This window comes from Lichenostomus cassidix, chromosome 4, assembly GCF_008360975.1.
Source record: "Lichenostomus cassidix isolate B80296 chromosome 4, HeHo_3.0, whole genome shotgun sequence".
Lineage (NCBI taxonomy): Eukaryota > Metazoa > Chordata > Aves > Passeriformes > Meliphagidae > Lichenostomus > Lichenostomus cassidix.
The window spans coordinates 65,859,100-66,003,278 of record NC_139484.1 but is presented as its reverse complement, the minus strand read 5'-3'; the positions used below and the strand labels follow the sequence as shown (position 1 = coordinate 66,003,278).

At 41.2% G+C, this 144,179-nt stretch overlaps 5 protein-coding genes and 1 long non-coding RNA gene across 11 annotated transcripts; 3 read left to right on the top strand and 3 right to left on the bottom strand.

The window, feature by feature from the left end:
• The first annotated feature begins 12,911 nt into the window (after positions 1-12,911).
• On the top strand, positions 12,912-13,902 carry LOC146438753 (C-C motif chemokine 4 homolog). Its single transcript, XM_085059707.1, has 3 exons — positions 12,912-13,104; positions 13,342-13,450; positions 13,634-13,902. Exons 1-3 carry the CDS (start codon positions 12,996-12,998, stop codon positions 13,725-13,727), a joined length of 312 nt encoding a protein of 103 aa, XP_084915833.1. The 5' UTR covers positions 12,912-12,995; the 3' UTR covers positions 13,728-13,902.
• A 3,159-nt stretch (positions 13,903-17,061) lies between these two features.
• On the top strand, positions 17,062-18,691 carry LOC146438752 (uncharacterized). Its single transcript, XM_085059708.1, has 2 exons — positions 17,062-17,258; positions 17,409-18,691. Exons 1-2 carry the CDS (start codon positions 17,187-17,189, stop codon positions 18,642-18,644), a joined length of 1,308 nt encoding a protein of 435 aa, XP_084915834.1. The 5' UTR covers positions 17,062-17,186; the 3' UTR covers positions 18,645-18,691.
• Positions 18,692-19,250: 559 nt separating this feature from the next.
• Positions 19,251-20,949, bottom strand: LOC146438751 (uncharacterized). Of its 2 annotated transcripts, none has more exons than XR_014851915.1 (3): positions 20,898-20,949; positions 20,199-20,829; positions 19,251-19,949 (listed from the first exon to the last, which is right to left on the bottom strand). It is a non-coding gene; the product is annotated as an uncharacterized LOC146438751 (long non-coding RNA). The 2 variants fall into 2 exon arrangements; XR_014851914.1 differs by having other exon boundaries at positions 19,253-19,949; positions 20,199-20,722.
• A 1,313-nt stretch (positions 20,950-22,262) lies between these two features.
• On the top strand, positions 22,263-31,619 carry LRPAP1 (LDL receptor related protein associated protein 1). Its single transcript, XM_085059705.1, has 8 exons — positions 22,263-22,472; positions 25,846-25,990; positions 26,310-26,434; positions 27,763-27,883; positions 28,782-28,940; positions 29,429-29,511; positions 30,410-30,586; positions 30,896-31,619. The coding sequence occupies exons 1-8, from the start codon at positions 22,293-22,295 to the stop codon at positions 30,959-30,961; spliced, it is 1,056 nt and encodes a 351-aa protein (XP_084915831.1). The 5' UTR covers positions 22,263-22,292; the 3' UTR covers positions 30,962-31,619.
• Positions 31,620-40,487: 8,868 nt separating this feature from the next.
• DOK7 (docking protein 7) lies at positions 40,488-98,202 on the bottom strand. 4 transcript variants are annotated; one of them, XM_085059699.1, is made up of 12 exons: positions 95,980-98,202; positions 95,809-95,854; positions 93,476-93,721; positions 89,462-89,662; positions 82,880-82,999; positions 75,464-75,571; positions 73,015-73,889; positions 54,062-54,104; positions 46,071-46,136; positions 44,937-45,008; positions 44,269-44,421; positions 40,488-42,280 (listed from the first exon to the last, which is right to left on the bottom strand). In XM_085059699.1, exons 1-12 carry the CDS (start codon positions 96,031-96,033, stop codon positions 42,144-42,146), a joined length of 2,121 nt encoding a protein of 706 aa, XP_084915825.1. In that variant the 5' UTR covers positions 96,034-98,202; the 3' UTR covers positions 40,488-42,143. The 4 variants fall into 4 exon arrangements, with proteins under 4 accessions (XP_084915825.1, XP_084915826.1, XP_084915827.1 ...); XM_085059700.1 differs by having other exon boundaries at positions 93,476-93,706; XM_085059701.1 differs by lacking the exon at positions 82,880-82,999.
• A 130-nt stretch (positions 98,203-98,332) lies between these two features.
• On the bottom strand, positions 98,333-139,216 carry HGFAC (HGF activator). 2 transcript variants are annotated; one of them, XM_085059703.1, is made up of 14 exons: positions 139,031-139,216; positions 137,444-137,498; positions 135,517-135,613; positions 130,390-130,463; positions 125,766-125,879; positions 124,492-124,623; positions 123,025-123,135; positions 111,629-111,803; positions 109,192-109,277; positions 108,499-108,739; positions 105,828-105,967; positions 103,571-103,711; positions 102,364-102,512; positions 98,333-99,998 (listed from the first exon to the last, which is right to left on the bottom strand). In XM_085059703.1, exons 1-14 carry the CDS (start codon positions 139,094-139,096, stop codon positions 99,816-99,818), a joined length of 1,764 nt encoding a protein of 587 aa, XP_084915829.1. In that variant the 5' UTR covers positions 139,097-139,216; the 3' UTR covers positions 98,333-99,815. The 2 variants fall into 2 exon arrangements, with proteins under 2 accessions (XP_084915829.1, XP_084915830.1); XM_085059704.1 differs by lacking the exon at positions 98,333-99,998 and adding an exon at positions 100,028-100,410.
• Between the last annotated feature and the right edge of the window lie 4,963 nt (positions 139,217-144,179).

Below are 144,179 nucleotides of genomic sequence, written 5' to 3'. Positions count from 1 at the left end.
TTCACCACATCATGATTTGTATCATCATTGTCCACCTTTTGCCAAAGAAACATTAGCTGTCACTCACCTGAAGGAATTCCTCACCTTTTCAGAGTACTTGAGGATACCAGCTCCCAAAATGATGCAGTAGTTTGGAAGATGATAACTGCCAGTTTGGGCCACAAGCCCTGCAAAGGACTTGCTATTTGCCTTGGGTTCCTGACCTCTTAACCAAGTTAATCACCTTGAAACTGACAGATTTTTTCAGTTCACCTTAGACAAATACAAAAATAAAAGCCATAAAATTTATTCCTTAAAACAAAATATTATGTTCCCGATTATGATATTTAAAACACCCTTTAAAATGTAAACTGTAAAATAAATAAAATGACATTTGTGACAAACCTGACATAAATGTTCTTTCTTCCCCTAGATACATTCAGTGGAAGTTTAGCACCTTCTAAAGAAAACCTAAAGACAAGAGTTTCAGCATTCACAGATCCAACAGAAGCAGTGTGCAAACGACAAACTGAAAAATATCACTTGGAAGAATTGTTTTTCAGGAGACCTCTTGGAGCCTTTATTCAAAAAGAGAAGCTAAAAGAGCAGCAGCTCAGTAGCATTCATTCTCTGAAACATTTTCATTTCCAGATGACCTAAAAGGTTAGCTTGGAAGCCAGCAATCTATCCTTCATAAATATGCCTTTTTATCTTTTAATATTACTTCAATTTTTCTTAAAGAATATTCCTGTCATACCAATAACACTGATGACAGAGCCATCCCTTAGAAAGCTTCCTGTTCTTCTCTATTATTTTGGGGAGTACAGCTGTCTGCAAACTCAGGGGACTGCACAAATTACTTTCATATTAATGTTTAAGTGCTTGAAGTATGTTAAATGATGTCCTAAACACTCAAATGTGCTCACATATCTAACTGCACCAAACACCATTCTCAAATTAAACTCTCAGTCTTTGCAAAGCAAGTATTCCACTCACTTTAAAACTTAAATCCACTGGCCTCAAAGCACTCCCAGCAGATTAATCTTGATAAAGAACACAGTGAAGTTTTCATTTTCTCTCATAAGACCAAAGAGAGGTATCTCCTATTCTAAGAGCCACAAAGGCATGCTCAGCTCTCTCAGCTGCTCTGGGGAAATAAAATACACAACACTTGCTTCTCTGAAGAATCTTCTAACTAATGTGATTTATCTGACCAGCTAAGAGCAAGGGCATGAATCAAAAAAGAGCAAGGGCATAAATCAATAACCTAATAAGTTAGGACTCCTGCTCCTGTGCCTGGATTCTAGTAAAGAAGAACATGCCCTCAGCCTCTGGGGAAAACACAAAAAAATTCTGAAGGAAAAAAGGAAAATAAAATCCATCTTTCCCAGCTGAATACTTCTACCAGTATTAGTGAGAGTCACACACCCTGAGATTCTCACCATTATCAGTTGAAATTCTCCTTTTTTTTTTGTTTGAAACAGTTTGAAACAGCTGAAGTAAGGGAAAAAGTAAGGGAAACAGCTGAAGTAAGGGAAAAAGAACCTGCCACCAGCACTATGGGGGCTGCCACAGTCGTTGTATTGCTTGTGCCACCTCCTGGTTCTGGCCTCCAATGGAGAGGGTGGAAGGGAGGACAGCATTAACCAGTAACTAAAGCAGGGATGCAGAAGCAATAGGTCCTTAGATGTCATCACAGCTCTCAGTTTCTGTGCTGCAACTTGCTCTTCTGGAAAGGAGGACTGGGAAAACCAACCACTCAGACCCTGCAAACATAGCTAAAGGCATAAATCCACTTCCTGATCAATGCAACCTTGATGATTGTTAACTAGGATCAATCCCATTTCCCCCTCAGGTACCTGTTGACAAACCATACTTTGAGGGAATAAAGCTTGTCAAATTTATTACAGAACAGTATTGCCCTCCTGTGGCCAAAGACTATTCCAAAGAAGTGAATGTTAAGAGGGTACCCCTGTATTTATTTATTTGTTTGTTTCTCACGCACAGTCTCCTTTCCACCTTTCTGAAAGGAACTGACAGCTGGGAGACTCACCTCCAAACCCCTCTGAACCCCAGATCCAGAGCTGGTTTGGGCATGTTAAGGCATAGCAGCTGAACGATGCCAGTCCCTCTGGCTCCTTACATTTCTCCTAGTGATGCTCTTCCCATCAGAAATTATTATTACCTGCATTCATCTTCAGTGGTGACGTTTGATAGAGACAGCATTTCTTTCTGTGCACCATCATTAATCAGCCCTCTTCTCCCTTAGATTTACTGCCTTTTTAATAATCCTAAAGTAGAATGTGTCCATTTGCAGAGTAAGAGACAATGCTCTATTCCTCCACTGGGAGCAGACATGGACCTTCCAGACCTTACCCAAACCCCTGTCAGTAAGCCGATTTTCTCTGATTTCAAGGTATTTCAGATCAGGTGCTGGGTGACTTAGCAAATGTAATGTAAGAGTTTGCAGATGCACACAATAGCAATAACAGAGGCTACAATGGCACTGACACACAGCTCCCCGTGGCAAAATCCAAATCCCCAGGCTACAGAATTGGTGTACAAGGCAGGTGACATCATCCCACCCTTGAATATATAAAGTTGTCTCTGAAATCCCCACAACTTGGCCAAACAGTATAGCTTAACCAACAAAATTACAGCTTTTTCTTGGGTGAAATACTTGGAGATACTAAAAACCTCTTCAATATTGATCAGTCTCACACCTGAGAGAAAACCGTTGCAATAAAGGATTTACATAAATGACAGGACAAATGTAGCTTAAAGCAGTCTAAATTCTCACCATTATGTCAAAGTGTTGAAAACCAAGTTACAGTTTCTGTGGAGATTAATTGCACTTTACATATTTCATGGAATGTGCTTGGCCCAATCTATTTTACCTGCCAACAGTCTGCCAATATGACTCAGCTTTTCTGCTGATCTGTCAAAGGCTGAAGAAAAAAGGATAAGCAGCTCCATCTTCCTTTTCTGATTGCCAGCTAGGCAGTACAAGAATTATTTACCTTTCCTTCTCACAATATGTGTGTCTTTAATCAAGTCTGATTTCAATTTATACGTACATTCCAGTATTTTCTACACTGGATTTTTGTGTTGCTCCATTCAAGTTAAAGAAACCAGTCACAAATAACCCATACAGCCAGAGAAAGACATGAACTACATCTGTGCTCCAAATAAGCAAAAATACTGTCAGTCATTTCCGAAAAACATACAGGGACAAAACAGGGGACAAATAGGAATCCTGGGCCACAATAAACTTCCTTGGACACAGCCATACTTTTTCAATGCACTGGAATGCAGCTAACAATACACACTCCAAAACACAATTTTGTTCTGGTTAAAATAAAAAAAAAACTTTTGTTTCAGGTAAGTATTGACAGCAAATTTTACTTGCTGCTTAACTTCTGAACAATTAATTTTAATTATCATCTCCAGAGAAACAGCATCTGCTTAGCATTAGGTTCCAGAAGGGCCTGTAGAATGTAATGAAAAACAAGGACTTCATACCCAGCTGAGTACATAGAGACAGAGAAGGCAGGATAAGGAATAACTCTCAATCTCGGAAATATCTGAAAAGGATTTTTACCTATGCCTCCCTTCCAAGAACATATTGTACAGACCAAGCACTGAGAACTGCAGTCTGGAAGGAAGGAGAATATTTGAAATGGTTTTATCCACAAGATGACATGTACACAGTTCACTTGCTCCTGAATTCTGTGTAATCCATGTTAAGAGTTACAAGCTTGCTAGCATTTGGTTTAATTGGTCAGAGCACCTGTGTCTTCTGGATGGAGGTACAAAAAACAGCAGCATTTCTCCAGCTCAAGTTCCACTGCAGTGTTACAGCAAGGATGTGCACTGGCCACATCTTTCAGCAAAGTGTCCTGCAGCACAGGTGAAGAAGGACATCAGATTTTTTCTGGGAATCCTGGAGACATCATCCATTTCCTTTTGTGTACATTCTTCCTAACCCACTGGCAATGAACAGCTGCATTCAGATGTTGCTACTCGCTTCCAAGTGCAACAAATTTCTGATGGTTCATTTTAATTTTCCATCTTTTCTGATAAGTTTTTATGTTGGATGCTATCTAGGAAAAACAAATAAAAATTATTAAGTGGCTCATATTTAGACTTCCATTTACTAATATTTTTGGCTGGTAAATTTGTCATGTGTAGTGCTCAATATTAGTTATGCCACATTTAACACTCCAGAATCATTCTTTTCATTTAACCACTTTTCCCCAGAAAACAATTTTCTTGACAATTACATGGATTTCTCTTCTCATGGTAGCCCATCTTGTAGAAGCAACATAATCCAGCTGAAAAACTGGGGTAACATGATGCCACCAGCTAGTCCAGGCTTTTCTGCTTCTCCTCTTGCTTTTTGACCCAGTCTACAGCAAAGAAAGTCAGTTCATCATCCCTTCCATAGCTCACACTCACCATTTCTGTTATATTTGTAAGCTCAGTACTTCTTGCTGTGTTGTAAAACCCTACCCACTCTCCTTTGCAGCACATCTCTACCTGGATAGTGCACACTTCAGGCAAGGAACAAGTCCTTTCTTCTGGCTCCTAAGTCCTTTTTCAGGCTGTTGTATACTGGAACTTACAAAACTTTGAGAATTGCTCTCATTCCTGAGAATGGTGTGACCTCACCTCCCTCTACAATTATTGTCATTTTGGGTTCATTACTCTTGAGCAGATGTTCAGCCACTACTATTCAGGCTTTTTATATCTGAATGCCTCAGAGGCAATAAGGATAACAAAATACCCTGAAATCAGTGTTTGGCTGGTGAAGTCCTTCTAACTCAACTGCAGTCTCTCCCTCCTTGAGGAATTCTCTGTGATGCCCACTAGGAAGCACTAAGATCTCAGACATAGCAAGTGATGTGGATTTTTTCTAGCTCTGAAATCCTTCCTTTGAACTTTCTATGGGAAAAGTACTTATTTCAGCTGGACTGGAAGAACCCATCTGCTTGTTTGGCTCCATTTTCTACAGCTCCCATGACCCTTCTTCTGCCTAAATAGCTGAAAATTCAGGAACAGTAATGATAATGAAATGTAACGAGAATGAAAACTACTCCTTTTACATTCTCAAGTGCTCATGCCAGAGCTTGTAATACTCTAAAATTGCAAGCCACTGCTGAAGGATGCTCACCAAACATTCAATTCTCCATATAAAAGTAACTTGAAAAATATTGCTGCTTCTCTCAAGAGTTCTGAAAACAACCATGCCAGAAAAAAGAAAGATTTCTGCACGTCTCAAGAGATATAAAATGCTGAGCAACATCTGAATAATGCAAACTGTGACATACAACTCGTCCTTGCACATCTAGGAAAAGAGAACCAGGAGTTTTGAAAGGTACCAGTGTTTGGTAAAGTTTGAAATCTATATAGTGGTGAAGGAATGGAAGGAAAATAATGTCCCTATTATGAATGTAAACTCAGAAAGTTGTGATGTCAACACTAAGGGAAAAGGGGAGCTCATGACGGTATGCAAACAAAGAATATAATGACACAAGTTAGATGGGAAGAGGAAGAAGAAGAAAGCAAGCAAGGCAGAGAAGCAAGAGGCAGAAACAACTCAAGGCAGCAGGACACAAACACTTGCTGAAGACCTCCTACTGTCACAGCTCACCATGACAATCAGCACTGTAGAAGCCTTTGGCATTGCTGTACTACACTTTTGAAGAGAATCGGGCATCAAGCCAAACTGCAACCATACTTTGAAGGAGTCCTTAACTAAATTCCTGGCAAAAAGGACACAGTTGCTCTGACAGAAAACTGATGTAAAGGAGCACATCTGTCAGGTTTGTTCTTATATTATGCTGTCAAATTCCAGAAAGGATGATTCAGGAGGTACAGAGTTACAATCAATTATCTATAATAGGATGATGAGAGAAAAATACAGCACTTAAGCATATGGTTTTCAAGGAGATGGCACTTGGCATTCTTCAGAACACGTTTTGTTATTTCATATTCTGTTCCACTGAACTGCTCTTGCATTTTTTATTGAACTAGACCCAACCATGAGTTCCAGTGATTGGCTTCATCTCAGAGAGAAGCAGCATTTCACAGGCATGTGAGATGCCTGTTAACAATTTGTTTGTTTATTTTGCCTTCATTTCATTGTTTATTTTATACAAATAATCTGCAGACCAAATTCTATTCAAAAATTACCTATACACTTAATACTAAAAATGCAAGTAGTCTCACAACAGTAGAGTTCATGGGTTATAAAGCATTACTGCCAGAATTATAAATTAAAGATGGTTTCTGGGATTCTGAGTTCTTGAGTAACTGCCTCTCATTTCAAATCTTGGCCTTATTCAGTACTTAAACTCCATCTCATGGAAACAATCAAGACTCCACCTAAAAAATCCTTATCTCCTCCACACTTATGAAAAAAGAAATAACCTTTAAAAATATGTGTTGAGAATTGGATAGAAAGGGAAGATGGATTCACCCCTGCAACCAGAAGTCATCCAGAGCTGCAGTCAGAAGCACTAAAACAAAGAGCCAAGATTGCGAGTGAGTTCTTTGTTTCTTCTCAAAACAAGCCATGGTTCACTTTAATCAGCTGCAAAGATCATTTCTGAAAGGGCAGATAAGGTGGTTTTCATACACTTATCTTCAGCATCAGTCCTAAACAATTTACCTGAGGAAGTAGTTTCAGGAGGATAACAGTAATGGAAAGCTGTTATAACTTCCAAGAACTAACTTCTCTAGAGGGATGTTTTGCAATAATATTATAACAACACTTGCTTTTTTCTTTCACTAAAATTAAGTGCATAGAGGAAATGATCCACTTTATGAGAGCACATATTTTAAAATAAATTCCAAACTGGTTAGTTCTCTTTGACATTCCAGTTATTCATAATAAAGACATAGGTAAGAAGGGAATGTAATAAGCTTTCCCCAGTTCATCTTTTTGGCATGTTATGCAATTCATTTTCTTCAGTCTGACATTGTTTAACTTTCTGCTTGAATGCACAGAATTAAATCTGAGGAAAATAAAGAAGCTATTTCAGAAAACGAAAACAGTTACATAGCTTAATTTAATTTAAATACAGGGAAAAAAAAAAGGTCCCATTCACACTCCAACAGAGTAACTTTCCTACGATTCAGACTTGGAACAAAGCAGACCTAAAACTTTTGATGCTGGAAAAGGACACATTCTCTGGGTTTGCTTGGACAGGGAAGTGAGAATGACCCACACAGAGAATCATGGAGGCACGAGCTGTGCTGCAGCCTGCTTCTGTGAGCTGCAAATGGAGTTTTCCCAGAGAAAGCAGGTTTACAGCAATGTCTCAGGTACAGCTGTAAGGCTCTGTGCCAGTGAGTGATGAGCCTGTAAAGTGCTTTTAAGACTACTGTGACTTTCCATCCCAGTGAGCTATTGCAGATGCCTTGAGGGAACATCAAAGGAAACCACGTCCTGTTAGCTCTGCTGAAGTAGTCAAAATTGATGTCTAAAAGCTGATTCTGACCTTGGTCTGAGATTTTCAGAACAGCACACAGTGAAAGAACAGGCTTAATCCCTTGACAAACAGGATTGTCTCTTTGATGAGAGAGCTCAGCTCAATTAGTCCGGATACATATCCCTTACTGTCTTGTCCTGGAAAACTTTAGGCACATCTGAAAAAATTTTCTCTAATTTAAGGTGAATTAGAGTACAAGGAACTACATATCTCTCTAAGAAATCAAAGTGTAAGTTCCAGAAAAATGCTTCCTCTTCTGTTACTAAAAGAAATTAAAAGAATAGGTTCCCTCCCTGTTCACCATACTGAGAGATGGATGCCAGGCACAGAGGACGTTTCATGTCACCAACAAAGCAAAGGCAACCAGGCATCTCCAAAGCCATCTTGATTTCGAAGATTCCTGTGCTATCAATCCTTAACATTAACCCAAGAATGTTTGCCAGGCATGGACCTGGATTTGTATAGGGCCAAAAACACCTCAAACTATTTATATCTAATCCAAATTATAAAAAAGCCTTGCAGATGCAAGTAGAGCCAGTAGGATTACACATAGTATTAAGGTACCTTTGTGGCTCTTCACAAGACCAGGCTGCAGCTTGCTGCTGAGAGAATTCAGTTTGTTCACCCTGGAGAAGAAAAGGCTCTCAGGGGACCATAAAGCAGCTTCCAGTGCCTAGGGAGGGCCTGCAAGAGAGCTGGAGAGGGACTCTTAGTCAGGAAGTGTAGCAATGGATAAAACTCCTACTTCCTCAGTTTTTTCCTTTTGCCAGCCTTGCCTTCATTTTCCCTGGGGCTCTTGTTATGGAGCTGCCTGGCTCTTGGCAGGTTTAGGCTCTGGCCAGTCTGTGCCAAGAACCAAACAGAATCTGAAAGTCACAACACTGTGGCTGGTACTTCCCCTTCTGCGGGCAGCTCAGCAAATCTGGGTGCTCCTGACAGTGCCCTTGTTATGATGCATTCATTTTGTTTCCATTTCCCCGTTATGATGCTCTTATTTTCTTACAAGTTCCCCATCTGAGGCCCATCTACATGATCCCAGCACTGCTGAATCCTCCCAGAAGCCAGATGTGCTCTCCCTTCCCAGAAGACAGCCCCATCCCCACTGATGAGACCCCCAAGTCCATGTGGAAGGCTGGGAGTGGCTACTGCCAGAGGAGCAGGTGAGAACCTCCTGTGCACCTCTCCCCCATCCAAATGAAACATCAGGTCCCCAGGGAGGAAGGTAAGAGGAGAACATCTCCCTGAGCACCTGCCTGAGCAGATTTTAGCCAGTGCCCAGCCGTGCAAGCAGAGGCCCCTGAACTGTGGGAAGTGCTCTGGCCTCTCCCTCATCCTGCTCCTGGTATTACCCCACTGGTACCCCAGCACAGATCTGGGGGTGATGCTGCTGCTGTCTCCTGGCACTGTGCAGGCTGTGCCAGTGGCTGACAGCAAGGTCATTGGGCAGCTGTGCAGGCAGGACAGGCTGCCACAGAAATGGCTCAGCAGCCACAGAAATGGATTGGTGAGTCCCCAGAGCTGACACTCCATGGCCTCCCGCCCCACACCTCCAACAGCCCCTGGCACATACCCTTTTCTCCCCTCTCACAGCACCAGGCCAGCGAGCTGAGCCAGACAGGGACTGATGAAGAAGGATTCTACAACTTTTCCCCAATAACCAGCAGGAGCTGACACTGTTGGCACAGAAGGTGAGGTTGGGGGTCTCCATGCCCCGTGTCTGGCAGTGCACAGGCCAACAACCCACCAGGGATGCTCTGGCAGCCAGCTGCAAACCACCCACCAGACCCTTGTTTACCTAAAAAGGCTCATTTCTGCAGAAATAAGGTATTTTGAGAGGGACCATGATTTTATCAATGGTCTGGTCTCATTAGCCAGGCAGCCCACCAGCAGTGCTGGGCAAGGGCTAACTGGGCTCCCTGGGGCAGTGTGGCACTGACAGCAGCTGCCTCTGTGCCACCCCCTCAGGGGCTGCATCTGCCAGCTGGACACATCACTACAGCCAAATTCTTGCTTTACAAAGGTATGATATAATCGATTCCTAAAGACCCCCAACAGTGCACACTCAGAAAGCAAGCTACAAAACTTGCTACTTCTTCCTTTTTTTTCTTTGTCTGGCCTTGTTCTGATTTTCCTCAGAACTCTGCCTGGCAAACTTCATGCCCCAACGTGGCTCTCAGCCAACAGGTCATTGCAACAGCAGCAGGACTTGTGCCACAGGGGTTTGGGCTCTGGCCATCCCCACCAGACACTCAAATGGAATCTGAAAGCTGCAGATCTGTGGCCAGTGCTTCCCCTTCTGTGGTTTCCCTGATCTCTCCAGCTCAGCAAAACTGGGAAATCCTGGCATAATTTCCCTGTCATGATGCACTCACTTTCTCTCCTTGAATCTCTGGCAGAATAGAAGGAGGGAAGCATCAGTGGGGGCTGAGCATTGAGCAGAGGAGATCCCTATATTCTTCCCAGCTCCAGGCTGGCTCTTGTCCCCACCATGGTCCCCATGCCCCTTGTCTGATTCTAGAGCAATCAGAACAATTTGTTTGGAATAGTCCTTAAAGACCATCTCAGTACAACCCCCCTGCCCTGGGCAGGGACATCTTTCTAGGACACCTTCTAGGACACACTAGAGCAGGTTTCTCAGAGCCCCATCCAACCTGACCTTGAACACTTCCAGGGATGCAGCATCCTCAGCTTCTCTGGGCAACCTGTGCCAGTGTCTCACCACCCTCACAACAAAAAATTTGCTCCTAACATCTAATCTAAACCTACCCTCTTTCAGTTGAAAGTCATTCCCCCTTGTCTTATCACTACACACCCTTGTCAAAAGCTCCTCTCCAGCTCTCTTGTGGTACCCTTTAGGTACTGTAAGGTGATTGAAAGTCTCTCTGGAGCCTTTTTTTCCAGAGGCTGAACAACCAAGTTCTCTTAGCCTGTCTCCACAGCAGAGGTGTTCCAGACCTTGGATCATCTTTGTGGCCCACTCTGGACTCACTTCAACAGGTCTACACCTTTCCTGTGTTGGAGACCCCATAGACACAGTACTCCACATGGGAGCTTTCCAATCCTCTTTGGTCTGCAAAACAGCAAAGCAGTTCTACAAGGGCTCCTCAGGATTTGGGGGAAGTCTCTCCCTCCTGCAGGTCTTTGCCCTTGCAAGTTTCCATTCTTCCACACTGATCCCCCTCACTTCTGTGTGTGTCATCAGGGAGCTTCTAGCTGTTTGGATGCAGAGAGTATGTCCACTGCAGATGCAGACTGCACTTGGATCCAGGTTTCTAATTCCTTCTCAGCCTCCGTGATGATACTCAGCCTTCTCACCACCTCCTGCAGTTTAGTCACCTGGACACACCTTCACACCTTCTGCAGGCAGGTCTACTGCCTGTCCCTGCAGAAGTGTCCTGGCACTTCCTGCAGTCTGAGGTCTGTCATCAGTTCTGTCTGGGTGGAGGCATCAACCACCCCCAGGGTAGATGGTGCAGGCTCCCAGTCAGAGCTGTAGCCTTTGCTCTCAGATGAATGCCCACCATTCTGCTTTAGGGTTCAAATAGGATGAGTGCCCTGAACCTGTGCACACAGTCACAGAACATGTCTGGTTTCTGGGTCATGTGGATTTCAAGTTTCTCTGCTCAGACAGGAATGCCCCATCTTCAAAGAGGTGCCATTCCACTCCCCATGGCTATCTTTTGTGGGAGTGGGGGTGGCTGGCATGGCTCCCAGCCCACCTAAACCTCAGCCACTCTTTGAGTCACCAGCTCCTGGTAGATCACTGCACTTCCCTGCAGCTTCCCTGGCTCAGGACCACCCAACTCCCCACTATGCTGTGGGATGGGCCTTCTCCAAAGCTGCTTGCCTAGCAAAAATCATGACATTTTTGTTTATTTTCTTGTGAATACATGAACCAAAAGGGGTCCTAGTGTGTAAATCTTTTTTCAGCTAGAGACTGACCAGCCAGGTGCTCTTCTAGTGCTACTTTGATACCAATCCTACAGCAGCAGGTAGGAAGTATGTCCCAGACTAAAATTTTAGTTAATCTGCTGTATGCTGTATCCCAAATACCTTTCTCTCAGTATAAAAGGTGTCCATTATGAGACTAGAAAAGCACTGGGTAAAACCGCTGTGCCAGCTGCACATAGGTGGTAGTTGGGTTAATTTCAAAAGATCGTTCTTTTATAACCAGAAGACTCGCTTTGTAGCTTGTGTTTTATTTTTCATTCTGCCCTGATTGTAAGATTCCTTTATCCCTCAATGGTCAGTTTTTATGTCTAAAGGATAATAGATGTAGGCTCCATAAGGTCAGTAGTGAAAATTCAGGTTACCTAAAACAACTTATTTACCCTCACAGATAAAGCAGGAAAAGGTCAAATAAAGAGAGGGCAATTCTCAGTTCCAGAAGGCAATTCCCAAATGTCCCCACCAGCACACCCAGAAAGCAAGCTACAAAATTTGCTACTCCCTCCTTTTTTCTGGTCTTGCCCTGATTTTCCTCCAGGCTCTGGTTAGGGAGCTTTATGGCCCAGCCTGGCTCTTGACTGGTGGGGTCACTGCAACAGCAACAGGGTTGGTGTCACAGGGATTTGGACAATCCCTGTCAAGCTCCCAAACAGAACCTGTAAGTCACAGCCCCATGGCCTGTGTTTACCCTTCTGTGGTTTCCTTGACTTTTCTAGCTCAGCAAAACTGGGAAATCCTGGCATAATTTCCCTGGTATGATACACTAATTTTCTTTCCTTGAAACTCTGGGGGAACAGAAGAAGGGAAGCAGCAGTAGGGACTGAGCATTGTGCAGAGGAAAACCCTGCAGTCACCCCAACTCCAGACTGGCTTGTGTTCCCTCAGCCCCTGCATCACCATGAAGTTCATAGAGTCAAATTGTAGGATCATTTTGTTGGAAAAGACCTTTAAGATCATCAAGTCCAACCTTTAACCCAGCATTACAAAGTCCGCAACTAAACCGTGTCCCTAAGCACCATATCTACACATCTTTTAAATGTCTCCAGGGATGGTGACTCCACCACTTCCCTGGGCAGACTGTTCCAATGCTTGACAACCCCTTCAGGAAAGAAAGTTTTCATAACATGCCTTGGCTCAATGTGAAGCCATTTCATCTCGTCCTCTCACTTGCTACCTGGGAGAAGAGAGCAACTTCCACCTCACTACAGATTCCTTTTGAGTAGCTGTAGAGAGCAATAGGGTCTCTCCTGAGCCTCCTCTTCTACAAACAAACCCAGCTCCCTCAGCTGCTCCTCATAAGACTTGCTCTCTCTTGAATCTGAAAATTGCAGCCCTGTGGCCAGCACTTCCCCTTCTGCAGCTTCTTTGCCTTCCCCAGCTCAGCAAAACTGGGTGATCCTTACATAATTTTCCTGGTATGATACACTCATTTTCTTTCTTGAAACCCTGTGCCCACCCAGTGGCAGGGGTATAAAAGGAGGTCAGCAGCAGCAGGGGCTACTGTGCAGAGGAGAGCCCTACAGACATCCCAGCTCCAGCCTCACTCGTGGCTCTCTCAGCCCTCCCAGCACCATGAGGGTCCTTGCAGCCGCCCTGGCTGTTCTGCTCCTTGTGGCCATCTGCTCCGTGGCTGGGGCCAGTCTTGGAGACTCCAGGATTGCTGCACCTGCCCAGAAGCGAGGTAGGCTCTCCTTCCCCAGGAGAGAGCCCCATCCCCATTTATGAGACCCTCATGTCCATGGAGAAGGCTGGGAGCAGATGGTCATCTCCAGTGCAAGGACTCAGCCTGAGAGATAGAGATTTTCAGGGGGTGTCCCTAGAGGACACAGCACGGGTGATGGCACATCCCCTGGGAGCCACAGGCAGAGCCTCTGCCACAGTGTAGGGTCTCACTGGGCCCATCTCTCAGCTCACGCAGAAACCATCCCCGTCTTCTGCTGCGCCAACTACGCTTCACGCCGCATTCCACTCAGCCGGATCCAGTCTGCCTACTGGACCAGCAAGAGCTGCCCAAATCCAGCTGTGGTGTGAGTACCCAACACTGCTGGGGTCCAGGGTGCCACAGCCAAGGCAGAGCCCCAAGGGTGTCCAAGGTTGTCCAGGATGGGGAAGGGCGTGGACAGGGACACCCAGGGTGCTACCAGCAGGACCTAGCACAGGCACCCTGCTGCCCTGGCTGAGTGTCTCAACACTGTTTTTTTCCCTGACAGCCTGGTCACCATCAAGGGGAAGAATATATGCGTAGACCCCAGGGCTTCCTGGGTGCAGGACTACCTGAAGCACTCAAAGCTGATGAAGCACTGACTCTTCCCTGCTGCTGCTCCAGGGCAATGGGCTCAGCCCCCAGCGCCAGACACGCAATAAGAGTGCTTGAGCTGTCTCCTTCTTCAGCGGGAAAATTTATTACAATTGACATACATTTGTTAAACTAAATTTTGCTTGCTTAAATGTCTGAATAAAGTATTTGGCTTGTCAAACACTTTGGGTGTCTCTGAAGTCCTTGCTGGAGCCCCAACATGACAGAAGGGACCCATGGGAAGCCCCTTGCCCTCCCCACTCCCTGATTTCACTGCTACCTACTGTGCAGGTTGGCCCCATGAGAGATCCCACAGTACTTGCCCCTCCCTACCTTCAATTCACCTCCTGCTTCCCAGCATGACCTAGACATACCTGTGGGGTAACACTGGCATCTAGTCCATTTCTTGGGGCCCTCCCCACACAGCACATGTGGAGCCCAGTAACAAACTCCCTTTGCCAGGCAGACCTGCTGAACATCTGCCACCAGCTCATTGACATAGTTTCACACAGAAACAATACCAACACTGGTCACTTGAGGTCACAGAGGTAAGGGCACTGGAGAATGACATTCAACAAGCCAACATAAGTAAACTAATGCTGCTGCAGCCCCTCTCTATTTCTAAAATTTCCACAGTGTAGCTCAAAAATTCAGGTGAACAAATGCATAAAGCTGTGCACAAGTACACCCAATACTAGAAGAGTGGGAACCTGCTGGAGTTTATGTCGCACAGAAGTAGAATTTATTTTCAGAGAGCCTGGAAACTCAACCAGTACTTCAAATTACAAACAAGACAAAACCACCTAGTCCAAATTACTCAAGAAAGCCTATATATGCTGTAATAATAAAAATAGAAAAAGCTCTGAACCTTAAAACTGATGTGTAGAGCTGCACAAAATTTTGGCAAGGCTGCTGGGCTTCTTTCTGCATCCTAAGTTTGCTGTACTTCAATGTGTACTTCAATGCTCACTTCAACTGCTCTTCAATGCAATGTATACTGCAATGCTTTTGCCTGCTTCTGCAACTTAGTCTACTAGCAACAGCTTCTAGGTAAATAACGCTGAAAATCTCTGACTTAGGAAAATGTGAAAGACAAAACACAAGACTTTTAATATTGCTTACAAGGCAAAAGTGAGAGTCCAGTGAAAATCCTCCCTGGGGCATTGTTTTCAGAAATCTCATTATAGTTTAGGCAATCTACTTGTTCTTATAGGGCTGCCTTATAATGTATGAAGGCTTGGTGTTGACAGTAGCACAGAGCTACACTTTAATTTCCTCAAGGTCTGTCCTAGGTTGCAATATAGATGTATTTAAGTATTCTATTACCACCAGCTGTGGGCCGTTAGCTGCTATCAGCTGCTAATGACCCACCCCGGTTGACAGGCAATGGGCCATCAGGGACCCACCACATGACTCATGGACTTATCCCATTGTGGGATGCTCCACCCAGGAGGGAGGAGCCAGGTGTTCCCACCTGGATATAACCTGGCCTTGGACCTGCCTGAGCTAGCCCTGTCTACTGGGTTCCCAGAGGACAAGAGCTACCACTGGACCTTCAGCTGGAGACTAGACCTTCACAGGATCACTGCTTGAACTGAACTACTTCAGTTGGACTGCTACTACCACCCTAACAGGGTGTCAGGTTGTATCTGACTTTGTCAGTGCTTTTTCCTTGTATTATTTCACTTATTTTTAATTTCAATCTTGACTTGTGATCTCCCACTGGTTTGTTTTCAAACCAATACAAGGTCATACAGGAGATCTGAGGTGAATTTATTAATTTTTGCCTCCACCACCAGTTAATCCCAGGAAAGTAACCCCAGCACCACCTTGCTTAACAAAGTCAACACCAAATTGCCCAACCATGCTGAAAAAAACTGTATTACACAAGATTTGAAGCGCGCAGAAGAGGATACATCAAGACAAGAGAAGGAACCACTTTCTTCACTGCCTTCCCCTCAAAACACCTACATGCAGTGTGCCATGTATCTAGTGCACTTCATAGCACCATTTTAGCAAATTAAACTGGGGACAGTATCAACCCTGGATTAAATACTGTGCATTTTCATAGCATCGTGGAGTTCCTTTCCCAATACAGCTTGACTGAATCCCCTCCCAAGAATGCCTGCTGGCCACTGAACTTCTCAGATGGTCCTTGCAGAGGATGCGCTGAGGAGGAAGGTTGGCACTATCAGGAGCAGCTCTCCTGCCCAGCAGCTGCACTCTGAGCACACTCCACTGAGGCCAGACCCATTCCAACACTTCATCCCTCGAGAAAAATACAACCCACATGACCCTGCATTTCTCACAATCCTCCTTCAGGCCACACCACCCTCCAATCCTCTCTGCTGTCCCGGGTAGAGGTGTCCTCCTTGTCCTCCTCTGCCAGCACCAAGGAACACTGCGGAACCGGACCCCATCCTTGTCTTCCACCCTCCGCGAGCTGCTTTTGCTTTTACTGTGTGAGATAAATGAGTGGATAGCGAACGCTGGCTTTCGCATAGATGAATTTAGCATTTAGAAGTGATAAAGCACTGTGTAAAGCTGCACTTCGATAAAATCTAGTTAAGTAGAAACAAAGTTAGAGTGAATTATAAACTATGTAATAGTTGTAGTTTGCTAGAAATGTGGTAAGAAATACATGGTAATAGATGTCTTTTAAACTGCTAAGCCACAAAGCCAGAGATCAAGACGCCCTGAAGGAAGAAAAAGAAACAGATCTCATGCATCCCAAAACATCTGTGATCTACAGTCACACCTGCCTGAGAAAAGTGCCAACCATCAATTGAATTGGGGCTACAGGAGACTTCAGCCGTCAAGCCTGAAACAAAGCAGAAGACCAAGATGTCGCCGGCCTGGCGGACAGGGGCAAAGAGCGAAGAAGGAGGCATGGTTGGAGTGTAAATAGGTTTTTTTTGGACTTAATGAATATGTAAGAGTTCCAGAAAGTACTTAAGCACACATTAAAAGGAATAAGGTGCGGGACTGAGAATAAGGCAAACCAGCAAGTCCTGCCCAGTCGTAAGTCTTTGTTCTCCTAATAAATGTTCAATATTATGCTCCTAAAATTGCCGGCCTGTGAATTTGTTTCTATCAGTAGGCACGCTTACCCTTCTTCATCAAGAAACAGTTCTCAGATTGAATATCACCACCTTTGGGCTTCATTTTTCGTCCGAGAAATCCACCGAAAAGCATCCTTCCCGACTCGCCCTTTTTCCAGCGGGACAGGCCCATGGTGACAGCAGCGCGCTCGTTCCAGGCTCCTTTGTGACGTGCGGCCTCACGGTGCGCAGAGGCCATTGTGACACGCTGGGGCCGCAGCAGCCTCGAGCAGGAGGCGATAAAAGGGCGCAGAGCCCCGGCGCAGAGCCCACTCCCGGGAGCGCACCTCTGTCAGGAGGCAGCACAGCCCAGGAGCAGCTCAGCGCTTGGCACAGGCGGTCCGTCAGTGTCACGGCAAGGCCGAGATGGCTCCGGAGCCGAAGAGCACCGACGGCCAGCCCCAGCAGAGGCTGCTGAGATGGCCCAAGAGGCAGAAGGTACGGCACGGGGTAGAGCCCAGAGGTGTCTCGGGGCCGGGGCTGGGCTGGGGCTTGCCGTCACCGTCCGGGAGGGAGCTGCTGTTGCCATGGCAGCCATTTCCCTCGCCCACCGCCTCATCATCCTTCTCCTCCTTGTCCTGCGTGCAGGCGTGTGACGGGGAGTCACGGGCCTCACGGCAAGAGGAGCGCCCTGACTCTGGCCGTGCCTCGGGCGAGCAGGCGGCAGCGGCAGGAGCAGAGAGCCGGGCAGCGGCCCCGCACAGCCCCAGAGGCCGCGGCCAGGCCCTGCTGCGCTCCCTGCAGCGCAGGGCCTGTGCTGCCCTGAGCAGGATGGCAGCTGTGATCCGGCCACGCGGCCAGCGGCCGGGGACACAGCGGCACCCGTCTGCAGGCGAGGATGCAGTGGTGGTAGCGGCAGCAGCAGCCCCCGCAGCGGGGCCAGAGAGCCAGGCGGCTTCCCTGCACAGCCCCAGCCGCTCCCGCAGCCCCTCTCCAGGGCCGCTGGAAGGTTGGCATTGGGTAGTGACAGAAGCGGAAGCAGAAGCGAGAAGAAGGGATGCTGCTCTTGCTTGGTGGCCCCCAGCACTCGAGGAAGGCTCCTGCTCGCAGGAAGCCAGTGCCTCAGTGGTCCCCTGGTGTGACTTAGGCTCAGACAGCTCAACCCTGAGCTGGAGTACTGAGGGACGGAGTGACTCCATTTCACTCACCAGTGTCTCTCCGATCCCAAGTGAAGCATGGTCAGAGAGCAGCGACCAAACTGAGAATAGGGAGGAAGGGAGTGACTCACTGTCACTCACAAGTGTCACTCCAAGTGAATTGTCAAGTGAATTAGCATCAGGGGCCAGCCACCAAAGCGGGGATGTGGAGGAACAGAGTGACTCACTGTCACTCACGAGTGTCACTCCAATCCCAAGTGAATTAGCATCAGAGGGCAGCCACCAAATTGGGAATATGGAGGAACGGAGTGACTCGCTTTCATTCACGAGTGTCACTCCGATCTCAAGCCAACTACGGGCAGAGAGCAGCGACCAAAGCGGGGATGTGGAGGAATGGAGTGACTCAGTGTCATTTACAAGTGTCACTCCAATCCCAAGCGAGTTACGGTCAGAGAGCAGCGGCAACCTAGGCGGGAATAGGGAGGAAGGGAGCGACTCGGTGTCCTGCTCACGCCACTCGTGGGCCTCTTGGTGCGAGGAAGACTCGCTGCAGTGGGACACGCCGTGCTCTGAGCAGACGCCAGTCGAGGGCTCGGCTGCAGCTGTCGCCACGCGGCGGCCTTCCCCCTTCAGGAAGGCGCTCAGGGCTCTGCGCGGAGGCTTCGGGAGACTCAAATCCCTGTTCCCGAGCTGCAGTTGCACAAGGCTTCGCACTGAGTCTCCGTGATGCCAAGGGAGGCGTGTGCACGCTTCTGCTTCCTCTCCTTTGCTGCCCATACTGTGTTCGTGCAGAGTCATCTGAGGCAGGCCGTGAAGAAAGCAGATGCCTCGGCTGGAGTGCCTGGAATGCCTTTTGTGCTGTTTCAGGCATCCAGGACAGCTGTTGGCATCCCACTGGCAGCCTTGGGATGGAGAGGATTTCCCCAACAAACCTAGTTTAAAGCCCCTTTCAGCAGCCAGGCTATCACTGTAGCTCCCGCCCCAAGAATTTTAGGATTAAAAGTAGTAGAATTAGTGGAGGAGTTCTGTAGGTAAATCCTGATGTTAAAACTAGAGGTAGATGTTAGTAGTCCTTCCTGCTTGAGATTAAGCTAATGAGAGGAAGGCTATCTTAGGCTTTCTATTTCTGTTTGATTAATAGAACAGGATTATTAAAATAATTTATAAAATTAGGATTAAAACCAGGATGAATAAAATAATTCATAAAATAATTTGCAAAATAATTCACAAAATAGTTAATATTAACTTAATATTATTAATTTAATTAATTATTAAATTATTAATATTATTAATTTAATTAATATTATTAAATAATATTAAAGTAGTTCCTTAAATAATTGATCAAATCTTATACTTTTGTTCTAAAATTGAATCATAATGTAAAATAAGTGGGCTTTAGCATGGCTGGTGACATGCTAATGAAAGCCAAGTGTTTTAAGGTAGAGAGTTTTGATAGTTTAAACTAGAGATTAGTTTGTAAAGAAAAGTGTCAGGAAGCCCTTTTGTTTCTCAGAAATGATATTATTCAGCACATATCAGGGAAAGGGATATGTTCCTTAGGCAGCCGAGTGGTGTCTTTCCCAATTAGATGGAAAGAGCTCCATGCTCTTGTTGAAATAAAACAATTGAAATGATCAAACGGAAGTGTTTGTTCCTTTCATGGCGCCGGAGTCATCGATTTGGGGGGCAAAATTCCTGAAGAGCAAAGCCTTTCAGAGCCCGGGGCCAGCAAAGTGTGTTGTGTGCAGCAAAGGAGAAAGGCGCTGCCCGGGGCGGGAGGGATGCGGGGACGAGAGGGGCAACGGGGCGACGCCGAGGCGGGCTGGTGAGCGGGGGGAGCCCGGCAGGCAGCGCCAGAGAGAGAGAGAGAGCAGTGAAGGGGGTGGGAGGGTGTTGGGCCATGGCAGCACCTGGGGTCCCATTGCCCGCGGCGTGTGAAGCAGCCGCTGGGGAGAGGGAGACCAGGAACGCTGAGGAGAGCGCTGGGCCCCTGGCAGCTCCTAAGGCACAGTAAAGGTCGTTTGAATTCTTTCTGCAAAGAAACTAAAGACATGCTGTTTCCTGAAGGTCTTGGCTTATCCCTCCCAGGCAACCAGTGACAGCACAAGAGGACACAGTCCTAAACCATGCCAGTGGAGGTTTAGGCTGGACATTGGGCAAAAGCCCTTCACGGTGAGACTGGGCACTGGCTAAGGAAAGGCTTTCTTGCGTGCTCCGGTTGACCATGTGGTGTCAGGGTCAAGAGGCTGGACAGCAGCCCCACAGACAGACAGACAGGCACCTTGGGCTCCTGGGGGACGGCAGATTGGATGCAGAGGGGCAGCTGTATGAGGAGCGGCTCTCGGCAGGGAGGGGCTGCAGCTTTTGGTCACTTTTGGTCCCTTCGTTTCCCTTTGAAGACAGGCCTTTTGAGGACTCGTGCGGGAAGGAGGAGCTCCCTGCTGCAGGGCTCCGGCACTGTCACCAGGTGCCTCCCGCTGTCCCAAAGCAGCTTCTTTCGCCTGCCGTGCAAGAGGCCGATCCCCGCACAGCGTGCAGCGACTAGATCTATTGACAGCTCTGCACGGAAAGGCGCGCTGGGTGGCGAGCCCCAAACCTTAGCGAGGCAATTCTACCGACGAGGAGCTGATCTCTCTCGCACCTGCACGTCAGCCGGCCGTCGCTGGCTGCCCCGGGCGGTGGCAGCCCGAGCTGCTGCATGCAGACAGGGCTAAGCTCTGCGGAGCCTGCGGGCACCGGGGCTGGGCGGGAGGTGATGCCTTGGGCCGGCTGGAGCCTCCGTGATTTTGGGAAAGCAGAGGCTGCCTCGGGGAAAGCAGAGCGGGGCACAGCCGCTTCCAAGTGGCTCCAGCCGCTTTCCGGCTGCTCCCGAGCCCCCCACCCTGCCGTCCTAGGGGTGCTGGCAAATGGCCCTGAGAGAGACCGTTCCGATTTTTATTTATGCCTCAGCAAATGTTCTACGGGAGGTGAAAAAAATTACCTTCGGGTCTGTAGACGTGCTGGGAGCTCCTCTGTCCCCGGAGAGGCTTTGCGGGGAGGATTTTCCTTGGGTTTCTCGAAGGGAGTGGGGTCTCGCCTGGAGGGTCAGCTCTGCCCCCTCCCCCGCATCGCATTTTCCTCCCTGTCACGCCGCTCCTTCCCCGGCTGGCTCTCCGCTCTGCCCCTGTCCTGCCCTGCTCCGCCGCTTCGCCCAGGCAGCTCCGCCGCCGCGACAGCCTCGCCCTCGCTCTTTGCCCGACGGAGCCGCCGCCGCCTGCAGCACCATCTGTCCGCTACTCTCCTTCTCTCCCCGTCTCTCATTTCCCCTCTTCGTTCTTTTCTCTGTCCCCCTTCGGTAGTGCGATAAATGAGTGGATAGCGAATGTTGGCTTTCGCATAGATGAATTTAGCATTTAGAAGTGATAAAGCACTGCGTAAAGTAGCACTTCGATAATATATAGTTAAGTAGAAACCAAGTTAGAGTGAATTATAAACTATGTAATAGTAGTAGTATGCTAGAAATGTGGTAAGAAATACATGGTAATAGATGTCTTTTACACTGATAAGCCACAAAGCCAGAGATCAAGACGCCCTGAAGGAAGAAAAAGAAACAGATCTCATGCATCCCAAAATATCTGTGATCTACAGTCACACCTCCCTGAGACAGGTGTCAACCATCAATTGAATTGGGGCTACAGGAGACTTCAGCCGTCAAGCCTGAAACAAACCAGAAGACCAAGATGTCGCCGGCCTGGCGGACAGGGGCAAAGAGCGAAGAAGGAGGCATGATTGGAGTGTAAATAGGTTTTTTTTGGACTTAATGAATATGTAACAGTTCCAGAAAGTACTTAAGCACACATTAAAATGAATAAGGTGCGGGACTGAGAATAAGGCAAACGAGCAAGTCCCGCCCGGTCGTAAGTCTTTGTTCTCCTAATAAATGTTCAATATGATATTCCTAAAATTGCCGGCTTGTAAATTTCTTGTTATCATGTGTACTCTTGGACATTGTGCTAATATCTGAAAACTTTGTTTGATGAAAGCAGTGTTGTTCGAACCCACCGTGTCCGTTTTTCCTCGCACAGCGACATCAACCCCTGGCTGAGGGACAGACCGAGTGGTGGCTGCAGTTACTACAGACTGGGGGGAAACACTACTCACAAAACCTGCTTCATTCAGCATACTTTGTGAAGCAAGCACTCATTACAATGGCACGAAGAGAAACAGCTCAAGCCTAACTCTTCTCGGGGGTCTCAGACCGCAAAGCGGACTCCGGATTTTCGACTTCGGTCGGACTTGCCTCCGCTCTGCAGCACCGCCCTGCCCTCCCCTCCCGGCCGGGAGACGCGGGGCTCGCACGGCATCTCGGGAGTTGTAGTTCCCCGCGCGGTGCGACATGGCGGCTCTGCGGGCGCTGCCGGCCCTTGCCGCCGCGCTGCTCCTCGCCGCCGCCGGCCAGGCCAGCAAGTACTCCCGGGAGGCCAATGAGGGGCTGGCGCCCAACGGCGGCAAGCGGCGGGAGGCCGGGGAATTCCGGGTGGTGAGGCTGAACCAGGTCTGGGAGAAGGCGCAGCGGGTGAGTGTGGCGGCGCGGGGCCATGGCAGTGCTCGGAGGGCCTCAGGGGCGGGCGCGGCCGCTTCGGACACTCATTCCCTGTCAGGGAGATGGGGAGGAGCGGGGTCTGTGTGTGAGGAGAGATCGAGGCTGCCCGGCCTCGGCTCGGGTGTTCCATTCTCGGGCATGGCTGTCCCCGGCCGTCTCCCAGTCTGAGCCGCTCAGCCCCGCACCGTGCGGACCCGCCGCGCTGTGTGAAACCTGCTCTCGGCTGAGGCGATGTGTGTCTGTGTCCTGGGAAGTGTTGATCTCCCCGTGTTTACATGCAGCAGGTAAACCACATGCCCAGGAAGTGGGAGGGAGAGGGAAGCCCGTCTGGTGCCATGGAGGCTCCAGTGCTCGCAGGCTGTGTGCTTTTGCCCTGTTGTTCAGGATGGTGATGCTCTCATCTGGCTCAAAGCAGTAGCCTCGGCTCCTGCTCTGCACGGAACAGGAATTCACTGCACTGGAGAGGAGGAAACCCTCTGCCGTGATGGTTGTATCACTTTCATTCACACCAAGTGACGGTGGGGAGGACCAGCAAATGGGAATCACCATTCCCAGATGAGAGCCCTAATTTTGGAAGTGATACTTGAGTTTCTCTCACACTGGACTACAAAAAATATTTAATTATAGTGAAAATACTGTCAATGTATTTGCTTAGAACTAAACAGAACAGCTCCAACAGGAAGAGAAGAGTGCACTGCACATATCCCCTGAATATTGTGGACCATGGGAATTAGGGTCATGACTGGCAAATGTTCAGTTCTTTCAGGCAAAGAAAAATAGTTGATTTTGGATCTTCTGTATCCTGAATAGCTTGAGCTATTAAATTGGAGGTAGGGCATCCCTAGGTTTAGCCAAAAACCAGAACCTTGCCATAAAGCTGCTCCCCAATGTGCAAAAAGAAGGTATCAAAAATACTCCTTTCCTCGATGGGAGAAGGATGGAATGGGGCAGAGGACAGTGTGTGTTAATGAAACTCCAGCTGTGAACTGACAGCTGAAAAACAAACAACACAGAGAGTAGAAATAATCTAAAATGATAGTATTGCCAGTTACCTCTCACCTTTCCAATTACAGGCTTTTCTCATTTTGATACCTGGATCTTCTGGAATTAAAATTTGAGATGTTTTACATCATCTATGTTAAGATATTAAAATATAAAACGAAATTAACTCTGTCAGTAAATAACTAAGGTTTAGTAAATTCTGTATGTGTGAGCCCGATTTTAGAGATGCAAAACCTACTTGAACTGAATTTGCCATAATCTTAATTTCACTTTTGAGTACAACTGACACCCAGCATGTGTTTTATAAAGTGATTTTTCAGCATGTCTGGACAATTAATGACAACTATGCCTGTGTGTTACATCTGCTTTGATATACTTGCATGTACCAGTGCTGAAGTCTTCATTCCTTTATTTTGGTAATGGTAGAGATAGTACTGAAAATAGGGAACTTCTTTGTTTTGACGTAATACACAGATATTGCAATTTAGTATTGCAACACATGACTGGATGAGCAGTCCTTAAAAAGCCCCAAAATGGTACTTAGTAGGACCTGGAGCTGGCAAGCCAGACGTCCTTCTTGTTTCCCTGAGGGTGGGAGGGAGGGTTTGATATTTCTCCAGCATCTCTTTTCATAAATTTGTAGTACAGAGCTCTTTCCTCTTGGAGGGAAGAGTGTAGGTAGGGGTGTTGCAGGTTGTGATTGTAGCCAGCCAAACAGCAAATGACTTAATTGTTGGAATGTTTGACAGATTTCCAGCACTGCTTCCCAGAATTGCCAGGTACCTATCTTGGATGTTAATGTCCAGACAGCATAAGGAATGAGGAGTAAGGAATGAGTGTAAGGAACTTGTTGCTTTGTTATTTAATCATTAAACTTACCTTTTCACCTCTGCTTCTAGTTAGTTATTCCAGCATGTGAGTGATGTTAGTAAAGTGGCAAGTCTTCCCTGCTGACACTTTTTACTTGATGTAATCAGGGTCCTACATGAGATGGCCCTAAAGGAAGCAGTTCTTGAACTGAATACTTTAAATAAGCTTAAAATAGCTTCTGGCTATTTTTTTCATGTATTTGCTCAGCATAACTACATATGAAGTCCATGCTTCTTGGATGCTGACTAATATTAGAGTACAGAACTTCAGAGATGCTTGGCCATTCCCTCCAGTTTGTAGCAAATCTTTCTCTCAGTCTTCCTCCTGAAGCTTCAGGACACAATTCTTGCTGAGGAAAATGTTGATAGTTGGTGCTACTGCAGCAGTGACACTCAAGCTGTCCAGGTCATCCTGCACCAGAAGAGCAAATAAGTACATGATTAAGGTTGTTCTTTTACTTTAGCACATATTAAAAACCATAAATAAAGTGGTTCCTTCTAAGGGCCTTGCTTCTATCGAGCAGTTCCCCACAAGTAGGTGGTAGAGAAGACAACAGGGATGTTCCTTTGCTTTGGTATTAAGGGGATGAGAAGTTTTAATGTGTTCTGTAAGTATTATATTTACCTGTAATTCTATCTGCTCTAGATTATAGTAAATTATTTCAGTAAGCCAAGTGCAAAATACAGGGGCAAAAAAGTAGTTTAAAACTCAAAATAGTTATATTTAGTGGCTCAAGATTAATTAAAAGGACAGGCTAAGATGTAAGCAGAAACAATGTGGATAGTTTCCTGAATTCCTGTCGATAGGAATTCAGTGCATTAGCTCAAAGTGATGACATTTTCCTAGTTACTTTAAAGTAACCTACTGACACACAAAGGAATGGCTGAATCTTTTCAGTAGCATTCTGATGTTTAAAAACAATACTGAATTCTGAGTCTGTGTTTATTAAACATGCTGCTTCCTCACTGAAAGTAATAATTATTGTAATCTGTAATCAGATTACAGAATTTCAAGCTGACCTAGCATTCATTTAAACTCTAATATTTTTTATTTTCCTATATTCAGGCTCAATGTTTTACCTTCTTGTTCTGTCAAAAAAAGGAATGTCAGACCAGAATATGTCTAGGTTTTGTCTGTTTTAAGAAACATAAACCATGTTAAGAAATTATCTGAGAATTTTTTTTCATTTTGGTCATTCTAAAAATTGTTGATGAAGTTGCTCTTTGACCTGCAAGGCCATCCTCAGTGACCTGATAGTCTGCAAAACTGTACTAACCAATAAAGTCTACCAGCTCACTGTAACTATAAGGTTGGAAGGTGGTCCACAAGAAAGCACAGTTGGTGGCAATTGCATGTTTGAGAAAAATTGCTGTGCCATACTGGTTCTTATGTATCTGTACTGGTTTCTGAGGTAACTCTGAAGCAAGAGGGGACTCCACATAACTAAATGCAAACCTTTCTCTGTTCATGTCAGCTCCATCTCTCTGCTGTGAAACTGGCAGAGTTGCATAGTGATCTGAAAATACAAGAAAAGGATGAGCTAAGCTGGAAAAAACTGAAGGCTGAAGGGCTAGATGAAGATGGAGAGAAAGAAGCCAAACTGAGACGCAACTTAAATGGTAATGTCTATCTTGGAAAGAAGGGGTTTAAACTTTCTCTGTGTGTTTGAACCATTAAATAACAGGTTGTCTTTCTGGACACTGAGCACACACAAATTCTTTGGAGGTTAGTAGGGAGCTGCTGGAGCCTAACAGATTCCTTTGCTCCAGATAATTTCAGAAGAGATTATTAAACCTGGGACCTTTGTATCTTAAACTGTTGGGTTTTCCTCCGTGAGCTGCAAAGTCCAGCTCTGCAAGTCACGGATGTAGCCCATCTCTCACCTTCCAAACATCCATAGCTGGTTCTAATGTTTCTGTATCTTCCATTTCCCTGCAGTCATTATGACTAAATATGGAATGAATGGAAAGAAGGACTCTCAACTAGTTGATACCAACTATATTAAAGATGGCACAGAAAGTGACACGCTAGATGATCCAAGACTGGAAAAATTATGGAGCAAGGTAAGGTTTCCAGGAACTGGAGAGCAGGAAATCAGTATTTCTTCATTGAACTCTCAGCTGTGTCTTCTGAGAGCACACAGGCTTGGAAATTAATAGCTTTACTACTCTTTTGTTAAGTACTGACCAAGCTGCTGTGCTCTGTAGCTCACATCTTTGTGTCCTGAGGGTATCCCACCTGCATCCAGATCATCCAACTATGGCAGGATGTCTCTGCCAAATAAAACACCCACATCAGTGTGAAGGATAGAGCCTGGATCTACTGATATCAAACAAAGTATTTCATCACATTTCATTGAACTCATGGCTTCCCTTAGTGTGACTGTCACACTGTGTGGTAGCATATCTATGGTGTTTTCCTCAGTTTTCTTACTGTTGTTTATGGACTTTTTTAAAAAAAGAACTTTAAAATAGAACTGTTTTGTAGACTGTCTGAAAATGAAATGTATTGCAGGGAAGGATTTTAAATAAGGGTTTTCCCAGCCTAGTACTGAGGTGAAAATTTCCAGGATTTGCTTTCATGCATAAAAAGTAGAAGATGTACTGTCAGTTTGGGCAGTTAAAACTGGCAAAGTCACAATCTTCAGAAATTAAATAATTCAAGTTTTAAGAAACAACTAGTCAGGTAAATCTAAAGAATTCTCCCACTAGGCTAGTGCAGTGTTAGTAAAGCAGAAAAAAAGATTTGCTAGATTTTAAAATGTTACTGTAAGTAGATACAGCTCGGGCAAGGGTTATCATGTCCTTTTCTTTAGGGAACAGTAAAGTGCAATAGTAGAAATATTCCCTAAGCAAAAAAAAAAAAAAAGGGTTGGGTCTGAATAAGTATCAAAAACATTCACTTTTCATCAGGCATTGCAGCAAGTAAGCCACCAGATTTGGGGGTAGTGTGCCAGCTGTGAGCAGTGCATCCTTAATTGTTATCTTCACTTGCCAGTAGGGTAAGATGAAGTAAAGACTGTGTTTAATATCAGGCTGCATCCCTCATGCACATGGTTCCTTACAGTTGCATATGGAGCTCTATGGCCCTTATTTCTGTATTAAATTGTTTCCCATGGAATAGAAATGGCAGACACTTTTCACTGGGTAGTCCATAGCAAGTCCAGCTTTATAAGTCTGAAGCAAACTTCCTTTTGACATGGTTAAAGACACGTTATCCATCAACATCTAAATCCTGACAGCATACAAATATTAAGAGAATTAAAAGATCTAAGGAAAAACTGCACGTAGTAATTTTCTAAGTGTTGTGAGAAGTGGGAAGATGTTTTGGCAGTTGAGGGTACCTAAAAGCACTTGGCCTGGAAAGCATAATGAGCTCATATTTCTTTCAGGCCAAGACCTCTGGGAAGTTCTCTGATGAGGAGCTGGATAAGCTTTGGCGAGAATTTAAGCATCACAAAGAAAAGATTCGTGAATACAATATTCTGCTGGAGACTGTGAGCAGAACAGAAGGTGCCTGAACATTTCTCAGATGTTTCAAGATAGTACAACTCTTTTCTCTGCCCATTGCTTCCATCACTTCCACATTTCTTTGAAACTCCTGGCATTTCTGTCAGAACTGCTTGCAGGTGCTGGCATTTTCAGATACTTCCTGGGTTTAGTTCTGCATTAGCTGCCAAAATTCTTGCCAGCTAATGAAAATATTCCCATTTTAGTTTTCTGATTCTGCCTGCATTTCAAGCAGGGAAGATGCCATCAGATTAACAATGATGGCCATTGTAGTTTACATGAAATTATGCAGCAAGCATATATCCACTGCTGAAAAATGTCCCGAAGTCTGCAGAACATTCATGTTTTATCTCACCAGCTGGGAGCCCAAGAGGATATACTGAATATCTTAGGTACCAAGCCTGAAGTTTATTAGAGCATCAAGGGTCTGAGCCCAGCTTGCTGTACTAATCTGAACTAAAATTGTTGGAGCTGAATAATTCTAAAGCTGATAGTTTGATGTTTGCATTATATAGTCCAAGCTGGAAGCTGCTGAAAATCATTTCACCATCAGATGTCTTGGTTCATGAAATGTCCAGGGAAGAAGGCATGGGACTCATTAAACATACTTATCCCATTTTCTTGGTATATTGCTAACCTGGAAAAATAAGATTTCCTTACTAAAATCTGGTGGCCAGTAGAAGTTTTAAGGCATCACCCTCCAGAGCACTGAGGGACATTGATCTGAATATTGACCTGCAAAAGGAATTACTTCTTAAAGTCTGATTTTGATGCTTTATTTACACTCATCTTAAATCCCAAGAAATTAGCATCTTTATTCACCTCAGATTTAAGGGATTTCTGGAGTTTTTGACCTATTGAGATTTGGTTTGTAATCAATAACACTATTGTTCTTCAACAGATATCCACAAAAATGTTATCAATCCATCTGAGGAGAACCTGGTGAAAGAGGAAATCTTGCACAACAAACACAGAGAACTCAAGGAGAAGTTAAGAAGCATCAATCAGGGGTTTGAGCGTTTGCGTAAAGTCAGTCACCAGGGATATGACACAACCAGTGGTATGATACAGTGGGGTTTGTGCTTATTTGGGCTTATTTGGGATTCTTTTCGTTAAAAAAAAATAAAAAACAGTGGGCTGAAGAGACACAGCCAGCCAGTTCTGTTCAGAACCAAACCCTGGAAGCCTAATGAAGGGATACAATCAGTGTGTTTAGGGGATCATTCTGTCTTCCATGCCCTCATGAGAAGGGATATTAAACCTTCAGCCCCAGGAGGGCAAGTAAATGAGACAGCATGCAGTGCAAGCAATGCTATTATCCAGATGCTAAGGGATTTTTTGCTTTTAAAATCCTACTTGTTTTATCTGGTACTAGTATCTAGTTTTATCCAGTATTTGGATACTTCTCGCTTTTCATCGAAGTAGATCTATTAGTGATGCAGTGCTTAATATCTATATGTATGTGAGAAACCATCTTCATCTTTCATAGAAGTTGGGCATTAAAAACATTGTGTTAAGATTTTCATTTTGTGATGTGTGTTTGTTTAGAATTTGAAGAACCAAGAGTGATTGATTTGTGGGACATGGCCAAATCAGCCAATTTCACTGAGAAAGAACTTGAGTCTTTTCGGGTAAGTAGAATTCCAGTGACTTCTCTTGCAGAAAGATATCTTGCCACATAAAGAAACATTCAATGTTACTCTGATTGCAGCCACTTCTGTATTACCCTTGAGACACCATAAAAAAGTCATGCTGCTTTTTTAATACTTCAGATAGATAAACATGTGTGTGATTAGTCATATGCATGGTTCTGTTACAATCAGCAGAATGAAAACTCTGAATCCTCTCAAAACAAGTGTTGCATATTTTAAATCTTTGAAAGATCAGGCCCTACTTCTTTGTTTTCAGTGCACCAGATTTACCCCTCTTACCCAATGTCTTAATTATTTCTTTGGGAAGCAGAGTATACCTGTGTTCCCAACGGTTTCCCTGTTGTGCCCATCTCTTGTACTGTTAATTTCCCACGTTGGAGCTGTGTTGAGCTGACCCAAAACTACTGTGAAAGAGGAAGACTGCTTTTCAAGGAAATAATATAGAAGTTCCTGTGCAGTTCATACCACTTTTATTCAATTCAAGTTACATAGAGAAAACATTTGATTTTTTTTATCTGACTCTGCCTGTTTATCAGATTTTAAAAGGAGGCTTCTTTCAAAAATTGTCTCACTCCCCTCAGCCCACTGTTCTTATGCCTAAATTTTCACTTGGCATTCACTGCTCTCATCTTGTAGCACCTGACAGCCACCCAAAGTTTCCTTTTGAGGACCCTGCAGTGGGTCATTTTCAGCACCTGCTTTCAAAATCAGGAGTCTGGTGGTGATGGTAATGGACTGTCCAGACATTCTTAAGAATCAGGGAACTGAAAAAGCTTTCTGTGCCTGACTTAGTAAAATATCATTAGGAGTGTCTTGGCGAGAGAAAGGAAGCCTTGGAAAGGAACTCCTGTGAAGCTGTGTATATTTGTTGTCTTAGGAGGAGCTGAAACATTTTGAAGCAAAAATTGAAAAGCACCATCATTACCAGAAACAATTAGAGATTTCACACCAGAAGCTGAAGCATGTAGAGGGAACTGGAGACAAGGATCATCTGAACAGAAATAAAGAGAAATACGCCATGCTGCAAGAAAAGACAAAAGAACTAGGATATAAGGTCTGTATAAATCCAGTGTTACATACATGTTGAAAGTTTAACTCAGTAGCAGAGGGAAAGTAGATTATCCGGTGCTGATTTTTCATGCAAGCTGAATGATTTCCAGAAGGGGAGTTCAAGGCACATCTGTTCTCCATGTTTAGTACAGCATACACACAATTTTTTTTTTATAGACCTAATTCTAAAAGGCCTGAAATCTTCCTGCTCTCTACTCTTTGTGTTGTCACAAACACTCGTAGCAAAATCTGAATACATCACTATATTGATAATTTACTGAACTTTGTTTCATGTGTTTTGTTTTCCTGATAGGTGAAGAAGCACTTGCAAGACTTATCCAGCAGAATCTCTCAAGGTCTTCAACACAATGAACTATAAAAATTTGTTCTTTTTCATGGGAGCAATCTATTAACACAAAGCAGTTAATGTATATTTTTGAACAGGGCTTATCCAGGAGTCCTTCTGAAATAGTAAGGATTGAACAGATGTGTCCTGTAAGAAATTTTTTTGTCTACTTAATTACCAATTTTGTATTTGCACTATCAAATTAAATGATTAGATTGTATATTTAGGTTGCACATCTTGGATCATATAAATCTTAGATCTGAATCAAGCAGCAGCCTTTTAAATAATCAGTCATGTTAAAAGGAAAAAAATATGTGAACTCTCAAAGGATTCCTGCTAGTAAAAAAATACTAATCTTATAGTCAGGTAAGGCATTCTGATCAAGGAGAGCAAACACTGAGGTACAGGAAGTTTACACAGAGGCCAGAAAAGTCTTTATTTAAATGGTTGGCCTATTACATTTCCTACTTGAGGTAACAAAAATATTTTTACTGACTTTGAGCAGTGGCTCAGAGCTGCACTGCTGCACTGTATATGAATCTTTCATGTGAGCAGGGGAGGAAGGGTAAGGAGGGAACAAGTACTGAGGTCAATTTACACAGTTTGGTTATTGACTAACACATCTGTGTACAATTATCTTGTTCGTGGTTGCTTGGTTTTGTTACACTTACTCATTAAAAAATCAAAACAAGATAGTGGTAAGGCTTTTTTTTTTTTTTCTCCTTCCCTTTCATATAGTGAGAAGTAATCAGACCTGGTTTTTGGGCATGTTGCTAATTCCTGTAATGTTCATTTACACATTAATTTTTAACAGAGGAGGGGTAGTTTTGCACCACAAGAATGTGTTTCTATGTTCTGACTAGGCAGAAGGCTTTCTAAAGCAGCTTCTCTCTGAGCATATATTCCAGTGCAATCTTCAGGAAAGACTGTTGTCACTTTCAAGACCAGACTTTTCCAGTCAGAAATTTGGCAAACGTCAGATGCCTGGCTTGAAATTGTCTATAGTAACAATGCTGGCCGTTTATTTCAAATAAAAGTTTCAAATTAAACTGTTCCAGGAACAAGGCTGAGGCTAAGGTCCGGTGTGGGTAAATCATTACAGCTGCTTGCTTGAGGAGCTCTGTCCCTCACACATGGCAGTGCTGAGGTGTGCTGGATGAGGAATCTGTCCTTGAGCCTTGCTCACCCTACCTGTTCCAGGAGAAACACTGAAGAGACCCATTCAGTCAGAATAACCCACTTGTCCTGGGTTTTCATGGGTTAAAAGCAGCATGATGCTGTCCTTTAAAACTTTATCTTCATGTGTTAGTGATCTGAACCAAAACTGTGCTAGCAGTCTTACTTTGAGGTTCTCTTTAAAGCAGGAAGCTTTTCTTTCTTTTTTCACTTTTTTAATTTAATGTAAGGTGAGAGTTATTTATATTCCAGATAATCATTGTCCATCATGATAACAGGCCACCATTAATATTAGCAGTCTATTTAGAGACAGTTCTGTTTATGTAGTTTGTGGTATAGCTTGGTTGGTGAGCTAAAAAAAGTAAACCCAAAAATAGCTACAAGCCATTTTTGTGAAAATTGAGGCGATTTTTTTCCTAGATGCTGCACACTATTTCTTCCCCAGACTGACTTTAAGGGCTGTTCAGCTTCTGTATCAGAGCAGTAGCTGTTTTACCTTAGGAGTTTGTCTTCATCAGTTCCCTGTGAATGCAGAGCAGAAGTGTATTCTGTACTGAGTTAGAAAATGCAGACTTCCCTGTGTCCTTCAGCTTTCCCTTTGGCAGGGTGAGAACTAAATCTGTGTGCCACAGGTGAGTTTGGAGGCTGTAAGCCTGGATGGGGAGAGTCCCACAGCACTGGCTGCTGGGTGAAGAATTGGACACATGCACTAAAGCATCAGCAGAGAGGAGCTGTGCAAAGCACTGAGGCACTCCTGCTGGGTTGTAGGGAATGGAGCAGCTTTTACAGAGCATGTTCAGATCCTGCTGCTGAGGGAGATGTGCTGTACACGGGAAACCAACGTGACATTCTCAGCCTGCACTGCAGGCAGGCACAGCAGCCCTGTGCTCCACACAACAGGGCACAGCACAAAGCTGGGTTTCATCTTCATGTGTACCTGAAGTAGAATGTGCTGCTCCAAAAATTTCTGAAGAAGTTTGGAACAGCAGAAGGTGCTGGATCATGCAATGAATAACCAGGGTCTGATCAGCTACTGAACAAGTGCAGAGGTGCTCCAGCACAGGCTTTAAAGAGGCAATGGCTGATCCAGGCAGTGGCTGTCCTGTGTCTTTACCTACCACACCATGACAGTAATTGGGCTCAAAGGCCAGGTAGGCTCAAGCAAAGGGAATGCCTGGCAAGTGCTGCAAAGTACAAGAGGCTGACAAAATACTTAGATGTCGCAGTAATTTAAAATTGGGAACGAGTCACAGCTCGTCAGAGGCAAAGGTTGGTGACTGGGGTCAGCACAGTCACCTCACTTTAGTTACTGAACAGAGCTGTTAATGAGTCATTGGAACCAAAGATTGGTCACACAAACCTAGAGCAGAACAAAAATAAAAAGGCTGTTGCTGCCCTGCATCCAACTTACCCCTGAAATAATCTGTGGCTGAGTTAGAGTCTACAGCAGCATAAGGGAAAACATGAGCAATAGTCTCCATTTCTGTCAGGGCTCCTTGGGACTTTTCCTGCTTTTTAAGGTTTGGAGACAGGATAGGGAGGTATAAAGTCTCATTCCACTCTAGTTTCCATGATCTGCACCTCAAACACAACAATGCATGTACAATGCAGTTCATTATTGCAGTTTTAAGCCTTCAAAGACAGTTCATACGGCCGAAATAACAAGAGTAGGTAGTTTTTGAGACATTAAAGATTAAAAAATAACTTGAGTCACCACTCCTGTGTTTCTGTAAATAGCAACAAAAATTCAAAGCCAAGAAAAGAGGTATAAATAAATATACCTACTGTCCTGTACCCTGTGAGAGGTGAATAATGGAGTTCATAGGTGAGACTACATGAAAGAGGCATCTGAAAAGGAAAGAACTAATGCTTTTATACAGTGGCTGAACCTTCTCTTCCTTAATATTTTATCTGATCCTATTGTAATTCAAATTACCAAGTTTTTAAAACCACTCTAAGAAACAATCTGAACTACAAAAGCAGGAGCAGAAAAAGGAAGAAAGACGTGGATATCTTGGGGGGAAAAAGTCAGAACATTTCATATTTTATAGTCAGTCAAATTCTGCCCTGAAAAGAACCTTCAGTTTAAGTAAACATGTCAGTGACTTCACATAGGACAGATTTTGTTTGTTAAAAAGGGCAGTGGGAGGGAGAGGAAAATAAATACATAAGGCATTAAATGCAACAAATATAACCAAGTCTTTCTTAAAAAATCACGTCCTACATATTGGTACAGCAGCTGAGATGGCATCATTCTACCAAAACAGATAAGGAACAGCACTGTAGCAGATTTATTGCTGCAATAATTTTCCCTCTCCCCTCCCAAGGGATCCTGATGACTGATAGATCTGGCAATAGCAGGAGTGTTTAAATTCACCAAGTAGAGATCATTTATGTTTTGTCAGGTGAGGGGCATCTGCCATTCCTGCAGGTAGGGCTCTGGGTGCTCAGGAGCTGCTGGGAGCAGGATCCTGGCTGGGCTCTCCTGCATGCTGAGTGTCCAGCTCTCCCTTGGGGTTCCCTCAAGCCAGGGCTAATGAAGTTAAGGTGGAAAGTAAGAGACAGAGAAACCACCTTAGCTTCCAGAACATGCAGCCTCAACAGCTGATCATGGCTGAGCATTTACCAGAAAGTAGAACACAGGAAATTTTAAAAGATATTTCAAATATATTTTTTCATTCCATAGCAATAAATGAGACTAGGGGAAATAAATTAATTAAAGTCAATAAATAGAATAGACTGTTGCTTTCAATACAAACTGACCTACCTTTGTAACTGCTGCATTTTCTGTATGCATTATGTCATCTTACAAAGTGCTTCTAAATACCAAAATCAACATTTCCAAATACAACATACAGTTAACATATATTTCAGTCTACTCACATAACACCTATTGGGAAGCAGGTTGTTTGTTAATCTACAGAAAAAAAGACTGCATGGATTCCTTTTAGAAGTATCTACAGGCATAAAATGCAAGCATTCATAAAATCTGTTCAGTAGAGCCAAAATAAATCCATAAGCTTTCCTCCACAGTAAATATTTCTGGTTGAGCTGTATTTGGTACAGCAATGATTGCAACCCAAATGCTTTTATCAATAGCCCTTGAGGCACTTTCATATCCAAATTTTCAAGTATATTATCCCACCACTCAGCAAAAGAGCACTCTTGTAAATCAAAGAGAAAACAGTACACAGATCTTAATGCTTAACATATGAACTTTGTTCCTTCACTGATGCATTAGTTTATCACAAAAGCTGCTCACATCCATTTTAATAAAACTAACCATTTCAGTCTCAAAGGTTGCCTCTCAATAACTGGTCTACTGTAACTTAAACCTTCCAATTTCTATAGGCAAAGTGAGCATTGAATCACTTTGAAATAAGCCTCCTACTAAAATAAAATGCTATTTAATGTTCTACAGTTGTAATTTTCCAGGCAGTTTAAAGAGAGAAGGGAGCTACACTATTTTAAGAATAAACACACTGAGAACTTGAAACTTGCATATGAAAACCAATAATTTACAGTGCCTGGCATTGGATCCATTAGTCCAACCTCAAAATTCAAATCTCAGTTTCTAATTCAAGAAGACATTTGAACCAAAACTATTAACTAAATGGTCCTTCAGTGGGGAAAGAGTCCATTTTCCAACCATTTCAGATCCAAGTTCTGGGTGACACATTTGCATTTGGGATGGATATGTCTTAGACAATGTTTGCATTAGCCTCAGTTTGTTGGTGTCACTAAATCTTGCCACCAATCTGTTGTTTCAGGTCTCACACAAACTGACCCTCATTCTTTGCAGAATTGCAAAACTAAGTATTAATGATTATTAATTCAGGATGTGAACACAATTTTCCAGAGATGTTCTTAGGAATTGTCTTCCTTCTCACTTTAATGCCATATGTACAAACAGCTGTCCTAGAATATTTCAAAGAACAAAACAGCGAACGTAACCAAACAGGACAGTCAGAATTCCAAATCAAAGTACTGCCACAGTATGTGTCTGGGATTACAGAAGGAGCAGGAGTGACCAGGTTTAGCCACATGCATACAATGAGACAAACATGAATTCTCATCAGCTCCTTCAAACCAAGGAACAGAGCAACTCACCCTGTTCAGCTTTGACAACTTACAGTGGAGACAGAGCAGGGTGCAGTTATTTGGCATCTTCACGTTGGCAACATTTCTGCTTGGCCACCAGTTTTTCTGTTCTCCAGTTAGTTGTGTCTCTCCCTGCACTGCTCAGGACAAGCTCTGTGCTGATGGACAGAGGGACAGGGTTCCCATCAGAGTCCACACTGCAGATGTAGCCAGCTGCAGGCTGTAACTTGCATCTTGGCAATTCCCCAACCAGAGCAATGGCAATTAGAGTGTTTAAGGGTTTAAGCCTGTTAAATGTTGCTACTGTGAAGGAGGGCTTGGCCAGAGGTAGACATGCTGAAGGGTATTTACTGTCTGCAGAGCTCCAAAGCAGCACACCTGGGGCAGTCACTGCAAAAATGCCTTCTCACAGCCATCACTTATGGTCACTGCTATAGACACAGCAATCCAAGATCAGGTCCTGGGCATTCAGCAGACCTGATGCATCTCTACCAAATCTCCCAGCCCCTGTAAGTGACATCAGTGCAGCTGAGCACAGAATTAGGTGCAGCTTCCCATCGGGTTCCAGTGCTCTCTGTGTCACTGCACTTCATGCACTTTACAGACACACAAGGTTCTGGGGCTGCCCTTGTGCCAGGGCAGGCAAAGCACAGCTGCTGCTCGCTGGCTCTCTGCTGACACCTACCTGCTTTATCAAATTCCCAGGAAGATTTTTTCCTGGGCTTCCCAATCCGTACCCAGTGCTGCTGACTGTGGGAAGTAAAAGGCCAAAGTGCTACAGCAGCCAAAGGCAGTCCAAGGGGTACATCCTCCAAATGTGGCAGAGACATGGGGGATGATGAATCTGAGCAATTAATTACATAATAAAACTCCAAAGACCAGGTTCTTTTCTGAACATGCAATCAGCTCTATTTTCTGTATATGGACTATCCATAAATTGCCAGCTCAGCCCACAGATGGGTAAAATTAACTTATACAATAGCAGATGCTAGGGCTTTTTATTTATTTATTTTTCTTTTTAAGGATTTCACAACCATATAATGTAGTGTAGAGAAAAATTACTGTCATGCTAAATCTGCTTTTGATCCAACCCCCCCCCACTTGCACGTTCCTCAAATAAGTTGACACGTATTATTTCAGTAAAATGGTGATATTACATACGCCTCTGTGTACACAGTGGGATCATAAATTTGAATTATTTCTAGATGCTCTGATGCAGGGAGACGTTTGAAAGTATATAAGTTTTAAAGTTCACTCACCCTCAAGTTTGTACTAAATTCAAAGTTCACATGGCAGCTGCACTTTGCTAAACCTGATCACTGTCTTACAAGGATATTTCTTGTATCAGAATCCAGGTCAAGATTACATGTATTTTCCTGTCACTTATATTCCAGCCTTCCAGAGAAAACTGATAACTTATTTATCAATGACCAACTGATATCACTGTCCTAAGCCTCAGAGTGAGGCTACCCTGAAGCTGCCATCTTTAGGATGGGATGGGATTGGACAGAACAGAATAGGATAGGATATAGAATAGAATAGAATAGAATAGAATAGAATAGAATAGAATAGAATAGAATAGAATAGAATAGAATAGAATAGAATATTTCAATTGGGAGGGAGCAACATCCACGAAGTAGTTCCACTGCCTGACCAATTCAGGGCTGACCAGAAGTTAAAGCATGTTATTAAGGGCAAATGTCTCTTCAACACTGACAGGCCTGGGGCATCAAGCACCTCTCTGGGAAGCCTGTTCCAGTGTTTGACCAGCCTGTTGGTAAAGAAATACTCCCTAATGTCCAACCTAAACCTCCCCTGGTGCAGTTTTGAGCCATTCTTGCACATCCTATCTGTGGATACAAGGGAGAAGAGCTCAGCACCTTGCTCTCTGCTTCCCCTCCTCAGGAACCTGCAGAGAGCAATGAGGTCACTGCTCAGCCTCTTTTGCTCCAAACAACACAAACCCAGAGCTTTCAGCCTCCCCTCACAGCACTTCCAGAACTTTCTCCAGCTCTGCTGTTCTCTGGACACATTCAGGGACTTCCCCTTACTTCTCCAGGTATGGGATCAGCACTGCCCACAGCACTTGCCCAGCACTGCCCGCTGCACTCAAACCTGAACACACATTCACCTCTTTTGCCCAGCTCTTCATGCTGTGTTTGGTGCAGACCTGCTCCTCACAAAACTTCCTTTTAATTCCTTCTAACTCTCCCAGCCTTACTGGGCTTTGCTTGTTCTTATTGCTGTATGATGTTAAACTAACATTTCTTTTCAACCTAGATTGTCGGATGTTGTTTGTATGGCTGGTCAAAGGAGAGCTGAGGATCATCTCAAAGAAAGGTGACATAAAAATATAACAGTATTGTCATCTGAAAAAAATATATAGTTTTAACAGTTACTCATTAAGTACTTTGTCTTCCTCCTGTGTTCATTTTAGCAAGTATGTGTCTCATTCTGGAAGAGGAACTTACCAAAGGCTGCATGTTTCAATATCTCACAAAAAAATGTAAACCACTCATAATTCAAATTCAAATATAGTTTTCCAAGCTACACTAATTAAAACTCTTTTGTTTACAGCAGAGAGGAAAAATGAGGAATTTTTCCAAGCCATTTGCTAAAAACAACTCTCAGGGCAGATTTTCACAAACATTTACATGCCTAAAGACACCTACTGGCATTTTCCACAATGAGGTGCTGGAGTGCTATTAAAACCCAGACAACTATTTGCATTGTTGGGCAATTAAATCCCTCCAAACTGCAGCCCCTCCATCCTGCACCACATTACCTTGGAGAAAATTCCATCAGCCAAATATTTGCATATAAAACTGTTCCACAGCAGCTTAGGAACAATGCCATAAACCCCACTGAAGCAGCAGTTCCATTTGGCAGCAGGTCTGTCAAGAAAAAAGAAAAATGTTCATCCACAGCACACTAATGCTGCTCATGCCCAAACACTGCACTTGCTGGCAGCATGGTTTTTATCACCAAGAGCACTTCTGCTGTGTTAAAGTACTTCAAGAACACCTTTCAGAAGTATCAGCCACATCACATTGTTTTGTTCTTCTGGTAATTAATACTTTGTGTTCCTGGTAAGAACAGGGGGAGATCTGACTCTGATAGAATGCTAAACTAAAAATGAGCAAATGGGGTTTTTATCATCGGAAGTTACAAGTTGTATTTCTCTCCAAAAGTGTGAGAGATAATTTATGCAAGGTGTGTGAAGAATCCCCTAACTGTACACCAACAGCAGTACTGGAGTTAACCCAAGAAAGCTACACAGTGAGCACAAGCCTGCTCACAGGATTATGGTTTGATTTCCATTGCCCCCAGCTCACTAGTGGAAGCTGAAGGCACATGATTCTATTTATTTAGGAAAACCTTTAAAGGTTTTCCATTTCTGTGAGCTCCTGTTGTTCAAATGAGAAAGCTCTACTTTCTTCAACAGAAATGTCAAGCCTGTAACTTGACAGGGAGGTACCAAGGTAAGATATTACCAAAACAACAACCAAGCAGTTTTTAACAGATGCAGCAGTATGGTTTGGCCTCCTGCTTCAGCCTCCTAATATAACCTAGTGCATGAGAATCCAAAGTGAATTTAAAACTAAGTGAAAGTCATCTGCTCTATTTGTCCTATTCAGTAAGAAAAAAATTTAAAAGAAACAGGAATTACTATGACATACACAAACACACGTGCACAGAGAACCATGAGCATGCACAGATTCACAACCTGCTCAACTTCCATTTTTTTTAATCATTATTCTTCTTGTGAGGCCAGCAGCAATCTGATGACATTTACTATTGTGTCAAATCATTACCTGTGCTACAAGTCCCAAATACAATGCAAGCAGCATACAGAAAGCAACCTTTATAGAGACCCTGGGGAATACATTTTTCTGGTAAACAGATTTTTACAGTAGAAATATTGTTATTTCATTATATACTGTCATGGAAAACACTGTATTTCTATGCATCAGGCAAGCTATGCTCATCTTAACTGTTAAATAGTCACATAATAAGAGATTTAAGCTTGCAAGTCCTCCAGTGGAGGAACCTTGACTGAAGAACTGTTCAGCCAGATAAACCTGGCCCCAGGAAGCCCAGGCCATTCCAGTTGTACTCAGTATGTGTTTACAAAGCAGATCACCACTGTTCACTTGTCAAGAAAAATCTTTTAAACTTAGAATCTCCTAAGAAGTATCTCTTTTCCCTTCAGAAATTTGTTAGGTGGATTAACAGAAAAATACATCTGAACACAGGACAGATGAGAATGGCAACTGTCAACTCTCAAACCCTTTTTTATTTGAGAGATTTCTGATATTTTACATTACTATTAAGGCTACATTCAAATAAATTTTTAGGTTCAATTCTGCCTCAAAACCAGAACCCCACCTCTCATTCTAAGCCACTTAGTGAAACTCTCACTGGCAAAAAACTTCCACTCACCAATAGAAATTATATTGCATATCTAGAAAACAGAATTTGGCTGTGATATTGGATCTTAAGAGGACACAATCAAAAAATCATAATACCCAAGATATCACTCCCAGTAACTTGTGGAACCCAAAGCTGACATGTTATCAGAAAAAAAAATGATTTCTTCATAAGTACATTTCCCTGTTAGTCTAGTGTCACTGGCAAACATTTTATATAGCATTTTATATAACATTTTATTTAAATAACATTTTATATCAGGACAAGAAAAAGAAGAGAAGAATTACATAGATAACACAGCATGGGAAACTAGGTTTTGAATCATACAATCTCACTGTACAAAAGCAAGATGTGGCAGACTCATGGTTAAACCTATTTTACAAGATAACATCCTGTTGTGCCTCAATTCTGTAGCATCTCTGGAGACACTGTCCTCTTACACAGAACTGGTTCTATGCTGTTAGGGACAGCACAGAATTATTCAATAAAAGTTTTAGATTTAAGGTGGATGCTGGAATATAAGGTGGAAATTAGAAATAGCTTTTGTAATATAAAAGACTCAATTTTCAAGTGAATGTTTCTTTTAAATACCTTCATTTTAATATACTCTTCGTGAGAAACCTGAGACCTGATTTTGAAAGCAACACACATCTTCAACTCCAGGGAAATTGCTAAGAATTACAGATACTCAGCAACTACAAAATCAAACTTATGGTTTGACCTAGGCTTTTTAAGAACAGAAGCACCCAAATGCCCCTTCACATTACTGTGGTTTATAGACATAATTAAGTAGTTTTTTGTGTATTCTTGTTTATTTGCATACACATATGCATCCCTGACACTACAGCTTTTAAATCTGAGCAACTTAAGCCAAAGCTGCAGGACTTGGTGAGGTATAAAACTGAATTATCCATAGGCAAAGTTGAGCATGTCCATAAATAAGCATATGAACTGAACAAAACTGTACCTGCAAAAAAAGCAGGTACTGATTTTTCTTGCTTTTGTAAGAGTCCATTAATATATTAATAGAGGTTTTACATATTTTATACACTCAGATATATACATATATTTTATCAGTAATGTGTGCTTACATACATACATATGCAAACATATGTGTACACTTACCACACACACACACACACATTCCCTTATCTACACACATTCAAGTTCTTTATTTTCAAAGAAAATGCCACCATTTAATAAACACTGATATTGGTTCCAGGTTCTCCATGATTTTAGAATTACAGGAAAAGGTAACACATCTGTCATCGCATATGACAAAAAAATCTGGACTTCACAACCAAATTAAAACAAAAGGAAAGACCAAACACACCCCTCGTGCTACCAGCTTTCCAATCAGGAATCAAGACATCGGAATGAATCTGGTAAAACCGCAAGAAGCAACGGCAGCATTTTGCGCGAGTGCTTTTTACAACAGACGTGAACCTTTTTTTGGAGGTGAATTAGCATCACTTTGTGGTGAGCACAAAGCTCTTTCCTAGCCGAGTCACTGCTGAGCTCCTTTCTTCTTGTGCTCGAGCTCCTGCAGGCGCTCCTCGCGGCACTGGGCATGCTGTGTCCCCACCTTGTGCGCCGTCTCGGTGGCCGCGATGTCGATCTGGGCGTAGCGCGACGATCCGCTCCCTGAAACACCAAACCAGCCCTGTGAAACACTTCCTTCCTCAAGGATTCCTGGGTGGAAAAGTTATTGAAGCACTCCTTCCACGGATTTTGTGGAGGATTTTGGTCTGGTCTTAGAGCAAGGGAGTAAAATGATAACCACAACTAAAACAGAACGCTTTGAAAGCTTTGTTATCTATATATTTTAGTTGTCTGGTGTTCTTCTAGTAAGCAAATGGACCACTTGCATTTCTGCCCAGGTTTGAATCTCCACCCCTATCACTCCCAGTCAAAACTGAATTTGGCTCTCCCACTTCTGGAGGCTTCCTTACCAAGCTATGAATCAGGAAATTAACATCTGATACTTGAGCAGAAACCCTTGTGGCAGCTGGTAGTGTTCTTCTTTGTCTGGATTAGGCACCCTGTGAATGTTTACCAGAGCAACCACCTTCAGCCTCACACAGAATGACACTTCTCACTTCATTTTTTTTGGCAATAGGGGAGACAAAAGCTGCTCAGTCTTTTCAGAAGTAAAATACTTCTGTATAGGTGCAGACATAGAGTCTAGAGGCTGGGAGAACTTTAACATGAAAATAATAAAATATTTATGGCCATTAAAGGCACCTTTAAAGTTACACAATTTGAGACTGGGAGGGTAGTTGACATTTAAGAAAATGTATAGCATTTAACTCTTCATTTATAATGCCTTGGTTCATTGTCTTTAAAATGAAGAGAAAATACTGCTTTTAAATTTCAACAGGATGTTGTAGAAAGAACTACATTAAGGTCTGGGAGAAGCTTAGAATTACCTAACTAAAACCATATAAACATTAAGAAATACCAACAGGAAAAGTGCTAGCATTTCAAAGTCAATAAAATTTCTGAAATTCAAAGTATAAAAATTAAAATCTTAACAGCTGAGAACTATAGATGGAAAACCCATCAATACCAAATGTGAGCAATTAAATGCCACATTCTGATGAGGGGCTGTCTGTAGTGAGGACTGCATCTCTAAATGAGAGCACATGGCACATCAGTTGCATGCTTATGTGCTAATTGTCCAAGTTAAACATTAGAAGCAAAATACATGACCCAAAAAAGAAGAATAAATTAAAAAAAAAACCAAAGAAAAATAAGGAAAAATTAAATAATTGGGCTGGCATTCTCTCTGTAGCACTTTCACACACCCTCATGGAGAGGAGATAGGAGAACACTGTGTTCTGTTCTGAATCATTTGCTGCATGGCTCCAGAGCCAGTGTCTTCAGGAGCAAGCCCTGTACACCCACAGCCCTGCTTCTGAAGCCAAGAAACAAAGATGAGCTAAGTGTAATCCTAATATGAGATGAAAATCTTGAGAACACAAGAAAATTACTGTTTTTCAAACTCCAGAGTTTGAAATGTTCACTTTGGAAGGAGAGCACATACAATCACCTGTCAAAGGGATGCAACATCTTACAGAACTTCATTACCCAAAAATCTTTTCCAGGAGGAGATACCAATTAAAAGAAGTGCCTCACAAACATGCCAGGGTTCAACACCTCTGTTAGCAAAAGCCATTAAGGTTGGAACAGACCTCCAAATCATGGAGTCCAACCTTTGACCAAGCACCACCATCAACCAAACCACAGCACTAAGTGCCACATCCAGTCATTTCTTGAACACCTCCAGGGGTGGTGACTCCACCACATCCCTGGGCAGCCTGTTCCAATGCTTAACCACTCTTTCAGTGAAGAAATTCTTCCTGATGTCCAACCTGAACCTCCCCTTGGGCAGTCTGAGGGGCAGCCATGTCCTCTCCTGTTGCTGTTACCTGGGAGAAGAGGCTGACCCCCACTTGACTACACCCTCCTTCAGATAATTGTAGGAGCAATAAGATCCCCCTGAGCCTCCTTTTCTCCAGGCTGAACACCCCCAGCTCCCTCAGCTGCTCCTGATATGAAAGCAGGATTCCCCAAACCCCATATATTCTGCATATCCTTTGCTGTTTAAAAAGTATCATAGACTTCCTTACCTCTTATGCTTGTGCTAGATTCTTGAAGTTCCAGTTCCATGTAGTGAAGCTGTTTTTTGGAAGTAGGGCTGACAGGAATATTAACATAGGTGGCTGTCTCACTGTGGGGACGATCTGGTGTAGGGACATCAGCTGAATAACCTACTGCCCCTTCTGAAAAAAGTGACACAAGAGGAGGATTTGAGAGAAAAACAGACAACAATGCACGGTTACAACATTCTGAAAGAATTGGTAGAATATCATGATTGCTTGAAGAGAAAGGGGGAAAATGTAGGAATCAAAAAAGACAGTTAAGCAGGTTACAGCAGAAGAGTAAAAGTGAAAATTCAATGGCCCTCAACTGAGGGGAAAAATTGGGGAGGGAAGAAGAAAGTTATATTTGAAACTGGTGTTGCAGCCTTTCTTTCAGCAAGTGTTAGTTATTCCTATTTTCTACCCAATATAGGCATCACTCTCAGAAATGGACAAGTAATAACACAGAAAGAAAACCAGCACTATAAATACAGCCCAAAGAGAAGTGTGTGTGTGTGAGCATGTAAAACTGACATGTTCAAAGGGCAGCACTTCAAAAATAACACTTAGAAGAGATCTAAACAATTAAAAACAAAAGGAAGATGAAAAAGAAACAAGAGGTGTTAGTGACCTCTGATGTAAAAATCTGTACTCACCAGGTTCCTCAGAGCTAGTTGGAGTTCCAGGTTCTGAAGGAAGTGTTAGCATCTCATGTCCACCTTTAGGACCTAGAATATAGGAACTCAGTTAATGGCTTTGGAATTTGTACAACATCATCAAAGCATGTGCTTTTCTGGTTTTGATTTGTAACCTTCTAAACTAAACAATCATACAGAATAATCTCAGAAAGCATAAACAGTGGCAAGTGCTGACTATTCTGTAATGGTGATGTCAGCATTTCCTGACACCAAGGAAATAAACTTCAGGTCACTTTAACAACTATTCACACTGAAGGCCACTGAAGTCAAGAGTGCATTGTGCTGTACATCACTGTGGGAGCAGAGCTATCTGGAATGCATGAATCAGGGAGCAATGCGTGGGTGATCTTGGGAGCATCTGGAAGACTCTTGTTAAAAATTCCACCTCCAGCATGATGGAAAACCTCTTGATTTCTGAAAAACCATAGAAAATGCTTAAGCTAGCCCTTACAAAGACAAGTTTGCTTTCCAAGTGCAAATCACCATCTTTACAAGACGCCAGGCTGCACAACATCATTGGTCTTTCCCAAGCATGAAGCTGAAAAAAGATGCCCATGTTCATTTCTTCATGATCTCAGACTCCACCCCACTTCAAACCAGGCAAGTAAAAATGCTGTGTCCATAGAATGAACACATGGCAATTAATTTTGAATGACAAACACACATAATTCTATTTTCTGGCAGTGTTTTTTTCCTCCATTATCATGAAGAAGTATATTTAAATATGGTGGGTGTTTTATCCCAGCATATCATTGTTAGGGTATAGGCTTTCTCATGGCCTGAGGTGAATTGTTTTTGGTGGGTGCCCTTTGTTAAAGTGATGGCAGCATTTTACTGCTGTGAATAAGATTACTGCTTATACTCTGTCACTTATCTCATCTGTCACTGCCTCTTCTAAACTTATCCCATCTGTCAATGCCTTTCTGACAAAAACTCCTCAAAGCAAAAAAACCCAAAGAAATACGTAAGCCTTACAATAGGGAATCAAATCATGCATTACCTTTAATGTTTTCTGAAGTTTAAAATAATTTAAGTTTAAATTAGTTTCAATTTACATGCACACACACATACCTCTTAATCCCTTTTACTTACCAGCTTGGAGACTGTGCCCTCTATGTACTTTCAAAGACCCAGAAGCTGCCATGACAGAAGCACCACCTGTTTTCAAACACAGAGATTCACATTAAATCTAAACACCTGTTGCATCTTTAGTAGATATTTCTGAAACATCTAGAAAAAACCAAAACACTGAAAATTACAAGTCATTGTTCTTCATTTAGGCAATTTAAAAAAAAATTTTTGCTAAATTCTCTCTCCTGAGTTTGCGGCATAAAAATCTAATTTTGTTGTTTTCTTTCCTTAGAAAGAAAGGATGTTTTCTGTAAAACCTAAGGATGCTGTCCCTCCCTGTTTGTGGTGGGTGTTACCTTCCTCACAGGGAAAGCTGTCTTGAACTAAGAAGTAAATTGGCAATGAGAACTGAGTGGGGAGTTGCCTTTGCAATCCATAACGTAGCTTTAGCAACATCAAAGTTTAAAATGTTCCTACAATCTGATCAGGCTGTATCCAGTACCTATTTGAGTGGATGAGAAAGCTGTGCCACCCTTCAGCAGTCCACCACCCATGTTTAGAAGTGGAAACACCAGGCCAGGAGGAAGGGAACACGAGGGATTTGGCTTCCATGGGGATGGAATCAGCACGTTCAGCTCACAGCAGGCTCTTGTGAAACACCCTCCCACTGCTCCAGCCAGGAAAGCATCACCATGGGCACACCAGATGGCACAGCCAGTCTCCTTTCCCCAGCCTGATCCAGGCCAGCAGGAAGCTGTGCTGGGGAAACTGGAGGAAACAAGAGCTATCACCTCAGGAACCTGCAGGGTGGTTCCCATGCCGTGTGGTCTGTCTGCACACACACATTCCTCCTCTAACTCTCCAGCCCTATTCCCACCTGCTGGGTGCTGGGTTACATCACCCCACCCAGCCCTGCATCTCTCCTCTCTGCTGGCATCACTGGGGCACCTGCATCGAGCTGAGTGGCATTTACTTCCTGGCATGAATAACTGTGAGGGAACTTCTTGTGCAAGAGGATGGCGCCGAGGAGGGATGAGGTGGGAGGCTGAGAGGATGAGTAACCCTGCCACGGGTGACAGGGGGCTCTGCCATGTGCTGCTGCCTTCTGATACAAAATTAACACCATTCTGAGCTGATGAATAGTCTCCGAGCAGGTGAGACACTGCGCTGCAAATTGTTTTTAAAATAGCGTCCAAAAATTACCACAGCTCTTATGTAATGTGGAGATTCTGTGAGACAAATATGCTGAAATAGCTAAGAAAACTGCATGGCCTGGGAATTGAAAGAAAATGGCAATTCCTTTTTTTTCTCCTGTATAAAATTTACATACAATTTTATTTTTAAATCTAAGAATTCCCAAGCTTTTAAAATTAATCCTACAGTTTTATAAAATAAATTTTAAAAACCCACTCATTATTTCACTTAATGAGGACAATGGATGAAAACACTAATGAAAAACTATTTCAGAAGGGCACAGCCAAACTAAAACCTTTAGTTGGTTGTCTTTGTGTCCATGGAAGTATGCACAGGGTAATCAAGGCTACAAAAATAAATTTTAAAGTATGTTATACTGAGAATCTGATTTTGTATTTTAACAAATGAGATCAGATTGTAGAACCTTTACATACTCTGGTGAGGACTTAACAACTAAAAATGTTATTTGAAATTTTGTTTTTGGCAAGACTGCTGATAAAAATAAATGCAAAAATAGGACAGCCCTGGGCTAGCTGATTTACTTATATTTTCACTGTAACTGATCTTCATTTTTCTCACATCAGTACATCATGTCTCTGCATTAAGAATGTCAGAATATGTTTCATGAAGCTGAAAGCTTCACCTTACTTTGAAAAAAGATTACAGCCTTATGCTAATTTCAGCTTTATCACAAAATTAGTTTGGGGTGTTTTTTCTTATTCCCTCAAAAACTTATTGCAATTCAGCAGAAATTATGCCAGAGGAAATGTGGATTTTTAAGCAACATTTTTAGGATTTGTGAAATGGACAGGAAAGGAGATTTAAAACAATAATATATTCTAATCCATTTATGGTCAAGTTTAAGTTTTCCCATTCAGAGCTTATTTAAAAGAACTATGTTAATGTTTCAGGATTTGACCTGTTGCCTTCTCCTCATTTTCAAATCTGGCAACTAACAAATATTTACATAGTCAAATCTCTCAAGGAATTTTTTTGAAGCTTTGAACTGCATCGTGTAAACACATATCAGCAGAGATCAGCCTAGATATTTTCTTCCTGATTCTTTTTAGCTACTGTATAAACTGGTTTGTTCCTTATTTATGAATCCTAGGAATACACTTGCAGGAATGGAAAAAGCAAGTTAGCAAGATACAATTCTGAGCAAATAAAGTATCCAGCAGGAGACAGACACTCCCTTCCATCATTCTTTTCATTTTACAAAGGATTGTTAAGAATTTTTTTTTATCCATTTCCCCTGCCATCCAGTTCTGTGTGGCTGACTCGCTCAAGTCTTTGTCAGAACTTACTATCTCATCAAGAGTTATTTCTGTTCTACTTCCCTCGATGTGTAAGAGGAAGAAGGTATTCAAAATGTGACAAAATTAAAACAATCTGCAGGATATTTTGCATTCCTACATATGATTAGACCCAAAAATTTAACATGGCCCAATGAAGACAATCACTATTTGAAACATTTTGCTAACTTTATAGTCATTGTTTTATGCCTTCTCTTCAAAAATAAGGACAGTGTACAGCACTTGTGCTAGAAGAAAGAGCCATGAAAAAAAAGGGGAAAAAAAACAGAGGAAAGATGGAAGATGGAATATAAACTACAAACTAAACCCAGCAGTTTACATTTTCAGATCTTGAGACCTATCATGACATGAGCAGTGAGGAGACACACACAGCACTGATCACTTCTCACTGCCCAGCCTCTACTCTGCCTTCAAGGGGCTTGTCACACACTCTTCAGGTCATCTGGGCTATTAAATTTCCTGACAAGGAGTCAGGACAGAAGAAAACACCACATTCTGTGATAAATTCCTTCTTGTGGAATTAAAACTACCTTTATTATGAAGAACTTTGACCCACTCAGCCAAACAGCATTCCCATCTCCTCCTTTGAAAACAGACACCTTATTTAAAAGAGCATCCAAAGGCTAAAGAGACTGATTGGCAAGAGAAACACGGCAAGTACACCAGGAGGTTGTTTCAGGTAAATGTAATAGGAGACTTCCTGGTGCTGTATGTTTGCCCTACAAAACTTCCCTGTTTGTTCTCCTCAATTTTCAAAGTAATTTCATATATTTTCTGCTATGCAAATGGCAATATCTGTAAGACATAAAAGCTGAAGGGGATACTTAAAAATGCTTACTTGCTCTACAGATTTCACCCTATTCAGAAATGCCTCCTGTCTCTCTAACACTTCAGAAGTGGTAGAATCCTTCAAATTTAGAAATGCATTCAAGCTCACTGTTTGTTGCTCCTCAAGGTGCCTATTTAGTGTGTGGAAAAAATCACAGAGGATCTAACTACCTCCAGCTGTTATCCATCTTCCCATGCTGTGGGCCATTTTCAGCCCAGCCTCCCATCCTTAAAAATGCAAAAGTGTTGAGATAGAATTCTTACAATTTTCCTGTGCCAGGAAATTCAGTGTCTGGGCTTTTTTTTTTGAAAAATACACCTCCAAAGATGCTTTACATACATTTACTTCTAAAATCTTGATACATCTGAAGCTCAGGAACTACCCAGGCCAGGAATGAAGGTCACACACAAAAAAGAAATTGAAAAAAAAGTTGAAATAAATTTTAAAATGCATAAAAAAGCACCTATTTTTCCATCATAAAAGCTAAGCAGTCAGACAGCTGACTTCTTTTCCAGTACCTGTTACATACCTAATTTTATTCTTTCTTTTGGTTTGCCTTAAGTCCCTATTTACCCAAGAAAAATTTAATAGAGATACAGTGATCATAATCAGCATTCAGCTGATATTTCAGCCGAATTCCAATCCACACCACTGTTTTATTTTATTCCTTAATTCATCCTCTCAGAACATTTCCCATCAAGCATTGTCCAGGTTTAGTATTGCAAGCACAGAGGCTGTCAGAGAGCAAGAGTGTCTGTTGCAATCCTGATGAATGTGCTCCTATGGAATGAGGGGGAAAATGGGAAAGAAGAGAGACAATTTACAAGTCCAAAAAGAAGAAAAATAAAAAAGAAAGTGCACTGCTTTCCCGGGGGCATATTTGTTACTTGCCCATTCCATTACCAGTTTTTGCAAAGCCTGTGACACAGAGGTTCAGGGAGATCAGATCTCCCCCTAGGGAAGTTCAGTTTGGGTGTTGAAATGCTCAGGGCTGTGCCTTGCTCCTGGCAATGCCCAGGCAACCAGCCCTGCTGTGGGAACTGGGAAAGGACAAAAGTTTCTGAAATGTGGTGTACAGAGCTGGCATGAAATGCCTCCTCCAGGGACTGCAGTGTCCCTAAGCACTTCTGCAAGCTATTCCAGCTCCCAGCTTCCCTTCTCTAAATAGGAGTCTTGGGATTCAGACTGCTCAGTTCATTTGGGAGGGGCTGGCAGTTAAGGACAGAAATAGTGACATTTCCTTAAGGACAAAAATAGTGGCATTTCCCCTCCACACAAAACAGCCTCATGGTTTAAACATCATTCATAAAACAGGATTGCTGTGACAGAGTTCTACTCAACTGAGAAAACACAAATATTTTGAAGGAAATCATGTGCCCTTAGAAGTAAGAGCTGGAGGTTCCTTATCTAAGCTGTTGCAATGGAATAGAAAGGAGAACAATATTTAAGTAGGAGGCCTAAATTACAATTGAAATAGCACAACTGCTAGGAAATAAATTCTAAATGTAAGAATAGCAAAGGACTTTGGTTGATTCAAGGTGGATTAAGGATTCTCCCTGCAGAACACGTTAAATAAACACCTGTCAGACATACACAGAAGTACATCCAAACCTCAGGGCAGAGGCTCTAGCTAGACAGATTTTTCAGCCCTTCTTTTCCTACAATATTTTGGTTTATAGTACCAGAAAGATAATGAAGATAATGACAAACTCTTCAGCTCACCGTTCTGTGAAGGAATGTGCTGTCTTTTGTTTCACCTCTCAACACTAAATGTGTATCTTATTCATGATCCCTTAACTCAGAGCACATAAGCAGCTCCTGAACAAAAGACCTAAATCTATATGTCTAAAATTGCAACTACTACATCAAGCTACAGGATTTCTGAAGCAGTTATGAGAGTCTCTGCACAGGTCCCATGAGAACTGCTTACACAAAATGTACTGAACTGAGGTGTCTCCAGAACCCAGCAGTCTCAGAAATCAGGAAATCTGAATCATATTTTTGAACCTCTATCCTGTCATGGTATTTTGAGGTCCATCATAACTATAAATTCAGTCTATTATACTTCAGAGCACACATTGCCACATCATACAACTCCAAAGAATCCCTTACCTTTATCTGTAGTACAAAGCTATGACAACAAAGGGAACATTTTCCTCCTACAAACTCAAGTAATCTAATTCAGTCTCTCTTTCTAATCAATATTTACAAAGTTATTTATAACAAAGGCAACCAAATTATTTAAACCAGAATTAAATGATTCACCCCAACTTGTTTTTCTCCATCTAGTAATATAACTTAGAATTGTTGCCATATTTAGAACACTTTTCTGTTTGCCATTAGAATGAAACACATTTCTGTAAAGTTGTGGATTCTGTTGCTCAGCATATCTAACTAAAATAGAAAAAGAATACCCACATTCACTACCAATAAACTGAAAAATACGTAAACAATTGATCCCTGACTGTTTAATTCCATGTTTTGCCACAGAACTGAGACATTTGAGAGCAAAAATATTGCACAGAGCATGTGGGCACCTGTAGCCCAGGAAGGAGTGGGCTTGCATTCTACAGTGTATTTGAATGAAAATATCTCTGTGATAAAAAATAAATGTTTGTGACTACGTGAACAGCAACACTAGGAAATTTTATAACTGGATATTGGGTCATTGTACAACATCCATGCTAGCAGAGGTATCTTGCCATGTAGATGCACAATACAGGTTTTGAAAGTAGTTACCTCAAAGTAGTGTGCCTTGATGCTATTCTTAACAATGGCTAATAATCTCTCACAACAGAGGAACATAGACAAGTTCTAATGCAGCTCCTTTAGTCCAACAGAACAGTGTGAATGACTGCTCAGCACCCTGGGAACTTCAGTTAATGACTTAAAGATTCAAATGCTGCAGAATTATTTTGAAAGCTTTGCAATCCCAAGTTCAGTTATCCTTGAAATTTTAACACGTATGAAAAGCAAAACTTTAAAATTAATTATCTAAGGACAACAAAAATGGAATGAGACATAGAAGATTTCAGCTTCTTTTGTATTCTGAAAAATAATTTTAGAATTGAAGAATAAAGTTGCACTGATCTGTTGAAGCATTTGAGATGTGAAACTCCAAAAAGAAAACTTCAGTCACTAGCCTTAGATGCTGCATTTGCCTTAAGCATTTATACTTATTCCTGCAAGAGTTCTTTTCTTAAATGATATTTTCCCAGTGCACCAGACAATAAAACCCACCTGTTCAAATATCTTCAGTCTTATATCTTCTCTTTCTCTTTATATACAAATCTGTCATAGATTTTTGTATTTCCAGTTTGTTTCTTGATAGGTTTTATCAAAACAGCTAACCCCCTCATATGCATAAATAGTCTGATATTAAGGTTTTTGTGAGATGTTGTTTGCATCCACAATTAACTTGACACTGAAATTAATACAGAAATAATATTCTGCCCACCACATGCAACTATAGACCCAAGTTTCCCTATATTTACACACCCTTTAATCATAAGTGTTGGTTTCCTTGGTTTGAGTGGAGGACTAGAAACTTGAGTACCAGAAGGAAAGATAAAATTAATGATCCAGTTTGGGCTTCCACTTACACCTCTATAAATCACAAGTAATTCCACTGACTTGAGTGGAATAACTAGCAACAAGATCTGCTAAATGCTTCTGGATTTTCTCCTGCTAAGACAGACAAAGGAATAGAATTACTTTTAACCTTCCCCAGAGACACCTCCTGATCCTGAGTATCTTACTGGATTTGTTCACACAAGTATCCATCAGCTAAACTGCTTTAGGTATTTGCCAAGGTTTTTAAAAGCAATAAAGAAACCCAAGCCCAAAGAGCTGTTCTGTGTCTATTGGAGGTGGGCAACCTGTGAAATTCAATGGATCTGATGAATTATCAGATAAACTATTCAAGGAATGGAAAGGCATTTAAGATACTAACCAAATTCTTTGCACAGATCTCTCCAAGTTCTCAGATGAAGAGAGAACACACAAAACCAAATGCTTATGAAAGGTTTTCTTTAAAGTAAAATGATAATTTGAAGGTGCCAGACCAGTTTGCCTGCATTAGACAGGGAATTTGGGTGACCAGCACATTGTACTGATAAGGAAGTTTACAACACAAAGATGGTCAGTGCCTTTGCCTAAATAACCTTTCCAGGCCAGATATTCAGTGTCCTCTCATTAGTGATTTTGTTGGTCAATAAATAGTTTCACTGACATGAGAGAAGCATCTTCAAGTTGTTTCTGGTAAAGACTCATTCCTGAGGGTTTGTGTTATTTAGGAAACTGGCTATACACACCAAACATATAAATCAAGTTTCCCTTTGGTGTTAATGCAGCCTGAAAAGAAAAATTTCTTGGTGTTCTTTGAATAAGTAGAAAAAGCACTAACAGCTTCATATAGAAACTGACAACTTTCAACCTCTTTGGACTAACAAAAGGAAGGGAAAAACAAATATATTAATCTTTGCAACCAAAGTTACTACAGATTGCAATATATTTCATAATTGCCAGTCATGAATTGCAGCAGCAAAACCAATCACAAACAGGATACCTCTCAATATAATATTCAGTTCTGCTTCCATAAATCTGTTTCTCTCATCACAATTTGAGACTTAAACATCATCCTTAAATAAAGCAAATAATTAAATGGCTCCTACCTGATATAGCTGGTAAGACTCCAGACTGTAATACTGCTGTTCCCTAAAAGAAAACAGAAAATTTTAGAATTTACAAGAAACAGAAACTTGACAAAATATAGGAAGTATATAAAAGTAGAAGGAAGGGGAGGAAATAAAAAACATGGTCAAGATTTCATTTTTGAAAGAGAAAAAACATCCCACAGCATTTAAGAAAATATTGGATTATACTTGACAAAGATGCAAAAATGCAAACAGAAGTTTGATGTGTGAAATTAAATTGGATGTGGGACACTGTTAAAGTATCACTGAAATGATAGAAAAGACAACAAATAACTACAAGAATCAGCTTTGATTAGATAAAGAAATGAGCCTGAGATAATAACAAAAACAAACAAAAAACAAAAACAAAAATTATTTTGTTATTAAGTGATTTTTCCATCTTTAAGGTTGTCTTAATTTCCATTTCAATACATCATATTCTATTATTTCTGAAACTCTGAAGCCTCCTGCTGCAATCCTCTGTAATGCAGAGACTTCACTAACAGAGGCAACACAGCAGAAAGAATAGTAGAAAGATTTAAAAGCTACCTTTTATAATTCTACAAAACACAGTAAAACATGCTTTTGCCTGTAGGGGAACCTTTTAAAATTATTATTATTATTATACACTTATAATGTACAAATACAAGTGCATGGTTTTCAAATGCAGAGCATAACACATTTCTCAACCTACCCTGTGATTACATCAGAGAAGAAAAGGGGTAAATGACCTCACTCAAATCATATGCTTTTGTTACACCTGCTGTGATACTCAGACAAAAACTAACAACAGTGATTGCCTAAGTCCTGCATATCTCATAGTATTACTTGCAAATATAATTTAAATATGCTTCTAACACATAATCTTTTCTCTGTGGCCCAGAGCTGAGTGCTGGGGTCTGTGATGCAGGGCTGCTGGTCCAAACCAGCCCAGCACTGCAACACCCACAGTAAGCAGATCTGCACCACTTGTGCATCACACATCATGAGCTGCATGGCCAGGGCTATTTTAGCTCTGGTAGTGATCTGGCTGCTGGCAGATGACATTCATTTTTGATGTTCTGCTTCCAAATATCTTGGGTAGAGTTCAATGATAGCTGTTAGGAGAACCCACTGGTTTGATATGCTGGATCATTATTCATAGATTAGCTCTGTTGCTCTAAAGAGCTGATTAGAATCTAAGCCTGGCATTTATTTCTGTGTGTACAAATAACCACCATGGCACATAATCCTTTTTACAATCAAAATGGGATTTTCTTTTCCCTCTTCTGTGTATATTTGGAATATCTTTGCCTTCCTCTCACCTTTTTTTTTTTCCTTTTAAAGTTTCATTTTATTTTATTCAAACTTTCATTTGCTTCACATTTCATTAAATATATGATTAAAAATAAAATCAGCAGTTAAAAATGCTGTCCCATATGAAGAGCAACAGGCCTACCTTTCTCTGTTTTCCACTGTTTACATACCTAATTCTGCCCTGTTGCTGCTTATGGGAGTTTTAGTCTTTGGGCACAAGATCAGCCCAAAAAGTCCAGATCATCTAGTACAAGTTCCACAGCAAGGAGCAAAGACACTGCACTTCACAGTTTCCTGACTATAGAAGAAGTTTTGCCAGATTCATAGTGACAAAAAACATCACAACAGCTTTGCCAGCTCACCTCCATGGCATTAAAAGGAGCTAGAAGCTTGCAAGTTAGATGGATAGAAACAAAAAAGGAAAATATTTTCTCAATTCTTCCCATTACTGGCTAAGATGGATAGTTGTTCAATACAAAGCTTTCATTTCCACAGAGCCAAAATATTTTTGTTGCCTATTTTGCCTCCTAAAAAGGAGGAACCCACACTTCCAAGAAAAAGCAGAATAGCTTCTATAGGTTTTAATGCTGAGCAGGGCTCCATCAGTGGCAAGAGGAATGAAATGCCAGTCACCTGATAACTGTGTCAACATTTCAGACACACCTCATCAGCCACAGCTTATGTAATTCCCTTTGTGTATCTTTAGAAATAAAGCTTTTCTTACAGCTCATCTAAGTTTGGCAGCTTTTTATAGCTCCATTATTCTGCGCCTACTGAGAGTTAGAGTTCTCAGCACAGGAAAGATGAACCTCTTGGAGCACATCCAGGGCATGGACACAAAATGATGGGAGGGCTGGAGCATCTCTCCTTTGAGGAAAGGCTGAGAGACTTGGGGTTGTTCAGCCTGGAAAACAGAAGGATCCAGGGAGAGCTTAGAGCAGCCCTTCAATACTTAAAGGGCATTATAAGAAAGATGGGGACAGACTTGTTAGCAGAGCCTGTTGAGTCAGGACAAAGAGTAATGGTTTAAAAATAAAAAAAGGTAAATTTAGCCTGGATATAAGGAACAAATTTTTCACTGTGAGGGTGGTAAAACACTGGCACAGGTCACCTGGAGAAGTTGTGGATTCCCATCCCTGAAAACATTCAAGATTAGGCTGTATGGGGCTCTGATCAACCTGATCTAGTGGAAGGAGTCCCTACTCACTGCAGAGGGGTTAAACTAGGTGACCTGTAAAGGTCCCTTCCAGCACAAAATACTCTATGCTTTTTAGGTCTCAGTAGCTTTAAGCTATGTAGAAATTTTGCCCCAGTCTGGGTCCTCAGACTAGAAGAAATACTCAACATAAATGAGAAGCTCCCAGATTCTTCTTGTTATGAAACAGGACTTTGTACTTGACAGAAATAGAAGCAAATATTTGCATTATGAGATTTTTATTCTGCACATATAAAAAATGCACTCATAAACAGAGGCTTGATTGCAACATTGGTCAAATGATTAATTTTTGCAGAGGAGATGATCTAGATTGTTTTTTCTCCTCTCCCTTCTTTTATTTTAAAGCTATTATGTAGTAACAAGGCTACGCAAAATATCCATTTTTTCAAGAGGAAACCATCAAAATCATGACTCAAAATCCCTGAGTCCCTGAACAGCAGAAACTGAGAAGCAGAATTCTCTAACAATCAATAAACACTCTCCTGCCTGCTGTGTGTAGCTGGTGGCACATCATCACAGCCCTCTGACTGCTTCACATAGCTTGTGTGCAGAGGGAGGCAGCAGATTACAGTCACATAATGCAGTTTATGACGATAAACTTGGACTGTGAAAAACTTCACAAAGGAGCAAAGGATTCAGTGAGAGATCCTGAATGAAGATTTTGAAATCAGTGCCACAAAGAAAAGTTTGAAGCGCTTTTAGAAAATTGAAGAGAAAAAGAATTGATCATGCCCAAAGTTCTGCAAAGTTCAGATATTTCAGCAAAAAGAAAACAGTCCCTAATGAAACTGACAGTTGAAGTACTTTTCTCGTAAAGATTAAAGACTATTAGTTATTCTATTATTCTTAATCACCAGTAAAGTTTAAATCCTGAGTGCTTAGGCTGCCACAGGAAAAACAAAACTCCCAGGAAAGGTCAATAAATACAGGCACATGGAGCAACATTTAAAGGTCATCTGCCTTGGGCTGTTTCACCTTGCCCAGCAACTGATCAGGTTCAGAACAAAAGATACAAAATTATTTAACTCTATGATCCTTCCTACCAACTCCAAATGAAACACATTCCTGCCCATGGCATGCTTCAGGTGCAGGGCTCCAATTTTAGCCACAAACTCCTGATTACTCAGCTTCATCAGTTGCAAGCCAACTGCTGCCCTACAGAAAGATTGCTGAAGTCAGCTCAGAAACATCTCCACTTGCTCAGCCAAGCCTGAACATCAGCTATTTCACGAGGCATGAAGATGGCAACTTCAGTGGCACTGGCAAGCCGTGGGCTGTGCCACATTAAAACACACCTCTTAAAACCTGTGGGATGATCAAGCTCCACTCATCTACAAGTTACAGGTCTTGTTTAAAACACAAGAGGTGAGAAACAACCAAAAGTGTTGTTTAATTCTAGCCCAGATTTGTGTAGCCATCTTCTCTCTCACAGACCTTTACAGAGCCCTCAGTGGTTGTGATTCTTACATGCTTCTGTTGAGATGTGTCTGCTGCTCCTTGCTCTGTGCTTCCCAGCTGCCTGCAGCCAGGAGCCACTTGTCACACAGCCCAGAATACAACCATTGCCATCAGAGTGTGATCATTACCTTCAAAAGTGGCACAACTTGCCTTTAGCACACTCTGAAGCTGTCCACTCATGGGAGAGAAAGGAAAGCTGGGCTGAGTTCCCTGCCACAAGTACCACAAAAGCCAGTACCTGGATCCATCTGCCAGAGAGCAGAAATTCAGATTGTGCAGTCTCAGTTGCAATTACTGAAGGGTCAAATTTCAAGCTCTGCTGCTGGTAATACATGAGGCCATGGGGAAGCTGACACAGCAGCAAGGCACATGATTTGCTCTTGTCTTGTGCTTTTCAAAACCAGACCTAGAATTACTGCACATGGGACAGTCACACTAGGAGTGTGCTGAACAGCTGGACTGTAATGCAATTACATGGTCACATACCAATTTTTCCATGGGACATCTGTCTCATTCACTGCACGAGAGGGACACATGTGTGGGTACAATCAAGATGGTATGAGCAACTGTAAATCTGTCAATTCCTTAACAGTGGGGGGCTTAACTTTTCAACCTAAACAACATCCTTTTAACATCACACACGTATCTCATTATGCACAGAAGTATTCAGACAGAATTCTAGAGGAAGCAGCTTTGCAATACCACCCAAGGCATATGAAATACCTGGTGTAAACACATCCATGATGTTTGTGTCTGTCTCCAGGCATTACTACAAGCCAAGCTTGCATACTTGCTAGACCAAAAACACAAGCCAGAAGCAGGTACAGGTGGCCCAAAGCAATAATGCTCACTCCAAGCAGATAGCAAAGTCTGAAGGCACACAACACCAAACCCTCCTAAACTGCCCTAACACCAATATCAGCTAGACAGCATGTGATTGCAGAGTCATACCCAAAACTACAAGTCAAAACACATAAATAAAATAAAGACACTCTGCCTCCTCCATCAAACTGAGGTTTTGGGTTTGTCTCACCATTTCTTACCAATTTCATAAGGTTTGAGTTTCTTGTGGTTCTCCAAAGATTGGTAAGATGGCTCTAGATAAAAAAATAATATTGAATACTCCTGTGAATTTAAGGGTCTCCTACTTAACCACGGGTAAAATTCAGAAGCACTGGTTTCTATACAGCTAGAAGCACTTCATTATTTCATGGAGAGTGTAGGGATAAATATGGTGACAATCTGCAGATAGAGATGCTGCAGTCACAAACCCTCTAGGGAGAGCTGTATAAGAAACTCAAATGGAAAGATGGGCACTAATGATTATGAGTATTGCTGAAGAGATGAGCTCATTTAAGCTTCTGAACAGACCTCAAAGGACAAAGACACTAAAGTACAATCAGAGAACACTTCACTCCTGGTTCATGACACAGGCAGGAGTGATACTTTTCACAGTGGCAGCCAGGACTAGGCTGAAGAATTCCACCAGCCAGAGGAAATGGCTAAGCCAGACATAACAAATTGCCTCTGAAACCAATATTAATCCAATATATTGAATAAACATGGCCAGAATGGTGGAGGAGTTAGAAAACAGAAACTAAAAACAACTCTTCATTAAGTATAAAAACACCATCTGCAAATATAAGAGGATATATTCCTCAAACTTAATAACAGGGTCACAGCATCTCCTGATTTCAGAGCACAGGGCTCTGAACAAATACACCTGTGAATTGATGCTACCTACATAATAAAATGTATCAACATCAGCCTTCACTGCCCCATCTTTCACCAGGTATCTCATAATAATCATTCCACCATTCAGGACATTAAAAACTCCTTATCCAACTGTCATTAAAATAAACCATCAAATACACTCAGCGCAGAAATGATAAATGCTTTCTCTCCAACCATGAGGTCTAAGAACAAAGGCAAATACCCTGACAATCTAAAGTTCAGCGTGTCATGTATTCTTAGGGTCAAAATAAAGACAACCAATTCTTCCAGGTAATAAGAATCATCTACGTGGTTCCCTCCAATTCTTCAGCTGAGCTGTCCTGATTTACAGCAGCAGATGATTGTCCTGTAGTTTTATGAAAAGGAACAATTTTTAATTTAAGCCTTAAGACACACAGCGGATTTGCCAATTCAAAACAGCATTGTCAACTTTTTAGAGATGTTTTCACAGAAACACTCCATTCCCTTTTCCCCTTCCCAGAGCTTTGTTCAGCTCAGCTCCTGTTAAGCCACCTCTCCTAAGGTACAGACAGAAACTCCCACTGCAATGCTCGTGCACAAGAGTTCAAACACACATTTTTCCACACTGTTGAAAGCTGAGCAGAGCACCCACAGCATTGCTTTAGCCATTCACACTTCCACAGGTGAACACAAGTGCTCTTACTCAGCTTGCAGCTGAATCACAGTAAACATAGCAGCTTTAGCCATGCAAAAAGAGAGGCTGCATTTCTCTTTTAGCAGGTGCAAGACCTTTATGGAGAGATGTTTAGGAACAATATACATCAACATTAATAGGTTATACATTTGTATTCATATAGAAAGACAGTAAAATGACATGCATCTATACCTGCAGTTGTATTTTAACATGAAAGAATATTTTAAATTTAATTCAGTGCTGATAACTGGAGGGGAAAAACCTTTCCTATTTATGGAAAAAAACCCCACTTTTTGAAGAGAGACTGGCACTTCTGAAGTCTTGTCAAATGCAATGGAAACAAAGTAATGAACACAAAGTCAAAGAGGCTTCAATTCCCTGCATTCTGGTTTATGTTTCATAAATCCCAAATTCCAACAGGGGGTAGCATTACACTTCTGCAAGAACATTTGATATTTAGAATACACTTCAGTTTCCCCACATTTGATAGCCTGAGCTTCCTTGTACAATAGATCTGTTAATTTCCACTCATTCTGCACCCAGTGAAAACCACACAAGGCAGAGACTCCAGCAAAACTCCCCGAAAGCTGACAGGGAGGCTCAGATGAGCCCAAACAGGGATGGAAAACAGCAGATTGGACTGCTGTGCAAGGAAACAGTGTGAGATTCTCAGCTCATTCTCCTTGCTCAGCACAGAACACAAACAGGACAGGATGGGATGCAATGCCTTGCATGGTCCTCTTCCTCTGCACTTTAAAGTTCACAAGACCAGCTGTGCTCCCACTGAGCATCTCAGCACTGCAGAAAACCTGTGAAGACTTGACCAACGGGAAGTACTGCTGTACATTTTCTCAGAACAGCACAGCCCAATAAAAACAACCAAGTTCTGAGTCACAGCATTAACCCATTTCAAGATTTTCAAAGTCAATGCAAAAGTACTATGGAGCAGGAAGCTTGGAAAATAAAGGAGAACCATCATTATGCACACATGTACTCACAGAGATTCAGGTGGTCTTGCTCTCCTGGCTAGCAAAGCAGCAATTTATGGAAAATTTGGACACAAAAGTGCATGAAGTATCCCTTTTACTCAAGTTTTCAGCATGCAAAAAGATTTAAAATCCAAGTTAGCTATTCATGAAATAAAGGGATCCTTTTTTGCAAATAAAGAGTTGAACTACAACTCAAGAGCTAAAGTGACAAACAGTAAATAGAGAAGGACTTGAAAACATTTCAAAAGCTGGCCAAGTGAAATCTCATAACTTAGAGACTAGTTAAACCTGCCTCTAGGGGTTCTTAGAGGTGGATAAAGTTTATGTTAAGCTTTAATTACCATTCTGAAACATTCACCAGGGGACTGCCCTAAGAAAAGTATTTTCCTTCCTCTACTTCCCCCAGAGAGTGTTGTTCCACAGTGTGAGCTTAGCTTCTGCTGGCACTAAAAATACACTTGTGCCTGTTTTGTAGCTGATGGAGCTATGCCAATTTACATTAGACTAGTTACTTGATTCCTTCCTTCCAGCCCATTCCACACAAAGACACAAAGAAAAGAATCCTTGTTATAACCTGTGCATCCCGTTCCACAGAGAGAGAACTAGAGTGGGCTTAATTATGGGCCTAGGAAGAATAAAAATGAAAGCCTTGCAATATGATCTTCATATTCATTTTCCTTCTTTTTCAACCTCACATTTAGAGCTATAGTTAGTCAACTTCCAGAAAAAAAATTCTTAAGATAATCAGTGATCATCAGTAGAAAGACAAGGATGGAACTAGAAGGACAAATAAGGGAGAAAAAGCTCAAAATAGTAAAATTAAGACAAGTGTTTTTCTTTATCCCCAGCCCATCACTGAAATTATGGTTTGTCAAAAGTAATGAAACTATAATTAAGCTGCACAGCTTCAAAGGATACAGATACTTAACTATGCATGGGGGCTGCTCACAGGCTTCTTCTATACCAGAGAGCAGTGTTATAAATTATTAGGGACAATGATTCCTGTAGTTTTTTTGCAAAGCCTCCTGTTGCAGTTATCTCTATAGCACATGTGACTTTGTGTCCCAAGGAATGAGATGAATTGGCAAACTTGAACTGGAAATGTTATCTTTGTCCTACAGGGGATTCAAGTATACAGTCACTATCCCTGATATAGCCCACTTAGCACTTCTCTGTCCTCCTAATAAACCAGATCTGGAAAAGGTTTATATTTCCTTAATATTTTCCAGGCTCAGATTTCTAGTACATTCAAAATTGCTTCCAATCAGCATTGAATTAGCAGAGGATTCCACAGAATCCAGACTACTGCAGAGGATGTGGCTAGGGGAGAGGGAACACAGCCAGAGTTCATGTCCCACTGATTCCCAGCTGTTGAAACAGTCATTTTACTTGACTGACAGCTGGCTGCTGCACTTTATCCTGCCAATAGCCCGATATCCTCATGTGACAAGACTTAGGAGCACAAAGTCAACTTTAAAGCCTCTTTTCCATCTACCCTTTGGACTTGTGTGGGATTGAGCTGTTGTAGAGAAAGTCCCAAGGTCTGCTTTCTTTCATCTACCCTGCTTTCAGAAAAAAACATGGAAATACATGAAAGATAACACCAAGGAAGACATACAAGCAGAGCGTGCATCCAGTAAAGGCACTTTACTGCAGCCTAGAAGCTGTTTGTAAGACTCTGGTATTCACTCACCCCATCCTGGCTTTCATTTATCATATGAATCACATTTATTTTGACCTTAACATCTCCATCTCACCCGAGGAAGCTCAGTCTAACTTACACACACACACACAAATTTTATGTTATTATGTTGATGCATCCAATTTCACTGGAGCTGAACCAGTGGGGATGGAAAAACAACACTAGCTCCACATAACATTTTTTCCCTATGCTTCTGTCCTGCATTCATGGCTTGAATTACTGGCTGAAGTAAGCTAATTTTTCAAGGCATAAAATGTTGTTACACTAGCAGGGATGGCCAGATGCAAGGAAGTCCTTCCCTCTGAAGTATCATTTAGGAATAGAACAGAGAAGTTTGTGTGCAACTGGTAAAAAGAGCTTTTTTCACAGTTTAAAAAAGATGTACTCAGTTGGTCAGGTGCAGTAACTTTGAGGTTTCACTGTGTCACCATGATTCTTACCCAGAGTTCCTACATTTCAAAGCTAAGTTTAGCAAGAACCAAGGGAACTCAGCTGGGTCAATTGGCTACCTAAAACACTGCTCCAGAAGTTTCCTACAGTCATCTGCTCTCACACCACTTACTGGGGAAGAGCTCAGTTTTACCTAATCCCTGTTTGGGTAAAATGCTTTTCATCTAATAAAGAAATTGGGGGGGGGTGGGGGGAGGGGGAAGTCATTGCATCCAAAAAGAGTTGCAGAATTAGATTTTATGCTATATGCCTCTCCATAAGGATTTTGGAAAAGCATACATTAAGAAAACATAATACCCTTATGGTTTTTTTCCTCCCTCTGTTGTTACAATTTGGCTTCAAGTTCAGGCATACCCTCAAGCATGTTCTTGATATCTTGCTCCTTTCTAAAGTCTATAAAATTGCTCAGCCCTCAGGCTAATCTCATTCTTAGAAAGAACTGATCTTCAGCTGCTGTGTCCTCAGTCACAGACTGTCTGAATCAACTGAGTGTAAGGGCTCCTGTATTCATAACTTCTTTCCGGTAACTGCAGTTCATGAAAGATACCATTCTTCAAGCTCAGTTTCAAACACAAAAAAAATTCTCTTGAAATAACTTATTCAGTGCCACTGCTCTGTAGTCTTTCATTAAAGAGAAAACAACTTCCAACTACTTGTTGAAGTAATAAAAATTAGTGATAGACTTTCCACCATCTTAAAACAAAAATTGTGGAGCAGCTGCTTCATCCTGGCAGGATGATTTTCTCCTTTAGCAACTCTCAATAATGACTTCCTTTTCTGTCCACAGTGCTCTTAAAAGGCAAACAAACTTTCTGTCTCTCTCACTGCCATGTGGAAAACATTGCATTTAAGACTATCTTGAGCACTGGGAAAGAGTTTTCAACATCCAAAGGCCTGTAGAAACACCATCCCATCAGTCCTGACAACAGCCTTGGGAAGCAAATACAGAAATCACACAGTTAGCTAGAGTGAGGTATGTCAGAGCCACAATAAAACCCTAACACAAAATTCCAGCTCTCAAGGTTCTTACCTCTCTTTATAAAGTGAGACAGTGCCCAAAACACCACTTTTCCATCACAAACTCCTGCCAGAAGTCTGTCACAGACAAACAACTTTATAGCACAGTGGGCATGTTTGTTAAATGCATTCAACCCTAAGCCAGGCAGAGCAAGAACTCCAGATTTCAGTATGGATTCTTTCTGTATTTCCTGAGGTCCAGAGCAGTCAATGCAATTGTTCTGCTCTGGGACAGGGTTTGAAATCTGCCTCTTTTAGATATCAAAGATCCATCTTATTTAACTCACATACAGCCCAAATCTCTAATGAAGTGAACACTTTAGTTAAGCTGATTTCAGAGGCCTTCCTTCTAGAAGTGTCAGAGGAAAGGAGCTGAACTCTGCACAAGGCTTCTGCTGACCTCAGTGGCACATTAGGGTCACAACTGTACAATTGCATGAGAGGTAAATTTGGCAGTTATATCTTCTCTATGGACTTTTAAAGAATTCTCTCTCCTTTCTCCTCTAGACAACTTCCCTGGCATTTCAGCAGAAGCATTCAGAACTCTGCATAATAAAGCAATACATAAAATCACAAGGAACTTTAAAAACAGTCCATCCTGACTGGTAGGCATTTTTGTATCAGAATGGCTTATGCACATTTACTAACTTCTTTGCCTATGGTAAGTATTCATTCATATAAATATACTTCAGTGATTCATTCTTTAAATTAGTTTCAATATAATGAAACCATGGAGCAGGTTCAATGGAACAGGTAATAAACCATTTTCTATTCTGTAGATTTGTTGTCACATATTTTCATGCTAACAAATGCCAAAATTCCATTACCCATATGAAGATATTGTTATCATAATATTAAATTTCACTAACATAATGGCTGGAAAAATTATTTGCTCTTTATGAGTAAGTAATGCAACTTGGAATAGGCTAGAATATGACAGTAAGGATTTACCTACACCACAACACAACTCATACCTTCAGATCTAATCTGATTACAAGTAAATATGGCATATTATCAACCAGACTGAAAGCATTTCCATAGATATCTTGAAGTAGTAAGTATATTGCGAATCTTGAATTACCAAAACTAATTCCACTCCTATCTCTCGTCCTGAGTTGTGGACAAGTTTAGGCACAATTTGTATCATTTTGTTGGAACACATTTCACCCTTCTAATTTGCATACTTCCAGTTTTAAGTGGCTCTGTCAAAAAAGATTGGTTGGAAAGGTCACACCCCTACTGAGCATCTATTTTCAGTCTTCTCATCTACTCACAGCGAGCTGCTGTCAGCCCTCCAGACATCCCATCCAAATGATTGCTATCCTACTGACACTCGCCAATTCCTTCTGAGCCATGCAATTACTTTGATATCACTGACTGTTAATCAAAACAAAATATTTTCTGCATAGTCTTTTTAATGCACGATCTTAAAAATAGATGCTGGCAGACATTACAAACATTTTTCAGAAATGCAAGTCAAGGAATTGAGGTTTTTTGAAAGCAACTTTGTTTATGATCTTCCAGAAGGAGATAAACCACATGGGAATTAAATTTGGGAATCTTAATCGAGGACTGCTACTGGAGTTATTTGCTTCCCCTGAGTTTAGCTCCATGCAATCTATGCTTTCCTTTTCTCTTTTTGTGTTTTCTTCCTCTGCAGGTGAATTTTACTTTCTCCCTTTTAGAAAATGAAGATAGAAAGTGTCTGCTAACACTTTGTGGGATTCTGTTGAATTTTTCCAGAAAGAAATGGATTACTACTTAAGGGAAAAGAAAAAAAAGTCAGAAATAGAGGGAAAAAGCCTTCTATTTTATCATTTTGGCCCCATTCCAAGCAATCTGAAGAGCCTCCTTTACAGCTGGACCAAAAACAGAAACCCCACAAACCCTACATTCCACAGGGAATAATTTTTTCCAGCTTTTATTATCAGATGACCCCTCCTTCAAAGCATTTCTTTCTCTCTCTTCAGAAAAGCTACACCTACCAACAGAGGAAGAAGTAGCCATCAGTATTAGTAATAATAAAAACTATTACCCAGCTAGATTGTATTCAAGGGAGGAAGCCAGTTTTCCCCTTTGCTCATCGTGATGGGGATAGAAGGTCAATACTGTGGTTTATCAATATCTCCATGGCTCTCTGACAGGAAAGCAATCCAGCAACACTCCTGTTTCATACAGAAGAATGTATTCAGCTGAGCTACATTGTCTGCATTCCCTCATGTAAGGAAAGATGCTCTCTTCTCTCGACATTGCTATCATTTCACTTACCAGTGCTTCTGTGGCAGGCACTTCTTTTCCCATTACAGACCACAGGCTGTCTGCTCCCCTTAACGCCAGATCCCAAGAAATGCCAATTCTTATTGTTCTGAATTTAGATTAAAACCTTTATTCTTTACACAGAAGCTGTGAGGATTCTTTCATGACATATGGAGAGTACCTTGAATGCAGTTTTTTAGATAAAAGATAAGGTAGCCTCCTGCAAGGCTGAAAGCAAGTCAGATCTGCACTGCTCTGGTGGGGCTGGCATGTCTCGTGTTACTGTGGCATCTCAAATCCAGATTCCTTCCCAGTAAGTGACCTCCCTTTGGAAGGGCCAGGTCACTTATGTGAGCCCTTACCAGCAACAGCAGTGGAAAAGGAAGCTGGGTCTCTTCTTGATTACTGGGGAGTGAAGCCTGTTGCCAAGAAGCTTTATAAAGCTGTACAAAATAACCGTGGTGAAGTGGGAAGAAAAGGAATGTCTTCCTTCCCTGCAAGCTGAGGATAAGCAATGTCTCTATACAGTGCATATGTCGACCTGGATGAGAGATGAGATCAAGAGGATGGAGATCATCTCTACAATAGACTTGGGCTCCTGGCCAAAACTACAAAGAGGAAAACAAAACAAATCTAGCTCTAAGCCTGACACTACATACACCTGTTTTATGCCCCTTTTCTCCATCAGCTTCAACTGGAGAACATATTTTTGTACAACTTTTTGAGCTGCACAGCACTGGGTGCTTTTGTTAGCACAGCCAGCTCCAGAAATGACTGCATTTCATTGTCAAGAGCAGCAATGACCATGGATTTCTTCTATTTCAGAAAGATGCTGTGGGGAAATTGGTGGGTTTTAAGATGCTTTTCAATCTCTGAAAAGTCTGAAGAATAGCACTATTGCAAAAAATTTCAGAGCCTCTTACAATAATGGTAATGTGAGTAAAACACCTGATGGCCAAATCACTGTCCAGTGCAGACATCTCACTTCGTGGTGACACATATGGTGGAAGATGCACATCACTGCTGGTTCATTTATCAGAGTCAGGACTCATAGAAAAACAAACAGAATTAAATCTTGAAAGAAATGAGTACAAAAGTAAGTTTTCTAATTCATGCTAAAAAGTCAACAAGATCCAGACAAAAAAGCCTCACAAACACATCATTCAGGTCAATAATGACAACTGACTTCAAGGTTCCTCTGAAGCACAAACTGCTCCTGTTACAGGTCTGACAGTGTGTTGCCCAACTGCCCAGAGCTCTGAGATTAGAGCAGAAATACAAGCAGCAACAATGCTGTAGAAGATGACAAATGCATCCTTCTCAGCTGAGAATTTAGACAGCTTGTAGCTTTTTTAAAGGTGGGAGGAAGCATAAAATGTTATAGTACCACACATCAATACTGTAAAAAAAAAACTTTGAAAAGAGATGTAAAAGATGTGCAATCACAAATAATCATGTTCCTACACTCTCAGAGAAAGCATGGAAATAAACACAGTACAAGATAAACACATACAGTTTACAGTCTCCTGGGGAAAGAGGTAATGACTCCCAACAGAAAAAAAATAGCTAAATTAAGGTTGTAGATAACAGCACATTGTGATTTCTTTAGTATCTGTTTTAGTACTGCATTAGAAAAGTACTTGATTAAAAGGCAAAAAAAATTAAAACATTCTCGGTTACACAGATATGGCCATGTAGTCATGCAGCTGCCATTTCTCGAATTTCACCACACAAATTAACACCTTACAGGCCTTCTCTTTCACCACTTTCAACAGCAGCATCTACAATGAAAGGAGACACACCAGCTAACTCCAGGGTTAAGGGTTTTGTATGGGATTTGGAAGACCAAGGCTATACTCCCAACCCAGTTACAGGCTGCTCATGACCCTGGTAAAATTAGTCCAGGCAAGGCAGCCAAAGAGACCTCAGTGCAGGATGCTGTAGAGTTAAAACTCCTCAGCCTGAGGACACACCAAGCCTAGGGAGAAGCACAGCTGATCTCTCTCTGGTCTGCAATTCACAAGGAACACACAGATATTCACAGTTTCTCTAGAACACAGTGACTCTGCTCTTACACCAGGCTGCAGGTGATTAACCAGCTCTGAAAGGGGAATGTGGTGCTCCATGATTAAATACAGAAGTAAAGAGCCTGCTCAAGGTCACAGTCCAGGCATGCACATGCCTTTTTCTGGAGTTGTAATGTGAAATAAAGCAGTTTCTAGAGGACAGACTAAAAGAGTTAAATATCCTATCACTTAGCCAAACCAACTCCCCACTTAGATTGAGATCCACGTGCCCCCAAGGCAGGTACCACTTCTCCCTATATTGTGTAGGGAAAGGCTCTCAGCCCCTCAGTGCTGTGGATCCTGCTGCCTGACAAAACCCCTAAACTCTTTTATCCAGCATAACTACAACATTTCTCTATTTCCACTTACTGCAGATATGCTGGGAGATTCAAAGTTTGAGGCATGGAGTCACTGCGGTAGCAGGAACTATACAAGCACCTCACAGAGGATTTGGGTAGAGCAGCTCCTCTCTCAAAGGACCAAATTGTCCCCAAAGAGGATTTGGTATTTTAAAATCATCAACTTAAGTACAGGGCTGCATACCAATAGAGATTGATGGCAACAGCCACACACAAACTGACAACTCCTTTTCCCTCTATCATTACAAGTTAACTACCAGAGCAGTACTCATGACTATATTTCTACATAAATAAGAACTCCCACTGACATAAATATGAGTTTAGCGTGAGCTAGACATACATAAATGTAATTCCTACTAATAGGCACATTTGGAGCTGTCAACAGTGATTTGAGTATAACACTAAGTAGTATGAAGAGGCAGCCATAAACATTCCATATTAATTCAACTTGCAGGAAGAAGAAGGTCAGAGGACATAAAGCAAAGCAAAACTAAACCCAGTACTCATAGGATGGAAAAGGACAAAAACAGTTGGAAAATAATTTTATTTTTCAGACTTCTAAGAAAATTTACAAACAATGGTGGTGTAAAAAAAAAGGAACACCCTATAAAAAAAGTTGACATCATTTCTCAGACTATAGCATCAAAGGAAGTTACAGAGCAACAAGCATACAATGAAGTTCTATTCATCAAATTAGTATTAGTTAAGTAGTTAAAAATGCAATAGGTCTAATAATAAATCTCTACAGCTTACTCAGAAATCCCACAACAATCAATTCTGAGCTTAAATTATACTTACAATAGACAATGAATTCATCTCTGCAATCATCTACAGCACTGAAATCAACTAGGTCAAATTACATAGCAAAGGCACACCTTGGGAAGTTTATAAAGCACATCTTGAGCACACCACATTTACATACAACAGAAAGCAAATCACCCTGCATGCTTGCTTCTTAGTCCTCAATGACTAACATAAAATACAATATACAAATGATAGAAGCAATATTTAGTAACTCTTTCATGCTGGTTCTATTCTTCATGCAGAGTGACAGAAAGGCTTCCTTGCCCTATTTTCTGTTTGGGCCTTGGCACTTTCCCAGGGTCTGTTCTCCCTCTGTTCATCATCATCCTTGTCATTAGTGGAGAAGGTGGTTCTTAACAAGTCAGCCCCAATCAGGACCACCACCATACCCTCCACATATTCCAGTCTTCATCCTGCAACCTCTCTCCAACTCTTTACGTGCTGAACTCCAACACACACACAACATGCCCAAACCTAATCTCCATTTGCCAAAATTTACATACAGGGCAGAAAAAAACCAAATGCTCATAGCCTTAATTACTGCTGCAGACTTTCCTCTACTCAGGCCACTTTAAACAGTTAGCATTTAAAAGCCATTAACACAATTTAATTAACAGCTTAACTCAAAATTGCAAAGGAACTCCAAACACTGGAACATGAAAGCCTTTTGAACACAAATTTGAATAAACATGAAAACCTGGTGTCTTCATTAGTCCATAAATCAACTCCTCCTGGCCCTAACTTAAATATATCCTGTTCAGTGTACAAGGAATAATAACGATTTTTTAGTTACAGCACATGGATTTGTGCTTTCACTGTGCTCATCAGGAGAAACGCCAAAGACAGCGTCCATTAAATACTGCTAAAATAACTCATCTTGACAGTTCAGGAGAGTGCATCAAAAGGTTATTTTTCCTTTCAAAAGTAAAAACAAACCCATGAATCATTCCATTTAATGAGACTTCTTTCGTGACTGCTTATAAATGGGTTTAAAAAAATATCAGATGTGCATATCTCATGATAAAACAAAAGTTATTAAGAAGGTTGCACCAGTGTTTATCACTAAATTTAAGTATAGGCAATATCTGAAATTCTTGCCAGCCTATCTTATTAGGGCAGCTAGAAACACCATGAAACCTGACAGCATGTTGCAATAAAAGATGGGGGTAATGATGTCATTGGGGCCAACAGGCAGTTGCAGTGATATAATTTAGCTTTCAGTGCTTTTGAAGACATACAATGGAATACTCACTTTCAGCTTCCCATCTTCCACAGATATCCAGGGTAAGATCTGAATAATTCACATCTAAATCAACAATTCGGATCATCCAGAAACATTCAGACCATGTAAGCTAATTGTACCTGAACTACTTCTTTCCTCCCTGCCTCTAACAAAGCCACCTTTGAGCTTTCTAATCCCAAAGCAGAGTCCTTCCAGAAATCCTTCTTGGCAATTTTTCCCAATTTCTCCCTGACTACAGGCAGCAGGCACAGGAAGCCAACAGCAGATAGAGAGCTGTGCACCCCACTGCCTGCACTGCCTCCAGCCACACTTTGGTGCAAATGGCTGGTAAGGATGGCCTTGGAAGATCACTGGTCCTACTGACCAGTGCAGACACAGCCTTACAAAGTCTGTCCCAGAAGTGCCTCCTTACCTGCCAGGTGCTGCAGGTGCATGACAAAGCCACATCCAAGGTGCTGTGACAGGGCTGTGCAAGCATCCCAGGCAGACAGTGCTTTCTATTTTGCAAACGTGTGAAGGCACTTGATGCAAATGAATGAAACACCTCATGAGGATAAAATAATCCCTCAAATTTATAACCTTTTAATTTTTCTTTCATGACCTACCAGACATTCAAGCCCTTTTCATAGCAGTGGTTTATGTAATCTCATGTTTAATTAAATGCACACACTTTGATGGCAGTGTTTAATTCCTCATGCAGAAATCTCTCCTGCTGAATCCTTGCTTCACACATTCCCTAATTTAAGCACTCCCTCTAACCTTCCCAGCCTTTCAACAGCTCACTAATACAAGCAGCTTTACCTTCTTCTAGTTTAGCAAACACATTCACAAAAAAAATTTTCTCCAGCATGGATAAAAACAGATACATTTTCATGCAATGTATAATTAATGCATAAAAGTTTACTGCCATAAAAAGACAAGAATGTAGCAGGTCCAAAAAGAATTTATAAGAATATCAAAGTCTTTCTAACAGATACTGGCAAATGTGTTCGGAAAGGCAAATGAACCTCCACAGTTTAGGTATTAAGTCTACATGTGACTGGTGATCAAAAATAAATTTTCCTGCAAATAAACTGTCCTGTTTGTAAATTGCTAATGAGTTTTTGTGTACTTCCTCTAAAGTACCTGTCGTTGGCCAGTCACATTACTGGACTGCCATGCTGACTTGACTACCTTTTATTTCACTAGTGAGAAACTTGTCTAACCTGGCTTCTTGTGCAAGGCATGCTCAAACTATGGTGATAAAGAAAAGAAAAACATCAATAAAATAAAAATATGCACTCTGATCACCTTAAGAGTAGCACATACTATTTGACCTCCCTTCATTCTTTATAAACACCATCAGCAAGACAGATCAATGTCCTTCATGCTTGCTTGCCATTATATGTGGACAAATCCAGTGCCTGCAAAACTTCTTTCTCTTTCACTTACATGTACCCAAAGGCAAAATTGGCCAATTTAAAAATAATGATTGGTGACCTATATTTTTCAGTGTTTCCTTGACTAGGCATAGATTTTGAGGAAACCATGTGCCTCTCCATTGGAGCATAAACAACACAAAAAGTTATTACCTGTTCAAAGTATAAAGGAAACTATATTACTTACAGCCTACAACTTAAGTAACTTTAAATTAATCATGATATATTAACTAAGGTTCGTTAGCATCTGCTCAGTATTAGGTATTTACCTTTAGTCCACCACAGATTGGACAAGATGAAAAAAGAGCTCTTGTCATCCCAAGGTGGGGGCTACATGTGTCACAGGGGTCAGCTGAGGCCCCACCAGGTGGTGGCAGCTCACTACTTTTGGAGTCTGACACCTGTCCTTGTGGTTTTGTGTCTGACCACCTTGAAACAAAATCCACATATGTCTCATCACTTGAGTCCTTGCTGCTCTCTGTGAGTAAGGATGAAGGCCTCCCTCTGTGCTGGCCATGCTCAGGTCCCCTCCGTGCTTCCAAGTGTGGTAGAGGCAGTTTTGGGTCACTGGCACCTGGAGCTGGCAGGGCCTGGTCCTTGGGTAGCGTGGAATCTGCACTCTTCAGCTGCACTTCTTTAGAAACTGCCTGTAACACACTCCTGGGTATATCATAAACGTGTCTGAGAGAGCTGGGAACCTGGTACTCTGATCCCACACCTCTCTGGGACTCACTGTGAGGACAAGTACATAGACTCTGATCTGAAGGAAAGTTCAATGGCAAGCTTAGCAACGACCCAAACTCATCGCCGTGGCAAATGTCCAAGCTCCCAGCATAGGAAGAGAAGCTCCCAGAGTAAGAAGAGTGACTACCAGTAGCTATTCCACTGTCAGAAGAACTCTGACGGCCTATTTCCTGCAGCTGTCTGGACCGGAGGGGCTTCGGAGGGGGTTTAGTGGTGCCACGAGCCCCTTCTGGAAGGGTCTTTTCTTCTCCCAGGTGAATCCCCTTTGCAGCTGCCAGTCCATGGCTCTCCTGAGAGGTGCTGGCTGAAGACTGCTCTGGCCACACCGTCAGCCTGCTCCCAACGCTGACATCCGAGTGGCTGGTATCCGAGGACGAGCTTGAAAGGCTCCTGTCGTCTCCTAGAAAAGGAGAAAACACATCAACCTGTGTTTAAAGCACAATCGACAGACTGAAGCATGGCAAGTATGTACAAACAGGAAGGGCCCTGAGATTCCATCTGCTTTTTGTAAGTGGAACTGCCGTCAGAAAGACAGAATTCCTGCAATAACTCATAGCCCCACGGGAAAAATAAAACACAACAGTATGTTACCTTGCCATAACCCTACCACACTGTGGAACATAATGCATTCAACGATAAATTTTTTAAGTTTATGCACCAAGTTCTCCCCTTTTCAAACATATTTTACTTTCATAGTTAATTGAGTTGCTGTACCAAAATACAGCCATACATCACTGTACAAATGAGAATAATACTGTTATAAAAATGTTTACATATCTGTATACAAAAAGATTTTCTGTGATTCATTCATGCATATATTGCTGGATTTTTTCCCCCTCAATGATACTTGCAAGAAAGGCATTTTAACAGGTAATTACTGCCATCAAAGACAGAATATGGAAGAAAAAAATGTAAACATTGGCATGAAAGGGCACAAGGACAAAACACAAACATCACACCAACAAAAAAATACAAAACCAAATAAATACAAAAACACTTTCTTGTAGCACACACAGACTCCACAATGTTATTTTCTTCTCTCTTAACAAAACCAATGTGAAAACAAAGGCAGAAACTGTACATGAAGCTGGGCCATGATTTCTGACCAGAGGGACTGAAAAAAAAACAACAGGCAGGCTTATCTATCAAGTCTCATTTATTTTTTGTCAATTCAGTCAAGTCTAGTAGTAATATGCTAATTAAGAAAAACCTCAGGAAGTCTCACTGGAATTTAGTCACCAGCCACATTACCCAGCAGTGTCTAGGCTAAAGCAGCCATTGACATGTATATAAGCACATAATTAAGCTCCTGAGGATCTTCACAGGGACATTTTTTTAGGCATGTAGGCTTTAGAGTCAAGAGCAAAGCAGGTATTTAGATGATCTAACTTCAGCTATTAAACAGTTCAAATGGCAGTTCAGGGCACAGGCCCCATTACAAATCCAGTGCTTGACACTAATTCTACTTTGATACATTAACAACTCCAGAAAAGGCATGTACAGATATTATTCCTGCCCAGAGAGCAAGAATATTAACACTTACTACCAGAGCACAGGACTCCTATGTTTTACTGCAAAAATCTGCTGTAAGCCTGATTTGTGAACCATACAAGTGAGCCCATCTCACAGGCTGGACTGAGTCAAGTACTTAAGCAGGTATCAGACTTGATGCAGACAGCTCTTTTAAAGTTTTACACATCAAATTCAGTAGGACTCAGCATACTAAATGGTTTTCCTGGGTTAATTGCGTTTGACTCAAAACTCAGTCTGCTGAGCTGAAAACCTCCAATTTAAATCAAAGGACTTCAAACAATGCTGTTAAAAAACTGCCTCACCAACAACACAACAAATCAAATGTCTTGACCATTTCTCTGTTATTTTTCTTGTAAGCTTCACATCCTATAGCACAGGCCATATAACTTTTAAAGCCTGGGCAGGAAGGAATATTTTTATTTAATTAAAGGTATTTCTTACCTCCACTCCCTTGGCGACTCGTATGGGACAGCAAGCTCAAGCGCTTTTCTAATTGCAAAGCTTCATGAGCCAATCTTTCTTCTGAATAGGCTGGATTTGTACTTGGATCTTTCAAAAGAAACAGAAGATAAACAAATAAAGGAGGAAACATGGAAAATAAAGAAAAAAGAAAGAAATAAAAAAAGACATGTTAGATTCTTATGTTTGAAATGCTGATTGTAAAAATGTATGGGACAATCTGACTTCAAGCACATCCTGCTAATTTACTATGTGCTACACAGTAAATTAAAATTAAAAGTGTCAAAGATTTTCAGAGATTATACCCAATGTCTGTAATAGTCACCACCAGGGACAGAACACAGAAGAGCACAACACCAAAGTCAATAGTTAGAGAATAATTAGTATCCAGCAAGTACAGAGGACTTGAAAGCTAATTTGACTCATGTAAAATATGTCCAGAATTCACTGGGAATTTTAACATTGAAAAAGACAAAATTTTGCATTCTAGAAATTTACAAATCTACATCATAAAGTCAGAGTCATAATGATTAAACACTTTCATAAAGAGTCATAATGATCTGACACTTTCCAATCCAGATCATCTATTCATGAAGACTTGTTTTCAAGTTTGATGTTCAGAAGGTCATTAAGTTCAGGTGTCAGAGATAAAATAAGCAAGCTGGTGGCTCTCTGTCTTCACATTTAATACAAGACAAGTTAGAATGACGTAAACCACTCCTAAAATGTACTGTCATGGATTTTCCCCTTACATTTTAATAAGTTTGCCATTCCAGCTGAAATTATTTCACTGAAGAAGGCTCATTATATTCCAAAAAAAAATAGAAAGACAAAAAGTTACACAGAACATGGAAGAAATTTCATCAGTAACACAGGCCAGTTTCCTTTAAAACATTTTGTTTCCAGCAGGCACAATAATAAAACCAGATGTTGGAAGCAATCATAACCATTATCCCAAGAGAAACCTTCTGGATTCCTTCAAATATCACTGATGAGTGTGCCATGTTGAGCGGTTGCAGAGGATATGGTCTGCTAACTTTTCCCTCATCAGAAATTTCAGTAGTTCTTATAAATACATAGGGAAAGTAATTAATGACAGAGAAAATAGATTAGCTTCCTCACAACTGCTGCTCTGATGTCTGTATATCTGTATCAACTGAGTAGTAGAAACACACCACAAAAACACTGAATTTTTGAATAAGGGGGGAAAAGGATGAAAAAGGCTATGCACTGCTGTAGTTGTGTTAGTAAGACAAAAAACAGTTGTAAAGATAAAAGTTTCATTTTCATCCCAGGTCTTTTCATTTTAAAAGACTTGGTTTTGATATTGTCAACACAGCAGTCAAAGCAAGCTCACAATCCAGGGAAGGAGAACTGCCAGGTCAGCTAAATTCCACGAAAGCTCCCTACATGATTAACTACCCCAAGAAACAAACTGCCACATCTTTCCTCCCTAACCATATTCTATTGCTGACCTGCCATTGACTGGCATTGACTAGCTCAAACCTGTGCAATTGCTCACTCAAACGAAACCCACAATGCTTCCATATGGACCTCTACCAAGGGAAGACACAAGATCTGGCCACCAGCACCTATGGTGCAACCCAGGCAGGGCTATGCAAGAATCTGCTCCGTGGCATACAGCATTACAAGCTGCTGCCTGAGTCTATTTTTTAATGTCCTCTGCTCCAGTTACTCTGCTGTATCTATTTAAATGCCCTATGTCCAAAAGAGGTTCAAGAAAGATGTTCTATGAGCACTTGGAGCATGAAGTTGGCATAACTGATCAGCAAACTGGTCAAACCAAGATGCAAACAGGCAGTAACCCTTCCCACACCAAAGAACTGTCAGTAGGAAAGGTCCTTTTACTTTCCTCAGAATATGGTTACTTGACAAATGCAGATTTTCAGAATATTGCTAGAGCATCTACAGAACAATTAGTTTTTTAAGTAACTGATATCCCTCAAAGACAGCAAAAGAATTTTTTTTAAGTGGTCAAAAAATTGATCTTGTAAAATTGGCTTATAATAAAATACAAGATGAGGTAGGAAAGAAGTTGAAGTCAGTAAGTTTGCACTTCACATGTTCAATTGTTTCCAGAAGCCTAGCTCCCTATCAGCTGCACAGCTACAGAACCCACCAGCTTTCACACAAAAACATGAAACCTCCAGGCATACTATCTGTCCAACAGAACTGATCATTTCTGGTTAAACTTCCCCTTAAGCATTGCCTATGTATAAAAGGTATGTATACAACTGAGTTCATAGTTATGTGCTGCGACCGCTCATTGCTCAGTTTTGTGAAAGACTGAGCAGAAGAACCTTCCTCAGCAAGTTCTAGGAAATACCTAGAGAAATAACTTCAAAACCTGACAAACACATACAGAGTCTAACTTCTAGTTATATATTGAAAATAATTATCTATCAGTCTTACCCAAGTCTTTATTTCACCTTTAATCTTCTCTGCTAATAAGCCAGACTTCTATGGAAAACACATTCAATATTATTCCCCAGAAGTAACGCATTCTTATATCAGTATTTTTGGTTACAGACTACCAAGCTCTTATCAGGAGGTTTTCCTACAGGATCAGACTATGGAGTGAAGTCACTAGCAGCCACTTTTTACAGACCAGTCTTTATCGGAGTGCATAACCTACAACCTTCCATGAGTGCTGTTGAAATAATCCTTTTTTAATAAGTTTTTGCGCCGTAATTCTACAAAGCTGGATTTTCTGGCATCATCCTATACCTTTTGCATGCCCAATACACAACCTCTAAATAACTGTGTGGCAATTTACCATATTAGTAACTCAGAGGGACAGAAGCAGCATGACCAGCACCGAGGCAGCTGCCCAAGGAAGTTCCGACTGCTTCTGCCCACACAACATCCGAAAGCAGCTTCAAAAACAATCAGTACCTTCATTTCACAAACTCTTAACCAATGTATCCTGTCAAGTGATTCATTCAGGTCCTTCAATTAGTAAAATGTTTAATAATTTTCCAATAAAGAATGGATCCTTTGCTATGAGGGAAAAATCTTTTTAAGTGAGGCAGTTGCTGAAATGTTCTTATACACTGCTTTGGGGCAAAGGGGAAGGATTACATCAAATTTAGCTGGACTAAAAATGCCTCTGCTGGAGATTTTATTTTTACATTACGTTGGTGGGTATTCATTAAAGCCACATCAGCTGCTCATCGTGGGAGATTTTGAATACTTTGGTAACAGACGAATAAAGTGTCACAGTAATTCAAAGCTCCAGGGTTGTTCAATAAGCACCTGTCAGGAAAAAATGTATTGTATCCAATTCAGTCAGCAGCTACCTAATTGATTATATGCATCTTTAAAATGCAAAATTGGTTAATTATTTGATTAAACAAAATTAGATAAGTTAGGCTGAAAAATCTCTCTTCTCTGCCTTCCTGTGTAACTTTAGGCACATTTGTAAATCAGGCCTGGACCCTCACCTTCTTGTTAACATCTCCCCACCTTCTAAGATGTCTGGAGGAATGAAAAGATATCCTTAAAGTTTGAGGAGGATCCACTTGGTACAGACACTGCAGAAGGCAGCCACAGAGCTGTCTTGCAATGACCAAAGGTGTATCAAGCTTCAACAAAAAGGAAGAGCATCAGACAGATCCTCAGCAAGCAGCACTGTACAGTCCCCAGTCAGCCACAAAGCAGCCTGGAAAAGCTTCCAAAATTCAGAGAGAGCATCCAGACTATCAACATTACACCTGGGGTCTTTCCAGACTGCAGGACTGGACTGGCACATACTCGGATACAGAGAGTACTGGTTTGCCCACTGATCAAAGACATCTCTGATGGGCTGCTGGGCCTTTGCAGTGTTCAGGTCTGGCATTCAACAAGAATCTTGCTAGTGAAAAAAAAGGAGTTCAACACACACCTGATAAACAAACATTTCTCAAATAATAAGCATGCAAATTCAGTATAGATTACAAACCATGCAGTCAGTGATTCATTACTAAGTCCATATCTACACTTCTGTCAAGACAGAATGTAAAATTCTCTGGACTGTTTTCTAAATACCTCTTCAAGGCCAAAATAAGAAAAGAGACCATGCTAATAGCCAGTTACAGCAGTTCTCTTCCAACTAGTAGCTGGGGAAAACAAACCATCCAAAGACATCCCATCAGTCATTTGAGTCCTTTATTTAAAATATTAGACTTCCTAAAAACATCTACAGATACTTATACCCACACGACCTTCACATTCCTGTCTTCTATGCCTTCAGGGGTTTTTTATGAGACCTGATCATGCAGCTTTTAACAAAGCAAAACCTCCGATCTGCTAATGGAGGTATCAATAGGACTATTTTGGTACAATTTTGAAGAATTAACGGCCTCCCAAAATAAGTACACATGTAAAAAACCATAAAACGTCTAATGTTCTTTTCCTATTCCAATTTATTTTGGACGTACACATAATAAAATTATTTTTTATCATGAGAACAGTAATTTGATATTCATTTCCAAGTAATAATTCAGGTTGGAGGGGATCTCAGGAATTCTCTAGCCTCACCTGCTGCTCAAGGCAGGTCTGCTATGAGAGATTAGACCAGATTGTGATACCTTGCAATGGTCAGTCAAGTTAATGAGTTCCACTGCACTGGATTTTCAATACATATTTTATAGATGATATAACAGAATATGTACAGTAATCATATATCCACGTGATAAGAACATCATGCTTTTAAAGAAATAAGGCATAGTTTTTAAAACTACAGTCTTGAAAAGAAGATGTGGATATTGTCCTTGAGCAAATATCCCTTAACACACAGTTTACAAATTCCATTTGGATACTGGGCATTTTACATTTAAGAATCACTATGGCAAGTAAGAAAACTGGTTATTTTTCAATCCCCTTTGAACCATTCTCTACCATCTCCTATTAATTTCATGCTAACATAAATATTTCAGCACTCCTTTGAGCACACCATATGATTGAGCTGTTTGTACATGAAGCAACTGGCTTCATTCATTAATCTTTTCCACAAAGACAGACTACAAACGTTGACTGCATAGCATCTATAGATTAAATTTGTGCTGTGGGCATTGGTGTCACTGTGACTGTGACTGTTTTTACCACATGCTTTCTCTGTACATCTGCCCTTTGTGTGTTTTCCTTGTTTGAAAATACCACAGTGCTTCAAGCATATTTCACATTTAAGTTGGAAAGGTACAGGCAATGACAAGATGCCAAACTCAAGTAGCAAACTGTAAAGAGAAGGTTTCTCTAAAAGCTTTTAAACTGCACAAAAGCAGAACATTGCACACACAGAGTACAGCTCAGGCTGTGAAACATTCTGCACTGCAGTAAATATGAACAACATAGACAAGAGGTTTCTTGGTAGAAACCCCACTCTGGAAGTTTTGATCTAGCTACCTGAAGTGTACAGATAATTAATCTGTTTAAATGCTGATGCTTTCAAAAGGTTGGGTGAATTTCAATACTTGACACCGTGCAGCTGGTAGACTTGACCTTTCCATGCAATAGAGTACATTCTGTGTAACAACACACTTGATAAGGAATATTAGTTTATGGATGAATCACCAGAATTGTACATCTGCGTGTGCCTTTAACAGATCTGTACAAGCTTCTGCATGGGATAATAAATAAAGGAGAACATAAAAACCTTGTTTTTTTCCATGAAGGAACGTGTACATAGGGAGTGACAATAAAATGAAAGAAACAAGGGTAAAACACAAAGGAATGAAAGTTAGAGGGCTCAATGTAGCTTGGAAAAAGGCAGAGGAGTCTGCAAGAACATGAGCACAATTCCCTACCACACACTTCTCCTGGAAACAAGATGAAATTAAGTGGATGAAATTTTAATGACAAGTCCATCAAGCACAAAAGAGAAAGGAAAGGACCTCAGAAAAGAGGCCTTCTCTTACAAAAAAACACCAAATACTCCCCACAAAGTTCCACATCCACTTTATGCACCTCGGTGAGGTCAGAGCTCCTGAAGGAGGGAAGGGAATGTGGCATGTGGCACAACAGCCCACAAACACCAGAAGTGATAACTAAGATGTGAAAGCAGATTTACTCCCACGTGCTTCTAAAAAACAAATCTTCAAAGACTTTGCCATCTAAAATTAAAATTTAAAATAATAATTTAAAAAAAAAAAAAGGTAGCAGAATAGTTTTTTTGTAGGCTTAATTTTTCTGGACATAAATTTTTGTTATGTGAAAGATTTAGGAGTTGTATATATGTGTGTTTGTGAGTGTACATATATATACACACACATAGTTTTAGACATGCAGAAAAATGTGTTCAGTAGCAAAGCTTTAAGTACCAACACTGTTTCTGTTGTTGGGTTTTTTCTTCTTTTTTTTAGCACTCCAGTTAACTGAATGCAAACATGTATCATCACACAAGAATGACTCTTTTGCCCACTATACTGCTTGATTATTTTATTTATTTCTGTCTTATAAACATGAGAAAGACGACATGAACTGAGCCTTGTATTTACTGCATTTAACTTTAACTAATTTTTCATCATTTATTTTCACAAGCTTCACATATAGACCTAATATTTTCCATCACATTTCATTTCTGCAATTATCTTAATCTTATAACAGCAATAAAACCCTGTCAAACACTTATTAACAGCCTAACACTTAAACAGAAATTCTGAGTATTTCCACAAATCCAACCTCAACCTTCACCATTCTTGCAGCCTTTTCTCACAGTATTTCACCAGCAAATCACAGATAATTTTCTGCAATCTCATTTCTACACTTTCATCCTGTTCAACAGAGTCATTCTGACTCAATACCGTGTTTCAGCTGCTGAAATCAAAAGGCAATAGGGTTTATTATGATGCCATCCAAATTTCTGTCTGAACATTACACCGCATGAAGCATTTACCATGAAATAGGAACTGGAATTTAATTCTCACACATCAGGAAAAGAGCTCAAGTTGAAAAACTTAAATGTGATGTGGATGACTGACAAAGCTTTCTAAGGGTGACAAGATGTAGAACATTTTATTTTGGATAAACTCAAAATGCTTCAGAAGTTAGTTTTCCATTAAACTATCAAAACAGCAATGCAGACATGGATCCAAGTTAAATGTGTTTTAGTTTAAAACTAAAAGTTAGGGTTCCTTTTCAATTCAAATTGCCACCTTTAGTACTGTTAAATAAGAGAGGGTTAGAGTTAGCAATACCACCAGATATATGAATGAGCCAGAGCAGCAGGGGGAAACTGGGTACATCCAGCTTATAAATCTGTACTGTGACATTTCAGAATGAAAACCACTTTGCACTCTGCACACCCTCGGTGTCTGCAAGCTGTTTTCACAACAGCAGCAGTGACTGTGAGACATGACAAGCTCCTACTTTGCTTGGTTACTCTACACTTCCTGTATTAACCTGGGAGCACTGGACGCAAACCAAAAGGGCCTTTGGTCGGGGAGATGCCGCGGACGATGCAGTCGAACAGGAAGCTGATCTGCTCCCCTTCAGCACAAGAGAGGAAAAAAACACCAGCCCCTGCAAGAAAGCACAACATAAATATGTGTGGTTTTCGCCTGGAAACACTAGAAATATATTTAGCTGAAGCTATTTATAACATAGCAATTAAGAGTTTTAGGTGCATGAAAAGAAGTCAAGAAGATATTCTCCTGGGAAAAGAAATTTAAAATTCAGGTCAGTACACACACACTAGAATCATAGAATGGCTTGGGTTAGAAGAGACCTTGAAGATCACCTAGTTCCAATCCTCCCTGAATGTCAAAACAGACACCTTATTCTCAACAGCTGTCCAGTCTTTTATTCTTATTCACCCTAAAATTTTGTAGGTCAAATTTTAGCTGTGCATGAAGTGTCAGGAATACTTCAAGTGTCTTCAGCAGAATGAACCAAGTTAGTTCTACTTTTAACCAGTTTTAATCAAGAGCAGCTTTTTATATACCAACAAAATAGAATTTGGTTATATTGCTGGATTATAGTATAAATTTTCCTAGACTAAGTCCTGTGTGTCTATTATTAACAGAACGTAACACAACTCCACAGGTTGTCATCAGATCTTTACCCTTTGCTCTATTCTGATATTTGCTTTCCATTCATTAAGAATAGCCCCAAGCAAAATTAGAATGAGAATCACTAAATAAACAAACAAGTTAGGAGCTCCATGATACATGGCTACATGAACAACACAAAAGACTAGAAGGGTTCCACAGAGCATTTTATTTGAGAATTGTTAGTCCAAATATAAATCATGTCAGGAAAAAATAATTATTATCTTAAAACATCAGGCAAAAGGCCACCAGTAACCAGCAATTTCAGCAAAATAAAACTTAAATACCAGACAAAAAGGGAAATTAAATTAGTATACAGACCTTGAAGAAGTCCTGCCACTTCACCATAGCCATGAACACCAGAAAATTCCAATACCAAATCTTAGACTTGCTGTAGGGTTTTTCACATTACTTTCCTTTTGATTCAGGCCCCTAATCTGGACATATCTTTAACTTCTGCATGTCTCTAGCCAATTCTGAGTTGCAAACATACTTTTTCCAATTTTAGTCAAAGCAGCAGAGCTGATCTTGACCAGAATGACTGCATCCCCATCACTTTCCAAACAAATACCCTGTCATATCCAACAGGACATTCACATTTTGCTTAGGAAATGGATACTTTTGACAGCTTGACAAAGGGCTGTGGGATTCAAACAAAAGGGATAATAAAGAGTGAACCAGAAGCCACAGTAATTATTTTAGCAAATCAGGTATAGCCAGCAAGCTGTAAACTGACCACTCTAGGAAAAATATATTCTGGTCCAAACTCTTTTGTCATTCCTGATTTATGACATATCTAAGCCTCTGCCTGTTCTGCTTAAATCTGTTCAAGACAACATTGTTAGAGGCATCTTCATAATTTGATTTGTCACTCCACCACATTTGCATCTCCTCAGATCTTTCCTATCAAGAATCCTTCAGCTCAAGAAACATAAACACACCCTGGCTTGAGGATCAGAGACCACCTAGGAGACTACAACACTAATCACACAGTCTGACCAGTATGAAGAGTTCTGCTGGTGACTCACTTGCAGTCTTGCCCCATTTCCCCTCCCCAAGAGATGTCAAAGAACATTGTATTAGGAAAAAAATCCTGAGTGCAATGTATTCAGGAGCTATTTGAAATTCAGCTTTTTCTTTAAGCTGAATTCTCCTCTCCCCACAGAGCAGAGGGAGTCTACAGACACCCAACCTTTGCGTTCCATGCACAATGAGCAAGCAGGATATAGAGACAACATAGCAGAGGACTTTCATGCCTCAAGCACAATGATTTACTATGTGGCTTGATAATTCAGCAGAATCCTTCACATCCCTGTTGCACCCTTTTGCATTCAGGGCAAAAAAAAAGAAGATTCCTCAAATATTTCTGTACATAAAGAATACATCTGGACCACTTTGTTCTTTTATTGCTTTTGTCAAGAGTTTTTTTTAACTCTTTTGTCAAGAGTCTTTAACTCTTTTTTAAAAGTTACTTAAACTCCTAAGAGGCTCTACAAGCCTTTGACTTTAATGGAAACAAAGAAAGTATATGTGTGCATGTGATCTGGCAGCTTAACTCAAAGGATTTTTTCTGCAAATAACTATCAGTCATTTGGAAATCCCAAAACCAAACGTGATGAGCTTTATACAACCAGAGCAAACAGTGTATGTCCATGTGCATGTGGATACAAATCCAACATACACATACAAGTTCTTCGTAGAGTCTGTTATTCACATGAGCACCTTAATTGCTGATTAACCATCATAGGAAACATTTCCTTTCTTGTTTTGGTAGGTAGAACTAGTTTGCAAGGGAAGGAAGCAGTCTAAGGGCCCTTGCAAAAAAACATCAAGAGAGATGAACGAGTGGGTAGGGCTTAACTAAATAAAGTTTTAAAATTATACATAAAAGCAAATGATTACATTTCTTTTCTGCTTTCTTGAGAAAACTGAGAAATTCACCACTGGTAATTACATATCTCAGTTATGTGTTGGGACAGGTTTGGTGCACAGGCATTCAGAAGCTGAGGAATATGTGGTATGCATCACTGTAATGCCACGCAGCTGTTGACCAGACTGAAGGGCTCACTCAGCTCCCTCCATGGGGTAAGAGACTTGGTGAAAAGCAGCCTCCAACCACTTGCACAGGACTGAAACACTAAGCCAGTCCTCTGTGGCAGTCAGTAGTAAAGTCCTGTACAGTCCCTCAAACATTCAAGACAAGTTGCCAATTTCATAAAACTTCCAAGTACTACTTAATCTTGCTAATGTTGAGTTGAATTTGTCAAATTAAAAATGCAAACCCATGGGCAAACACACTTTCAAAATGGACTATAGCCAAAAATTACTTCAATCTCTGTAGTGTGTGTGAAAGTAAGGAGGAAGAATCAGTCCCTTCCCATTAATTACTCCTCCTAACAGGTGCCAGACAATTCTAGAGCCTGAAATCTTTTAGCTGCAGGAGAGGTAGGAACCATGGCAGTTCATTCCATGGCAATCAGCCTGTCATCCAATCAGTATATCCCAACCCTGGCCTTGAGCAGCTCCCCTCAAAGGGTAACTCACACTGCTCTCCTCTCTGGGGAAAACAACAAAGGGTATTCCTATTATTGACAACTAAGATATGGGCATGACTACTAAAAATAGATAAATAAAGATAACAATGTTGGTTGTCTGCAGGAGGCCTTAGTAGGAGGCAGCACAGAATATCCACATGTAAACAGAATTTTTAATCTATCAAAAAATTCCATATCTTGCCCCAGTTTAACCACCCCTACTACTTCTAATGTCTAAATAAATGCACAAGGGCAAAACAGAAAGGAAAGAAGAAAGGTAGTACCAAATCTTATTGAAACACCAAAATGATCATAGAAATACTCCTGCTTATCCTGCAATTAGCAGCAGCAGCAGTAGCATTTGTTCTTTCAAAAGGGCACTAAGGGTCCTACAAGTTCCTTTCTTCAAGGAGATGCTGTCAGAAAATATGAAGCAGCTTTAAACTAGGCTCTGAGAGCTAATCCTGAAGCACTTGAACACTGGACAATTCTCATGGTGTTAATGTGCCCTTTTATTGCCCTACTTGAATTTTTTCACACTGACCTCCAAGTGAACATTCTCCTGGCAACTGGTCATTTTAATTGGTGCACACTAATTGAGCTGGAAACTTAGGAAAGTGAGAGTCTTTTTCCAGCCTGTTCCTCTACGTAAACCTTCCAGTTGACCCCTAGGCCAAGACACCTGCTTTTTTGCAAACAGTATGTGGGACTAAGCTTCAGCTACAGAGAGAACAAAATTTTAGCCCAGAGAAAACCTTATTTGCATCTTTCAGAAGCAGAAAAAAAAATACTGTTTTCATCTCTAGCAGTACAATTGTGATGTTAAGAGCAAAAGAATTTCAGAATGTAAATGCTCTTCTTCCTGTTGATGAATAAAATTGTGTAAATGGTCTTGAAAATGCACCTAGATTTAATGTTTGAAATCTCAGCATTATCTCAGATAGTTTTCCTCTACCTGAATTGAGTACCAAAGACTTTGAAGTTGAACTAAACCTGTACTAAGCAACAGAACATAACAAAGTATTTTATATTTATGAAAACTTTTGTGAGGAAGCAAGACACAAAAAGTTAAAACAAATTCATATCTATTTACATCTCAATTCTACCACAGACATACCCGAAAAAGCTCTGCTTCAGTTTGGGACTTCATGTGTTTTATTATGGAAAGGAAGGCAATCAAACCACAAGATAATTGGTTCCTTTGAATTAGGTATTTATTACAGTGATATTTAAGCCTTAAATTCACTAATCCTCAACATTCAGAGCTCCACAGGATGAATGTTAGCAAAGATATGGTTTAACCTGTAGGAAGCTAATATTAATAATAGAGTCTGCATAATATTATATTACGCTTACTTGACAGGGTAAGGGAGAGTGCTTTTGTTTAGGAATTGAAACAACTTCTATAATAACATATCAATTTTTTTCCTGAACACTACTTGCTTGCCTCAAGAATTCCAGAGAATTGAGGTAAAGGAGTCAGATACCTGAAGAAAGATGATTTTTCTCTTTACCGACACACTTCTGTCAAGAATAACCAGTTATACTTTTCTTTGGGTTCTATTTTCAAAAAGCATTTTCTTACAGTGGCAATATTAAATCAAGTGTTTAGACAAAATACATATTTAAATGTTGTTATGCCTGCGGATATGTTTGACGGCTTAGTTAAGGGGAACAGCTTCCTTAAAAAGCTAAGCTTGAACTTGTAAAGAGTTTCCAACTGTGGCAGGCTATTTTGTACCAAAATGATTATGCTGCCCTTCTCTTTGAATGCACCCATGCAGGGGAAAGACAAAAATACCCTTTCATGGCAACTAAAGGGTCTCAGCTATCAACACACGTTTCTTAAATATGATCAACAAGGTAGTGGGACTCTTTGCAAAGCACTTTTCTAATTCTGTTCTCCTGTAACCAAAAAAAAAAAAATTAAAAAATCATATGTACACAGGAGAGCTACTGATAACCTCCTGTTTCTTACTAGAAACTTGTAAAAGTTTAAGGGAGGAAAAAAAAGAAAAATCATAGGTAATTCAGGTTCCATCACCTACAGCTCCTCGTTTCACAGAATCAATCAGGCTGGAAAAGACCCCTGACAAGATCAAGTTCAAACTTTGACTGGACACCACTGTATCAACCAGATTATGGCACTAAGTGCCATGTCCAGTCATTTCTTAAACACCTCCAGGGATGCTGACTTCACCACCTCCCTGGACAACTCATTTCAATGCTTGACAACACTTTCTGTGTAGAAATTCCTCTCAAAGTCCAACCTAAACCTCCCTTGGCACATCTTAAGGCCATATGCTCTCCTCCTGTCCCTTGTCACCTGGGAGAAGAGACCCATCCCCCCTGGCCATGCCTCTTGCCAGGTCAGAAAGAGGGCAGGAACTTGGGTTTCCCACTCTGTGAAGTAGGGCAACCAGAATTAACATGCAGAGCAACAGCATGCAAGTCCCAGGAAAAATATATTTGGATTTGGATTAACTCTGAAACCTTCTAATTTTGCAGTTTGTTAACTGAAGAAAGTATGTAAGTCAAACAACTTCACATCCAAACTGGAAATCTGCATACCCACTTGTATTCACAGATCATCAGTTCAGAATGGCTTCAAACTCTGCTTTGGAAGTTAAAACCTTATAAATATAAACCTAATGATATGTGTTATTATACCTGTGAATTAATTAAGTTTCCTTTTCAGATCTTGCATATGAACTCCACATTTTATCTGAAGTGAGAATTTGAGAAGTCTTAGATGGCCATTGAAACAAGAGATTTCTCTCCATCTAAAGGTGTATCTTGGCTACTAGGCTGTACAAACTAGTTTTAGCCTGCTTGCTTTCATTTTGACCCCATAAATCACATGGCCCCACCCCATAAAGTTACAAAGCTACTAACAGGCAAGGGACCAGAAAATTGTTTCTAACTTTTAGGAGCAGAAAGTCCTCTATGGGATTTGGAAATTAGCATTTCTACAATGAGAATATTGATGTCACCTGCAACCTCAAAGCTCCATATCACTTCCCCCTCAGCAAACAAGAAAATAATTAATCATAATTTAATCATCTGAACATTAAATCATTTTACCTTATCTCTTGCACGACACAAGCCATAAAATTTCGATACCTTATTTTTGCTCTGTGTTCAATAGCAACTTTTGACTAAACAGCTTCTAGAGAGCCACAGAGCAATTTTCAGTCAGGACTCCACAGAGTCACATTTTCACTGAACAGCAGGGCTGAAGCCTGCAGAAATCTGCTCAGAACAGACCCTCTAATAAGAGGCTGCCTGTAAGACAAAGTAGCACAGCTGGTTCTGCAGTCTCCCCTTCGAATGAGAGTGCATTTACATTTCTGCAAAAGGCATCAAGCAACATTTAGAAGACAGGTTCCACTTGTACTTACAGAAGCCGCACCTGGTACCCCCTTCAAAGATGAATCCGTTGGGGACAGCTCCATAGCGCCGCAGGTCGGAGAGCTTCCACTGCCCCATGACACTGGGAGGAAGGTCCTTTGCCAGGACAAGGATGTCATTGCAGAAATGCAGGGTAGCAGGCCCACTCTCTAGTTTAGTGCCAGGGGCTACAAAGACTTGAAATCTATGAACTAGCAAATAAGGGGGGAAAAAATTACTACAGAATATACAAGTGTTATGTAAGCGATTCTGTTCAGCTGTGGTACTTGGAGCAGCCCCTGCCCACACCATGAGACTCTGGCATAAAGATCTAAGTGGAGCCCAGAGAGCCACGTGTAAGGAGCTGGAAGACCATTACTTCCTCTTATGCCAGTTTAGAATTGAAAAAAAACCACCATATCTTGGCTTAATGCTACAAATTATTAAAACTGCAATGCCACATTAATTTCTCCTAAATCTTCCAGGCTACTCCCCATCTCAGATTAGTCGGTTATCCAGCCCAGACTTTACTTACCTCGTCCATCCCTGCGTCACTACACGGGTTGCTTTTTGTCTCCTCCTCTAACTTGTGTCTCTCCTTTCCTAGATCCATGCACACAAATAACATGGTGCTCAAGGAGCCCAAAAGCTAAGGCTCAAAGGACTTGCTGAAAGCAAGTTCTAACCAGATCTCTATCTGCAACTTTAATAAACTGCTTCATTTCCTCCCTAGCAGTAAAATAAGGAATATTACATTTTTCCACCCTTGCAATTCTTTCAGGAGTTGGTGATGGTAAATGCCCAGACATTTAAAATTACTAGGAAAATAAGTGATTTGTGGGTAACAAACAGCTTTAGATGTCAGTTAATTTTTCACATTTCACACCCTGAATTTTAAGAGTGTAGAAAGAAAAAGAAACACCTATCTCATTCAAGTTTACAAAATCCAGGTTCAAATACCAACTCTAGTATCACCTATATTGCAGTATCCTTACCTAAAGCAGCAGTTGTTCTAGGCTGGTCTCCCATTTTCTCTTCCAGGGCTATTGCATTCTGAATAATAAGTTACTGGGATCATTTCAAGGGCTCACATCTCAGTGTTTCAAAGGGAACAATTTCAGTGAACAAGCATATAATTCTCAAACAATTGGGTTGACCTCCACTGCTCCTCTAGTTTCTTTCATATTGTGATTAGACACAAAAAAAAAATAATCAACAAACCAAAAACCACAAACCACAACAAATTTTTAAAAAACCCATTTGTCTTGGTACAGAAAAGCATCAAGACTATTATATTTCCAGGAGAAGGTTTTTGGTGGTGTTTATCAAGAAGCACATAGATTTAGCTTTTGGTTGTGCATCAAAGATTACACAACAGCTCCCTGCCTGTGAAATCTACAGGGTAACTTCCAGGTACTCTCAGTTCTTACATCCACTCTTCCCTGTTCCTCGCCCATGCTTCTTCAAGCATCACAAATTTCATCTAGGTCTGAGTCTTCCTTCTCATACTACTTGCTATATTCTTAGTCACGATCCGAGCTGTAAGCCAACTCCTCATCTATGACATGCATTTGGTAAGTTCCCTAAGGCTCCAGCAGAATTAGCCACAAAGTCATTCGAGTGAAATGTGCAAGGAGACAGAGATAGATCTAACTAACCACAGCTCTGCTTACAGCTCTGCCAGTAGCACTGCTAGGGAGCAAATCAATAGTCACACGATGTCCCCTTTTGGGCACGCAGTTGTTACGCAACCTGCTTAAACATAAGCTAAGAAAAAGACAGCAAAACCATCGTGATCAATAAGGCTCGGAAAGGAACCTTTTATGTCATTTGGACTCCTCTGCTCAGTTAACTCTGCCCAGTATTCTGCTGGCAATTAAACCATGGGAGAAGCAGCATCAGGATTCTTTCTGCTTCATAAGTGAGGAATGGAGCCCACTCTTCACACGATCAGTTGCAAGTTACAACAGCTGCTGAAGACAAAGAGCTCCAGCTCAAATTCTAGGCTGCTGTCAAAAAACAGCATACCCAAATCTGAACAAAGCCAAAGCAGAGGAAAAATCATATCTGAAAATGAAGATTTTTCCATACACCGCTTTCTTGGTGAATTGGATTTTTTTTCAAAATTCCCACCAGCTACTGACTTCTCCTACTCTATGAAAAAAAAAAAATGTGTGAAGACACAGAGCTGAGTATACCCCTGAACAAAAGGTACTACTTAAATGCTTCATTTTCTTCAGCCCATCTTTTCCTTTTCACAGCTATGCACTGACCTGCAGTATGCTAACTTCTCAGAATGAGTTGTGGGCCCAAGCACATTCCAGGAATCACATCCACCTCATCTGCTAAAAACTGAGAGAAAACACTGGGAACTCCAGTGTGAACGCCTCCATTCTGTGGTCCTCATTCAAGAACAGTGTCAGCTCCTTTCACTTTTTTTTTTTTTTTGCTTCCCAGACTCTGAGGTCATCTCTCCCTAGCCTATATTTATCATCCAGCCACTTTACTTTCAAGGCACACAAAGGCACCCTTACTACCCTTTAAGAAAAAAACAGTCACCATCCTCTCTTCATCTACGTCTTCTCTCTTTTCTATTTCTGTTCACTCAAACTAGACTCACTCTGACTTCGTTCTCCTAACATGCACTGAAAGATAAAATTCTGAAAAAATTTTCTATGCTTTGGTTTATTCTCCTTCCCCTAAGCTTTTTTGCATTTAACCTTACACAAATTATTTCCAGCTCAACCAATTATACTTTTCTTCTGCATTTCTTCACCTCCACACACAATCTCTCCCACTTCACCTTTACTCCATGGCTGCACACATCATAATTCAATAGGCTCTATTCCTACCTCATTCACAGCTTGCCGTGAAAAAAATCTCTTTGCTGCTTTTCCATGTCCTCCAATCACAACCATAACCCTCACACCAAGACTGAGATTACTTCCGTACTGCATCAGTGCACGATGAAAAACAGACCTACCCTGTCGTATTCAAATACTCCTTCAGCTTTTAGGACAAGTCTATGCTATACATAGATCCAAAACCTAGTTAAAAAAAAAAAAAAAAAAAAAAAGAAAAAAAAAACAGAACTGGAAGACAACAGAACTGTATCAATAAAGTGCACCAACTACTCCAGCTACTCATGCTTGTATTGATCAGCAACCCCCTCTAACCTTTTCCTGTTATGCAAGGCTTCATATTTGATAGCTCTGAGAGGTACATCCACACATCTCACTTTTGATAGCTCCACATATTTTTACTGTAAAATTCCCTGGCCATCTTTCTACATATGTACTGGAAAGGAATGAGCCCACAAACCCAACAGATGGCAGAGCATATGTAACAAATGATAAAGATTGCTAATGTGTGTCTCCCACACACCTACCCTCCTTCCCTAGTTATGACTAAACAAACATAAGACAGATACTATGGATTACCAACATTATCTCTCTTTGTTCACCACAGTACATTTTAGAGCTGCTAACAAAGGAAATAATAGAGAAGGATGGAGAAAGGTGAAGTTAACTGGAAAGAATATGTCTGATGACACTCCTTATTGCAAGAAGACTCTTTCTGAAATGGAACACTATCAGCAATGAGCATTATCAATGCAACACCCAGCAGGCAGCTCAGGAAACTGGGCATAAAATGGCAAAGTTCTACTCAGGACTCTCTGTCTCTTAATTCAGGCTCCCTCTGAGCCAGAATCCCTGAGTCAACTGCAGGACCAGAAACACAGGTTTGATCACTTGTTTTCAAAGCTATGCACTGTCAGTGTCAAAATCAAAATCCCAAATTAAGAGCTGTCATAGTTATCCATCAGTACAGGGTGGTACTGTAGTCAAAACCTATCATAAGGGATACCTGCTTTAACATCTATGGGGGAGAACAGTTTCTCCTCTCTCAAATGAGTGACAATCTTGTCCTGAACTGTGCTTTTTTATTTGCATTTTAGCTTCACTTTTCTTTGGTTTTTTACCCTGTGGGGGGGAAAAAAAAAAGTGTGAGAAGACAAAGGTTACCTTCCCCCAAACTGTAGCGTATTCGTACATCCCACGCGTACATTGTTTCCTTGTTCTCAAATCCCAGCATCACAACTTGAGAGAGACAGATGATTGCAAGCGTGTGATTCAAGCCCTCATAGGAGAGCCCAGGATCCAAGCCACAGATGTCTTCTAAGGTCATGCTGCTCCTCTCCTTATGCCCTTTTGCTCGTTCAGATTTGTCCTTGTACACCAGCATGAGCAAACAGTCTAAAAGAAGCAAAACTGTCAGAGATGATGAGGCAGAGCACTGACCATAACAAACTTCTCAGCACTCTGCTGCAATACAAAGGTGCTTTAGACAACTGCAGGATCAGCTTGCTCAAGTCCATGTGAAACTGATTCCCTTTCCCAGCCAACCCCCAGGCAGTTTGCAGTCCTTGTTTTCAGGAAGCAAATACTCAAGGCATGTTTCAAGGTTAACCTGCAGGCTCAGGAATCAGGAAGCCAATCATAAATCTTCCCTGTTTTATTCAAAGTCCAGTGGCATTTCAGACACTGTCCTGAGTCTGGCGAGGACTGTCATTAATTTTGAGCATTAGGAGTTATGCTAGGATAGCTGTTCACATTACAGACTCTAAAGACCGAGAGGCTATTGTTGTCTGTATTTTTGTTAGAACATACTGAACCACAAATGAAATTCTTACAGTAGCTCACAGATTACCCAACCACTAAATGGCGAGCAGACTGCGGTGCGAGATTGTTACTGTCAGCTCAGGTTTCCCAGTTAAATGCTACACAGCAGCCATTGCTAAAAATCATTATGTGCCACACCTTCTTTTATTTATTTATTTTTTAGTGTTTGCTTGTGTCACCAGTTGTTTTTAACCCCTTCCCAGAGGTGTTTATTACACAGTAACTATGCAGTGGAAGAAAGCAGTTAAAGTGCCACAGTCCCATGGGAAAAGCAACAATTTCACACGCAAACCCAAAAGACAAGAAATGGGGAGCGACCTCTCCCACCTTTTGCATTTATGACAAGCAGCCCTCTTTCCCCCATATTCCTTTCCTATCCACAGCACTCAGCTGTAGATGAAATTCATATCAAATCAATATCAAAGCTGCAACATCCACAGCTTAAGCTGAGCTACAAACCACAAAAGAGAAAGACCCCCATGCACCATTTTATAAATATTGGGGGGTGGAGCTCCCAGCCCCTGTGAGGTGCTCTGCAGCCCTCAGCTGAGCAAGGGATTGGCAAATCTCCACACAGATGAAAAATGACTGAAAGACTGAACTGTCTGTAACTAATGCAGAGCTTTGCATGGATCCCCAATTGTTTTTGTGCACCTGTTAGCAAAAACAGCTGCAAGCACAGTATTTAAACATTCTGCAATACAGTTGTGTGTCTCAAGAAAGAATGACTATGGTTTATGTACCAAAAAAAGCAAATCACCAGGGGATTTTTTACTAAATTTGGCTAATTTAGCTAGAATAAAAATAGCATTTTTGAGGAATAAGCTACATTATCAGTCAGGCTCTTTCATCTACCCCCTTCAAACCTGGCTTACTCACATTAGAAACTCAGGCCCATATTCACATAGATACCAGCTCTAGGACCAACAGATGCCCTTTCACACAGAGAAGTTTCACAGATTCAGATGAGATACGGGTATTTAAGACACTAAAAAAATTACTGTAACAACTCAGGTAATGAATTACTAAAAAGCCTTCAGTCTTTCTAGCGAGAGCCTAGAAAAGCTGCCATAATCCATTCTGCAGCAATGCGGATTCACATTTTCTAAGTGTAGGAAACATTTAGCCCTGGGAAGATACACTTTTGGGTGCAAATGTTTTCCCTGATGGCAATAGATGAGGAAACCTGAAGCCTACTTTTCCCTCTGCAGCAGTAAAACATCAGCTCTGTGTAACATTTTCAATTTCCCCTTCAGAAGCATGGAAACTATCTTTTTTTTTTTTTCCCCTTCCTTAATTCAAAATGTCATTTTATTTTTAAATCGAAGTGATATTTTCTGTCAAAACACTGATCAAAAAATAACTACCGAGCTTACAATGCCAGCGGTTTTTTTTTTCCTTTTTTACAGCAAGCAATCACCCTGAAGAAATAAGTTCCCCCTCAGCCAAAAAAAAAAAAAAAAAAAAAAAAAAATGTACATTTTGAAGGGGCACCAAATGCAATGGCTGTGCCTTGGAAAGTGACTTTTGCCGCTGTTTTCAGGGAGCGCAGCAGCTCGCCCCAGGCCGGAGCGGCGCGGCTCTGCTGTGACCCCGCCGGGGCTCTGCGGGCCCGAGCCTCAGCCAGCCGGGCGAGCTCCGCGCTCCTCTGCCGGCCCTTCTGCCGGCCCTCTTACCTGCCACCGGGGAGGGCTTGCGCAGCACCAGCCACCTGCTCTTCCACTGCAACGAGAGGCAAAGGGACAGGGTTAGCCTGGCCGGGCAGGGCAGAGCGGCCGCTCTCCCCTCAGGGAAGGGGGCGGCGGTCGGGGACCCCCGCGGGCCGAAGGGGCGCTGGGAGCGCGGACCTTTTTTCCGTCTCTCAACTTGACGTGACCCTCCACCACCACGGAATCCGTCATCTTCAGTCATGATTCCGGACAGCTGCGCCGGCTCGCTGCGCCCGCCCCGCGCTGAGGGGTCACTCAGTTCCAAAATAGCGCTCTTAGGGCCCCGCCAGGGCGGGCGGGCGGCCAGCGCGGCACTGCCCGGCTCTGCCCGGCTCTGCCCGGCCCGACCTGCCGTGCCCAAAGGGGCTCCGCGCACCGCCCCCGGCATTCTGTGTTCACCTAGTTTACTTATGGGCTGGGGGGACCTTGGAATTATTTTTATTGTTTGTTTCTGCAGGGTTTGACAGGCCGGGGCACCCGGAGCGCCGCAGCCCCGCACGGGCCTCCTCGGCGGATCCGCTCCGGGCTGCGCGACCCCCGCCGGGATCCGGTCCGGGCTTTGCGGCCTCCCGCGGGAGCAGCGCCGCTCCGGCCTTGGCCGCTGCCCGCAGAGCCGGCCCCGCGCCCGGCCGCCCGCAAAGCCCGGACCGGATTTCCTCCGCGGAGCGGGGCCCGCCTCTGGCCGGCCGAAACACCCCCTTCCCGCGCCTTCCTTACAATGCCCAATTGTCACTTTTCAAAAGTATAATTACAGCTCTTCTTGGCTCTCAGAAGACACAGCCAACTACCCCAGATAAAAATACTCTTCTCACTTTTTTTTTTCTTCTTTGCAATGCAACTGTCACGAGATAACAACCCGCTTACACCAAATCCCGAGCAGCTACAATGAATAGAATGAGATGCGTTAATGATGTCCTCAGATTTATTTCCACGAGCAATGGACTAATTAGAGTCCATTATTCCAAAAATACTCCTGCTGCATCTTATTTGATGGTAATTAGTTCTTCAGCTTTTTTAAAACAGCACTACAGCACATTTTTCTTTCAATAGCATAATAGAGGGATTTTTTTTAAGATGTATGCATTTATTTCTTCCCTTTGAATCGGTCAGTTTTCATGGAATAACATACAATTTAATAAAACCATCTTCTAAGTGTGTTTCATAATGAATTAGGAAAGTGTTTGTTCAACTGGCTTTGCATTCTAATTCAATTTCAATACAGATTTAGGAAAAATATCAGATGAAATTTCACTAGTACATTTGAGTCAGGTTTTCATTTTAACCAAAGCAATAATCACATAAAGAGGGTGAAAAATACGGAGATTGAGTTTCCATGTGGTAATGCTCAACAGAAAGGCAGGAGGCAGATGCTGGAGTGTCCCATAGGGATGTGACTGATGTCAGGGGTGTGAGAGGGCAGGCAAGGACATCTCACTTAAGCTGGACATTTGCTTGCCACCTCTACTCTGCATTTGTGCATTTAATACAGTGCTAGTAACCATACAGCTGATGCTCAAATTATTTTAGTTTAGTTCCACTGAGTCAAGGCAGTAACAGTGGACAAACAGGGTGCTTTGAAAGCCACAAATTAATTTTAATGCATTAAAAGTGTTCAAATGAGTATCAACTGGAGATTTGTCACTTAGACCTTTGAGGGCAGAAAACAGACCATTCAGTATATTCTATAAAAGTGTGTTATTCTTTGTTCTGGTGTTGCTGTGTACTGATACAAGCAGCATAGATTTTGAAAACATGACAGCTAAAAAAACTCTACACATTGTCAGAAACACCAGTCTGACACCCTTCCTATCAAACAGCCACCTTTACTGCAAGAGAAGACTGAGAGAATATATCTATAACACAAAACTACAAGACAAAAGTATGCACAGTGTGGATGGCTATTAATTTCAAAGTGATACTGAAGTCACAGAAGAGATACAGACATTTAGAATGGCTTCATCTTTGAGAGGAAACCTGTTCCTGATGAGTCCCTACCAAAGAAGAGCAAATAGTTCCTTCCTGCTGATGCAGTACTTGCCTTTCAGCAGCAGCTACAGTTAGTCTTGTTCCACAGTCACTTTCATTTCAGGGCATTAAGCAAGCCAGACTCAGACTGCAAATGGCCAGGGAGGCAGAGCCAGACAACAAGAGCCTTCAGCTTGTTTTGGAATCAAGATCCCAGAGGAGGATATCAGTTTTTAAAGCTAGTGTTTAGTGCCTCAGAAAAACAAACTGAAGGCTTTGATCTTGGGACTCACAGTATTCATAGATGAAAAACACATCCAGGTGCTTACATCTGTCTGCTGGAAATGTGTGACACTTGCATTAAACAGGGAGCACCACCAGCTGAAAGTGATCCTTACAGAGATTTTCTCATGCCTTCCAGCACAAAGTGTTATTTCATCCTTCTACCAGCTCTCAACCTGTACAACAACCTACAGAGGGACTGAAAGATTTTACTGTAACTTTATACATTACAAAGTCCAAGAAACAGAGGGTAAATGTTTTTATTAAACAGTTTACATCATTTATCTAGATTAGCACTGTTGTATATTTGTACTTACACAAGCTCAAGTTTTGGTTATTTTTCCTTAAAAATCTCTTTCACCACTAATAAGAAACCTGAGGACACTACTAGCACTATAAAATAAAGGACACATCTGAATATCTGGGCACCACTTTAAATTCTATTATCTTAAAACAGAACTTTTCTTGAAACACTTAAGAGAGTTCATATATGTTCACAAACAGGGAAGAAATACATTTCACATCAACACTTCAAATATACACATCTGACATGGCTAAAGGCTCCCTGTAACAGAATTTTAAAATAATTTTTCATTCTCTGTCAGACTTTCTTGGTTGGATCATTTTCTGCCTGTTTTTTCTGACACAGCTGAGTCCACAGCCTTTAAACAGCTATATATTGTAATAATTTCTTTAGTTGTTCCCAAAACAATTCCATAGACCATGACAGTAAAGCCTGTGTTTAATGATATCACCAAATCCCTAAGGAAAATGTCAAGATGCACTCCAGACATCCACTTGAAAAATCTTTTACAAGAAACCTCCTTTCTAAATTATCTAAATAGTTGAACAACTTGTTAGTACTAAATCTAAGACATCTTCAAAACACTGTCACATTAAAGAAACGTTTAGGGATTTATCATCAAGGTGAAGTATTTCCATTGCTATCCTCAGGGCAAGGAGCAGATCACAGTCTGCAAAAGGTCCTGGCTGTATCAACCTAAATCAGCTGCTCCAACTTCCAACATTTTTCAGCAAAACACTTTGAGCTCTCAGGAGGTGTTGCATTAACCTTGCTGGAAAATTGCACACCAGATTCAGCAGAGCTCTGAGGCACGTTCCTGATTTTACATCAGTGGAACACAGAAATATGTTTATACAAAAATGTGCTTACGTGTTTGGTTGAAACAAAACCTAAACCCTCTGGTTTCTTTCCCCAGAACTGGTTTGTTGCAGTCAGCTGAGGAGCAGCTTTACCTGCATTATTCTTTTGGTGTCTCTTGACCTGAGTTTCAAGAGATCATTTCTCAGGGAGAGGGAATTTCATTTTTGGTCCTCCTATTTATTTTTTTATTTCAATTGAGAATACAAGGACAATGTTGTTACAGATTGGTTTGGAGGATGACAGCTCCACCAGAAACCGCTAAATACATCAAATCACTTTTTATGTAATCCACAAAGCAGACAGAGTTGTAGATTTTTGTGCACTCTCTTGACAGGTTTGGGGTTTTTTATTAAGACAAATAAAGACAGTTGTGTGTGTTGAGCAATCCACAGCCCTAGAATCCTGGATCAAGGCTGCTGATGTCAGATGGAGCAGGCCTGCTTTTGGTGGTCTGGCTTGGAATTGCTAAGATTTACCATGACAGTTTTCATACCAGCTTATAAAATATTTATGCCACTTTAATAAAACCAAAAGCCTCTTGAACCCTGCTTCAAATGTTAGCTTATTCAACTGTTGAACGAGTTTTTCGGGGGGCTATTTTCTCATTAATCCACTTTACATAGTTGGTCACTCGTGTGTATACTCCAGGTTTGTTGACTCTGCCACAGCCATCTCCCCAGCTGATAATTCCATAGAGGTAAGAGATGTCATTTTTCTCACAGGCCAGAGGTCCACCCGAATCTCCCTGTATTAAAAGTAAGTAAAGATTATCTAATTTGATAGAAAGCAGTCAGAAGAAGATCAGTTTGGGAAAATCCTAAAATAGGAATGTTGGCATGTGAGATTTAAACTTAAAAAAATAAAAAAAAGTTTACTGAAGTTTCATTATAAAAAACTTTTTTAGTCATACCCGCCTCTAATATAATGGTGGAATTTTTTTAATTACACATGAAACGAAAGTATCAAAATATCAGATTTTGCTTTAAAATATGAAATTCTTTTAGATTCAGACACCTACTGAAATGCATAGTTGATTTAGATAATTTTCAATGGAAGTGAACAAGCCTTTGAGGCTTGGTACTGTGCTGTAATATCAGCACTGCATGGAGGGTTTACCTGGCTGTGTTTGGAGAGTTTCTTGATGCAGTTTATTGCAACTTTCAGAGAACGTGAGAGTTTTCAAAAAAAAGTTGTTGCATACAGACACACTTTGTGACTGTGGGATGCTGTAATTTTATGGGGCATATGGGGTTCAGCATGTGTTTGAATTTGCTACTATTTACCTTGTCATTAAACCATAAACCAAAAAGCAGCTCAAACTACACTATAGCAAGGATTAATTTGGAACACTTCTACTTATTTTAAACCTTGGACATTCAGGACAGGAGACTTTATTACTATTATTATTATTATTATTATTACTCTTACACTGAATTTCTAGAGAAATTAAAATGTTAGAAATTAAAAATATGACTCAGTAAATCACACTGGTGAAAGGAGCAATCATTCTAGTTATTTGAGACCAAGAAGAAATATATATTTTTCCTGTTTCAAAAGAAAATTCCTTGAGAGCAAAATGCATAGGAAAATTGTGTTGCCTTTATACTAGGAGATTTCTGTGACACGTGAGTGACATCAAATGAAGTTTTGCTTATTTGCTTATTTTTCACAACTAACTTGATTTCCATTTTGGTATCAGTGACTGATTAAAAAAATAGTTTCCAAGAATATCTTTTAAAAATTTAAAAATAGTCAATTAAAACACATTGAAATTTCATGGTCTTGGAATATTTTTATACATAACAGGTGGTTTACAGGTTAACATCCTAAGGGTACATTAAGAAAACCCAGAGGTCTGCTACATCTGTTGTTACATTAAGAGGTCCACATTATTTCTCCTCAGACCACTCTGCAAATCTGACAATAGGGGAAAATTGAATTACTGATTCACTAATAATGATCTCGTGTCATGAGCACTGTTCTTCAGCAACATCTGTGACTTTGAATCGCTTTTTCTCAGACTCTGCAATTCTCTCTAGACCACTTGTCTTCGTGCAGCTCCTTTCTCCTTCCCTCCACTTCCCTTTCTCCCTCTCATTCTTGATCTCTGTTTTTCCAGGGCAGGGAGAGAGAATCAGCTGTACTGCTGTCTCTTGTATTTGCATTTCCTGGGGAAGGCGAGGGGAGCTGGGCTGGCAGGGTGGTTTCCATCTCTCTGCTGTGTGAGAACACTTGCAGCCTCAATCTCAGCCCTGGCCTTGAGCCACTGCTGGCTGCTGCCATTTCACTCTTGACACCTTCCTTTGGATATGTTTATGACCTCTGTAGGGCTTCCAGCACGCAGTATACATGATATTCTTTGCTCCACTTACACTGGCAACTATTAGCTATGTGCTACCTTTTCACGAATTTATGCTAATAGAGCAAAACCCTCCTCCTTCAAAATGAAGTGTCGATATAATATGAAGTTTTATGTAAGGAATAACCTGATCCTTCATTTTAAGAAGTCTCATCTATCACCACAACAATTCCACATCCTTATTCAGAGCCAAGGTGTGACATAATTCAAAGCAGTAGGAGCATGAGGTCATTCCATGAATGACTGAGGTTACATAACACAGTTTCCAGTTGACTGACATTCTACACCATTCAGTCACATCCACTATAGAAACCTCAGCTCCTTCCTCCAAACCTTGCCACTGCTCTTCTCCTCCTACCCAGGTGTCCTAATTTTCCCTCAGGCAAGAGGCAGCAGCTCTGGGATTTGGCCCCACACAGGTTCATGCTGGTTGTCCTGCCAGCTGGGCAGCAATCCATTGCCACCACCTGCAGGCTCAGCCAGGAGCCAGAGCAACACACCTTCCAGTGCACAGCCACTGCCTTAGGTGAAGGTAGGAGGAATATAATATCCTGGAGCCCGTCTGCAGAGCTTAACTGACATTGAACATGTTAAAAAAATGAAGGTAGAAGCAGTCGTGTAAGGTTCTTTTCTTTAGGGAAACTTATTTTCTTTCGGAACACTGTAAAATCAAAAGTAAGAATTGTAACACTGCAACATTTCTGACCAAAATACATTTCTATCACCCGCCTAGAGATGACACACAGATTACCTGACAAGCATCAGATTTGCTATCAAAGTAGCCAGCACAAAACATATTTTCTGTGAGTTCTCTTCCATAAATTTCAGGGCTTCTGCACTTCTCCTCAGGAATAAGTGGAACCAGTGTTTCCTGCAGGACATCCGAATAACCAGATATATCTTTAAAAAATTCCCAGAGAGGAAAAGAAAATTATTGTTATAGAACGTCAAGAGTATAACATGAAAACACAAGGAAAAATACAACACATTTAACACATTTAACTCAAACACATTTAACACCTCTCATGTTGTGGACATCTTTAAAAGATAATATTTTTTTAGCGATCACGTTATGATCCTCCAGTCAGACTCCATGCCCTTTAAAATAACACTATTGCAATGTCCAGACATTAATCCACATTGGGTTCTCTAATTTTCTAGACTCAGCAACAGCACCCCAGCACTCCTGTCCTCACCTCTTTCCAGATGTTATAATAAATCATCCATTTATCAGAGGCTCCATTACTTCTTTTTGTCTTTAGACTGCACATTTATAGTGGGGTATTTGCTCATACTACATCTCTTACTAAAATGGAGCAGCCAAATCCTCAGTCCTTCTCATCTACCTACATATGTCTCTGCCATCTCTGCATTGAAGCAGCATGGTCCAGCCTCATAATCCTGGAATTCCTCCTCTGAAAGGATGGGATGGATGTTTGCACCTTTCTCAAACTGGGTGTAAGCACTTCTTAGCCCAAGTCTATGTGGTCCTCTCCTATCAACATTTTCAAAGTTTCTTGATGGTGAACTTAAAAATCCCCTCCATCACTGACCAGTAAATTGATTGTATTTGTTTTGCAGTCTTTAATACCCACCTGGAGAAATCAGAGGTAGGATTCACTTTACTGAAATGCCAGGTGTTGGCACTACAACAAGCTATTTTCTCCCCTCCCAGTCCACAGAGATCTGTCTAGCTCATAGCTCATCCCATCCTTAAATTGGTGTCAACATTTGGTCAAGGGAACCACACTCCAAATTCCAAGGACTATAAAGGAAGTTCAGGAAGACTATTTCAGATGTAAATGTTCTAAACTCTAAAGGCAGGTATAAAGAATCCCACCAGAAATCCCTCGCAAAATATTTTACCAAACTCTCAGTTGTATAACATATACCTCAGCATTATGTTTTTATCTTCTTTTTTTTTTTTTTTCACAGACACCAGCTCTCATTTTACTCACTCTCATGCCTGTGTCCCCATCCAGAAATCTGACATTTCAACTGGTCAGGGAAAACAGTGTCACTTTCCGGCAGGCAGATGGGCTGAACAAACTGGGACTTGACAGCACAACGTTGGCCATTCTTCTTCAGCTTAATCAAAGCTGCAGAACAGAAAATACAGGAGGAAGAAAGTGACTGTTCTCTTTCTTTAATGGGATTGGCAGTAATGGGTCTCAGATTCAAATTTAATTATCCCCTAAGCCTCTCTTAATTAAGATATTTCAATCAAAGACAGACAGACTCATCTCAACAGCACCTGAATTCACAGCAAATTGAAGGCTGAAACATTCAGCTACTCCCCTTGTGGGAATATTTATTTTATGCTATGCTCACTGAGCAGATTTTGCTTCACTGCCTCTGTAGAGAAGGGGGAAGATGGAAAATACATGTGTCTCCTCCCACCTTATAGTTAAATAACAGTGACATATCCCCAACTTTCAGCTGAAATAAGTGGGATGTGCAAATACTCTGCTTCTGGAAGCCTGGCCACTGGCCTGATTCCAATTCCATTTAAAAAATCAATTACTCCAAGAGCTGGTGTATTTAATGTTCTGTTATCACTGAGTTCAGCAAAATTCAAGATCTTGAAAATTAAGGAATAAAACCTCAGGATGTTTCAAAACCAAGCTTCTTGAAGCTGCAAAGAATTACATAACCTCCACAACCTTTACTAACCAGTCATGGGGCTGAAAAGAGTGTAAATACAAAGCTGTGCAGCATCATGAGATTGATATTGAAAGATTTCAAAAATTAGCTCCCCTGTAGCAAATCTCTTTCATTTGGCAGTGAATCAGCAAAGGGGGCTTTGTGCTGGATGGAACAAGGACAGCATGTTGGTTTGGCCACACCACTCAAAGAGAACAGAGCTGAGGTAATGTGGACAGACCTACAAAACCTTCTCATCACCTTTTGGAGGCTCAAGGTTTTGTGGGAACAGCTATGTGGAAAGCAAGTGATCCCACTGGTCAGTCTTATTTCTCTGCTGACTACAATTCTTGGCCTTGGTGGAACATGGACAGAATATCTCACAGGCTGGGAAGCCCACACAAAGCTTGCTCCCACACTCAGCAGCTCGCTCTTCCTCACCTTCCTCCTCTTCCCCACCAACTCTGCCTGTCTCAGAATCCCTCAAATTTCCTAGGAAATACTCATGTGGTAGTTTGCTTCCTTTCAAAAGATGTTCTCAGGAGGAAACCACTCTTCTGCTGCATCAGAGATCACTGACTGGACTGAATCGTCCCCTCCCTCAACACACTTTCTGCCTTCTTGTTTGTTTTTGCCATTGGACTTGTCTTAGGCACTCCATGTTCAGCTCTCCCTAGATTTGGACATCGCACGCTGGTGAGACATGCCTCATTTCAGAGTAATTAAAAAAGCTGTGAGATCTCAAAGTGACATTGGTTGTTTTCACCAGGATATTTCAGAGCAGAGTAATGCCTCAAATTGAGTTCATCTCCTGGAATGTTGTGACAGAGCTCCCACCAACAGAGAACTTGAATGCTTTTTGCTATGGAGTAGAAAATACTCACCATCTGGGAGCAAAAAAAGCCCGTACATGCCTGACCTAAAATATTCCCAATGTCAGGCTATTAAATAGTCTCATAGACAAAGAGCTCACACAGCCTGATGCCCTGGGGTGATGTGACAACTTTCACAAGAACAGAACAGAAAATAAGAAGTTGCTGTTCCATTGTGATTCTGACTAATATTGTGAGGTCAATCAGAAGGGCATTTAACTTCTGACTGATAAGACAGCCGATTTTTAAATCTATCTCAGTGTAAAAAATGATTCTTAGTATCACAGATTTTCAGAGCAGATGGGGTTATTATATTCATCTACTCAGATCCTTTATACAATACAGACAATAGAATTTTACCAAGTAATTCCTGCATCAAGCCTACAGCTTCTGGTTCAGTTGAAAAAATGCCTAATCTCACAAAGACTTGAAGTGATGATGAATCTGCCTCACATCTAGGTAAATTGCTCCAAAGGCTAATTATCATAATTATTTAAAATTTGCAATTTATTTTTCATCTGAATTTGTCTAGCTTTCAGATGCTGTTTTAACTCTGGTAGAACTAAGAACCCTCTGCATTCAAAAGCCTCTCCCAGTATCTATGATTTTTCCACTATAAAGGCAGATTTTAACAGACCAACTAGACTTGAAACTAGGTTGAGTAAATGGAAAATAAAACTGTAGGAAGAAAAATACTCACCAATATCATGATCAGTAGGATTGAACACGGAATACTCAGGATGCAAGATGTATTTCTCTATTTCAAATGTCTGTGTTACATCAGTTGTTTTATTAAATATTTGTTGACCCAGAACTACTCTAATAGTGGATTTGAGTGGACTGTAATACAAAAGAGAGAACAAGCAGTTCTGTGATTAGCAGGACAAATGCAGCTGATCTTCCAATGGCTGGGTATGCTATGAACCATTATAAACCTCAGCCTCCTACCACATCCATTGTTTACCCTCTCATAATGCCTTTACCTCTTTCCTAGGCTTCCTGCTTACTGAGGGCAAGGAAAAGGAAAAGGATAATGAATATGACAGTGAGACCTGGGTTCTGTGGGTCCTGATTAACCTAATTAAAGGCTACTGCTTCTTGAAAGAAGGAAAAAGCCAGCACAGGCACTGCTGCCCAGCTGCTGTTTGGCTAACAAGCATCTTTGGGGGCTGTAAACACCTCTTCTAGACACTTAACTGAGTAAACTTCAACCAGACTTTGCCAATGAGTACAAAAACTGCTCAAAAAGAAATGAGGAATCAAAAGATGAGTCAGTGATGGATATCTCATTTCTCTGGGAAGCCAGTCTCCTGAAAAAATTGCAGGCATGGGCCAAGATTTAAAGGTGCTGGCACATTCACAACTCAGGAACATCTGGGCAGCTTCCACCTAAAAGATATCACCAGTTCTGCTTTGAGTTTAGATTGATCTATGTTAAATCTCTTGTCCAGGATCAAAAGCAGCCTGATGGAGGAAGATGCCAACAGCACATGGATCTAATGGGAAACTCCACAACCAGAGGAGAACACAGTATTTGCAATTCACACCATCTTCTCCAACTGTCAATTTTTTACTTTAAAAAGACCACAGTTGTCTCATGTCCAGTGTCCCAGGAAAGAAAACTATTGAGAACCAGTACAGAAGCTGGGAAGTAAGGGACATTTGGGAATAATCAGGAAGTGTTTAGAAAAGGCAATATATCCTCTAGTTTTAAAAGCAACAGAATTCACGTTTCACTCTCATTTTAAAACCAATTCAATCTGTATCTGCATAAGGCCACAATGAATTTAGTTAGCAAGTGCCTTCAATATTGGAGCACTCCTATGTTTTGTTATCCAGTGCAGGAGAAGAAAATATCTGCTGTCACACATCATGCACAGATGCAAAGGGGTTTACATCATCACAGTTTCCCTGGTTGCATTTCTGTGCCCACTGGATACAAAAGCACCACGGAGCCTCCCACAGTACTGAGTACAAAGCAATGACCAGCAGCTGTGGGCTCAGAGGAAAGAGATTCTGGCTAATTGCAATGCAGAGAGACAGCAGCAACCCTGCTACAAGAACTATGTTTAAGGTTAACAAAGGAAATGGCAAAGTTTATTCTGTGTTACTGGAACACAAGAAGATAATAAAATTTTCTCTGGTCAACATGGAAGGCCATGATTTTCTCAATGCTTTTGGAGTACTAAAGCAACCCCCTTGAAAATCAAATTTTGGGTCTGTTAAACAGTGGAAGTTCGCTTTCTGGAACAGTATTTAGAATAATTTTAGAAGCACTGAATGGTTCTACTATGACTTACAGATGGTTCATTCAGGAAAAGAAATAAAGCAGGAGGGTTTATAGAAAAGAAAAAGAAATAATTGAGCTGCACAGGTATCTATTGTCGCCTAGTGGAAAACAGTTGAAATTGTGACTACCAGAGGTACTAAACAAACAGAAGAGCACAATTACAATGCAGTAATTATGGAAAATTTGTACGTACCAAACGACCAGCTGGAAGTGGGTGGAAATGTCCTGAACAGCTGCCAAAGTTAGTAGCTATTTCACAACATTTGAAAAACAAATGCATTGTGGCTTAAGCTCCAAATGCTTCAGTACAGCATTCACAGTGGTATTATTAGCTCTACAAGCTATCAGTGTATATATTCTGGCACAAGGTTTTCTGTTTCTCTTGGCTTCTTTACTATGCAAAGGAACAATGGTTATCAAATGATGCAATATTTTTCCCTTCAATGTGATCAAACTGAAATCAGGGTGAGTGTTTAACATTTGTAGAAAATTAAGTATTTAGAATAAAGTAAGAGCATCCTATTATCAATATTTTCTCCAGTGTCCCACAGGAGAAATAAAAATCTCTCAAGAAAATCAGCTTCAGAAGTTTGACAATTTGTTTCTTCCATGTGGCTTTTTGTAAAGCTCAGCCCACTCTATTTGTGTCAACCAACGGTAATCTATTGTCTCCAATAAATCATCACTTGGCTGTCTCAGCCTTTCTGAACAAAACACAGCAGTGAGCATTGTCATCTCTGTTATATCTCAAAACAGGCATAAACATTCAAAAAGGTAACCAAGAAGAAGAGAAATGCTGCTATTGCCCTGCAGATTTTTACATGTGTGATGTCCCATTCTGTGTTCTGCTTCACCCTTCCTCATTCCTTCAGTCAGGGTGTTTAGATTCTTTGAGACTCTTTAAGGAATAAGATAAGGCTTATGAGATTATAGTACTCCAAGCTATTTTTTATATCATGAAGAGCACTCAAATTGCCAGAAATTCCTTTTGACACACTGGTCTTTTATAATCTTATCTACTTTTTTGTTTCAGTTCAGGTTTGTTGTGAGGACCCACTGTCACAGTAAGGGGTGAGTTTACCTGTTTGCAAAGCAGTGTGCTGCTGACACAACCCAGCAAGTCTGAACCAGGCTTCCACCACAGAAACTCTCTCCAATATATATAGCTGCTGTCCAGGGATGAGATCCAGGCAGAGATGAAGATCCTCCAACAATTCTAGGTCTCACAAAACTTCTTTTTTTATGTCTTCTTCCACATGGTCTCTTGGTAACTGCAGAACTCTCTACTTTCTCTGGAACTAGTGGCCTCCTTTCCCTTCTTGCTGAGATAAAAAGGGATATGGCATCAGTCTACCAAAATCTTTATGTTTTGGCATTAAATACCATGTCTCATATATTTTCAGGATGCAGACCTCTCATTACCCACAGACCCCCACTCCTTTCTCTGGGCCTGCAGTTCCCAGGATGATGACAATTTGTACCAAAGCATCAGTCATTTCTGACACCTTGCATGTTCTAGTAGGAAATTTGGGGATATTGGCATGATTGTGACCGAAAACAGTAGTATGACACCGCTGCTATTTCAGGACAAGAATCACAGATTTTATCACAACTCAAAAAAATGCAACATAAGCCTATGGTTTACTGGAAACGGTAAAATATTCAACACTCCTGGGAACAGTTGAACATTCAAAATTATACAGTGAAAGCTTGCTGTAGTGTCAATATCTCTTCATTCATTCAAAACACGGATTTTAAGAGAGCCTTTACATACCACAAACTGAAATGTCACAATACTCCCAAGACAAACTGTTGTCCTTCATGATGTAACACCACGGCTTATCATCGTCATCTGGATTTCTAGTAAAGTCAGGGGAAGAGGGAATTACAAGCATTAATCACAGTGTTGCTCCAAGCTTTCCAAAGGTTTTCTGCTTTTTCCTCCTGCACCATGCAGAGGACTGACAGGACTCTCAGATTTTGAGCCATCTGACAAAGTGCTGAAGCACCTGCTAACCCCTACAAGGGTGAACAACCTTTCAGTAGAATTTTCATCTTAAAACTAACCAAGACTAAGGTTCTCTAGGACCTGAAATACAGGCACAACTAAACACCTGTAAAACTTGCCTACAAGTATTTGGTTGCATGAGCACGTTCACAGCATTTAACTACAGCCCACACTGAAGTGCTTTAACAATATCAGCACAGCTATTTTCAGAACTAAATCCCATGGGAGAGATTCCTGGTTTAGGTTATTTTTTAAGCAAGGAGATTCCAACACAGGTAGATTCATAGAAAATCCATAACAAGAATAGCTAGCGAAAATGAATTTGCAAATCTCAGGTTCACATTCCCTGGAGACTGTGAGGAAATGAAAGACTACCTTGAGAAAATATTGTATTCCTCAAAAAGGGGGGGAAAAAAAGAAATGGAAACCGTTCAGCCCTTTGTTACCTCAGTGTTAAACAGATTTTGGGTTGATTCCATTAGGGTCTCTCTGTGGCACAGCCTAACTTAAAGGTGACCAGAAATCTGCCCAGTTTACTCTTCCAAGAATATAGAGAGACTTTGCAGACACAGAAGGATCTTTATTAGACCAAGAAAAATAGACAAGGTAATTCAGGGCTCCAGATAAATAGTAATTCCAATTTCAGTTCAGTTTATCAAAAGCACTATCTGTTATTGTAAGGTTCTTCAATAATTTTTTTCTTTTTCAATCTGACTGCTCTTCAGAAAAAGATTAGAGTACTTTCAAATTCTCAGAACTGAAGAAGCAACATAGGTTGAGTCATCTTCCGCCAACAATGTTTCTAAATTAGACTATTTGAAGAAGAAGATATCTGCAGGATTATATAGTACAGCAGTGATATCCCCAGAAATTGTAACAAGCTGACAAAAAAGTGAAAAGCTTTTTTCTCGGCTCTACAGAACATGAACACATCAGCTCCTACACCATTTTGTTCTCTGCATTTCAAATCTGAAAGTGAATATTGGGCATAAATGATGTAAATCAAAGGGCTCAAGTTTTATCAAAGCATAAAATACTGTGCCAAATAAACTGTCACACTGTGCTGGGACTCCATAAATCAAATACTGAAGTGTTTGCATGAGGACCAAGCCCTGGAAAGCAAGGTGAGAGCGTTTAAAGTAGGGGGAAGGAATTGCTTATTGTTAGTTTGTGTTAGATAAAGAAGAGCTACTTTTGGCATGCATGTATGATTTTTATCATTAAACAAATTAGGAAGTGCAGTACATTCTGATTTTCCTGAAGTACTGGTCTAAGTCCCATTAAAAAAAAAACACACAAACATGAAAATAAGCAATCAAGCAAACAAACAAAATCTTAGACATTGTAAAAATAATGTAAAAATGATAAACCAGTAATTGATGGAGAATAATCTACAGTTTGATTGGTTTAGCATTTACCCATCTCAAGGATGAGAAATGGAATAGAAATGTTCTCTCTAAATAGAAACATTTCCTTTATTTGTGGATATCCATTGAGCTCATGGAGATCTCAGAAACAGAGGGAACATAAGGTGACTGAGAAGGCACAAACCTATATAGCACAAGCTGTTTTCATTATAGCTCAACAGAATACTTCAGCAGAAATATAGTTCAGCAGAAATATAGAAATATAGATCGCTATGTGGTGCGATCAGAATTGAAACACTGTGAAATCTTGTTTGGCAATAGTTTTCCTTTGTAAGAAATGCAAGAAATAAATTTCACATCCCATTTCAACTTTATTTAAATATAGTGCTTTTATTTTTAATTTTCAAATAACTTTTGTCTTTTGAAAATATTTCCTTATGATGTGTCTTTCACAAGCAAAGAATAAGAAATTAAATTAGGCAATTTCAATTTTGCTACTGCATTGATTTCTCCTCTTGGATAGTCATTAATGAACAATTTCAAAAAATTTCCACTACATGAAGAAAAAAAATCATTACCCAGGGGAAAAAAAGGACCTGGAATTTCAATATTATGTTGTGTCTGAGCTTCTCTCAGCAGGCTCAGCTCTTGATTTAGCCTGTCTACCAGATCTTGTCTTCTGTACAATCCCTCTTGTCAGGCTGACTGACTACTAAAGTCAGTCTAGCTTTTCTGAAATGGGGTAACACCTGGTTTGAAAATCCTAGCCCTTCTTATTGCCACAATTCATCCATCTCTTGATGTACAAACACAGGACAAACAGGAACTTTCCTCACCTGCAGTAAGGAAAAGGCCCCACGCCAAGCTGTACTGCTTTCCCAACGCTGTCGACATGGAGCTCCTGGTAAAGCAGGTCTGAATTCCAAGGCAAGCAGCTGTGTCCAGAAATTGTTGTGTTGGCTGTACCTCTGTAATCTGTGCCATTGCCAACGTAGCACCGCTGGCTCGGGACTGGCAGGGTAAGAGACTGGTCAGAAATCAATGCTAATTGCATGCTAAATACTCACTTCACAGCTGAGGTCCCAAATGAGAGCCAGCAGACCCAACTCTGCAGTGCCTTTCACCTTGCACAGGACCTGAGTGCATCACACGAGCTTTTTTTTTTAATAAAGAAGAAAGGATGCCAAGAAGTTAAAACCTTGGTTTAAAATTAGTAGCAAGTTAACCTCATTTTACACATGAGCAAGTAACTAGTCAAGAGGCAGAATGGCAGAAAACCAGGCCTAAAATTTGTGCTGTGTATGGAACATTTCAGTCAGCAATCTGCAGCAAAGTCAGCAATATGGCTGGGATTCCTCTGGTCTAATTTTAGACAAAACCGAGCTCATCACTGAAGGCTCCCTTTTTAGTTAATTAAGAGAAACAGAGATTTCTAGTGCCAAACTGATCCAGCCTGTTTGAGGTAACTTTTTTGAGATGAGGTGGATCCTATTCACTCCTGTTCACATTGACCAAATCTCCATTGAATATATAGGGTGCTCAAGGCAACTAGCTCAAACAGAGATACATGTGTTGTAAAGTACTGAAAACAATCCTGCCCTGCAAGTGCTTCAAAGGCCTGATTTTTGAAAATTCTTCATTTTATGGCCTCATATGTACCCATATATATACTATACCCATGTATATTACAAATATGTAGCTGATATATGGATTAATTTTACAAAATTCTGGCTAGTAGGTTGAATTTTCTTATTCAAAACCCATGTCTTTGTCACCTGCACATGGGCTATTTCTTCAGATAGGCCTGACACATACATATTCTATGACCTGTATACTCAGCTGCCAAGATCTATCAACAGCACATACCAACATTATGGCTGAAAAACATATGGGGATGCATTTGTATACAAATAGCTACACTGAGCAGAAAGCCTACACCTCAAAACACAGTGAAGAGTATCCCAAAGGAAACACAAAACCATCTAATGCACAAAGAGGATTAATTGTGAGCGAGCCTCAGAGGGTTTCTTGTCCCCAGCCATGTCAACATGACATCTCCTTGACAGGTCACAAGACTGGTGGAATCTTCTTCTAAACTTATAAACATACTTAAAGATATAACATCATGATATTGACCGACTGTTGAAAAACATCCTCTGAGGATGATCCATCACACCACAGAGTGCAGACAGCTACTGTCAAAGATCTGTTTATTTTGACAGAATAAGGTGACACAAGAACCATTGAAATAATGAACCACAGCACTGAACTGCTGCTGTTAATTACCCTTCAAAGTCATCAATGCAGTGATAGACCTCAAAACCACAAGCACGCACATGGCATAAATTTTGGGAGCTGGAAGTCAAGAAGTTTGGTGGAAGAACGTCAGTGTTTGTAAACATACAAACACTTAGCAAAATCCACTTTTTAGCTTGGCCAGGCAGACACTTCTGACATGCTGAGACCGTCTTTTCTCCCACCCACAACCTGAATCTAATTCTCTTTATTTCAATGTCTGTGAATATAACGTTAAATCAAACTAGTATTTTAACAATCTAGGAACTCACAGAAGATAATTTGTCCATCATTTGTATTGTTAACAAGAGTAACCATGTCTTGGCAGCCCTGCCATTTATTTTCTGAGCAAGTTGCAAGTCACACTTCTTTCTTTGCCTGAAACAGTGTCATGAAAATACCACCATCGTGCTGTATGCTAATTTTTTTATTTATTCAGGGAAGTGCCAGGTGCTGTGTTTACTTGTACTGTATTTGTTGCGTTCAGAAACAATTTAGAGTGGACTCCTTTTATGAGAATGAAACAAGAGATTCCATTTCAATACAGACCCAGGGCCATATTCTGCAATACCAATGGTTTGGATGTCTTGCAGATGGTGTTTACAAGTTGTGCTTATCCTTGTCAGGCTTAAAATCCAATGTATCTCTGTTTTGTCAGGTCTGCCAGTCATTGCTAAAGCTGCCAGCATATTTTAACTGGAAGAATTTGGCTCCTTTCTAAATCATCCCTCACGTTCTCCTTCTGTAGCTAAAAAGTTTCAATTACAACATACACTTGTTGAGAGAAACAGTAATATCTCTCAAGAAGTTTTCTGTTTCCTTTTGGTTTTATAAGGAGTATTTTGGACACAGGTGTAACATGGGTTAATCTCATATCTTGTGGAGAAGGTTCTAAGCCAACACCATTGTTTGATCAGTAGCTTTCCATTGGTCTGTGCTCTACTCCAGAGGCTTTACCTGACTGGCTGGCAGCAGCACCATGGTACCCACTAGGGCCATGAGAATTGTGTGCAAAACTTTATATATTCTATCACTATAATTCAGGACAAACAGTTTTTGAAAAAAAATCTCAGTAATTATTGCAATCATATAGATCTTTTGCCTGTAATTCTCTTTTTTTGAACTGTTACAGCACTGAAAAACTCTCTTTTTCCCTCTCTGTCAGAAACAGTGTGTAGGTGTTCTGCTTTCAGCAGTTCTTAATGGATTGCTCTGACTGGGAATTTTCAGTCCCAAATTCATATAGCTTCCACAACCTCTCATAACTCTGAAACATATTTATTTTCTTATGTGGAAGAAAGTAATGGAGGATATAATCTGTGTTTTTCTTGTTCGTTCACTTCCCTGTACTACCACCAATCACTGCTAAGAGTAGAAATGGCCTAAACTTTCAGATTATGAAAGTTCTGATGCAAATGAAGATTCAACTTACTCTGCAGTCCTATGCCACTATACCCCATTTGTTTCTTTTCAGAAAAAAATTAACATTTTAAACTAGAAATAATTTCTTGTTGTATTTTGTTTTTAAAATCTAAGGTATTTCAATAGTTCATATAAAACATTAATTTTGTGTTAAGATTTTATATTTTATCAGCAAGTCACAACAAATCTTTGCCTTTTAATTTTTCAGCAAAAAACAGTTTTGGGTTTTAAAATTAACAGCAACCTGAAATAGCAGTTATCCAACCAGTTCTAATTGCTAATTTCCTGAAAATATTTCACAAGACTTTTTGTCTCCAGGTCTTGTTTCAAGTCCTGTAGTTACATACCTGAACATTTTTAGGAGGTTTTTTTTTAAGTCTCTCTGCAGAAAACAATAAATCTTTCAGATTTTCTTTTCCCCAAAACACCTCATCAGCAATTTCCCTGATTTCTTTTGAGCTTTGAATTTTTTTCCTTCCAGGTACACATAAGCTCATTCATTCTGTTCATAAAAATACTTTTTTCCCCCAGTGGTCCTAATTCTGGGACAGGAAGGTTTAAAGTAACCCTTTCATTCAGCAATGCTTTGATTTATCCCTGACTAACCTGTAATGCTTTTATTAAATACAATGTTAGATTAAATTTTTGTATTGCTCTCTACAAGCTGATGGCAGGAACAGAGAGGGGGAAAGAGGAAAAGGACATATCCAGCCTAAACCTCTCCTGACTCAGTTTTATGCTGTTTCCTCAAGATGAACAGCAAGGAACAATGACATTTTCTGCCTCTGCTAAGTTTACTGCTTGCATGGCCTCAGCATTGCAGGATGTGTTGCCCTTCATGCTGTCCTTTACAAAGGTAAAACACAAATTTCCTTTCTGCATGAGCTCAGACTCATCAGATGCCTGCAGAAGGGTTTGTCTTCTCTTCATGCACCCAGAAGTTCCCTGATGTCCTTTCCTGGGTAGCTGTGAGGTCCTCTCAGAGATGAAAGGTGTGAAAGTCTTGATTTCAGGGAGCTGCACTTCCCCCAGTGCACATGCAGCCAACCACTACTCTGGGCTGGCAATAAAAGTGTGACAGAAAGGAGTCTCCAGTATTGGTGGAGATTGCTCTTGCAGGTATCTGATTTCATCAAAGAATGCACAGAAACACAACACACAGACACACACACACCCTGCCAGGTGTTCTGAAAGCAGTAAGGCAAATATTTCTGTGCTAAAAGAAACAAACACCATGCAGAGAGCTTTGAAAGACATCCACATTAACCTAGCGCTGCTTCCAAAGGAGGATTTGGGTTATCTTCCAGTGTGTCCCCATGCCACTGAGAATCTCTGTGAGTATCTAGGATGGTGCCCTAGTGGCCACCAGACTCCACTGAAGAAACCAGTTGCCAGTTTTTTCATCCTTTAATTATGAGCATGTGAAGTCTAATGATGTGGGGCAGAGGATTGCATGGCAGCAGCACCTAAGACTGGACTGTTCCTGGCTTGAAGCAAATTGCTACACATTTTCCTGCCTGTCTGTGAATGTGAGGAATAACAGCACCCACTGCAGCTTTCTGAGTTTAAAAATTAATGAACACATACCACAAGAGAAATATAAAGGAAGCTATATAACTGTATTTCAATATAATTCAATCATACATTTATAACATTAATCTAGATTTCAATGTTTCTGTTTGGGGTCATGAACAGCAGCTCACACCTGTTTATAACAAAGAATTGATTCAAATAATTATGCCACTTTCTGGTTTGTTGAATAGCAGTAAAACCTCTGGAATGAGAGCACCTAAGGCTGGAATGAATCCCTGCTGAAACTGCAGCCTGATTATGACACAAACAATCTGTCTGAGCTGAGAGCTAGGCAGAAAGGTGGAAAAATTTTTGTAATCAATTAAATCTAACAGAAAATTACCCTGTAAAACAGGGATGGATTCAAGACTGTTAAAACAAAGTTATTTACATAGCCCAAAAAAAGTCTTTAAGTTGCATCCTGACATAAGGATGGCACATTCCATTTACTTATTAGACTTATTTTTTAATATATTTCTTCTTGAAAGTATCTTTGTATCTTCATGCTTGCAAATGCTTAGATCAACTGAGCTAAAAGTGAAGAGATTTATGTCTGTTATAAAAATGATGTACAAAGCTACCTTCTGAGAAAGTTGACTTCTTTAATATAAAAGTTTAAATCCAGAAATCTATAAACTCTGCCAGTATTTTCTTATAGCTTAGAAAAGTAATATCCTATTAGATAAGAGAAAGGACTGGCTCTTTTTCCACTTCATTTTTCCATTTATTATCGTCAATTCTAGTACAATAGTTATGATTTACAGAGTCATAAATGCAATCCAATAAGTAGGTATATAAAGTTAATAGGAGCAATGTATTTAGAAAATAGGTTGTCAAGAGGTAGGGGAAAGAAATTCCAGCAACAACAAGCTAATGTCAGTGCTATATTACTTTGACAGTTGAGCAGACTACCATACAGGATTTTCAAGAGTATCTGAGTGGCTAATTCATAGTGAAAGCTTTCATTGTTCTGAATATACCTGTAGGTCTTGATGTGCTTATAGTATGAGCTAAAATAACTCTCTGGACAGGAATAGAAACAAACTGTACAGCAATTAATGATGAGCTGCTGCTCTGCAGGGAGACAGCAATGAGGGGTAGAGTTCTCTTGAGCCCCCAAAGCATCCAGTGTGGGTTGAGGGGAGAAAGCAGGAGATGGGAGAGACAAACAATGCAGTCATCCAAGGATGAGCTGCATCACATCTTCCACGTCTTCCCTTCAACCACCTTCCTAACTGACAGTCACACAGGAAAACAGATTGCATGGATTAAGAGATGTCAGTCCCCTCACACTTCAAGAGAATATGTGCCCTCTATAAAACATAATGAACTGAAACCACTGTCATGTCTCAAATAAATCAAAAATAGGATTTAAAACACCTTTATGGCTTTCAATTAACCAGCATCCAGTAACTAACACTGCTGCCAAGTCAGGTGCTTTCTCACAAGAGTAAGGACTAAGCAGTTGCTTCATATTAGCAGCTGCTAGTATTAATCATATTAGTTTATACTGGGATTACAACAAAGACTTATCTAAAAATGCACCACTGTAGGAACACAGATGGCAACACTGAAAACTTAGTACCCATCAACATCTGGAAAATGTATGTCCATGTCAAAACAAAGAAGTCCTCTGTGGATCTTGAACCTACTCCTATCTCTGACTGGAGAAATTTTTTCCTCTTCCTTGGTATCTGCCTTTTTTCTCAATCCTTACAGAGACAGTCCTTGCTGTGTCCCATGCTGCTACCAGCAGAACTCATTAGCTCTCCTCTCTAGCTCACATTTGCCAAGGTGTCAAATGTAAATGACTAATCCATAACCTCTATGCAAACATTACTTCCTTCTTTATTTTTGTTTTTCTCTCTATTAGCCAAAAGCATTATTATGGTCCTAAACTTACAGAGAATGCTGGGAGATCAGAAGAGCCTCTCTACTATTGCTCACATGTGCCACATCCATACATTACACCATACATACATTCATTTTTGCAAAGCCACAGCTGTCTCTGATCTCCTGTTCACCATCCCCTAGAGAGGCACTGTGCAATGGATCAGAGGTGAGAACTTAGTGGACAATGCCACACTCATGTCCTCATCTTCCAATGCCCCCTACCATTTATCATTGCAGGGCAACAATCTAATAGGCATAGTTTTTATCCATGTAACTCCAGCATTATTTGAATTTTTTTTTTTAATAATTAAAAATCTGATAAAAATCCAACCCACCATTACTATTTCTGCAGTGGTGCCCTGGGCTTTCTCTTCATTATCCTTGCATTATTAACCCATGCCTTCCCCTTATTCAAATTCCCAGGGGACCTATAAAACTTGTCCTCTGCAAATAACATAATCACCTCTCCAAGCCATAATAACACAAAATATGTACTTTTATCTGCTCTTCCACCTATTCTTCCACAACTGTGGATTACTATTAACTTTATTCTTTTTCAGCCTAGTTTCATTACCAAGCCCAGTGCTTCATACATGCAAGCAACAAACATCTTCTCAGCCCCACTTAGAAATCCTCTTCAGGTCTTATTTACAGACCTACTTGTCCAAGTTCACTAGGGCACTGACTGACTGGTTGAACACCCATTTATCATGTCAGCCAACTGACCTTGTTATTATACTTCACCCTATTTCCCTCTGTGTTTCTAGAAAGTGAAAAACGAAACAATAATCCAAAAGCATCCTAGTAGAGGGTAAATAAAAAACAGAAAGTTAAAATTCATTATCGTCTGTCTTCTTCTTCAGAAGGAGATTTAAAACTTTCCTTCCAGCCTCCAGAGCTGAATTGCCTTTACTAAAGTGTCTTTTTTAGTAGAAAACTGCAAACACCCTATTTCAGTAAAAGAACCACAAAAATGGTGGGTTTGCTGTCATTGCTGCTAATTCTATTACCTCAAACTCCCCCGGTTTAACCCCAAAGATGTGGCCAAGAAGGTTTTTTTCCCTGTATGTAATTACATATTCAACTATTCTGTCATCTTCCTTTTCTAAAAATCCTCAACCTACTTCTGACATACACCACATCTCCTTACATAACCAGAAGCTTTCCACAATTATCATTCCAACTCATGCTTTCTTTAAAGCTATGGTACCCCTCAATTCCATTATCCATAACCTAATGAGGAAAATAACCCAAACACTAGAAAACAGAGTTTTCAAAAATACCTTCACCAACTTCATATTTCATCATGACCAAAATATTATCAAAACCATAATAGCTACTTAAACCTTAATCCAAAGAAAACTCAAAGCCTATAATCCTCTGTGAACTCAATATACTCAAACCTACTGCAACCCACAAACACAGTGAGGAAATTTTTCAGGAATAGTCTTGGTAACTAATTAAACAGAATAAAGATACCCCACTAACATATCCTCCAATAAATCAAGAATAAATTTAAATAAGTACCCAAACTCATTGACAACCAACACCCAACCAAATGCAACAAAGCAGTGGTAAGAAAAAGGAAGTGCTTTTATGTGGAAATCTGGCAAAATGTATTAATTTCCACTCACATATTATCAACTAAAGCAAATAGTGTGAATACAATGGTGGGGTTTGAACCCCAGCAACATAAAGGCACTAACCCCCTGAAAAAAAATTCTACATCTCCTTCCTTTACCCTTCAACTCCCTTTAACTTCTCCATAAATGCATATTACAATTAATTGTCTGTACTCTGGCCAGATAACTCCTCCTCTGTCTTTAGCTGTGTTTCCCTTTGTGTTCATCCAACATCTCCACCATGACTCCTATCAAAGAGCCATGTTCAAAGAAACATAAAATGTCAAAGTAATTTTACAATAACATGTTCATAGCTGTTTGTCATCAGTTATCACCTCCAGTGAAGCTAAATATTTCTGCAGCTAATTATCTACCAAATAAATTCCCTCTCTATTCCCTATGCCAGCCTGGGCTAGAGACAAAATATTCCACTCCCATGTTCTCAGATGTCCCTTCTTGCCCACTTTTACCACTGCTAAAGCAGCGGAATTTGGGTCCTTTTTGTAACTTTCTCTGTTCAATGAGACAACCATTGCTACTCATAGTTGGACAATTGACTCTGAATCTTCACCTAAGGCCTGGATTCAGAGCTCTTTCAGCCAGATCTGTTTCCAAAGAAAATGCAGTTACTCTTTTAACACAAAATCCTTATTTCTGAAAATAGGTGCATATTTAAGGGTAATTATTATTAATTGAGCTTAATTAAACATGAATGCTTGAACAATTTTAAACAGCATCTGTTTGGGGAGAGATTTGTTAGTGATGTATCTAATTTCCTTCAAAATTAAACTTCACTGAAATCTTATGCATATAAACTGTCTCAGAACACTTTTTTAAATGGCAGTTCTTTCTTTAGTACTGAAAGTTTCTTCTTTAAGAAGAAAACAATGTATTACCACAAAGAATAGAAATCTATATTAGAAACTGTCTTTTGTATATCAATCTCCTTTGTTATGGATTATCTCCTCTGTTACTTTTATCACCTCTCATATTTTTTTCTTTTAAATCAGCACATAATTTTCCAGTAGCTACATGGTCATTTATGATAAAGGCCTAGCAATATGTGTATGTATATACACACACATCTATTCACACACACACGTGTATAATGATTGTTTGCAAGAGAATTTCAGGATCAGAGAAAAGATGATTTTTGGGTACTGACAGGGACGCTGTAGTCCAAAAAAGTAATGGACAGATAAATAGGTATCTTTAAAATCACAAAAGTTATGATTATTCTGTTATTCACTGTTCAAAGGGGAAGAATAAAATTACCAGGCAGTAGGTTTTTAGTTAACAATAGAAAATACTTCTTTTCATCACATCTGTTTGAATTCTGGAACTTCTTGGCATGGAATGGAATGCTTTGAAAGGGAAAAGCATAAGGGAGTACGAAAGAGTTTAGACAAATTCATGGAAAACAGGTAAAGGTCTGACATATATGATGGTCCAAGCAGCTGCTAAGTAGATCCTCAACCAAGAGAAGTGTTTCTCAGTGCTTTCCTGCTGTTTACTTTTCTCCTCAGTCTACTGTGCCAATGCTTGAGTCACAGTAATACTTAGGGCTGTGAGCTGATGGACGAAGGATGGTATTTATTTATTAATATTTGTGAGTATAATGTTAAGATAAATTAGCTGGTTTTCCATTAGAAACATATGAAGGCTGGTTATTCTTTGTGTAAGTCAAGGGCAGAGGACATGACAGACACCTCAAACACATCACAGCTCAGTAACAGTCTGGTAGACCTACTGTTTATTAAATTGATTTATTTCTGCTTAAACAAAAAAAAAAAGAAATATAGGAAGACATTTTTGCATCACACCTTGGTTTTAAGGTTGCCTCTATAAATGATAATTCAGAATGAAGTACACTTTGAAGAGCAGATACTGTAACACTTTCTCTGAACCAAGCATTATAGCCACCAGCTATTCCAACTAAAGGGTAATGTCACAATTACATCTGTTAGACAAGGGAAATGATACAAGACAGTAAAAAGAAAATAAAGAGAAAAAGCCATCTGTGTTCACAGCATCAAACTGAAGGGTCAAGGAAAAAATTAATCCAACAAATATTTAAAAATCAGTTCTGAGTGCTCAGAGAATGCAAGCCTGTAGCACTTTCACCAGAATGCCATTGCCCTAGTGTGGGGATCCTATCAGGTCTGTAGACCTGAAGACTCATTTATTTGCATTAATTTAGAATGAGTAAATCTTGACAGAGTTTTTTTCTTTTTTAAGGCTCTTTGCAAGGCCCTGACACATAAACACAATCCTTCAGTTCCCATTCTGTGTGGGGGTGTGAGGCAGCTCAATGCAGATGGATTGTAAGCATCCAAAGCCACTTGTTTAGCAAACCAAATGTTTGCTTTATTATTTTCAAGTAATCAAAGAGCACCTGCTTGTTTCTCATTCTAAGCTAGTCAGACAGAAACCAGTATTACAGCTATAACACTGCCATCCTGATATTTATGATCCAGGCCCTGCTGGGTGGATGTCTCACCATTGCAGCTTTGGGCAGGGGAAGCTGATAATGAAACAGGAATTGGAAAAGCAGTTTCATGTGAAAATGAGCAGAGTGCAGCCCTGCCCCGAGCTCCAGGTCACACGTGTGCTGGGCAGCCCCTCACCCAGATCTGTGCAGCAGCATTCCCAAAGCCTGGGATGATCTCCCCAGGGTGACTAAAGGACAAAACAACAGAGCTAAAAAAGTATTCCTTGTGAAGGATTTAAAAGAGTCACAAACCCATTTCACATGATTCATCAGGTACCTGGTGAGTGAATGCTCAGGACCAGTTCATACACCATCCAGCCTGCCCATTCACTCCTGCTATTTGTTATTCCAGCTGTACTACTGGTCTCCCAAATGGATTTTTTTTCCCCCAGCTTGAATAGTTTGCTACACCATTTGTTAACCATCATAGTAACAAAAAGAACTCCAGATATCAACTGCAGTGTTCATTAACATGTTTTTTTTTTTAATCCCACCACCCATTCATATCAAAAAAGTGCCCACCAGAGCTACTGGGAGTCATGTCCTCAATTTTGATGAGCCATGGGATTTATGCACTCAGTGCATAGATCTATAGGGAGGCAGTAGCTCTAGAGTACAACTCTGTGACTGATTCTGCAAAATAGAAGCATGAACTTATTTTATAGGCATGTGTAACTGGACTAAAATTTGTGCGTTTGATTTTCTGTAAAGTAAAGGACATGAAAAAATATTTTTAGAATGAGAGTCTCAGTGGTGACATGTGTGTTATGTTTTACACTGGAGAAATAAATTCAACCCTTGTTCTGAGTGACTCTCCAGTTGTTACAAGAAATGTCCTCAAATGCAGAATACAACAGAATACAGAAGCAAAACCCACCAGCTTCCCAACCAGATGAGAACTCCTAATTTCCATCTGCCTGTAGGTTATTATACTTACCAATATTGCAATACTTTCCTGCATAATTTTCTTTGCAGCCACATACTGTTTTCCCAGTGGAGGTAACCATTTTACACTCTCCGCCATTCATGCAAGGATCATGAAGACAACCTACAAAAAAAGACAACCAAAGATCAAACCAAAGGTACAAATTATTCAAGAGAATCAGTCCATTTTAACTTACTCTAGTAAATCTCCTCTGTGCATATGCATTTGGTGGAAGTTTTTCTTTTTTGCTTATCTCAGACCTACACTTGTGATAAATTAAAGAAAAGGAAACTTGACTGATTTCTGCCCACTAAGGTCTGTCTCATTGTTTTCCCAGCTATTGGATAATGTCAGCTATTGAAAGATATTATCAATGAACAATAGGTAAAATGGGGGTGGTAATTATTATTACTAGTGGTGATGGTGTTAACATTTCCTTCTCTATGGAGCACTCTGCCAATTCCAGGCTTGCCACTGAGCTATATTAAAATTTATAATAACATATCTAGTAGGGAGCTCACAGATTTAAGGTCTGTGATTGGGAACTATTAAGTCCTATCAAATTTCCCAACTCTCCCATGGACTCCCAATGTCCCAGAAAGCCACTGACTCTCCATACTTTAGTTTCCAGTTACATAAGGTGGGAATAAAAACGCCTACATGTTTCAAAGGACTTTTATGAAACTTATTTGTATAGTAACTTACTTGAGAATCTGGGCAGGGTAAAAGTCAGCCAGACTGAGTAACAGAACAGCCACACCAGAGCACATATATAGGTGAGGCACATGGTTTGTTTCCCAGCATCTTTCCTCCCAAATGAAAAGGGGCTGTGCTGGCTTCATCAGATAGGTGACAACCCAAAGTGCATGTCCTGTGCTGGCTGGCCAGTGTGTTGGGTCCTGGCAGCCCCAAAACAAGGAGGAGGCTTCAGAACCTAAGCATCACCCCCATCAGGAATGGGCCAAAAACCATGGGGACTCTGGGGTTGAGGCAGGCATTATGGGAGGCTGGAGACAGGTAAAGTTTACGTGCTGGCAGTTCAAGAGTGACACAGCTTGGGAAGAAACAAAGAGGGGAAGCAGCAAGATGAAGTGATTGTCAGTGTGCAGGGTGTGCCTCTCAGGCATGGTACAGTTTTGGAGAAAAAACTTTACCATTTCCACTATACAGCCTGTTGCATATTCTTACATGCTGCAGATCAGGGTTTCGTCCCTCTCAAAGAAAACACTGAGGTGTGTCCCTAAAATTCATCATAATATATAAAGCTGCTTCCTCAAATGAGGATGAACACATTGAAGGGATTTTCTGGTCTAGTATAACTGCCCACACTCAGAAAGGAAAGCTAAGATATTGTCTTTTAAAGAGGGTGTGGGAGCTGCAAGGGCAGCATTAGGGTGTGTAACACCACTCAGGCTTTGACACTCCCACTGTCCTTCACTCCATGCAGACCCACAGCTGTGACATGAAACAGTGCCTTACTTTTGTGCTCCACACTCTCACATTCGGTCTGGCCGTTCACACACATGCACTGCTCCACCACTCCTTGTTGGACTCTTGACCAGCTCACACCCACATCAAAGAACTCGTAGAGGCTGTTGTCAAAACATTTCCCTGGAACGAAGTTTTACAAACAACACAAGCTTTCAGATGTAATTTCTTGCAAGAAATGGCACCACAATCTCCATCATTGCCTGCTCATCCCTTTTTTCCTGTGGAGCAGATCTGTGTTTGTTAGTGCTTCTCAAGCAAGCCAGCCTCCATAGCGTGGATGCACTGAGCCACTACTAGAGCAGCAGCTCCAGGACCCTCGAGACAGGGGTGGCTTTCTCCTAAAGCCCTGTGAGCAGGACAGCACCACCATTGCTGGAGCCCTCCCAGAAGTTCATTCAGCAAACACAAAAGTCAAATAATGGTATGTACTTGTGTCTGTCCCACTTTAACACATCATCTACTGATGATGTGCTGTGCTAGAGACAGTGAAGCACCAGGACTGAAAAAGCTGCTTTGTTTATTGTCAGGAGAGAAGTCTAGGGCTGCAAGGAACATGGGCTATTGGTGGACTTGGCAGTGCTGGGTTCAAGATTGAACTCAATGACCTTAATGGTCTTTTTCAACATAAACTATTCTACAATTCTCTGAAAAGCCTTCATTAAACATCAGCAAGCACAACTGAAAATTCTTGGTGTAAAAGCCAAATTCTTTGTTTGATGTGCTGCAAATTGGGAGTGACAACACCATAAGAGTGCAAAAATAACAGAAGCACAGCCTTTTGGCCCAACTCTACTCCTTTGACAATGACTGCCCTGAAGGTGGAGCAGCTGCCCAGGTACAAAGCTGACATCACAGGAAAAGTCATAATAGACCCATATGTGCATATACATAAGGGATAAGGCATCACCTGAAATTGTGCTGCTTTTCCATGTCTCTGTGCCCTGCCTACTAGATAGTAGTAATTTCCGGACATGTAAGGGATATTTAAATCTTAAAAACAGCAAAGGAAGGAGAAGAGGCTTTTTGAGTTTCCCATGCTCAGAGCATACTTGGATTTATAATTGTACAGTCAAGCTATTTTCAGTTGTCCTGTCAGGAATGGATTGTCTATCATAACCAGTTGGAAATCCACCCACACAAACATTTATGCTGCAGTGGTCTCTCCCATCACAACAGCACTACCTTTTCATTAAGCAAACATTAATGAGCTCTACTTACTGCTCATATTTCATGTTGTAACACTTGTGGAAGAAGATACTTACTCAGGTGACAGTCCTCGCCCGTGAATTCCTCAGGACAGGTACAGTGGTACATCCTATGGCTGTGAGTGAGAGAACAGGTCCCTCCATTTTGGCAGGGGTTGTCTGCACAGTGATCTAGAGAGGCCACATAAGAAGTTGCTAATGAGAACAAGGTATAAGTCATGCTTTATCCCTTTGGCTCCATGAACTGTTTTGGTTCAATGCATGGTGGGTTTAATACCATCTATTAACCCAGAACAGAGTTTATCCAACCAATGGACAGTGGGTTTATTTTCAGCTGCAAAACTGCTGTATTTATCCATCTTTTAAAAGCTATATGGCAAATCACTGAGCTGAACCTTCTCCCCCCAGAGAAGGTTCATCTCAGTAAACCTTAAGAGAAAAGGTTCTCCCCTAAGTTGTCCAAAGGAGTAGGTCCAGGCATTCCTGAAGTGGCCAGAGCTGGCACTGTGGTGAGGAAGAAGATGGGTCAGGTGCCCACAAGATGGAGCTGTGCCTTTACCGTGGGGAGGGAGGGAGGAAGGCTGAATTCTGCCTCTGCCCGCCTTCCTGCCCCGCAGCCTTTGCATTGCCACATCCACCACCGGGATCAGGCATCTCCTTCAAACTGCGCAAAGGACAACCCTCGGCAGACGGATTTGCTGTGGGATTTTGGATAATGTCTTAAACTAGTGGACAGCTGGAGCCAAGGGAAAATTATAAAGCAAACCACAAAGCACATCCAAGTAAATCAGGCCAAGAAAGAATAGAACTGGACCAGTCTGGCATATCTCCACTTACTAAGGAATTTTCTAAATGATGGGAAAATGTGGTGGGAGAGGAGGTATGTGCCAGGACAACATCTGCAATAGAAGATTTACTTGGCAACGTGCAGTGCAAAAGTAGTAAGCGTCCTGCTGGTCAGGCAGTGTTCTGATTTCAGGCAGAATGTATCTCCCCAGAAGTTAACCAGCAGCATGTTTACACCTGCTCCAGAGCTGGCCCAACAGCTTGATTGCATTCAAATCTCTTTTAATGCCTGTCAAACTCTGCTAGGCCAGCTCCAGAATTACTCAATCCAATACTCAATTCTTCAGCCAGAGAATGTGTCCTGAGCATGGGATGCAACATACAGAGGCACAGATGTACACAAACGGGGCTGAAGGGAAGCACAAAAGGTACATCCTGAAGTTTGTTACAGCAGTGTAAATCTGAGGTTCCCCTGCAAGGATCAAAATATTTACTTCAGAAAAGAGTGGTGTAATTCCTATCAGATAGTAGGTCTGGGTGTATTCACTGGTAGTTTCAATCCAGGATAACATCAAGGGAAAGCAAGTAAAGTCAGTGACATTCCTACTCTTCCTGCTGTTGATAGTTATGAAACATCTAGTGGCGTAATGTTTCCTCAAAGGAAAATCATGTCTTTCCTATTTCCACTACATCCAAACCATGACCTGATCTCCAAGCCATCTTCTGCTGTGACAAATGCTGAAGAAATTTTTTGTACCCTTGTTAAATGTGCAAAAAGCACTTCCACTCATTCCTTTCTTTCTCAATCTGGCCTTCACTACCTCCCACCCACCACTCCAGTCTGAGCTTCCAGGCATGTTCTGTGTTGCTCCACATCTTTCCTGGAGTCCAGGAACAACTTCTGCTCATGAGCATATGGACACATCACAGTTCCCAGCAGGGAATCCTGCCCACCACTAACTACCCTTTAACTGGGTAGAGCCAACTCCATGCCTTCTCAGCATCATCTAAAGCTCCTGCGACAAAATATTCTGTTTCTGCCACCCACCTTCTTCCTCAGATCTCCTCCTGGGATGATGCCTCTTCCTTCTGCCTCCACAGCCTACACCACTCTACTTTCTGTATCAGTCCAGAGGCATCTTAAAAATACTCTCTGGCACTTCTTTCCCCATGTCTGGGTCTTCCTGGGATTTTGGTCATTTGTCCAAGATTTCCAGACATTTAGAGCAGTAGTCCTGCCAGACTGCCCAAGATCTGGAAGTCCCACCTATAGGGGCATTGCACATTTATGGATATGTGTAGATACATGTGAGCTATGCATGCACAGCCCAGCTGGTCCATGTGTGTGCAGTACTAACACCTCCCTCATTGGTGGAGACAAACTTCATACCCAAGTTTCATTCATCCTAAAGCTAAAGGCTTCTTGGTTAAATTTTCACTTGAATATGGGAGATACATTTTTCTGGATCAAAGCCTCCAACACTTGCTTAACATTGATTTGTAAGCACCTCCAACATTTGGAAGTTGACTTGTCACTTACATGTGGTAGTCTTGGCCTGGAGAGAGTTTGTGCTTCAAACTTTGCTCTAAAGAAGATCCTTCTCCATGCCACTGCTCACCAACCTCTCATGGCCAAAGGATACTCTCTCCCTGAAATTCCATTTTATCTTGTTTTTCAAGAAAAATTTACCTAAAGATTTAACACTTTAGTGGATTTTAAAAATCATTTTATTTTACACATTTTAAAGCTCTGCATTGTTCAGTTTGATGGCTTATTTCTTCCCAGCTGTCTTCCACAGCAGGCAAACTTTCCTCCTTTTGCTTGAAATTCCCTTCATTCACTATGTTGCTTTTCCTTTCAACCTCACTATAAACCTTTTCTCTTTAAGCTATGGCTACTGATCTGTTAAACATTTTCCAAGTCCAAACACAGTCCTTGCCGCTTAAAAAAAAAACTAAGTAGACTTATGTTTATAAATAAAATAGCAGCCAAAAACTTTTCATTTAATTTTTAAAAATTCTAAATGCTTCCAGAAATAGCGGATATTCTTTTATTTTGCAACAGCCAGCGGTGATCTATTCCATATAACTCTTTTTTTTTTTTTTTTTTCCTGGAGGAAAGTCAGTAGCCAGGAAAAGCCCTCACTGATGTTAGGGTGCATTGACAGAGATACCCTGGCAGGCAGAGAGGGTAGCTGTCTTGTTCCAGCCCACCTTATCCAACATTGTTGTGGGTAACAGGAAAAATGAGCCAGGAAGCCAAAAAGGCATGCAGGCAGCCAGATATCTGTCAGGATAATGGTGATGGGCAGACAGAGGGACAGAGGTGGCACAAGGCACCCCCAGATTTATAACACTAGGCTTGGAGAGCTCTTTCAGCACCTGTAAGAGTTTCCTTGAGTCAGCCAGCTGTCACCATCACAGTGAGTGTTTCACTGGAGGATTAAAGCAGTCACAAGTCACAGCTACCAACATTTTAAGCTCTGAGAAGCCACTCATGAATAACTGAGTGCAGCCCTCATAACCTGACTCTTGTAAGCAGGAACTGCCCATGAAGTCTATGTTCATGTCTGACACACTTGCATTACAAACATTGCTGCTTCATCTGGGCTTAGGTCGCTTGCTTCTGATCTACTGTTAATCTGTTTTAAAGCCAGGCTGGAAAATAAAGTAGTTAAGTTTAAAAAGGTGATGCTGTGCACTGCTTAATTTTAGACTGTCAGCATGATTCAGCTAACTTGGCTTTTCAAGTGCTCTGGTAGATTGCAATCAGCTTGGCAATAAGGCTCCTGACACTGTGGAGAACTCCCTGGAAGGGCATGGTGGAAAATGCCCTTTGTTTGAAAGGGGGAAGTGAATATCTAAGGGTATTGGTCATATCCTGCAGACTAAATAAGACAGGTCACATTTGAAAATAGTGAGATGGCAAAAAGAGGAACATGATCAGCATTTAGACCCAGATCCAAAAAAAAACCTCAGGGGCATCAAGCTGGAACAGTGCGATGCCCAATTTTTCAAGCCGCTCTGTGGCTGTATGAAATGAGAATTATATATATGTATATTCCTCATAAAATGAGATTCCCCATCATCTAGCTCATGAATGGAGCTGGGGAGACAGAGATAAGCAAAGACCAGTCACTGAGGGACTGCTGAGGACAGGGATGCATGTTCCCAGAGGAACTTCTGCCCAGTGTATCAATTGAAGTGACTTTTATATATAAAGGAGACTTTGCCACAGACCTTGACTTCCCCTTTTATCAGACTTTCGCAATGAGGTAATTGTAGCACTGGAGTACAGTGACCACATGAAGCCACAGAGCTGTTCAACTAAGTAATCCTTTCATTATCCCTCAGGACTCCTGCAATGAACATGTCTGGCCTCTTGTCTTCTCTGACACAGCCCAAAGCTCAAGGAAGTCTGGGTTTGAGATCTGCTCTTTCCCATGAGATCTCAAGAAAGGACAGCTGGAAGTGATGGCTGTGTGTTTTACATTGTGTCAAATGTTCCTGTGCCTTCTGAAAAATTAACTGGCCAAACAGATGGAAAATCCTTTCCTTAATAAATGAAAAGCTAAAAGGCACATCCAAGCCATGAGGGAGGAGAAGATGATCACCTTTGTGATTGGTTCCAGCAGGAGTTCAGATTTCCATGCTGGCATTACCATAATTTCTCTCCATGATTTCGAGTTAGTCAACATAGAGTGAATTAAAGACTGTGTGATACTCACAGTCTAATGCTATGGTTGAGCAGCGTCACAGAGAGATTATGGAAACAGCTGATGTGAAGGCTTGCTCTGTGCACACAAATAAAAGTGCTGAGGCACTGTCCCTCCTTCCTGCAGGTGGCAAGGTAGGAACCAGGAATCTGGAGCAGCTCAGCAAAGGCTGGCCTTACCTGAATGATCTCTGGGCAGCAAAGCACAGTGTCCCCAGCGCCTGTCTCGGTCAAAATTATGTGTTGTTGAACACCTGAAAAGAATCAAAGGTGCAGCTTAGTGCAGCTTTAAACAACCTGAGTGTTTGCACTGAAACTACAGGGCCTTCACACTCTGGCAGCCTGGAAATTCATGCTTGTTTTTTTCTAATTAGCATCAGTTTCATTCAGATTCTCTTAAGAGCACAGGAAAAAATACGCTTTCTTTAGTTAAAGCAGCTCTGCTCCACTTGTCTCGAATTAAAAACAGATTAAAAATGAGAAATGCAGGACCTGGGATTTTTCAATGAATCCTCCAGAAAAACACAACATTCCTTCTATTTCTGTGATTAGAAAATGAAAGGCAGAAATAAAACACAAAACCAAAGCAAGTAAATCATGTCTTCTTTACTTGTTACAAAACAAGCAAAACAGGACCCAGCCCATTTTTGATGCCTGACAGTTACTGTAATAATCTGTGGAGGCAGGAGAGTGTCCACAGAGGGACTTTTCCCTGCCTTTCAGTGACAAACATATTTCACCCTTTTCATGCTCAGTTCCTTTAAAGCATTCTTATTTTGGAAGTTGCAAGACGAAATGAGGAAATAACTGGCATGGCGGTGATTTCCAAACGCACAGATAAAACCTCTCCTTATTTCAGAGCAGGAGATTGGGTCCTGCACGCCCTCACTGGTGGCTTGTTATCTCAGCCTGTTATCTCTGTGGCTCAGAGCACTCCAAGGAGCACTGAACTGCTCTTCCCCATTTGCAGAAGCAGATTTGTAGGCTTCCCCAAGGCCCCACAGGGAGCACATGACTGAACTGAGGCTGACCTTGGAGGTTCACATCCTGTCCCAATGTACCACCCACCAAAACATCCTCCCTGACCAGTTCTAATGCAGAACAATAGATATCAGCTACATGGCATTAGAAGAAACTAGAGTTTATTTACTGTGCTTGATGATCTATTTTCATTATGCATGGGTTTGTCATACCTTGAGCAGTTGTGTGATCAAATTTTTCCCCCTAGGATGTCACAAGTTAGCTTGAAATTTTATTGTAGCATGTGTCTACATTTTAACTGCCCTACATTCCTTCTTAATTAGATGCTATGTGGTATTTAAAATGCATAAATCCTATGCAGCATCTGAATAAGCCATGCATATTAAGTTGGGTGACCTTCATTATATAAGGTGTACTAAAAGAGGTGCTTGGTAGCCTGGTGAAGGTTAATTTGGCACAAACCTAGAGAGGCTGCTGTTCTCTCACGGGAATTAAGGCTCATGCAACTGCTGGGAGTTGATGGAAATTCCTCAGTGTTCCTTTGGTGGGAAGTGGATTGTGCTTTTTTTAAAGGGTGGTCTAATATGCATGAGGATGAAGATGAGTAATGAGTTAAAAGTGTCCTCAGCACTGACTGTGTCCCTGTCCAGCAGCAGCCAAATTCTAAGCAAAAAAGGAATCTCAAATTTTTCCATGTTAAAAGGTTTTTCATTCTCAGAGACCCTGACAGAGGCTTCTTCTACCAGCTCTCCAAAAACCACTGGTCCTCCCACTCAATGCTCTCCACAGCCAGTTCTTCTTATCGCCTTGCAGTGACTACAACAAGGTTAGTTCTCTGCTGTGATGCCAAACTGCCTCCTTGGTGCCAAGCTTCTTGCACAGTCACATAAACCTTTTATATTTTACACCACAGATCTCTCACTGTCTGGGAGAACCTCAGCCCATCCCCAAAGTTATTTCACTTGTCTCCCCTCTTTATCTTTTAAAAAGGTTTTCCTTGATTGGAGGCTTACCAAAAATGTGTTGACTTTTCAGTCTTGTGGGATGTTACCTCCAGCAGCCAAACCAACCCAATGGCCTCATTATTTCTTTGTGCTGTTTGCAAATGCGCCCACGCTCAAAATTCATGGGATAGCAAATGTCTTTACATCAGCCTGTCATGTAAAATTGTTAACATGAAAGTGAAAACATAAAGACACAGATACTGAACTAAGTACACCAGGAAAGTCCACTACGAGGGATTGATTTAAATAACATTTTAAATCCACGCATGGTAAACAACATGAGAATGGACACACAAAACGGTGTGTCACAGATGAGGCCTAACTGGCAGGCAGGATAAATGGAAAGTAGGCTGTTTTGCCCATCAGGAGCATAACAATAGGATGTTTTGGAGAACAAGCAAAGCCCCAGGCCAGAGGCAGACAGGAGGAAAGAAAGAGCTCTGCCATCACACCTGGTGCTGTCACTATGTTTGAGACTTGGAGGTTGCCTGAGACCTTTCTAGGTGTTGTCTTGACCTGGAGAGGTGGTCAGACTTTGTCTGACAACACCAGACCAGCCACCATCAGCTCCAGGAAAATTCAGAGCCTGATGCTTGACACCTCCCAGCTCAACCCACATGTACTTCTCCTTTCCAGGACTGTCATAAACTCCCCAGCTTGTCATCCAGCTGGCCAAAAAACCCTCCTCTGCACTGTTTCCAGTCTGTGGCCAAAGCAGCAAAAGTTATCTTCTTGTTTCCAGGGAAGATGGTAAAATCATGCCCTTCGTACACAGACCTGAGCTCACCCTTGCACAGGGGACCTGCCCATCCAGAACTCAAGAACAGGATAAGCCTTCTGCAAGGTGTGAGGCAACATCTGCCAATTTATAGCCAAAATCTCAGGCAAGGTCTACTCCTGCCATTCCCCTCGAGGAGGATCTCAGAGGAACCCATCCCACCTGGGACACAGGGACAGGGTGCTGGCAGCTTCCCTGCAGCCACAGCTTGGTCCAGTTCAGACCACCCTCCCCTTTTGCTCTCATGAGTGTTCATTGCACCCCCATTTTGTCTGTCCCTACACTGCTTTGTTTTTCTGGAAGTCCCAATGAAATTCAGTAGCAATTCCAGCTGGGTTTTTTTCTCCTCAGCACAAAAGGAAAATTTACACTATATCTTTAGTAAGATACCAAGTAAGGCATGGTAATAGGCCACTAAATAGTAATTTATCTGTGAAAACAGATGATGATTAAGGGGAAATTCAGTACAGGATGTTGTTAAAGGAAGCCTGTTATTTAAATACTGCAATTATTTTGTCTTCTTTCTTGTGTTTTTGATAAATATTTATAAAGATACCACTTGTTTGTTTCTGTGAAAAAAAGTAGGAGAGCTTTCTGTGGTCAGAAGCAGATTTATGTTAAAACACAGTATCTGTGTCTAATGTAGTATGAGAAAACATAAAATTAAAACCAGTTGGAGAGGGGTTTGGCCTGCACTGAAAAGTCCTGCCTGTTGTCCTGACTTAAAATATGACTTGAGGACTGAGGACATGAACTTAAGTGCATAAGTCAGTCTCTCCTGGTTTGGTCTCCTTGCATTCCCCCCCAAGAGGCAGTTTGGACCCAGCCTCCCATCCTCCCTTACTAGCAGCTGGCAGGAGGCAGGAGCAGGAAGAGCACAAGCCTTGCCCTCACCTGCTGCCCACCAGCTCCCCTGGGATCAGTTACTGAGTGTAAGTCCAGCCTGGGCTGGTGCCAAGTCACACAAAAATGCACAGAGCAGGTTTCCCAACTGCTATTCAGGGCTCTTTTCCCAGCATCTCTGTGCCTGAAGTCACACATTAAGTTGCTTTTAGCTTATGAGTGATGAGCAAACACTGGTCAGAAGGTCACCCACAGGGTGAAATGTTCTGTCAAAACCAAACAGCTCCAGCTGTCCTCCTCCTCATCTCCCCGCTTGTAAATGGCTTTTTAAAAGTCGGAAGCATAAGAGCAAGTTGTTCAAGGTCTAAAGTGTGCTCTAACCTTGGACCCCATCCAGTCACAGGTTTTTCCATTTCTGTGGCCTAACTGGCTAAAAACAAATACACAGTGCCATGTATTAGCAGGATCCTCCTTAAGCATTGCATGAAATTAGGTGGGTCCAAAGGTCAAACTCTTTGGGGCTACAGCTCATCAAAGAGAGGGTTCAAAATGGAAAATTATTTCAGTTCCCTTTCTTTAGTTAAGATAGTCTCAAATTCTTGTTTCCGGGAGACTTTTCTTACCTAGGTTGTATCTGTGGATACTGGTGGCATTCTGAAGTGGTTTTCTAGCCTGAAGTTCAGTGTCTATTTGTGCAAGCAGGTTTGTGTTGTGTTGTTTACATTTCACCAGCACTTACACTTGAAACAGATGTGTCATCAGAAAGACACCAACAGATCATGAAAAAGTTAGACAGTCCAGTATAAAAAATGAGAGTTCTGCCCTGCCTGGGCGAGTAAAATAAACTCTAAAATATTATCTCCACCCTAAAAACATGCAAGTGTTTGCCTTTCACATGACTCAATTGAGCATAATTTTTCACTGGTACCCACATAGTCTCTGTTTTGTTGCCTTTGATTTCAGTTAATATATGTCTATCATATGAGTTTGTCTGCAAAGTTTATGTTTTTATTCAGTGCTTTAATTCAGTAGGGTTCCCACCTGACTGCCCCTACCCCAAAAATGAATCATGAATACTTCTAACAGCTTCTGCAAAAGTAAAAGTGTAACCTTTGCCCAAAAGAAGGAGACCTGGCCTTAAACACACTAGTAGAATAAATCATTACCCAACAAACAGGAGTAATACCTCACTTCTTAGTATTGCTCTGTCCAAAGGGGTTCTGGTGCCAATCTGAATAGAAATTAGAGATATGGGGGTGGGGAGAAAACAGCTTTGCTCAAAAATCAGATGGTCTCTGCTGCAGAGCAGCCTGCACAAATCAAACAGTCCCTTAACCAAGTGTCCTCTCTTGCAGGTGTCTGTATCTCTCCTCGCTCCCTCAGGAGAGGGTTTCTGTCAGGTGGTTTTTTTTCTTTCCAAGATCTTGTCACCCATGTAAGTTGCAGTTCCAATGGGAAGGGCAGCAAGGAAACATTTCTGCAGTTCCTGAGCTTCCTGTGGCCCTGGAAACCCAGTGCCAAGACTCCCCTCCCCTGATCACAAATCCTGACCCAAGGGCCATGACTATCAGCAGAACTGCACCAGTCTCCTTGGGCACAACATCAAGCTCATGTTAATTATTCCAAAAGCAAGATTAAAGCACTAAAAGGATGACGTTTTCATTTGAATGCTGTTTTCATTTATGAGCAACGTCAACTTACCATTTCTTTCTGGAAAATATATTTGATAAACATGTGTGATAGAGCCTTCCACCGAACCGAAAAGGAAATTTGCATAAATGTCCATCCTCTGTAAACACTGAAATACAAATATAAAAAACTCATAATGCAGCTGAAAACCAACCCACAAATTATATTATATATTATTATATGAAATTATGAAGATAGATATCTGGAAGTTTTTCAGCTGTACCCTGTACTCTATGTCTCTGCAACGTCTAGTGCATAAAAAGTGGCTTAAAATCCTACATAATGACTGAATCAACAAAGATTAATGGACTCTGCAGTGGAACAAAGATCTCAGATCATTTCAGTTCAAAATATACTGCAATTTCTGGTACAGCAAATGCCAATTATATTCATTAATTGCAATTATCATTTCTAATTATGTAGTATTGTAATTGCATATTAAAATAATTTCTGAAGTTTTATCCTTTCAGGCTCTATATCACATTGTAATATCTTTTTAAAATAATTAAGGAACCAGACAGTACAAACTGAAATAGAAACAGTCAGGAGGAAGAAGGTTTTAAAGGTTGGGGGTAGAGAGATAATTTTGATCATGCCACCTTCCCTTTGGGATAAGCAGATTCCTTACATGTGGGGAGAAACTGATGGGACCAGTGTCTAAAAAGGGCAAGTTTTATATTTGCCACATCAGTGATGGCAGTGGGAGTTTAAAGAAGGCTAGTGGGTGTCTATTAGAAAAAATCCTTCAAGATGAGTCTTGAGAATGAGAGAGGCTGAAGACAAAAAAGACAATGAAAAACTGTCAGAGCTCATTTCACCATTAAACTAAAAGCAATCTGTTTTGAAATCCCAAAGTTTGAATGGGAAGCCAACCACTGCCGTAAGAGAGAAATGGGGCATTCAACCAAACTGGCAGCACTGCACATTTCGATTTCTCAGAGACAATGTACGACTGCTCCTTGTCCTGGGCTCACCTCTCCCATGCTGGCTAGGGCTCCTGCACACTCTTACAATAACTGTTGACTCTCATGAGCCCAGACATCTCAAAGAGCTGCTGAGGTCAGTTATTATTAGCATTACAGAAAAAATAATCCATCCCTGTGGTGCAACCCTTTCTTAATCAGTTGGAATTATGGTTACTCCATCTGCCCTAACTGCCTCCTTCTCTATCAATGTGAAATAGCCACTGCCATCCCCTCTGCCATCCCCTTGTCAATCCCAGTTTTCATTCTCTGAACTAATTAAGCAAATGTTCTGATATCAGCTTTTTCTGTCTGATACCTCTGAGTATAAGCAGGCAGGAGATTTGTGAAAATGCATCCCCATTCAGAAGATATATTGCATCCCAAAGGCTGCTGAAGACGGTTATAACCTTTAAAGACACCACTAGTGGCCCAATGCATGGAATCTTTAAGGGCAAAAGCACAGGATGGTAAAAGCTTTAAAAAGGGAAGCTGCAATGCTTGCCCACAGCCAGGATGTCTGATCATTGGGGTGAAACCAGAACAACTGCAACCCAGAAAGCTGCATGTGACTCAAACCCTTCTCCCACAAAGAGATCAAGGGCCAGGGTAGAATTGAACCTGTACATACAAAGAGTTTATGTGCCTGAAAGTTACAGGGCAGCTGTAGCTCTGATTAAAGGTTGTTGCACATCTTCAGCCAATCCACCTTGTGAACTAATGTAAAGCCATGCCAGCTCAGACAAACTAAAATCCCATCAGCACCTTTCCATTAATCTGCACCTGAAGAAAAACTACCTGAGATTCCTGAGCTAATCTCAGATTCCCCTCTACACAGAAATTAATATTGGCATAACCATTTTATAATCCTTATTCATGTTGAAACAAAGACAGGCTTCCTACCAACTTGCACAGCGCGGATACAGACAGGCAGACCATTCTTACTGTCATGAAACCTACTGGATTTGAATTTGTACCTTGTGGGCGAGTGAACCCATGCTTTGAGCCTCTTCCTGCCCCAGATTTGTGGTGCTATAAAGAGAAAAAGAGAATGTGGATTGGAGACACAAATTCACTCTGGGAACCATACTACTGGTAAAAACGTACTTTCCAGGGTGCCCTGAAATGGTGTTTCTCCCAAAGCTTCTGAGAAAATCTTATTATTTGGTTATGATTTTTAGTGGGGCACAGTCTGGTGAAAGAGGGTAGATACATGTTGATTCTGGAAAGGTCTCTGCTCAACCAGGAAAACCCAGTACACTACAACAAAGGCCAAAGTTTTGCTCCATTTTGCCTTTCTGTTGCCAAGGGACACATCACCTATTTCTCTCAATGGGAAGCATACATGCTCTCTCTGGGGCAAGTTCACAGTTACAAATAATATCCCAACATTTGCCTTTTCCTGCTATTTAGCTCTATCCCCCAGGGCGTTAGTTACAAAAGCAAATTCTAACTGTATTTGAGTTTGCCAATCAGCAAGCAAAGGGCACTAGGCTGAGCTGCTTTTAAGCCACAGGAAATAATTAAAAAATAGTAATACACATAAAGTGCTGCTGCCACCAAAGGTGCTGGCAATTGAACTGTTGCAAAATAAAAATATCACAAAAGCAGTGGAAGAAGCAGCACATAGAACATAGAACTGGACAGGGAACATAAAAAAGAGAGTTAAGAAAAAGCTGTTGCTAAGATATACACAGAGAGCTTGGACAGTTCTGAGGAAAGAACAGTTTTTGCACTTTACACAGACTCTGCCACTACTGAGCAGTCTGCAATGGCTTCAGCCAGGGGTGATCCTTTCCTTGAATATGAGCATTCCTCTCTTCCCCCACATGTAATATCTGAGGACATACTTTTGTAATTTTCTCAGATGGTTAGCATTACAGCACTGTTTAAGTATATCTGATCTAGTTTTAACCTAGCTAGTGAAATAAGGCTGATCATAAGGTGACAATGCTGAGGCTCCAGGATATTTGCTGCCCTGCTAGTCCATGGTGGATGACAGGCCATGGTGGTGTTTAAGCAAACTAGCAAATTCAAACCATCACAGCCTGCTCAGCAGTGCTTCATGTGCTTGGCAGACATACCCCCAAAAAAAGACACAGGGCACATGATGCAAAAAGGCTGAGGGCTTTGGCACAGAATCAGGGAGAAGTCTGGAAAGAACAAGATAGCCACCTTAGCTGGCCTGTTCAGTTATCAGACAGCAGTAATGTCTGGCAGTGGAGCACTCTCCCTCCATGCTACTGCAGGTACCTGCTTGTGTCAACACATATCTGAGATACATTTTTTAAGGATTTCAATTTTTTGTGGTACTTCATCCCCTCCCATTCCTCTTCTACAGCAAGGCATGGAGGTAAGCAATTGCTTTAAACAGAGAAATGTATAGTACCAGTCACTCCACAGGCCCCCCACTTAGTGAGCACTGCTGTCAGCCTTCATCTGGCAAATCCCTTTTGTGTTAGTTTGAATCTCTCTTTCGCTGGGTCTGTTCAGTGGCTTCACTCATCCAGCCTGCCAAGCATCACACAGCTGATCCACCACTCGGAAACAGAAGAATCACTTACCATCCTTGCACAGTCACTGCTCAGAGCCAGAGCCAAGACAACAGTGAGAGGAGCACAGACTTTCATCTTTGCTCTCCTCTCATGAAGGTTTTGCCTGGCAGAGGAGAACTTCCAGGGCTGGGCTGAAGCGGGAGGGTGAATTGGGAACAAGCTTTAACAGGGACTGTGATTTACTTGACTTTGGGATATTTTAGTTTTCTAAGTAAGCAGAGCTGTTATCATTGTTAATCATTAATGTCTCTGTGGGTAGAAGGGAGTGCCACGTAGGGAGAGACTCTCCCTAAACCATGGGGAGTGAAGAGTTTACAAAGTGCCTGACCCTTGGAGATGATCCCTGGTGTAATCAGCAAGCATTGAAGAGCACCTTCAGAGGAGTTGATCCAGTGTTGCTTGTAACTAGATCTGATTTATCACTCAGATGTTTCCCTTCTCTTTCTCTTCAGGAGTGAATTAAAAGTATGGTATAGCAACAAGAGGGAGCTCCAAGCAAGCCCACTCAGGAGATGGCATTACATTGCAAAATAGGGACCAGATCAATGCCAATACTGAGGATTATTCATTAACAGATGGTTACCTGCCCAGCTGTGACTTGCAACAGCAGCCTTCCAGCAACAGACTGGGAAGGTTAAAAAGAAAGAATATATACATTAATCTGATAACACATTTTGTGTACCAAAAAGCTCCCTTCTGCCACCACCTGAGCAAAGCCATCTCTGTCTTGTAAGTGCCTGTCTGAGATAGCTGCACTGCAGAATCATTTCTAATGAGGATGCAGACGGTATTGCTAAAACTGAGATTTCACCAGTGCAGCCTACTTCAGCCCCACCTTGCCCCACAACCAAAATCCACAGGTTTGGCTGGTACAACAGTGTCTGTGCTCAAGGGTTTTGCCATGTCCTGTCAATCAGGGACCACACCTCTTCACACCCAAAATCCCCAGAGCCACAGCAACAGAAAGAATACCGTAGTCCTTGCTTAAGTTGTGTTCTGCCCTTTGAAGTTTCATTAGCACAGCTGTGGAAGGGATATTATTCTTTCTGATTTTTTTGACCCAACAAGGCCATGGTGGTAGGGCCCAGTGGTGCAGAGGAGCTGCCCCTGCACAATTTTGACCTGATGGTTTATCATGTTGCTGGGAATTTACACTGGCTGTGCTAGCACACTGCTGTGTCTTCCCTCACAGTAATAACTCCTGCTAGTGCAACTAGGCCTACATAGGTTTATGGAATAAACTTTCCTACTGTAAGCAAGGCTTGGAACAAGAAGAAGAAGGCAAATTTGGAATTTCCTTCCCAAAATCTAGCAAAGAGCAAACAGGCAGGGAAAAAAAAATCTTCCCCTCTATGCATTGTTTGTTGTCAGAAGACTTGAAGTAAATAAAGCTTCAGAGTAGACTTGTGGAATAGATCTGTCTTATTTTCACTCCTTTAACACATGGAAATAGGAAGTACAGTCTGACCTGCCTGAGAACACCTAGCAAAGCTGGAACAGAGATTTCCATTTCCTTGCCTCATTCTTCAGTTTGGCCATCAGGTTTCAAATCAGTAATGCCTATTCAATGGCTTGTAGATATCTGCTTACCTTCCAGGCTACTGAAATTGGGCAAAGAAAGGGAAAAACAAACAAAAAACACCATTACCTGCTATTCCACTCAAGAGTTCCCAAAAGTTTTGTAGAAAGGGAGGAGCAGGGGAGGGAGGGGAGGAAGAACATAGCTCTTTAAGGGTGTGGAAATACCCTCTTCCACCCATTTCCAGAATAAAAATCATCCACTTCCAGGACCAGAAACACTGTGTTTCTATGGTGACCAGTGCATGTTGTAGGGAAGCATTTTTCCATGTGTAAAAGTAACAGAAAAGAAATTAAAGAATGCAATCTGTTGTCAGTGTGTCTACTCCCAGCTGTTGTAGTTCATGTTGTAGCTCTCCATCAAGAGTGCAGGGTGTCCTTCTGGGGAGTCACAACTCCAAGCTTTTAGCTCAAACTGATTCCTTAACGTGAGAAAAAGGACTTAAACACCAAAACCAGGAGTCACTTCAGCTGACAGGACAGTGCTGGCAGAAAGTAAAAGGAAAAGACATCAAAGCCGGGAGTTGCAACAGCTGCCAGAGAAGCACCACCATAAAAAGGTGATTTCAGGGTTTAGACAGATGTGAATCACTAAAAACCCTAACTGCTCCATGTACACTGCCTGCCTTTGTTCAGCAGAGAGGTGTCTGAACAGGTCTTACAGCCATAGCAAAAAGGCAGGATTTGAGGTGTGTTTTTTAGTAAATTATGTTAAATGATCAGTGAATCTTTCAGCTATTTATAAACAGAAGAAACGCTGCATGCCTCTTTCAGGCTTTTCATAGGGTTATTAAAATGAAGTATGCCACATCAGGGTTTTTTTGAGAAATATTTTATCTCATTGACAACGAACTTCTCAGAAAACTGAAGATTCAGTTTTGATACTGAATTCTTATAAACTTCACAGGGCTTTGGGCATTTGGGAGTTCATAAGTGTGAAGAGTAAAGTCTGTGCCAAAACCATTGTCCCGTGGGTCAGGCTGATGAGCCTGCAGAGCTGCTCTCCATAACCTTCTCAAGTCTATTCATCTGTGACTCACCATTTCCAGCCCTGTGTTGGAAACTTTGTATAGAGGGAAATGAGAATCAGGTGTCTATGGAGCTAATAACTTACCAACAATGAGAAAAATAACAAATATATGGAAACAATCCATATGGCGTTCAAGAGAAAGTCCCTAATATTAGATTTTAGACTTCACTTAGTGCCCATTTCAAGTGGGGCTCTGTAAAATACTAAATGAATATAAATGAATGTGTGTATACATATCCATAAATATAAATGAGAGGAAGAAAATCTGGAAATAAGAGCCAGAGGAAAACCTGGCTTTGGAGTGATAGAATATTTGGCAGCTCTAAGGCCTGGAGCCTGCATTGCAACTCATCCCACCAGTGAAACTCCAGCTAAAGTTCAGTTCTTGTTTTCAAAGAAAATTCCATTTTCTTTTTAAAGAAAGGCATATTCTGATTCTTAATTTTGCTGCACATAATATTGAAAATTTCCCACAGAACACATAATCCACATGCATTTGGAGCCAGATTTTGCTACTAAAGACAATGAAAAGTTTCAAAATAAGACTAGGAATTCTTTTCATGTTTGCAGGCTGTAATCCTTCTGTATCAAAGGCTAAAATCCATCAGTTTCAGCAGTCATTTTTCCCTTTAAGCTCACATCATGGGAAAAAGAAAAGGCAAGTAAACACAAAACAAATGAGGAGAAAGAGACAGAAGTCTTGCTGTGGCTGTATAACACATACTGATAATGCTGCCTCATACATTTGTCTTTTCCTCACTTCCCACACTGCAATGTTTTTCATTCTTTAAATTTAACAATAATTAATAAAAGCTTAGTCTGAGCCCAGCCTTTGAACTACTTAGTAATAATGAAACAATATTAACAGCCATCCTAAATCGTTAAATATCAACAAAACTTAAATTAACTCAGTCTGCCATCAATATGAAATAATAAAATTGCAGGGGTTTTTTTTTCATCAATTAGTTGACTAGACATAAGTGGAAAAGACAAGTCTAGACACACATAGATCCACACACATCCATTTGCATTCATTCCTACATACCAGCTACCAAGGCAGTGAGAGGGCTGTCCCATGACTGCAGGTTCATGTGTTCTACATTTTCACATTGTTTCCTGACCATTGTAAATGTTCCTGAGGAAAATTCCACTCAGCTACGGCAAAACCAATGAAAAATTATGAACTTTTCTAATGACTTATTCCCCCTGTATTTTTGCAATTTTCTACGATTTTTCATAGTGATAAGGTAACCCCAACTAAGGGGATAGTGTTGCCCCCTGAGATGATTTATTTCCTGGCTTTAGCTGACATTATTGCTACAAAGCCCAAACTCACCTTCCTGGGTGAGGAGACAGTTGCAGGAGCATTGCTGGCATGAGGAACTAGTGCAGGATCTAAGGTCTCTGCAAGTGTGCTCTGTCCGAGACCTTTGTACAACCTGATGAGTACTTGTGAACAGGATGTAATTAGAACTATTTCTGGCATGAAAAATACAACTTTTGATTTATCTCTCAGGAATGGGTAATATGCAAGTGATCACATGTGGCAATTCTGCTTCTGGTGTACTAGCAAGGGACTCAATGCTGACATGAGACTGATGTACAAACCTAAACAACTCTTTTTTTTTTCCTCTAGGGGACCTGAAAACCACACTAGAGACCTTGTTGTCACTGTCAGGTGGGATTTCCTTCATCTTTGGTGCTTGATGTAATTCCTGTCATCCTGGGAGCCGTTACCAAAACTCAGCTGTCCCTAATAATTAGTGAATATCCAAATCACCAGAACTGCGGCTAAAACTCATGGGCTAAAAGCATAGTGACTTTTTAAAATAAATAAGTCAACACAACAACACTGGGAGTGCATGAGGAACCCTTCCTCTTCTCTCCTTCAACCTCCTCAGTTGTCCCAACACAGGAGGGCACAGGTCACACCTCTCTGGCAAATGGTGCAACCTCAGTCTTGTCACTCACACTCAAAACCAACATCTGCACCACTGGGCGAGAAGTGAACCTCCACCTTCTCTTATGTCTTCTGGAGTGGTGCCTTGAGAAAAGCTACTGTGTTTCTTCTGCTAAAGCAAAGAGAGAAAGCTGAAATAATTTTGCTTGTTTGCTTATTTCAGCAAGAAAAAAAAAAGAGTTTTGGCCCAAATCAAACTGAAAAGTTGAGTTATTCATATGGGCTTTAAACAGGGAAAAATCCAGCTACATCACAACCACAAACACCTCTGTGTGTCATCCCTCTCGTTTCCCTGGGAGCTTCAGAAATCCCAGGGAAAAAAATGACAGTTTTGGCTTTCAGAGCGAACTGGAGTCCCAGTCCACCCTCTCCTGCAGCAGGCTTTGCTGTTAACATTTGCAGTCCCCAAACTGGGGACAGCATCTGCCAAACCCAAACCCTTTACAAACTCTCCCCCTTACTCCTCGAGGCAGCAAGGCTGGGAAAAGCACAGCTGCCAGAGCCTGGTTGCTGAGCAGCTGGGATCCAGCAAACATGGATTGGGTGCTGCAGCACTCACAGATAATCCTGGGACAGAAAGATATGCTTTC

Coding starts and splice junctions, on each gene's coding strand:
- LOC146438753 (XM_085059707.1), top strand. CDS start 12,996: ATGAGGGTCCTTGCAGCCGCCCTGGCTGTTCTGCTCCTTGTGGCCATC. Junction 13,105..13,341: donor TGCACCTGCCCAGAAGCGAG/GTAGGCTCTCCT, acceptor CAGCTCACGCAG/AAACCATCCCCGTCTTCTGC. Junction 13,451..13,633: donor TGCCCAAATCCAGCTGTGGT/GTGAGTACCCAA, acceptor TTTCCCTGACAG/CCTGGTCACCATCAAGGGGA.
- LOC146438752 (XM_085059708.1), top strand. CDS start 17,187: ATGGCTCCGGAGCCGAAGAGCACCGACGGCCAGCCCCAGCAGAGGCTG. Junction 17,259..17,408: donor GATGGCCCAAGAGGCAGAAG/GTACGGCACGGG, acceptor TCCTGCGTGCAG/GCGTGTGACGGGGAGTCACG.
- LRPAP1 (XM_085059705.1), top strand. CDS start 22,293: ATGGCGGCTCTGCGGGCGCTGCCGGCCCTTGCCGCCGCGCTGCTCCTC. Junction 22,473..25,845: donor TCTGGGAGAAGGCGCAGCGG/GTGAGTGTGGCG, acceptor TGTTCATGTCAG/CTCCATCTCTCTGCTGTGAA. Junction 28,941..29,428: donor GGGATATGACACAACCAGTG/GTATGATACAGT, acceptor GTGTTTGTTTAG/AATTTGAAGAACCAAGAGTG.
- DOK7 (XM_085059699.1), bottom strand. CDS start 96,033: ATGACGGATTCCGTGGTGGTGGAGGGTCACGTCAAGTTGAGAGACGGA. Junction 95,855..95,979: donor AGTTGAGAGACGGAAAAAAG/GTCCGCGCTCCC, acceptor CTCTCGTTGCAG/TGGAAGAGCAGGTGGCTGGT. Junction 42,281..44,268: donor ATCTAGCACAAGCATAAGAG/GTAAGGAAGTCT, acceptor TTGGTGTTTCAG/GGAGCGGATCGTCGCGCTAC.
- HGFAC (XM_085059703.1), bottom strand. CDS start 139,096: ATGAAAGTCTGTGCTCCTCTCACTGTTGTCTTGGCTCTGGCTCTGAGC. Junction 137,499..139,030: donor GCAGTGACTGTGCAAGGATG/GTAAGTGATTCT, acceptor TTCTCTTTATAG/CACCACAAATCTGGGGCAGG. Junction 109,278..111,628: donor GGGCCTTTTCCTTACTGCAG/GTGAGGAAAGTT, acceptor TGACTTTACTAG/AAATCCAGATGACGATGATA.